This window comes from Hydra vulgaris, chromosome 14 (assembly GCF_038396675.1).
Source record: "Hydra vulgaris chromosome 14, alternate assembly HydraT2T_AEP".
Classification (NCBI taxonomy): domain Eukaryota; kingdom Metazoa; phylum Cnidaria; class Hydrozoa; order Anthoathecata; family Hydridae; genus Hydra; species Hydra vulgaris.
The window spans coordinates 16,542,417-16,645,000 of NC_088933.1; the positions used below are offsets into that span (position 1 = coordinate 16,542,417).

A 102,584-nucleotide genomic window follows, 5' to 3' on the forward strand; every position below is an offset into this window, starting at 1 on the left:
TCATCACAAAGTTTATTATTTGTACACGAAAATTAATAAATTAATCAAAAGTATTAAAAAAAAGTTGATTTCCTTCTGGACAAAACAAGTGCAACTCGACAAAATGTTGACCAAGCTGTATTTCGCTATCAATATTTCGTGGCGAATCCTTTGTTGTCGATCACAGCCTTGCATCTTTGAGGCATAGATTCGATCAGGTGATCAATGAAACTTTGTGGAATCGCTGCCCAGGCCTTTTGGATTTGTTCAAACAGTTGATCCTTATTACGAACACCTTCACGATTAATTCTGCGCTTGACGATCTCCCACTGGTTCTCGATAGGGTTGAGATCCGGAGATTGAGGCGGCCAATCCATCACCGATAGTTGGTTGTCTTGAAACCACTGCTTGACTACTTTTGCAGTGTGTTTCGGATCGTTGTGCTGAAAAACCCATTTTATTGGCATATTCCATTCAGCATGAGATCTTGAGAACACAACATCTTTCAGGATATTTTTATACATGAAACGGTCCATTATTCCATCGTTTCGATGTATTGGAAATTCTGGTTTTTTTAGTGAAATCAGCGGTTTCTTTGCAGGGCGTCAAGAAAACAATCCGGCTTCAACAGAAAGTCGTCTGATTGTTCGGTCCGATACAGGCAGCTCTAATTGCTTTTGTATCTCGACTGATGATATCCAGGGATCCTTCTTGACGGATCTGACGATCATAGAATCCTCTCTAGAAGTGGTGGAACGCGATCTTTGTTATCTGCTGCCAACTTACACGTAGAACGATATTTGGAACATAGTCTTGATACGGTCCATTTTTTCACGCGATATTTATCACAAATACTTTTTTGTGACATTCCACTTACGTAATGGCCAATAATTTACTTTCTTAGTTCCAATCCAAGACTGTCGGGAGCCATTTTTGCACTTGAAGTCATAAAAATAATAAAAATAAATAATCACGCTTCTCAAGGCTTACTATACTACTACAGCTATTTGCTGTGGTAGTTCGTTTCGTTTTTAAGACATGTAAAATTAGGAACACTTTTTAGCATTATTCGATGTTGGTTGCAAATGTTTTGTCTAATACTGTATGTATGTATGTATGTATGTATGTATGTATGTATGTATGTATGTATGTATGTATGTATGTATGTATGTATATATATATATATATATATATATATATATATAACAAAGCTAAATTCTATAGAAAATTTCTAAACTTTTAGTAAGATCGTTGATCGTATCTTTAATGAAGATAAAGTATAAAAAATAAAATGATTATAGAAGCATTTTTATAAACATTTTTTAGTTAAACTTTTCGTTGTATTTTCATATTCAACATTGTTTCTTAAGATTAAGTACTATGTTGTTGCCGACAAAATCAAAATCAAGATCAAAGAAGTAAATCGAAGAAGATTCAATCGAGTCAAGGAACCAAATTAAACAATGAGTAAACAAAATTAATAGAAGCTTCGACTAAAAATCTTTAGATTAAATATTTTGTTGCATCTTAATATTAAATATTTTATTTATGTTTTTAGACTATTCTATCTCTTGAGTAAAAAAAAAGAAAAAGAAAAAACTCATTGTATTTAATTTCTGAACTCTAAGAATTAATTTATTTAAAAAATGAATTTTGTTTTCTAGTTACAAGCAAGCGTTTTTTATTTATCATTTTTTGCATTCTTTCGCTGAAGTTGCTGTCAGTAGAAATCTTATAAAAATGTCAATAAAAAGAAAAAAAACGCTGTCCTTGATTCGTAGAAAACCTTTGAAAGTCGATTAAAAAAACCCACTAAAAAAATGTTTTAGTCCATAAAAAAAATCAACAAAACAAAAACAACAAGAACAACAAACACGTTATGAGTAAGTTTGTGTAACTCAATAAAATATAAATATCCTTTAATTTATTTTCTCAAAATGCAGCTAAAATAACAAGTTAAAAACGCCTCACTATTTTTTTAAGTATGTTCTTTAACTACCTTCGTTTTTACTAAAAGCAAACCAGTCATCGTCATCTTTGAGTTGTTTAGTCGTTGTGAATTCACCGAAGGGATCTTTTGAATCAAAAAACGGATCATTTTTTTTTGACGTGGAGGAAAAAGGATCTGAGCTTGAAAATATCGAAAAAGGATCATTTTTGTTACTTGAAAATGGATCCGTCGTTGTTGTTTCAACAGATTTAGCATTTGCAGTAGCTGTAGATGAAAAGGGATCTTCCGAGTTAGCAAACGGATCTCCAGAACCAAACGGGTCTGTAGAAAAAGAGTCTGATGTACTTGAAAACTTTATTTTACCAGTTTCTGTAGAAGTGAAACCTGGCGTAGAAGCAGAATTAGAAAATGGATCGTTTGAAATTAATGCATTATTGGAAGATTCGCTAAATTTATTTGATAAATGAATATCAGAATCGTCACCAAACGACGCAAAATTACTTCCTTTGCTTGAAAAATCACTGTCGACTTTGGTCTAAATCAAATGTAAATCTATTTGATTTCGATAACAAAATTTCTTTAAAAAAAAACGATTATTATTTTATACGAAAATTTTGAATCTTTTATTTCTAATGCAGTAAAATCTTTTATTTTTAATGCAGCAAAATTAAGATAATGGACTACTTTGATTACTGAGAAAATTATTCGGTTTTACATAAAATTATTTAAAAACCATGACTTGAAAATGGATTTTGATTCAGTATTAGATTGGACTATGAACTATTTAAAAACTAGACCTGAATATGAAGGTTATCAAACATTAAGCCTGGCATCAGTTTATATTTACTTTGTTGTGCAGATCTCTTAACGTCAATCGATGTAAGCATCGATGTAAACGTCAATCGATGTAAACATCGATTGATATGTATGGTTTGGCGTAATGAGGTTAAATTCAAATATCCATACATATCAGCAATTACTTTTTTTATTGCACCCTTATATCCCCTAGCGATCATATCGACATTTAGACATTACGAGAGGATAAATAGGTATGAGGCTTGATGAACCATGTAGACATTACGAGAGGTATGGGGCTTGATGAAATGTTTCAGTCTGAGTTATACAACAACAACGACAACAAAATAAAAAGATAAAACAAAAAAAAAGATCTTGTCTTTAAAAACTTACAATACTAAAGTAGAAATTTTACTGAAACTGAAATTTTAGAAATGTTATTTATTACTATTCTATTTACAAAAATCATTTAATATGAAAACAATACAAAACTTATTAAATATAACAAAAACACAAAATTTATACAATAATTTTGTTTTTATTGAAAGCTATTGTTGTATGCATTTTTTTAAACAACAACAACAACAACAAAATCGCTATAAACTACCTTAAGTTTGCTATTTGATGCAAATCCCCCACTTTCAAATGGATCTATTGATAAAAAAGGGTCACCTTTCATACTACCTAAAAAAATATTTTTATAGGTAAATAACAAACACATACAGTCTCTGATTAAATTATTATCCTATTTTAATAATTTTATGTCTTTATAATATTAAAACCTTTTTTTTTTAATACAGATAAATTTTATATTTATAAAAAATTAAACATTTTTTTAAATATTAAGTACACAAAGCAATAATAAAAATGTGTTTATTGATTTGTTTTAATATTTGTAAATTTATAATACTAGGTTTAATAATTTTTAGATTTAATAATTAAAAATCTAATTATATATATTTTTTGAAATTGTATAAAATGCAAAATAATATTTATTTTTAATAATATACTTTTTCAATCAATTATTTGTGACCTTTTCTATGGAGATTTCTTCTAACACTCCTATGGAGTTTAAAGTTGGGTAATTTTTTGGACAATACAAAAGTGGAACTTTTTAAGAAGTTAATAATTGGATTTTGCAGTGTGGCCAGTGTGCTAATGTGGCTAGAAAGTGACCGGGGCCCTGTCACTGTCCCGGCTAAAATAAGACTTTTTTCAAACATGGCCCCAGGCCCTGCAAAATATAAGATTTAGCAGGGATTTATAGCCAAGGCTAGAAAAAAAAATAACTTTATATATTATAATATTACGCTTACATTTACTATTTATTAAATACTGGCATATATTTATATATTTTCAAACTCTAATTTACTTCCAACAAAATTACAAGTAAACACTATTAAGTTATGAGTTACTTTAAAATAGAGAATAAGCAAAATACTAGGAAATGGTTAACTGAAAACATAAAAAGTTGTAGGTTGTATATAAAAGTTGTAGGTTGTATATAAAAGTTGTAGGTTGTATATAAAAGCTGTAGGTTGTATATAAAAGTTGTAGGTTGTATATAAAAGTTGTAGGTTGTAAATAAAGAAAAACATAAAGATGGCTAAGAGTTATAAAGTTTTTTTGATGTGCAAGGAAAAAAACTGGATTAATAAAAGTCTTTATAGCATGAAGGGACAGATACAGTAAAAGGATGTTGAATAAGAAGCAAAGAAGTTTTGGTGTATCGTAATAGAGATTCATTATTCATTAATTCATTTGAACATTGACCTTTATGATATTTGTAGAAAAAAGAAAGAAATGCAACCTTACGACAATGGGAGAATGATTCAAGCTTGGCAGATAAAGCAAGTCTAATTACATTTACAATGGGCTTTTAGACTTTGTCTGAGAGTAAGAGGGTTGTTATTCATCAATATAGGAATGCCAACACTATTGGAATTTTTTTTTGCAGTAAATAAATGAGCTTTGTTGTCTAACAAAAATTGTGTATTTTAAGTCCAGAATATACATCTATAAACCACTGCAAGCCTCAGGCTTTTACAGAAAAGAGATCAGATTAAAAATCAGCTGCTTGTTCTAAGCAATCAAAAAGTGAAGATTTTTTGTCAAGACAAGTTTATAAAGTTGAGTTGTCAGCAAAAAGAGTCACTTTAGATGGCAAATTTTTATAAAGGTCGCTATTGTAGATAAGAAATAATACAGAAGCAAAGATAGAACTTTGTAATACCCTTAAAGTTACTTGAAATAAAAAAAAGTGTAGGGCTTCAAGAAAAACTCTAATACTGCAGTTAGAAAGAAATAATTTAATCTCAAAACCTTTATATAAAGAATCTAATAACAGAGTGAAGACTAATCATAGGATAGTTGGGGAGGTCAAAGTATTTTCTTGAGTTTTGAAAAATTAGAACCGCTTAATTAGCACTTTTTAAAAGTTAGCAAAAATTGAAGGGAGTTCTGGAGAACATTTTTTTAAGACTGATGAAAATCTTGTCCGAAGCTCAAACAGTAGAAGTGTTTAATTGAGAATTAACATTAGCATTGGAAGCCAGAGTGATTAATCTGTTTAACTGTAAGGAAGAGTATGGCATTATATTCAAGAGTCAAATTAAAGTAAGATTTCTAGCAAATAACTCAAACCCATGAATTAAAAATAAAATGTTAGACTTACTTTAGTTAAAAACATTGTTGAAGACTAACCAAAAGTCTCTAGAACTTAATATCTGATATAAGATACAAGATTTAGTAAACTGAGAATATCACAGGTTAACATCAGACAGAACCTTTTTACATTGGCTTCTTGGAATAATAAAAGGACATTTGTTCTTAAGAGAGATGTTCTTGTAAAAAAGATGAAAAAAATAATTGTTTTTTAAAAAATGATTATGATTTAATAAAGCTCAAGATGGTGAAATATATGGAGTAGAATGACTTTAAATTGAAAAGTAGGAATAAAAGCTTCCAAACTTTTTTGTCCAGAAGGAATAAGCTTCCGAGATGCACTTTATGCATACATATTATGGATATAAACATATATGCTTGCTATTTATTTAGATGCTGGCATACAATATCCTTTCATTTTTATATAACGTATTTAGTATTTATATGGTGTAATACTTGCCAGAAGAGAAGATGATCAGATGATGATCAGGATCAAGATGATGATCATGATGATGATAATCATGATGATGATCAGGGACAAACCCTGACCTGTTTTAGTAAGCGCCCAAAAATTATTTTCTATTTTTTAATTTTTCTTTTGCTTTTTATTAAAAATAGAAAAAAAAAATTTAAGTTTTAAACGCAGTAGTATATAAATAATTTTCAGTTTATTATAGATATTTTATTTTTTCTTTTGGTCAATAAAATGAATTAAAAAGAAATAGCTTTTTTACGTTCATACTTGACATAACTGTTCTTCGGTTACTAACTGAACATTAGTTTTATAAAATTGAAAGTTGTTGAGAAACTTAATTTTAAAACTTGTTGCAAAATTTGCTTTTTTGAAAGATAAAATGATTTTAAATATCTATTCAAAGTAAAGTTAACTTTTGTTTTTTGGCAACTAAAAGTAAACTTTCTCTTTTCTACAATTACTATAATAGGCACTGCTCTAAAGAGCTAGCATCTCTTGTGCCATCTACTAAAATTCATTCTCGCTTTACTTGTCGTTCAATTAAGTCTCATCCTTTTTCTGCGATTGTTCATAAGTGCTCCAAAAACTCCTCTTTGTCTAGTTTTTTTCCTCTAACAACAGTTCTTTGGAATTCACTTCCTTCATCTTGCTTTTCTGATTCATATAATTTGCAATCCTTTAAGTTGTCTGTCAATTGTTATCTTGCTCTACAATCTTCATCTTTTCTCTTCCAGTAACTTCCAACTTTATTTAGTGGTTGCTTGCAGCCTTGTTGGAAGAGAAGATATTTATGAAAAAAACAAAAATAAATAACAAAAAAAACAAACTGCTTTTGATAATAAATGAACAAAAGTAAAGTCTTAACAACTATTGCACTTATCTTAGGATAAAACTAAATAAGATAAACACAAATGATTAAAATGATAATTGAAAAAATGATGATTAAAAATCATTTTCGTGGCACCGAATTTTAAATAGGGGAGGGGGAGAAGAGAGGTGGGGTGGGGGTGGGGGTGAAGACTTTAAAATATTGCCGGAAAAAAAGCAGTATCTCCAAATAAACTCTGGGTTCTTCACTGATTATGATGATGATGATGGTAATGATGGTAATGATGATTATGATAATGATGATGATGATAATGATGATGGTAATGATGATTATGATGATCATGTTGATTATAATGATGTCTATATATGCATATATATACAAAATATAAATGAATTTTGAATAAAAAAAGTATACTTTAGGATGTATAAATGTATAGGGATCCCGGCCACAAACCCGGCCCTGGCTATATTTTATCAAACCTGGCCCAGGTCAAATATCAACCCTGGTTGCTTACTAAATGTGGGTAGTGCGATCAGTGGCAGGCTCTATCTTGCATAAATATGCCCTTCTCCTTATTTGAGAACCACTCGTTCAATTAAGGTAAAAGACGAGTTTTGATGAACTTTTTGTTATGATTTTGTTTCATTGCTCTATCGTCAATGTACAGTCAAACAAGACCTTTCCATGAAACAAACATGACTTTAAAAGGATGCTTGATTGTCTGGATTACACAATTTTTGAGGTAGATTCATTGCCAAACATACCTTGAGAAAACAGAAAAAATATCACAAAACAAGAAGACTAAAATATAAGGAAAAAAGTGTTGTGATGTAATTGGTATAACAAACAAAATTTCTTTATGAATGTAAAACAATTTTTTTTTAATGATATTTTTTTAAATTATTTGTATGAAACAATTTGTTCTATAAAACAAGTAATGTTCTTATTCCTTAATCGTTAATTAATGTAATTATTCCTTAATACCTTAACAAAGAATAATATAAAAACTTCATTTTATTAAGAATATTTTACAAAACATCTTAGAAAAATCACAAGCTTTTTTTTATTATATGCATACATACTCTGACATTTTATTTCAAATTTATTACCAAACATCTAATGTAAACACCCAATCAAAGTTACATTTAATAAACAACTGGAGCTCATATTTGAGCAGCACCAGATCTATTGCCAGGGCAGCATAAATATCAATAGGTAAATTATACATATTTAACAATAATACAAAATTATTTTACATTTAATTTAAATTCACATAAGAATATATATATATATATATATATATATATATATATATATATATATATATATATATATATATATATATATATATATATATATATGTAAAGAAACTTGATGAAAAATTTTTTTCATCGTTCCTCAACCAGTATGGTAAGTTGCTCTTTGATATCCCGGTTTTAAAGTGACCTTTCACTTGGGGGTGCAACTTTTTTTAGTGAGCTTTAGTTAAACAACTATTAATTAAAAAAGAAAGTAAGGAAAGCTTTTTTAACTCAAAGTTTGTATCATGGAAACAAATGTCATGATGCAAACTTTAATGGGCTTAGTTACTGTTTAATGCACTTAGTTACAATTTTTATAACAAATGTAATTGGCTAAAATAGAATCTGCTAACGTATAATTGGCTATATATGAAGTCTAAAATAATGCCCTTAGTTATAGCGACTACAATTTGTTCTCTTGGACAGTTTATTGACATCAAGTTTAACTGTTTTAACCTGAACAAATCAGGTAATGCGCTTAGTTACTGTTTAATGTGCTTAGTTACAATTGTTAATTATTCTCCTGCTTCTTTAACTAAACAATGATCTTTAAATTTTTAAAATTTAATACATTTGGATTAGGATTTTTGTTATATTTGATGCAGGTAATCTGCGGTGTTTGAACTAGACTGAATAATCAAAGCCCACAGAGAAATATGAAACATTTCTATTGAAAAAACTTTTTATATAAAGGAGGATAAGTAATTAAAACAAAGAAAAACAAAGACATTTATTTTTAAATAATACAGATTTATTTTAAGAAGAAAAAGCTTATACACAACCATATAAATAAAAAAAAGATAAATATATAGAATAAAATAAAAATAAAAAAATTTAACAAAAATGACAAAAAACAAAAGACTAAAATGTAAACAATAATAAAAATTATTATATTCTAATAGAAAACCACAAAATACTCAATTATACTACCAATGTGATATTAGCTGTTAGATATTAATTATAAACTCTTTATATGAACTTAATTATAAACACAACAAGTTGCTAAAATTGGTACTTATTGGATATATAAACTCAAGCCGATAAGATATAAAATATTTATAAAACTATGAAAACAACAAAACCATACAAAGTTTAACGCAACCATAGATACCTAGATCAAATGTTGCTCACCAATAAAAAAAACAGGTATTTAATAACAATGACAAAAACAGTAAACAAAACTACTACAACATCAAATATCAAAAACTAAGTTGGATGGGGAAAAAAAATTATATATGTATAAAAAATGACAACCTAAAAACTAACATTTTTACATATATATGCACATATACATACATATACATACATACACACATATACACATACATATACATACATACACACATACATATATATACATATATACATACATATACATACATACACACACATACCAATGGTTGTTGAAGTAAGTATTGAATGTTTCAGTACAATAGAGTCAAGTACAAGAAATCAGCATAAAAAAATTCTATCCTCGAACCATATCTAGCTAACCCAGCCATACTTAAAATTACCTATGATGGATTTAACAACTTTCGATAGAATTTATATTATTTGAATATGTTTATGTTTGTATACATATATCTTTTAAAAAATATATGGCTTATCATTTTAGTTTATGAGGTTTATAAAATTAATAAACGTAATAATATTCCAGATTATAATTTTTAAGGAGAATTAAACCAGATCTTTCAGCATTTTTTGGTCAAAAAAGTTTTCCACTTTCACCATTTCTATAAGCTTTACAAGATTTATATACAGGGAGTTATATAGATCATGATTCCAAATTTTTTAAATATATTAAAATTACAATGTGTGTCTTTCTTTTGCTTAATTTACAGCTAATGTGGTTCAACCAAAAAATCATGCACCACCATGTTTTAGAATATGTGATCAAGTTTTTTATTGTTTAGGTAATCTTAGGCCAGATCAAGATATTCCCCCAACATATTATCAATTGTATACCTATGACCCACTTGCAGCAGTAAATTTTAGAATGCAACAATGCGGTAATTATCTTTGCCTACGTGATTTAATATTTCATTTGCAAACTATAGTTAATGAAGTGAACCCATTTGCTCTTGCATTCAAAAACATGGCTGAAGTAGAAGATGAAGAAATTTAACAAGCCGCTATAGAAAGTTGCTTAGTTTCAGTTGTAAATATGTCTTTACTTGAAGAGCAGTATAAACATTGTTAAAATCTACCTTCACATAATGAAGTTGCAGTTGTATTCATTGGTGAAGATGGTGCTCCACCTGTTTCCAAGAAAGCTGTTTACCCAAATGATCATCCTCTAAAAATTATATTGAGTATGTCAGCCAACTTAGATTTTATGGTTTATTCACTTTTTCTTCCAAGAGGTGATGCTGGTTGGCATAATCAACTGGTGCACAACCCTGAAGATACAACATTGGTTAGAAACAATGTTACGTTATCTCAGTTATGCAATTATAGACTTTCAGTAAGACAAAACCTCTGTTCAATATTTTATGGCAAAAAAACTATTTCAGCATCATGCTGTTGATGCATGTCAAAAGTGTGGTTTGCCACATGTTTATATTTTACTTCATTTTGCAAATGAAAATAAGCTGCATTATAAATGAAAATAAGCTGCATTATGCAATGGCACTCAAATGAAAGTCTCTTCAAAGTTTGAAATGGCACTCAAATGAAAGTCTCTTCAAAACAATTGTATTGATGCAGAGGTTTTGACAGATGTTTTTGGTAGTAAACGGGTCTTTGTTCCTAAGAGTGAAATAATATTTTTCCAAAAATTCCACATAAAATTCTAAAAGTTGAAAAAAAAAGCATAACCTTTGAACGATTTAAATGTTATACAAAAACGTTTTATTTGCAAATACACTTAATTTACAAACAATTATTGTTTTACTATTAAACACCAAATTAAAAAAAAAAAATTAAAAAAAAAAAAAAAATTATTTTACTTTGCCTGCTGTTATAGCTGATTTTAATTAGTTATTAGTGTCATAATCAATAGCCAATCCTGTAGAGCTAGGTCGTGAAACTAGCCAAGCAAGTGTTGTGACTTGCAGTGTGTGTAGAGCTGGACTATTTCTAGGTGGCTATTTTTTATAACTAAAATTCTATTTAAAAAAATTTTTTTTTTAAATGTTGAAGAGCAATTACCTCCCTTGCCAGCTAAGCGGTGTACTTAGCAGAGGTGCAACAGCAGGTGGATAGCAGGACAGAGATGTTACTGTTGTATATCTAGACTCTGTTGTCTAGCCTTTCATGATTATATAGAAAACACAAATATGTTAATATTTAGTGTAATGTAATGTGATTATACAGATATATTATTTAATGTATGCTATTTGCTTTTGCTCTGCGCAATTATCGTGATGTACTTTGGTGTAATGTTTTGTGTTAATAGACAGCTTGGCTTACCTTTCCATTAGTGTCTATTATTAAAAATGATTATAGATAGTTTCATTAATCTGCCTAAATGCTTTTAATCTAATTGTTAAAAGCCAAGATAACATTTGATATTACTATAATCCAATTGCTTAAATCTCAAATTCTTTTTTTTATTTTATAGTGTTATTAATAATTTTGCTCTTTGAATGAGATATTATAGTTGGTTTTTCATTAAAGAAACTGATATCAAAATCGATCCCATTAACCATGAGCGAGATATTGTCTCGTTCTCGTTTCTCGTGAGAAATGGGACTTCTCGTGAGAAACGAGAAATAGAAAATTCTCGCAAGAAGTAGAACGAGACTTAAATATTATATTATTTTCCAAACCAAAAATTATTATAATTTACAAGATGCTTAATAATTTGTTTTTTTAATTAATTAATATTTTGACTCCGTGATTTTAATAAATCTAATTAAAAATTTAAATTGTTTTTGACAAAAACAAATTGAATTTTTAATTAGATTTTTTAATTGGATTTAAAAAAAAATCTAATTAAAAAATTTTAATTAGATTTTAAATATTTTAAATTAGATTTTAAATACAAAAACTTTTTGTATAAAATGGTGCACTTTTGACTTAATTTCATTAGTTTACCAGTGGAATTCAACTTGACACATATAGTTCATATTGAAAAGAAATATTCTTGCCTCATTTCAACAATCAAAAATGTCACCAAGAAAAAACAAAATCTGGAGATATTTTCAAAAACAAGTGACGGTGCTGAATGCAAGGCGTGCAAAATGTCTTTGAAAACAAAAGATGGAAACACAAGCGAACTTCGTCACCTTGAAAAAAAACACAGCCAAGATTACGTTGAGTATTCTGAAAAAACTGACGACTCTTTTCTTCCTCCTCCTAAGAAGAAACAACGAACCATGGTCGAAATGCTTGAAACAAAGTTTAAATATGACAAAGACAATTCCATTCAAAAACAGTTTAACTCTGCAATGCTGGATTATTTTTGCATTGATCTGGCATCCTTTTCAGCAGTCGAAGGAAGAGGTTTCAAGAAACTGAGCCTTCATCACAGAACAACATATTCAAGAAAGCTTTCAATTCGGTCAAGAGAAGTTCAAGCTGGAATGAAGAGCATAATGACGGAGATTACGCCAAATCTAAAAAGTGCTGCATTTACTTCTGACCTTTGGACTTCTAGAGCTCAGGACAGCTACATCTCTTGGACTTTTCATGCTATTGACGAAAATTGGAGACTACATCACTGGAAACCCCATGTCCAATAGTTCCCAGGCAGACACACAGGTATCTTAATTGAAGGAAACCTGGATTCTTTCTTAGAAGAACAAAATTTGCCTGCTGATTTGCCAATGTACTGCGTGAACAACCAGGCAAGAAACATGAAACTTGCAGTCAAATTGTCAAAGCGCCTTGACCAATACTTGTGCAACAATCATATTTTGCAATGTGCAGTTCGAGACTCATTTGGAATGACTGCTGGAATGGATGATGCGTTGCAAACATGCAAAGATTTGGCTTCTTTAACTCACCAGCGCTCAACTTATTTCTCCACGCAGCGGCCTTGTTTGTCAAGGTTTGTGTTTCGGAGTTATAGAGTTGGGAGAGGGTTATAACCACAAGTAGCTTCCTCATCTGTAGTGGTCTTCTTGGCCTTGGGGAGGTGAATTAAAAAATAAAACAATAAAAAAATCTAAAGAGTGCAATTATCAGCTTATGTGCAAATGAAGATATTTTTTCTTCAAAGACCATCAGTGCATCACAGTGGAAATCAATCGAGGAAGCAGTAGAAATTTTGGCACCACTTAAAGAAGCTACAGAAACGTGGTCCGCTGAGTCTATTCCAACAATTAACACTGTCGCCGATTCTCTTTATTTAATCCATGACAAAACTGATCAATTTATTGAGACAGATGGAAAAAATGGCTACGGTGTCTTGTATGCAAAAAACTTGAAAAGCTGCATTGAGAAAAGATTTCCTCTTTGTCACACTGGAAACTTATTGAGTGCTGCAGCAAACTACTTAAATCCTGCTTTAAAGGGACTTCACTTGAAGCTCTTCAAAAAACTTCAAACAACAAAAGAATGATTAGCCTCACAGGTTAAGGATAATGTTGAGTGCCAACCTGTTGCCAGAGTCCTTTCAGCAGATTTGTCCCCTAATTCAAAACTGAAGCACAAGTTAAACGTCAGACTTGAAACACAAGAGCCAACATCTGAACTGAATCCTATTTTGAGCAAAATGTGCCAGTATGAATATCTCCCTGATGCAAAAAAAGACTTTCTGATTCTTGATTGGTGGAAATTGCATTCAAATATATTGCCAGAACTCTCTCCATTAGCTAGACAAATTTTAGCTATTCCAGCAAGTTCAACTAAACCAGAGAGAGTTTTTAGCTCAGGTGGAAATGTCGTCCGATTATCCAGACTTACACTCAGAAAAAGTAGAACAAATCATCTTAATCAGAGAAAACATTGTCTTGTTGGAAAAGTTGCGCAAAAAAATTCTGAATTAATATTTGAAATCGTTCTCGGTCTCACGAGAAGTACTAACTTCTCGTCTCTGTTTGAAAAAACCTAGTCTCGCTCATGGTTAGATCCCATTGCCAAAATATTTTCATAATAAAGTAACTTTTTTAAATCAGTAATGAATATTTTTAATTATTATATTATGATTTTCTTTAAAATAGGCTGTGTTAGGCTTTAGTTCTGTAGATGGCAGCTGTTATAACTGAATTTGAGAAGTATGTTCATTAGAAAAGTTTTTCTGTTTTTAACATTAATTGTTTTCCAAGAAAATTGACAAATGTGTTTTTTTTTTTGTTATACTAAATATTTGACTAAATGATTTATATATTTTAAATAAACTTATTTTAAAGATATTTAAGACTTTCTGTTTTGTTAAAAGTTTTTCTTAAACTAAAGTTTAAATATATATTTTTTGATATATATCTGTTTTCTAACCTTTTCAGCCCGTTACCTATACAAAAATTTTTATTACAAAAATTTAGGAAAATTCTAATTAAAACTAATAATTTTAATGCAAAATTAAACAAAGGCAAAATATATTCTGGGTACTTTTTGCATTAGTAAAATATTACTTGGATGAATGATGAATTAAAATATGGTTAGCATACATTTACAGCTCTAAGGTTTTTATATATATTGACTTTGTTATGCTATATGCATAAATTGCTCGAGCAACATAAAAGGAAACGTTAAATTAGATCTCTATTGAAGCAAAGATCATTACTTTCTACCATTTTCTGCAACCTATTCAAAACAAGTAGAAAATATGTGGGAGGTGTGAATCAGATCTATCATGACCCATTTTACGAGTCCGGACTTTCTAGTAAAATATGAATACTTCTACACACATTGATTTCACCAAGAACCACTTCATATGATATGTTATGTCGTTTCTTCCAACAGTCTAACCAACAAGAAGTTGATTTCAAAAATCTTCAGCATTTTTTTATCTTCATTTATTCTCTTGCCAAATTTCAGTTTTGTCTTGAGTTCAATAGAATATGTTTTGAGTTCAATAGTTTTTGCTTTGAGAATTAAAGCATCTCTGCTAAAAACATAGTGGAAATTGGAAATTTGTCAAGTGCTTTGAAGTTTGAAAAAGGTTTGAAATTATTATAACATTATATAAGAATAAAAACACAAAGTTATAGTACATTGAAACAATTTTTTGATTTAAGTAAAGAAGATCAAAGGATAAGCTAATAAATACTTCAAGTGCATTGTATTATATATATATATATATATATATATATATATATATATATATATATATATATATATATATATATATATATATATATATATATATATATATATATATATATATATATATATATATATATAGTGTATTATATTTGACTTTAGGAGTTTCAACTTTCACTTACTTGCAGTTGCCATGTTGCAAACTTTGAGTTAAAAAAGCTTTTTTAACTAATAGTTGTTTAACCTAATGTTTAACTAAAACTCACTAAAGAAAGTATTAAATTGCACAAGCAGCTAAAGAATACCTTGGAAATGCCATTACCCTGAAAACCATTCTTAAGTTCAAAACAGACAACAGAGGATTGTGTAAACTAGGTTCTTTCTACCTGAATATTAAACTATCAAACTTCTTTCTACTTCAAACCCTGGCTTGTCATGAGGCTAAATTTATGACAAAATGGATATTTTGATTGATCCTTCAACTAACTCACAAGAAACAGAATTTGACAACGATGAAGGAAAAAAAATGCTAACAAAATTCCTCCTTATGTAGCAATACCTACATTCCTTGGTTTCTGAAGTCATCTATCATAACACAGACAATATCTAATGACAATATAAACATTAATATATAAGACAATATCTAATAAATAATATCTTTATTATAGTATCATAGTATTATGTTATTATAAAAGATAAAAAATTAGGTAAAATTGCTAAAATTCTTTTCTTAGAAATAAATGGTATTTGGCTGAAAATGTTGTTGTTTTATCACTCTCAGATTGAAACATAACTAATAAAGAGAAATCCTTAATGATACAGTAATACACCCAGAGTATATATTTTACATTGAAATGAAGAAACCTGAGATCAGAGACAACATAATCATTGACAAGAACACTCATTTGCATACATTTTTTGGCAATCATATGGCTGGTATCTATTTTTATAATCTTTTCTTTCACTTGATATAAACTCTTCCTCAGCTTTCTTTGTTGTCCTTGGTGCACAAAAAACTAACCTTTTATATAGCAATTAGCTACTAAATTGCTTGCGGGTTTGTTTTTAAAAGTAATTTTTATTTATTAACACATCTTTTCACTTTTAAAATTGGCTAATATTGCTTGTGGGTTTGTAATTTATTTTTAATAATATAATTTGGTTCCTTTCATCTTTTCATTTTTAATATCTGTTAATATTGCTTGTGGGTTCATTTTTTTTTTAAATCTTTTTTTTAATAGTTTTTTTTTGAAAAAAAAAAAAATTTTTTTTTATAAAATTGAAAAAATAACTTATGACATAATTTTGTTTTATATAAATATAAAAATATATTACATATGTGGGAGGATGAGGGTGGCAATGTAAATGAAATATTTGTACTCTATGTTTTTTACTTTTATATAAAAAATATTTATCCTTTAAAAAAAAATTATTTTGGTCCTTTGATCAGGAAATACTCCATTTTTTTAATAAGGATAAAAAGCTCGAATTAATTAGTCTTGACAAATGCTTTGCTAAATATCGAAACTCTCTGAAAAGACTAAAAAGTAGAAAATAAAATATAGCAAAAATATTTGCTAAAAAATATAACCTTTTTTGTACTAAAAAGTAGAAAATAAACTTTTTAATTTAAATTTAATAGTTCAGTAAACTAAAGATTGACAGGTCTGCACAAGATTTATATAAAAACATATCTGTCAATCTTTAGTTTACTGAACTATTAAATTTAAATTTAAAAGTTTATTTTCTACTTTTCAGTACAAAAAAGATTATATTTTTCAGAAAATATTTTTGCTATACTTTATTCATAATTAATCTCAGTATCGTTTAAAAACTGTTTTAGATTCCTGATAGAAAACTTGTAGATCCTCATCTTGGTTTTAAGTTTTTCAAAGATTTTGTTTCAAATATCAAGTGCATAAATGACTGCTCTGAAAAAAATATTTCTAAAGCAACTGTAGCAAAAAACATTTCCAATGTAACTCTAGAAAAAAATATTTTGAAATTTGTTAAAATAACTATTTAACTTCAGATTTCATTTTATCTAAAAATTAGAATTTTCAAGAAAGTCTTTACCTAACACTTCCTAAAGATTTAGAGACCAAAAATTGGACATTTATCTTTTATTTAAAGTATATATAGTATTATTTTTCTGTAAAAGAGATGCATTTTTGGACACCCTAAGTATATGTATAATTTACGTCTTCATAAATAGCAAATTTATATGTTTATATAGACATATATGTTATAAGCCAATATATAAATAGCAAACATATACATAAATATATATTATATAATGTATTATAGATTGCATCCTAGCCCCAGCTAACCACCTCTCCTAATATTATTTAGTAAAGGTTGAGGTTGTAAAAAAAGGCCCCAGTCACCCAATAGTTACATATATTTTCATAGTTTTGAAAATTTACCTTGAGAGGTAACAAAAGGATCAGACTTGAATGGATCGTCATTCTAAATCAAATACACATAAATTAATGTGTTCTCATATAGATGGTCATGTAAATTAATGTGTTCTCATATAGATGGTCATGTAAATTAATGTTTTCTCATATACTTGGTCATGTAAATTAATGTGTAAGTTAATGTATTCTCATAAAGATGGTCATGTAAATTAATGTATTCTCATATAGATAGTCATGTAAATTAATGTGTTCCCATATAGATGATCATGTAAATTAATGCATTCTCATATAGATGGTCATGTAAATAAATGTGTTTTCTTATAGATAGTCATGTAAAATAATATGTTCCCATATAGATGGTCATGTAAATTAATGATTCTCATATAGATGATCATGTAAATTAATGTGTTCTCATATAGATGGTCATGTAAATAAATGTGTTCTCTTATAGATGGTCAAGTAAAATAATATGTTCCCATATAGATGGTCATGTAAATTAATGTATTCTCATATAGATGATCATGTAAATTAATGTGTTCTCATATAGATGGTCATGTAAATTAAGGTGTTCTCATATAGATGGTCATGTAAATTTTTGTTTATTCAATTATGTCATTGTCTTATTTACGAATTTTAAAAAATTTGAATTAATAAAAACTAGTTTGTAAAATTACCTGAAATGGGTCGCTGGAAAATGGATCATTAGAAAATGCTTTGAATGATTCAGATTTAAAAGGATCTTCAGAACTAAAGGGATCACTGTCTAAAAAAAACAAACTTAAAACAATTTATTCTCTGCAAAATACTAAGATATTTTTATTTTAAATATTTTTTTAAATTAAAAAAGTTTTCAATTTCTTAATCTTTGTATTTATGAAGATCAAACTTCCACGGTGTATTCTATATTCAAGTTTGCATGATGTATGCATCTTTTACCAATTACTGTTTTGTTATATGCATGCCTCAATGCAAATTACAAAATACACACACAAAAAAAGATGCTTAAAAATTAAATGAGCATCTTGGAAAAACTGCATTTTTAATTGTTATGCAATTAAGATGAGTGTTTGGTGTTACTATAACAAGCAAGAAAAAATTGACAGACCGGATTGAAAACTACAAGTGTAAAGTGAAAAGTTGATGTGCATGTAAATGTATTTGAGTGGGTGTACCAATAGAGTGGGTGTATTAAGATAGATGTTTTCAACATTAAACAATTTAAACATAAAAAGTAATGAATAAATTGATGATACAAGATTTGTCCATCTTTTATTCCTAAATTCTGTTTTTAAATTTTGACTTCTTTATCTTTGTAAGAGTTTCAAATCAACTTAAAAGTCTTGAATAAGAAAAGTTTAAATAAAGTTAACTACTTAAAAAAAATGAAAATAGAAAAACTGAAAAATAGAATGAAAAAAAAGAAAAACTGTCTAAAACTTCTGAACTAAAACTTAAAGGTTTTTTTTTTACTATCTGTTAACCTGTTCACTACAGCTTTTGAATCTTTTGAAGTAAATTATGATTGAAATTTGAAGTAACTTTGTTATAAGGTATTAAAAAGAAAAATATGATAGGACATTTGAGTTGAAAATTTGTTCAGTGAAAGGGAGAGAACCTGGTACACATACGTACTATTTGTATTATGTATGTGTAAATTGTTGTTACACATAAGGTATTATTGCATATGTGTACCAACAATGGTATCTGAAATAAAAATAAACTATTGTTTGCAAAGAAGCAACCTAATATTAACAACCTAAAAATTGTTAATATTAGGTTGCTTCTTTGCACTTTTTCTCAATAACAAAAAAAACAAAAACATTTAAATATGCTTTAGCACATTAAAGAACCATTTTCAGAACAACTTTTGATTTTACGTAAATTCTAAAAAATGTTGGAACATTTGTACCAATTGTAGCAAAAGGCTTAGGAAAGGCAAAGAGATTTTCATAAGACTTTTTATTTAAGGATTTTAAGAACTATATTCATGCTAAATAATCCAAAAAAATAGCATTGTGTGGAACATATGCTGTATTGAGACATGTTGTGTGGAGACATATGCTGTGTGGAGACATATGTTGTGTGAAGACATATGTTGTGTGGAGACATATGTTGTGTGGAGACAAATGTTATGTGGAGACATATGTTGTGTGGAGACATGTAAAGAAAATGAAAATTTTTGGAATGTGTGTAATGTGATAAATTGTGTTGTGTGAAAAATTGTGTTTTGTTTCAAAAATGTAATTTGTGACAAAAAATGTTGTAAGGAAAGCAGAGGTAAAACCACAAACAATAAAATTCAAATTTGACAAGAATTTATTTTATATTGAAATCAAAATAGTTAGTCCAAAATGTTTTGTAATATTTATTAATCTTACCAGAAATAGACATTGCAAATGGGTCATGTTTTATTTGAAATAAATCCTGAAAAATAAAAGCTTTTAATTTGACATTTATACAAAAAGTTATATAAGTTTTAATATCATATAAAATTTAAAGGTACATATACATTAAAATAAGTCTATACAATTCTTAGGTTTATTAAATTATTTAACTATTATTACTTTTAAACACAAAGAAAACTGTCCAAAAAAAAAATTTTAAAATTTTTAGCTTTATAATATACTGACAAATTTATAATGACAAAACCAAATCTACATGTTAAATGTAAACATAAGTTACACACAAGTTATAACAATTTTGAACTTGCTTAAAATAATTATTTTCATTAAAATATTATAAATTTGTATTCATTTTTAATTTGTTTTTATTCATATTTTTAGACAACTATGTTTGAACATTTTAAATACAGAAAATGTTTTTAAATTATTTTGCTGTTAATATATTAGAAAGAACATATGAAACTCAAAATATAAAAAAAAGTTGCGAATTAAAAAAGAAAACAGCATTAAAAATTTCTTCACAATTTCTTAAAAAGAATGTTAAGACACTTCTGATTAATGCAGATTAAAATTTGATTTATTTTAATTATGTATTTTTACTTTTAAAACAATGTAGTTTTTCAACATACTTTAACTTTACTTATCTTAAATAAATATTTATAACAAACATTTATAGAAACTTTAATTAAAATAAATATAATTAAATAACTAAATATAAATAAAATAAATAAATTAAAAATAATTAAATACAAATAAAATTAAAAATAATTATAATAAATATAAATAAAATTAAAAATAATTAAATATAAATAAAATAAATAAAAATAAATATAATTAAATAATTGAATATAAATAAAATAAATAAATTAAAAAGTTTAGAATTTTTTTTATTTTGATAAGTGGTGCACAAAGCGCACTGCTTATCAAACAACCATCTTGCAACCTTTATTATCATTTTTATTGAAAACAACAACAACAACAACAACAAAAACAAAAAATGAAAGAAATTGAACCATATCAAAACTATTTAAAAAACAAAAATGATTTTGGATGATTACCAAACCAATAAAAATCATGTTTGATTATCAAACCAATAATAATCATGTTTGATTATCAAACCAATAAAAAAAAATGGTTGATTATCAAACCAATAAAAATCATGGTTGTGTTAATTTAGAAAAAATTGTTGATTTATAAATAAAACACAATAAAACAAACAAAAAACTAATTTTGGTTTAAAAAAACAAACAAAACTTATAAAATAAAAAACTTTGAGTGTAAATAAAAAAAAAAAAGTAAACAAAAAATTAACACTCAAGAAAAAGTTCTAAAAGAAAAAATATAAACATAAAATAAAAATCTACACAAAAAAATTAATGTTATTAGAAAAAACATAAATTTAAAGCAAAATATTCATAAATGAAAAGAAAAATATACTTCATTTTCATTCATTTTAACGGATGTCATAGCAACATTTAAACCACTAACTGAAGAAGACTAAACACAAACATTAAAAGTTGTTTTGAAAAACATTCCAACAACATTTTAAAGACATAACTTTAAAAACATTATAACCTTTTTTTACCTGATCTGTTAGAGATTCTATTTTATCCTTTATTGACTTGTTTTCTAGGTTAAGTTTTTCAATATTTGATTCAATCTAAAAATGGTTTACTAACAAAAGTTTAAAAAAGAAAAAAAAAAATTAAGTGAAAATTAAAAAAAAAATACACACTTGCAACGCTTCATTTTTACTAGCTGCAACTTTACTTTTAATTTTCTCAAGTTTCTTCATGCTTTCTGCAACTTGCTGTTCCAACAAACTTTCTTCTTTTTTTAGTTCTTCTAATTCTTTCCTACCTTTATGGAGCTCCTGCTCTTGCTCTTTAACATCTGATTTCTGAGAAGCAAGTTTTGATTTTAACTGTTTTAAAGCTATTTTTTCTTGTTCACATTGTTCAAGAATTTCTTCAATAGATGTAGAAAGTTTAGATTGTTCACTATCTAAAGAATCTAGTTGCTTCTGTAATTCACTCTTTTTCTGTGTGAGAATTTCTAATCCTTTATTAGCTTTTTCTAAGTTAACTTGTAAATCCTAAAATATATTTATCCAATTAAAATACTCAGAAAATAGCTTAAAACATTACACAAAATATTAAAAATAAAGAAACCTCCATTTCACTTCTTCTTGCTTTGATAGCATTTTCAGTTTGGCTAATTTCCTTTTGGAGGTTAGCTTTTTCTCTATCAAAAAAATTAATATTTCAATTCAAGTTAAATGGCAAGAAATAAGATAAGAAAAAAGAAATAAGATATTTAAAAATAAAATGTTAAAAATAAGATGGTAAAAATAAAAATGTAATAAAAAAAACAAAAAAAAACTTTTAAAAATATTTAAAGACTTACTTTCCAAGGTTTTCTATTTCAGTACTAACTTTGTCTAATTCTTTGATGGCTGAAAAATCATTGAAAGTTGATTCCATTGAAATTGTTGTTAAATCCTAAAAAAAAAAAAAAAAAAAAAAAATGTTCAAAATGTTCAAAATTAAAAGAACTACAAAATTAATTTTTATAGAAATTACATTTCCAGTTGAAGTTTTCATTGAAGGAGGAATCATATTCGAAGATAATGTTTGAGGTAATTCTTTACCAGATCTCTAAAATATAAAGTTTACACATCAGCTTTGTTTTTAACCTTTAAATTAGTAAACTTTTTTTTTTTTGAAATTTGGAACAACCATGTTGTGTGATAACTATATTATGCATTATTTTTTTTTTTGTTTTCACTATTTATATGAAATTTCTTTGCAACTAAGTACATCATGCTCCAAACAAAAATAATTTGAAGAATACAGATATTACTGATATTACGTTTAAATAAAAACACAATAAAAACTCACTACAAAAATTAACCAGACTGTAAAAAAAACAACCACACTATAAAAATCAAGCAGAATGTAAAAAAAAAAAACACAATAAAAATTAACCAGACTGTAAAAAATAACCACACTATAAAAATTAACAAGGCTATAAAAAAAAAACCACACTATAAAAATTAACCAGGCTGTAAAAAATAGCCACACTATAAAAGTTAAACAGACTGAAAAAAAGTACCTTTTGAGCAATTAAATGCATTGCTAAAGCAAACTGTTCAGAATTCAACAAACCACTGTTGTTTGTATCACAAAGATTCCTAATAAAAATGAAAATAAATTAAGTTAAAAATTTGTTGTAAATGGAATTGAATTCGAAACTATAACCCCTACTAAGATATGGTTTGGTTCAAGGGACTTATTCAAGAATCCATAAGCCCTACTGAGTAAGTCTCTATAAGAGGTTATAAAAGTTTTTTTTTTTCCTTCTAATTCAAACTGTCACTAGAATTATCATAAAACTACTACATCCTTTTTTCTTAACTTCCCCAGCTTCATGTCTGGTAACATGTAATTCCGTACAATCTGTTGTATATGTCCTGCTGCCTTGTAAGATTTGCTTAGTAAGCAAAGGCTAGAAGTGTACTTTCTGTCATCAATACTATTTAATATCTGCCAAGCCTATAGAGATAAATATTTATTTGTCTTTTATATAGTTGGAGGTGTCTTAATAACTGTGTTAGCTTACCTGTAATTTACTATACATTTATGTTTGTGTTCTATTTAAACCTCTGGTGCTGTGTTCACCCATAAGTTGCTATATGTATATTAGTGTACTGTGTGAACCTCTAACACAGTGTTTGCTCACCTGTAAGTTTCTATTATGTTTGTGGTCTACTTAAATCTCAATACCGTGTGAGCTCAGTTCCCAACTAGTGACTCTGACTATAAAACTCAGGTTGACCTTTATCTTTAGTATTCTATTAAATGTAATGTTTTTCTAAATGCATTTCCAAAATGCCCCATTCAATGTTTTAAACTGTTAGGTAGCTTCTTTTAACTACTTCAGGTAAACAGGTTCTCGGGTTCAGTTTAGGGTTTTCAGGTACTCAGGTTCTAGGGTTCAGGTTAGGCTTCCTTATGCCCTGCTGCTTTGTAGGGTTTGCTTCGGTTTATATCTTTGGAAATGTTAACTATATCCAGCTACTGTCTTGTAGAAGACCTTCTAGGCAAATACTTTAAGGGTAAACAAAATAATTTAGCAGAAAAACCTGGCACCCCTTATTCATTTATTAGGCTGGCATAGATGTAAATTTGTGCGACAATGTTGAATGCATTGTTGAAATAAACATAATCATTGTTGAAATCAACATATTCGTTGTTGAAGCAACACACTTTTACATTTTCATTAGAAATCCCTCCAATATCTTATAAATAATATATTGTCATTTGTAATTCATAACCAATGATTGATCTGAAGACCACTGGCTACCTTTCACATTAAAAAAATCTTCCAAAATGAATCATTTTGAATTTTTCAAAACATTTTTGAAAACCTTACGGCTGGTATTTCCTTATAATAATTTTTTAAAAAAGAATTTGAAAATAAAAAACATTTTTTTATAAATGTTAAATGTTAAAAAGATGTTAAAAAACAATGTTCAAAAATTATTCAAAAGTATTTCAAATTTAAATAAGCTGGATGTTCATTGGCTAAACAAGACTACATTTTATAAAAATGTAGCCCTGCAAAAAACCAAAAAAAAAAAAAAATGTAGCCCTGCTCCTAAATAACAAAGTTTGTGTTAACAAACTTGAAGCAAAAACAAACTTGGTTATACATTTGCTGTTGCAGACACTAAGTTAAACGAAACAAACTATTCAAAAACATTTTTTATTAAGATTTTTAAGGAGTTCAAAATTTTAAATAATTAAATATAATATTTTTTGTAGATACACAAACTAAAATTAAATATACACATATTTAATAAAAATATTTGTTAAAAAAAAGTAGCTTTGAATAAAGTACCTAATGCTTCAAAATATTAGAAACCCTAAAATGTCATACTTTAAGAATTTTTATTTTTACAGCAAAATCATTTAAAGAAGATTTTAATAAATTTTGATAAATATCAGGATTATCTAAATTTGGCAAAATTATATTCGACATCTAGATCTACAGCGTGAAATTCATTTATAAGAAAGGTAACTATGCTAAACTAAGCAAAAGACTCATCCAAGTTGATTGGGTAAATCTATTTAAAGACCAATGCTGATCAATATGCTGATCAATGAATTCATTCCATGTAACTATTGCAAATTGACCAAATGCAGGCAGCCTTGGCTGACCAGCAAACTCTTGTGTTAACCAAACTCAAAAAAAAAAATTTTAATTTGGTTAACAAGATCTTAAGTTTGGTAAGACAACCCCTTTAAGGATTAGCCATCAGGAGAAAGATCTAGATGATTTGAATGATTTAAATGAACTTGAATGATTCGAATGAACTTGAACAAGTTGAATGAACTTGAATGAATTGAATTTTGAATGAACTTTAATGATTTGAGGTGCATTCGTGCATAAGAAACATTTTGTTAGATTAACAATTTGTTAATATTAGTTATTTGAGCCTGCCAGTTGTTGCTAAACTCGCAGGATAGCAAACTTGATGACTCTTTTTTAGCCTCCTATTTTCCAATAGTACACAAATAGGTATGAAAATTTTTTTAATACAACTTCTTTAAACAAACTACATATATCTAAATCATTGAATTTTAACAAATAAAAGCACATCTAAGCAAGAAGCAATTATTCAATTTACTACAATTTAGAGGTTGTTTGCATCTGCTTGATGCAAACAACCTCTTAATACCATTAAAACTAAATAACTGTTTTTCAAACACAATTGGTTATTTCTTTATTCCCTACAAACACAAACTGAAATGCTTGTTTAAGTCACCTGTGCTTTTATAATTGTGTGACTTTTTGACAGTTTGTCCCAGAAAATTTCAGAATGTCCTAGAAAATTTCCTAATGTCCTAGAAAATTTCCTAATGTCCTAGAAAATTTCAGAAGTTTTTTGAAAATACTAGAATATTTTAGAAAACATTTGGACCTTCTGGACAATTCTAGACATTCAAGAATATTCTAGAAGAAGGCTTAGTATTCAATAAAAACAAAAAGCCTTCTTGTAAACATAAAAATTTCAAAATATGGTTTTACTGTTCGCAGAATTAAGTGTTTGTGGAATAACAGCTTTTATTTTTAACCTATTTTTTTTTTTAGCAAAATGGGTTTGGAAAACACACTTTAAAAAGCAAGTTACACAGACATAATTACTTATTTAGTTAGAAAAAAAGCCTTTTTGTTTAACTGAGTTGATGACCCAGGTTTTCTATTCAAGTAATCCACAAACTTTGTCTCCTATCTTCTTAAGACTCCAAGGTTTAGGTATAAGAACTCCAAGGTTTAGGAACTTAAACAAAAGACTTAAAATAAATGAGGAACTTCTGTAAACAATTACTGTTAGCTAATAATCAAAGATATAATTTAAAATTTAAAAAGTTAAATTTAAAAATTATTATAATTAAAGTCATTCAAAACATTTTAAAAATAATTTACCATATATGAGCAAGCACAGGTTGTGGAAGCCCTGACGCTATGAGAATATCTTTAATTTCAGCACCTGAACAACATTTCAATGCATTCTCACGAAATAACATTAAAAAAAGATTAAATTTTAAGATATTTGTTTTCAATATAAAAATATTTTATTTATAAAAAAAAATAATTGTATATAACTTTTTTATTTGGACTATAAAAATTGTTGACAAACATAAATTTACAATAAAAACTATTAGTATGTTTTGAAAAATAAATAAAAATATAAAATAAAAAAATTTTAACCTGAAACTAGCCCATCTTTATTTGTATCAAGCAATATAAACTTTTGATCGTATGCTGTTTTCATAGGTGCAGAAACAACCCAGTCGCTAGATATCTGGCTCTAAATAAGAATAAATTAAAACAGCATGTTTATTTTAACAAAAAAAATTTCAAATATTGTAAACAAAAAAAGTTATTTTGAGCATTTAATTCTTCCATGATTATACAAGATTATAACAACAACAATAATATGCATGATTATACAAGATTATAACAACAACAATAATATACATGATTATACAAGATTATAACAACAACAATAATATACATGATTATACAAGATTATAACAACAACAATAATATACATAATTATACAAGATTATAACAACAACAATATCATACATGATTATACAAGATTATAACAACAACAATAATATACATGATTATACAAGATTATAACAACAACAATAATATACACGATTATACAAGATTATAACAACAACAATAATTACATGATTATACAAGATTATAACAACAACAATTTACTTGATTATACAAGATTATAACAACAACTGTAATATACATGATTATAAAAGATTATAACAACAATAATATACATGATCATACAAGATTAGAACAACAACAATAATCTAAATATGAATTTAATAGTAGTGTCATTTCAATTTCGTTTTTAATAAAGAACTTTCTAGGCTTTTCTAAAAGCATTTCTTTACTCCACGTGGTCTTTCAAGCAAGGTCAAACTCAGTTTTATGGTTCTAAGGCCGGCTGGTAGTCAAATTTCCTGAACTCTGTGATAGCTCTCAGAGAGGCTGATTCCATCAACAGCTGAAAAATATCAAAGTATTAACAGTGCCATGTTGCGGATGGATGGTGTACCTGTTTGTACTTTTGGTGTGCATTGCCGAGGCCACATTTGGAGCCCTTTGTTACGGCTTAGGGTTTATTAATAGTAATGAGACAATTGCTTGGGCTATTAAACAGTGTTCTGAGTACTATCTATGCTTTGAGTCAAGTTCTTCAATCTAATTTTAAAATAAATAAAGTACCAAAAACTATAAAATACAAAAAACCATCATCATCACTAAGTTCTCTAAACCTTTCATTCACTAATAATTGTGGTCTTCGAAGTAACTTTTCTTCTGTTGAGTCTTATCTCTTGCAAAGTTCACCAGACCTACTTGCTCTTTGTGATACTAATTTAAGTTCTCTTGTCTCATCTTGCGACCTTAGTGTTGATGGTATTTTTCTTTAATTTGTAAAGACTCCAATAGTCACATGCTTGGCCTGGGCATTTATATTCGTAAGAATTCACCCATTTGTTGTGAAACTAAATTTGAATCCACAGACTCTTCTTTTATGTGCTTTCGTTTAGCACCACTTCACTCTATTGCCTTTCGAAATAACATCAAAAAGATTGCACTCTTTTTGATGTTATTTCTGATCATATTGACCAAGCCCTCTCTCTTTATCCATCAGCTAATATAGTTGTTGTCGGTGACCTTAATGCTCACCACTCTGAATGGCCTTTTTCAATCCCTAACTCAAATAGTCAACTTTCCAACTAGCTTTCCAGACAACCCTAATCATTTACCTTCTCTACTCGACTTATGTCTTGTTTCTGATCCTAGTCAGTGCTCAGTTTCTCCACATTCACCCCTAGGTGCTTATGATCACAGTTTGATCTCTCTAAAACTAACATCTCATTCTTCTTCATCACCTGAATCCCCCTATTATCGTACCTCTTACAACTACAGTAAAGCTGACAAGGATTCTTTCCGTGATTTTCTCTGTGATGGCCCTTGGGTAGAAATCTTTTGTCTTCCTGTCGACAAATGTGCTTCTTACATAACTTCACAGATTCAGGCTGGCATGGAACCTTTTGTTCCCTCTCTACGATTCCAGGTCAAGCCTCACTCTCCTCCATGGTTTTCCTCACACTGTGCTGCTGCGTTTGCCAATCCAAACTGTTACTTTCATATTTACCAGCAAAACAACTCTCCAGAAAACAGACGTCTGTTTGTTACTGCTAGAAACCATTGTAAAAAGGTTTTGTCTAATGCCAAAGCCTGCTATTCTCAGGTCATGAAATCTCATATCTCATCTCAAAAAATTGGCTCTTGCGACTTCTGGAGAATCTTTAATAGTATTAATATTAAGGGCAAGTTTTTAATTCCTCCTCTCTTGTATGGTTCAGACTTGTCACCTCACCTAAAGACAAAGCTGAACTGTTTGCTAAAAACTTTTCATCAATATCATATCTTGATTCCACTAGTTGCATTCTACCTGATATTGCCAACAAACAGGTTGATCCATTGCTTGACATTTGTATCACTCCAGCTTCTGTATCTAAAGTGATTTCCTGCCTAGACTCTTCTACAGCTTGTGGTCCGAACAACATACCTGTTATTGTCTTGCAAAAGTGTTCTCCGGAGCTGCTGTCTATACTCTTAAAACTATTCAACAAGTGCTTATCAGAATCTTGTTTTCCAGCCTGCTGGAAAGCGGCATCTGTTATACCTATTATCAAAAATTCTGGAGAGCGATCTGATTTGTCTAATAACCGTCCCATAAGTCTTCTTCCTATCATAAGCAAGGTTTTTGAATCTTTAATTAACAAACATTTAATTTCTCATCTTGAATCTAATAACTTACTTTCTGATCATCAATATAGATTTCGATCTTCTCGTTCTACAGCTGATTTGCTAACAGTAATAACTAATAGGTTTTATTGTGCATTAGATAAAGGTGGGGAGGTTAAGGTCATTGATCTTGACCTCTCCACTCTCCAAGGCTTTTGATAAAGTTTGGCATGCTGGTCTTCTCCATAAGTTTTCTTCTTATGGTGTATCTGGCAACATCTTTAAGATTATTGAATCCTTCTTTTCCAATCATAGTATAAAAGTTGTCCTCGATGCACAGTACTCTTCTCCTTATTCTGTAACTTCAGGGGTTCCTCAAGGTTCTATACTTGGCCCTATACTCTTTTTAATTTTCATTAACAATGATTCAGATATTCTCACATCTAAGGTGGCATTGTTCGCTGATGATACTACCATTTATTCTTGTCGTGATAAGAAGCCAACACTCTCTGATTGCTTGGAGGGGGCATTTGAGCTTGAAAAGGATCTCACTTCTGCTACAGCATGGGGCTCACAGTGGCTGATGAACTTCAATACAGATAAAACTTAATTTTTTTCAGCCAATCGTTATCGCAATAATTTAGATCTTCCTTTATTTATGAATGGTGATGTACTCGATGAGTCATCTACTCTTCATCTTCTAGGATTAACTCTTACTTCCTATCTTTCTTGGAAACCATATATCAAATCATTTTCAAAATTATTTTCTGCTAAGGTTGCATTTCTTTATCGAGCGCGATACTTTCTTACTTCGGATTCTATTCTCTATCTCTATAAATCTCAAATCCGGCCTTGTATGGAATGCTGTTGCCGTATCTGGGGCGGATCTTCTAATGATGCTATATCTCTTTTAGACAAGGTGCAAAAACGCATTGTAAACATAGTTGGACCTGCTCTTGCAGCCAACCTCCAACCATTATCACATCGTCGTAATGTTGCTTCTTTTTCTCTTTTCTACAAATACTATAATGGGCACTGCTCTAAAGTGCTAGCGTCTCTTGTGCCATCTACTAAAATTTGTTTTCGTTTTACTTGTCATTCAATTAAGTCTTATCCTTTTTCTGTGACTGTTCCTAAGTGCTCCAAAAATGCCTATTCGTCTAGTTTTTTTCCTCGAACATCAGCTCTTTGGAATTTGCTTCCTTCATCTTGCTTTCCTGATTCATATAATTTGCAATCCTTTAAGTCGTCCATCAATCATTATCTTGCTCTACAATCTTCATCTTTTCTCTTCCAGTAACTTCCAACTTTAATTAGTTATTGCTTGCAGCCTTGTTGGAAGCGAAAATGTTTAGAAAAAAAAAAAAAAAAAAAAAAAGGTTTACAAGCCGATTAGAGCTGATAAATTTTTGGTTTCAAATGGAATTGATGTTTTCATTGTTTAAAAACTAAAATTTGTTTGTTGTTCGTTGTTTTATTTTTCTATTTTTTATAGCCTATTTTTTTTTTAAAAGAAGTTAGATCTAAAATGACTGGTAAAATAGTTTTTTTTTAGTACAATGTATCTTTTTTAGTAAAGTGTTTCAGTTTTTCCTTCAGTCTTTTTAGAAGATTTTAAGCAAGTATTGTTTCATTTTTTAGAGCAGTTAGAAGGAGCTGAAGGCCTTTTTATTAAGTATATAGTATAAAGTGGTTTATTTATAGTTTATATTAGTAACATAGTTATATTAGTTTATTTATAGTTTATATAGTAGTTTTGTCATTTAAGTTTTATTTGGGTACGAATATGAAGCATTAGCAATTTTATTGTATGTAATTTTATCTCAATTTTTATTTTTAGACAGACAGATAGAACTCAGTAAGGACTTGGATTTTGTAGATTTAAGAGCCTCTTTTGAATATTCTTTTAAATCATTGAATACGTTTTATATATTTTAATAAATTTTGTCATTTAGGTGTGGTATCATCAGCTGGTGCATCAGCAAATAGTATTGTCTTTTATTTTATTTTATTTTAAAAAGAATCAATAAATATTGTTTATTTAAACATAATCATCAGGATAAAATAGATAAGATAGATAAAATAGTTTTTTTATTTAATATTTTTTTATTTAGTTATAACTTCAGTTGCACCAGCCACAACAGGTAACTTAATACATTTATTTTGATACTTTAATTGCATTGTTACATTAATTTTCAAGCAATAAATATTGTTTATTTCAACATTAACGTCAGCATTATATAAATAAGCTTTTTATTTGATAATTTATTTTAGTTGCTTCTAGATCAACTTTAGGTAATGGTAACTCATTAATTCATATTTTGTTATAAATAAATGCAGATAGAAAAATGTAAGTTGGAAATTTTTGTAGATTTAAAAGCAGTAAGCTTTTTTCTAAAGGTTCTTTCTATTTTTGGATTAAATCCACTATCACTACGTTTGTTTTATTTCTATATAAAGTACTTTAATAATTTTTGTTATTTTGGGGTTTGTTACTTTTCTGTTTTTTATTTAATAAAAAAACAAGCAATAAATATCATTTTTATTTAGCTTCGTCAACTTCATTATCCGGTAACTGAATAATTTTCTTTTGATAGTTTTTCACTTGGGTAAAACACTTTCAAAACGTTATAATAGCGTCTTAATTTTTTTAGATAGCAATGAAGTAATAAGTAAGTTTGTTTGTTTATGCGACACAATGGTCGCAAAAAGTGACCAACGGAGCTGTCCAGTCACGTAGATCTGGGAGATGTGAAAATAGAAGTAGATTGTAGATGATGTCATTGGGTGAGAATCATAAATGAATGTAAAGACTATTTTGTAGGAGGAAGAAAATTTTAGGACTCAGGGATTAGGTGAACAATAACTCACGCTCTAGTCATACTAAACAAATGATAAAACAATGGTCTATGAGTAAACAAGTCAATATCGATCCGCTGGTTCATTAAAGGCAACCATAGCTAAAGTTATTGCACCATACAAAAACAATAAAATAAGTAGATAACAGAATATAAAGTAAAATGATAAAAAATATAAGTACGAGCAATATAAAAAGAAAAAATAGGCTAGCAAATGTGCTACTATATATGGTCTAAACTCTAGATAACAAACTGAAAACTGATAATCACCTGTGTGAGATAAAAGTATATAAATGTCGTTAATATAACAAATTCATAATATAAAGCTCACAAAGCGCTATAATACGTGGGTGTAAGAGGTAAAGAAATGTTGGTGCCATGGTAACCAATCAGAATTAAGTAGTGGATAATGGTGATCCCCCTCCTCAGGAATGCACTGCGATCACCAATGACGTTTCGGAGAGCCCGAGACCTGCACTAACGCCACTCATCAGGGGCGTGTCCTTGCACTTTTAGATAGCAATGAAGTAATAAGTAAGTTTGATTTTATTATCTAGATTTTCTTTTTCACTTTTTTTTTAAAAAATAAATTAAATTAAAAAAGCTTTTTTTGTTTTAGCTTTGCAAGCAACAATTGTAAAAACTATAGATATATATCGTTAATTGTTGGTTTTGTATAAATATATTTAATTGCTAATATATTCAATATATATATATATATATATATATATATATATATATATATATATATATATATATATATATATATATATATGTATGTATGTATGTATGTATGTATGTATGTATGTATGTATGTATGTATGTATGTATGTATGTATGTATGTATGTATGTATGTATGTATGTATGTATGTATGTATGTATGTATGTATGTATGTATGTATGTATGTATGTATGTATGTATGTATGTATGTATATATATATATATATATATATATATATTAGAGATTAGACTAGACTGTTATATTGAAAATTAGCCTAATAATATTTAGAATCTTTAATTGTTGGTTAAGTTTCTTTTTTAATTTAAAATTTTTTTTTTTAGTTCTCTTTTAAAGGCGAGTTAGTAAGTTAGGCGTACTGTTCTTAATTTAGTTTGTAATTTAGTTTAAACGATTAACATTTTGATTAAGTCTTTACAACTTTTCTTTTTTTACTATTTTTTTAAACTTTTCTTATGTAAATGTAATTATGTTTTGTACTTATATACATGTATTTATGTAAAAAAATTCAAATGTTCATGTATTTACAAATTTTTTCCATCTAGATGAGTTGTCAAATGGCAAAGGTAAAATTTCATTAAAAATGTCTTTTGTACGTGTTTTTATTTATCTTTTAGCAAGAAGAATATTTAAGTCTATGTTTTTTGTTTTTTTATAGATAAAACACCAAACGGTAATTATACGTTCTCAATTGCTATAATATTTGCTTGATTAGAAGTAATACATTTTTTTAATTATAATTTTGCTCCATCAGTTAAAATTAAAATTTTAAAATTCAGTTAAAAAAATATATCAATTTTTGTTTTTATTTTTAGAACTTATGTATGAAGAATATAAAGTCTTACGGCAAAAGAAGCCCAGACCTTTGACCCATTGGTCATTTCAGAGGTGGATTCAGTATGGGGGTTCTGACAACAAATCATTTAGATGGGGTGGTCAATACCTCTCATACAGAAGTTGATGGTCCGGCGGGATAATTAAAAACTTTCATATCTACAATTTAAAAAAATATTATTTGTAGACATGAAAGTTTTTGTGTATATATTTTTATTTTGTAAATAAATTTTGTTTTTTCTTTTGTGTACAGTGTGTATGTGTGTGTGTTTATATATATATATATATATATATATATATATATATATATATATATATATATATATATATATATATATATATACATATATATATATACATATGTAATTTTTTTTTTTTTTTGTAAATAATTTTTGCTCTCCTACAGTAAGTGTAGGGTAGATCAGGGTAATATGAGCATCTTAAGCAGAAATTGGAATATTTTTATATATAATTATGCTGGATCCAAAATTTTTGCGAATAATCAATTTTTCAGGGATGTCTATTTATGATTCACTTAGATATTTGGACACCCGAAATTTTTTATTAAAAACACAGAGGTTTTAAAAAAGTAGCCAAAGTGCTCGTTTTACCCACACCACACAGTGGGACAAAATCGAGTTTTTTGTGCCAAAATTATTTTCGCTATTCTAATAAAAAAAATTTTTTATTAGAATATATTTATATATAAAATGCATAAATAAAGTAATAAACATGTAATTATATAATATAAAAAAAAGTATTAAAAAAACTAAATTTTGGTGAAAAATATGAAATATTTTTAATGGACAAGATAACTTTTATCAGTATAAATATTAAAAATATTACTTTTTAATGCATGTATTTGTCATAAAATAACTTTTTTAGATTTATATTTACATATTACTTATATATTATAACAGTAATGAAAGATTTGTTGGTATTCTTTGTGTACAAAACATCTTTTTTACATGTTCAGTATTTCTCATCAACTGATCATTAACCAAAGACCAATCTTTTGACTTTTTTTATTGCAAAAAGTAGCAAAATATTTATGATGCATGGCTATTTACATAGATTTACCATAAGATTTACATAGTCAAATGTTTGTAGGATATTGGAGGATAGTTTATCTGATACCTAATAGTAAAGATTAGTAGCAAAAAAAAAATCGAAAACTGTTTGTTTTCGATGCATAAAAACTAATGATTACACTTACGTTAAATTGTTTTTAAAAGTCTGAGCGAAAAAAAACTTTGTTAACTAAAATAATATATTTCAAAATGAAAGTCAATAAAGTTAATTTAAAACAATAGTAGCGTAAGAAAGTTGATAAATAAAAAATTGCGTTTAGGAACATAAAATTACATTTAAATTAATATTTAGTGTTTTTTTAACTAGATATTTCCTCTAATGAACATGTCTTCACCATTATGACAAATTTTCACCGTGCAATGCCAACATTGATTTTTAGGTATTTTGGCACACTCTGTCCCACTGTGCACAACTTGGTAATATGAGCACTTTAAATTAGATCAAAAAAATAACAATAATTAAATTAAAAAATACCAACCTGACAATTAGAACAAAATTTTTTTTATCAAAAACATAATCTTATTTTTGCCATAAGCTTAAATTAAAAAAAAAGAAAGAGCTTAATATCTTCTACTTCTGTTTTTAAAATATATTTTGCTTTGCATAATTTATGGACAATCCCTTACTGTTATATATTTTATATCTGTTTTCTGGCTTTTTATAGTTATATGTATATAGAAAACATGTCTGTTAATATTTACTGTAATGTGATCCTACAAATATCTTAAGCTATTTGCTAATGCTTTGCGTAATTGTTGTGATATTATTGTTGTAATATTGGCTTACCTTCCCGTTGGTGTCTATCGTTAAAAATGATTACAGGTAGTTTCACTAACTGCTTTTAATCATTCATTAAAAGCCAAGATAATATTTTATGTATTTTAATGTAAATTGTTTTTTAAGAAAAATTTGTTTTATGAAGGGTTTTTTTATATATATATTTTTGTTACACATTTAATTACGTATCATATAAATAAATTTGTTTAAAAAAAAAAGTAAACTCAAGTTAAAATATACTTTTTATAACTGTTTTATATGGTTTTAACATCTGCTTTATAATGTTTTCAGCTCATTATGCTGGGTGAATAAAAAAATCAACTCCTTTTACTCAGCGCTTTTAGACTAATTGCTCACCTTCATGTGAAAACATTTATCCATTTTGCTCAATTTTGTATTCACGTAAAGTGTAACAATTAATTCAAAAATGTTAAGTAAAAGCAATTGCGTTCTTGAATAAAAGAATTTCTTTTCATACAAGTTGACAAGTTATATATTAATAAGTTATATTAACATACAAGTTAAGGTATAATTTTTGTGAATATTTATTTTTTAAGCTTCACTAATCACTCTTGGAAAAATAAAGAACAGTTTTAAAAAAATTCGAAACTACTCAGTTAAAAGTAAAATTAAGAGAAAGAAAAGGGAAAATATATTCCAGATATTTTACCTAAACAATTTTCTGCAATTTTAAAATAAGACTTGGATGATCTATGCACATAATTCAAGTCATATTTTAACATAACGATTTTGTTGTGATTTGCGCATATAATGCTCGAATGTTGCAAATTAAACTTAACTGTAATCTGTATCTTTAATGAAATTTAATGAAGGTTAACTGTATCTTTAATGAAGCTTACAATTTAGTAGAACTAAGAAGCCAAGAAAAATAAAAGTAAGCAGAACTAGAAAAACATTAATGAATTTATAATTCGTTAGAGAAAACAAATAAAAATTAAATAGTTATTAATAATTTATTTACTTTTTTTTACTTTTTTAATTAGTAAATAAGACTCGGATGATCTATGAATATAATTCAAGTCATATTTTAACAAAACGATTTTGTTGTGATTTGCACATTTAACGTTCAAACGTTGGGGAATAAATGGTTAACTGTATCTTTAATGAAGCTCACAGTTTTGTTTAACTAAGAAGACAAGAAAAATAAAAGTAAGCAGAACTAAAAAAAGTATTAAAAAATTTATATTTCATTAGAAAAAACAAATTAAATTATTATTAATAATTTATTTACTTCAAACCCGTATTATGGGTTGTCTATTGCTAGTTTGACATAAGTCTCTTTAATTAGACGTTTGTCAATAAATAAAGATACGCAAGTCAAATTTTTATTAAAAAAAAAAAGTTGCACCCTGGGATAGTTAAAAAATAGTTGGCTGATGCGATTACTTCAAGATTATTGTAATGTAATGTAAATAAAGTTTAGTAGTGTAAAAATAAATGTAAATAAAGTGTAAAAATAAATGTAAATAATGTCATACAAGGCATGCGACCACACACCTTTTATGCGAAGGCTTGATACATATGTATGTATGTATGTATGTATATCTATATCTATATATCTATATATCTATATATATATATATATATATATATATATATATATATATATATATATATATATATATATATATATATATATATATATATATCAATGTATAGAGTCCAGTGGTTAACCTAGGAAGTACATTAATTGTGCTTCCATCTTAAGTAGTAGACAAGAAAAATAAGAGTAAGCACAACTAAAAAAGTATTAATAAATATTTCATTATATTTCATTAGAGAAAAAAAAATAAAAATTAAATTGTTATTATTAATTTATTTACTAACCCGTATTACAGTTTGCCTACTGCTAGTATACATAATTATACAAGATTATAACAACAATAATATACATGATTATACAAGATTATAACAACAACAATAATATACATGATTATACAAGATTATAACAACAACAATAATATACATGATCATACAAGATTATAACAACAACAATAATATACATGATCATACAAGATTATAACAACAACAATAATATACATGATCATACAAGATTATAACAACAACAATAATATACATGATCATACAAGATTATAACAACAACAATAATATACATGATCATAAAAGATTATAACAACAACAATAATATACATGATCATACAAGATTATAACAACAACAATAATATACATGATCATACAAGATTATAACAACAACAATATACATGATCATACAAGATTATAACAACAACGATATACATGATCATACAAGATTATAACAACAACAATAATATACATGATTATACAAGATTATAACAACAGCAATAATAAAAGTATTATACAGACACAAACTATTAAAATAAAACTATTTATATTAAAATAATGTAAATTATTTATATTATATTTAATAAAAGAAGTATTTTGCAGTTTATATATTTTACAGGAAAAATAAAAAATGCAAAATCATTAAAAAAAATATAAAAAATCTTCAAATTAATACAGCTTCTTTTATTTTTATATCCAAACTTTTTCATAAAAACTTTCTGATTCTCATAAGCCCTCTCTGAATATATCCCCGATCATCATAAATACCTCACTGATTAAAATCAAAACCTTTACAAATACCTAATTGATTAGATCCTAGATCTTTATAAATACTTCACTAATTAAAGTTTAAAAATTCCTTAATGAATTATATTGAATTGTATATCAATAATAGAGTTAAAAATATATATAAAAAACTATAAAAATATAAAAAACTACAAATTTAAAAAATAATCAAAAGTTTCAATTACCAAGGTTTTATTAGTAGAAACAGCAGATAAAAGCTGAGTAGTCAATGTCCTTTTCGAAACAGGTATTATGCTGAGTGGAAGAACAAGAGGGATGTCACCACCCTCTATTGCACGATATACAAGATACATTGCCTAAAAAAGATTTTTAATAACACACCCTGAAAAGATACAATAAATTAAATATAATTTGAATAAACTTAGGTAACAATGATAAAAAAGCAAAGTTTTTTGTTGTTTTTTTTCCATAAAAAAAAAAAAAAAAAAATCCTTTTAAAAAGTTTTCTTTAACAAAACCTCTTTCTATTAAAGTTTTGAAACTTCTTTTACTTTTTGTTGAAAACTTTTTCTTTGTGAATATAAGAAGTAGGAAAAAATTTTTTAACTTTTTAAATCATAAAAAATCAAAACCAGAATTTTATTTTTTGAATTGAAATTCTAGCTACAAAACAAAACTAAAGTCAGTAATGCAAACATAGACCTATTAAAGATCCTGTAGAGCTATTAAATTTTAAAAATTAATTTGTAATTGATCCAACAAAACACAATCAAAAAAATAGATATTTTGAAACATTAAAAGATTTTATTTCATTTTTATATGTTGTTAATTATTCTTATAAACTTAGGTAACGATGTCTATAACTTTTTGTAAGTTTTTTAATTCTAGAAAAAAGCTGTTAATTGGCTGGTCATGAATGGTACAGGCAAATCAATAAAAAGCCATACAATTTTTGGAACAACCATATATAAGCTATTGTTCCCTAAGCATGTAAGATGTTAATTGCTGAAAATCAGATGGTGTCTAAGTTTATTGCTCAAAGCACTAAGTGCTTTTACATACAGAGAGATTGTTTACTTATTTAACAAAATCTCAAAATGGACATGACAGTAAAATGACTTATCAATCACGAGAAGATAACTGAAAATTAGTTATGCTAAGTAAAACACCAACCGATGATTGCCAATGTGAAACCTGTGAAAATGGTCAAGTCCTTTTACAGGCAACAAAAATATTTTATCAAAGAAGGATAAAAATTAAATGGTTGAGATCTGTGTGCATGGTAGGTAATTGTTTGTAATGTCCAGAATGAACAAAAATTAAAATGAAACAAATCATGATCAAAATGATGCATTTACAAACAAAAATTGGCTCAATAGAATAAGATTCAATAAACTCGATAGAAGATATTGCTCATAACAGTCTTAATAGAATAATAAGAGACTCAATAAAAGATATAGCTCAACCAATTTCCACCTTCCATTTCTGCTGTGATGGACTGGTGGTACTATCAAAAATGGCAAGTTTACAGGAATATTTTATCAGCTAAAATTGTGATTTGAAAATATTAAACAGTTTTTGAAAGCAGCTGATAGGCTGTATAACATTACAGTGATGTTCCAAGATGCAGAAGATATTAAATCCCTAGATTTAGCTGATAGCATTTACACTCATAAAACTTCAAAGGTTTACCACATTATTAGATTGAACCCAAATTTAATTGACTTATACTTAAAAAACACCTTTAATAAATTGTCAGATGCATTTAAATCATTGCTATGGGAAAATAACTATAGAGAAGCAAAATGAAAAAGAGATATCAATGACAATAATGAAAACATTTTTTTTTTATTTGTTTAAAAAAGTAAATATTATTTTCTTGTACTTTTTGTGTCCACTTTACACCACTATACCACTGATTAATTTGCAGTAGAGAAACCATTTTTTATTATTGGCAAAGAACACTTTTGTAAATTTAACTTAAAGGTCTCAAACTTGTTTGAATAAAAAATGCAGCTGTACCTTTATTAGATTTAGTAGAAACTAAGCCCTAATTATAAATTTATGTATACATTTACTATTTATCAAATACTGGCATATATACACACACACATATCATTGTGAGGTCTGTGCAAGCTTTCGTAGGGGTCGCACACAAAATCTGATTTTGTAGCATTTTAAAGAAAAACCAGGTTAAGGTTAGCAATTTTTATCTTAATTGTGTTTTATACCATTTAATTGGAGTAATTTTTGTTTATAATTATATAATATAATTTAGCATTTTGTAGCTATACAACACAAATTCTCTATCAAAATATTGTTTTAAAAAAGGAATATACTTTTAAAAACTACTTTTGTTTACATCTTTATTTCCATTATGCTTTCCATATAAACTTAGGAATTTTCCCCCTGGATTTCGATAAGTTTATTACAAATTAATGACGTTTTTCATAGTCATATCTAACATCTGATGCCTTATTGAGTATTTTGATTGAGTATGCCAAAGTCATAGTCAAAATATGGAACAAATTGTTCCATATTTTGACTATGACTTTGGAATACTCAATAGACTGTCATTGGCTTTCAAAATATCTTTATTTGAAAAGACATTTAGCAAAAGTGATGAATTATCTCAATTTCCAAATTTATCAATTTACTGTAATCTTTGGCTTCGAGAATTAGTGTTACAGTTAGTTTAAAATGTCTATAGTGCTTGTTAGTAATTCTGGACTTGAGTATTCTCTGTATGGCTGGAGTTCTAACTACTTTCTTCATTTACCATTCCTAATAACATATTCAAAGTGTTGGCAAAATATGTTTTGTTTTAAAACTTCATTCATTACCTCCATGTATTTTTCATCAATAACTACATTTCTTATTAATAGAGCCAGATATCGGAAATTTTGAGTGCCATCTATTGCCAATCAATGTGGCTTAATATGGAACCATCATGATCCATAGCATGGTATAACTGTAATCAAGTCAACAAGTTCCTTTGTCAGCATTACTGTAGAAATATATAAACGTAGAACACAAAGAGCCACCGAGCATGATGAATGTTTCCAGAACTTTTTTTTTATTTGAAACCTAATTGAATAAATAATCAGATACTGTAAAGATATTTTTGATCTTTATTTTTTTGAAAAGAACTACTGCTAAATTAATAAAGTCTACTATTATTTTTTTACCAAAATCTTCTTTAAATGATATGGGGCCAGAAGTTTTTCTCTTAATCAACTCAAACACATGCTTGAACGGAAGTTCATTAAAATGGAGTTGACAAATGAGTCACTGGGTTGGTCTATAAACTGGAGTTATTACTGCATTATCTTTTCTTCTATCAAAACCAATACATTGTAATTTCAAATTTTCACATTTTCTCCCACTTACATTTTTTAAAATTATAAAAATAAAAAATATACAACTAAAAACTTAGAAGTTAATATTACATGAACTAAATAAAATTGTTAAGTGATTTAAATTAAAAAATATTAAAAAGTTTTTTGTTTTTTTTGCAAAAATTGTGGTGTATGGTGTATGTAAATTTTTTTAATATACTTTATATAATTTATTATACCAATTTATAACCACCACATAGTGCTTGTCAAAATTAAAAAAAGGTTATGACAACATAAAAGTGAAAGTAAAAGGTTGATAATGATGATCATAATGATCATGATAATGTTTTTATACAAATAAACATGCATATATATAAATATATATATATATATATATATATATATATATATATATATATATATATATATATATATATATATATATATATACATATACATATATATATATATATATATATATATATATATATATATATATATAATATAACATGAATTTTAAATACAACAAGTTTTATATGCAGCCCTGTTGCAAATTGCACCCTGGCTATTTTTTTACCAAACCTGGCCCCAGCCCCACCCTATTCAAAGTTGTTCTTACAAGAGTTAAAGTAAATATATAGTATATAAACTTAAAAATAACAACAAATACAAACAAGAAATGATATTCAAGAAAACTAAGTAACTGTCATATCTTACAAGAGAGAACTCATCTTGATCAAGAGATCCATCATGATCAATATCTGATAAATCCCAAATCTTTTTTAAAAAAAAATCAAATTATAGTTGCATTAGAAAAAAAAAATCAAATTATAGTTGCATTAGAAAAAATTTTAAAAAGGTAAAATAAAAATTAAAAAAAAAATACAACTATTTAATACTTTTATAAAACAAAAAAAAATAACATACAACTATTTAATACTTTTATAAAACAAAAATGTACCTTTCCAAGCGTGTCAAAAGGTAATTTCGAATTCATCAATACCTGTACACAAAATAGATAACTTAAATAAAAGGAGATCAAAAAAAAAAAAAAGCATTACAAATACATTCATGTTATGATTTTGTAACATAAAAATGAAACAAGACACATACAGGTTTAACTACTTCTCCAGTCAGAAATCCATTCACAGGTTTTAAGCTCTGTAGCAAAAAAAAAACAATTTATTTTTAAATTTCATAAACTTTAAAACTAATTCTTTATCAGGAAATTATTATGAAAAATTTTTGACTAAAAATTAAGTCAATTTATAAATTATTTATGTCATACTTCAAAAATTTAATTTCATTAATTTTGTAAAGCTTGTAAAGTTGAATTTTAAACTTTACAAAAAACCAATGATTAATTTCAATCATAGATCAGTGTCAATGATTGAAGGTGAGAGTAAAAAGGGAGGATTCAATGAAGAGCATAAAGAATTTATAACTGTGTAATAATAACTATTTACAATTGATAACGATAAGTAAACTATTTACAATTGATAACAAATTTATTTTATAATTTGATTAATTTCACATTGAAATAAATAAAAACAATAATTTTTCCTTTAAAATAAAAATCTCAGGAAGTTTTCTACAATAAAAATCTCACGAAGTTTTCTAAAATAGCTTCGGGTAAAACTTGAATAAAATTTGAATAAAGCTAAGCCTATCCAAAAGGTAGATATTAACTTTTTATTGACAAAATAAAAATTAAGAGAAAAAAATTTACCTCAAATAAAGCATCATATTTTGCTTTTTCTTTTGGTTTAATACTCCAGGATGCAAAGTCAGATGTTTGAACATTTCCTACTGATGGCAACATTCCCTAAACAAGTTTCAAATGATTTTAAAAGTCTTAATATGCTTAACTTGAAATAACTTTAAAAAAATCCAGGGAATATTATCATTGTTGATATTTTTAAATATATGTTTGTACTTATCTAATTATAACTATATTTTAATCATAGGCAGTTTTATTTCAAATATAACCCAATTATCAATCCTGAATCATGTAATTTTTATAAAAACATAAAATGCATTCTTCGCATCACCTTAACTTCGATATTATATATTCTCTCAAAAAAAAAACTACGAAATTTACATCTCTCAATAAATAAACTTTAAAAAACCTTACTGCTAGAAAATTTTCTTCATGGTCAGCTAAAAGATTTAAGTGACAAATTTAATATTCAATAATCTAAACAATTTTATTGTGTTATTATCTATTTAAGTGTCGATTTAATTAACTTTAAGTGTCAAAAGTTATTCTCTGAATAAAAAGCTGCACAATTTGTATCTTCTCTATGATCAGCTAAAAAGTTTTAATGAGTTGCCACAACCATGTCATTTTCTTTGTTCTTACTGCCAGTATATTATAAATTTATGTCCTTTTCTTTGTTCTTATTGCCAGTATATTATAAATTTATGTCATTTTCTTTGTTCTTATTGCCAGTATATTATAAATTTATGTCATTTTCTTTGTTCTTATTGCCAATATATTATAAATTTATTCAAACTCTTACTATTTAATTTTGAAAACCGATTTTTTGTTAATTAAAAATCTTTTTTCCTAGTTCTAGTTAATTAACTATTTTCTCATTTTTCCTAGTTCTTGTTAATTAACTATATTCTTTTCTTTCCTAACTATGTTCTCTTCTATCCCAACATGAATAGTGTTTGAATTTATACATACAAAAAAAAAAAACTTTAAACGGGTCAAAGTATAGCTATAAACCATATTTTCCTGAGCCTTTGTTTCTAGTTTTTTATTCTATAGACTAAATTTCTATTCACCATTACTGGTGAATAAAAGTTTTTTATTGAGATAAAAGGTAAAATAAAAAATAAATTTTAATTAGAAAATAAATGAGAGTTTAAATAAATGTTTTTACTGAAATAATTTATATAATTTATTCTGTTTATGTTGACATCAAATCTTATACTGACATCAAATCTTATACTGACATCAAATCTAAGTTATTAATAATTTTATGCAATAGAGCTGATGTTTGTAATTAAAAAACATAAGTGAAGGTTTTTGGTAATAATTTGATGTTTTCATTGTTAATCTTGTTGCTAAGAAAATGTCTTAAATGTTTGCTTACCATTTTTTTTTGGTTACTTTGAACTTTAAATTTATTTTAAATCAACTAAAAAGTTAAACTTAATTATAGTATTATTAATTTCAAATGATTCTATAATTTTCATTTTAATTATACAAATGTCTTCTAAACTTTAAAAGGTTTAAAAATTTTTTTTTTTTATTAAACCTTTCAAAGTATTCAAGTTGAATTAGAGTTGTTAGCCAAAAGATTTTGTACAATTCCGGAAAAATAAAATTCTTTCGGAAGGATATTGAGAATCAGGAACTTTTTTTTTTTACCAAATTTTACAGAACAAAAAAAACTGTCGATGTTCATTTTGCAAACGCTACTTACGAAATGTAGCCTTTCGCAAGTTAAATTATGAAATAAAACTATTTTGCTACATACGAAAGTAGCGCTTACGGAAGTCGCACTTGCAAAACAAGCTCTTTTGCTAAACAACATTTTGAAGTCTATAAAAAAATTTTGTTGGTCAAACGGATATAATTGTAAAAAATAAAATTTTTATATAACAAAATGTTTATAATAAAATTTTATTTTCAGTTTTGCAACATATGAACATTTTAAGGTTTTATTTTTTAAAATAATGATAAAAAATCAAATTTCTTTCAAAACGAAACTCTTTCGCACCGCAACTTGCGAAACAGTTCTTATCGGAAAAAAACTTACGAAACGTGCCATAGTAAATATATTCAATTACGTTTGATGAATCAAATGCGTATAATTAACTAAGTAATTAAAATACTAATTTTTTATATGATATCGATAAGTTTCAGTTTTAAACTTTTATAAAAAAATCAAGACTTTCATAAAATACACTTTTTAAAATGTCATTTAATGAATAAGAATTAAATAATGAAGATAACTTGAACAATGTTAACATACAAATGCAATTGCAAAATCAGGAAACAATTTCTTTGTTGAAATCAAAAAAAGACCTAATTTATGTGATGAATGCTAAAACTTAATTATATAATAAAATGCCTAAAAATAGCTCTTACTTGTTTTCAAATAGAATAATGTTATGTTTAGTCAGTTTCAATTTTTTTATTTTTTAGGTGCTCTGTTACATACGCTTTCACTTTTATTACCTTAATAACAAGTAAATTTTAAAAAATTTTAAAGACATCCTTTTCGATAATTTTTTCTAAAATGTTTTCCTTAATAAAAAAAAAGTCAGGGTGGGAAGTGCATTTGTTGCCCCTTGTAGGGCTGCCCCTTGAAAATGCTTTGATTTTCAACATCCCAACGTTATTGGGACTATACAACTGGTGAAAGTTTTAAAGCTCTAGATGCTTTAGAGAGCACTGGCATAGAGACAAGTTGCGTAGGGAGCGTTGCCTTTTCCCTCAAAACTAAGTCAAAGTTTCAGTTTTTTCTATTTAAATTTTAGCTGCGTTAGGCCCCCTTAATTTCTGTTTCAGCCCCCCTTCCTCCTTCGCATCCTAATTTTTTTAACCTTTCTAGGTCACTGTGTATATGTATATGTATATATATATATATATATATATATATATATATATATATATATATATATATATATATATATATATATATATATATATATATATATATATATATATATATATATATATATATATATATATATATATGTATACCAGATATATATGTATAAACTATTGAAGAATCATTTAACAACATTATTTTATCTAAATAATGAGTTTTTTGTATAACACTTTTTTGTATAACAAATAATAAGTTTTTTGTATAACACTTTTTTGTATAACAGTTTAATGAATGCTTTCAAGTCTATTCCGTAAGGGTACATTCCGAAACACTCCTTTCGTAAGGAACTGTTTTGCAAGTATTCTTTTGAAATGATTTGTTTCGCAAGTTTCTTTTCGTAAATGGTTATTAAAAAATTATTATTTATTTTTTTCGTATAATACCTAACGGAAGGTGAACTTGCGCAAGTACAACTTCCGCAATGGCAACTTGAAATACAGAAGATAAAAATGCAAAATTTTCGTAAGTTTTTGTCTACGGTGAACAATCCTAAGTTAAATTGCTTTTTTTTATTTACCAGACTCCAAACATTATTTACAACAATATTGTTGTAAGATAAATGTAATATACCTTTTAACTCTATCTAACATCACTGACTTCTTAAATATTTTTAATAATTGACTAAAATACCTAATTCAATGTGTGAAGAAAACACTTAAAGGAAAGACTCAAGGTTGACTTTCATTGTATTTGAGGAAAAGCAAATCTCAAATTTGTTCATTTCTCTAAAGACTGATATAATAATAAAACTTTTAATAGGCAGGAGGAGGACACCGGATATTTTGTCTATTTTTAAACTGATTTTCCTTTTTTTCAGCAAATGTATGCAAATCTCAAATTTTTAATTTTTTAATATGTATAGATTTTTTTATGCTAAAAAAAATTGAGCATTTGTTGCAAAATCCCTTTTCTTTTTTATAAGTTACATAAGATCTTTTTGGGGTAGTGTGACCTTGGCAAAAGCATTTATGTTATGAACTATTTCAGGAACAATTTTTCTTTTAGTACCAGCCTTCTTATGGGATCTGCCAGTTAAAATGTTAACATTTGGCAGTTGGAATCTAGGAATCCTTAAGTTAACATTTAACAATTGGCATTTGGAAAGTTAAGAAAATATAACAATAACACAAAGAGACTTTATATGAATTCTTAATCAGAACTAGGTCCTCATAGTTCAGCAGTGAATTGTATCATTATAAATTTTCCAGTCCTGTCCAGCTTCAACCTGTTAGTAGAACATAGTCCTACAGAAAAACTTGCATAACAAATGTTATAACTATTTTTGATATATTTATTAATGAAAGTCGCCTTTAGTGAAAGTAACTTTTTGGTTATTTTTTCTTTTTTTTTTCTTTCTTTTTTTTTTTTCTATAAGGGCCAGTTTAGTTATTTTAACTTTTTGTTAAAAAAAAATTATAAAAAGTTATATCTAAAAAAAATCTGAAAATTGAGCAAAACAATATTTTTTTATCATTAAAATCAAATTTCCTGAAGATCAGTTCAAAAATTAATGTACTGATTCAGTTTAAAAATTAATATGATTCAGTTAAGTTAAATTTAGAACTTTAATTTTTTTTTTTTAATTATTATGGTTTACTACAGTATGTTAATAATTTTAGACAATAGATAAATTATTTCTTAAACACTATAAAAAATATATTAATAAATGTAAATATTAAAAACTCAATGTTATTGCACAATATAAGCAACAAAAAAAAAAAATTTACACGAGTTATTTCTATATGTTATTTAATTTAATTTGTAAAAAAAAATTAACAAAAAATTTCCAAAATCAAGAAAAATCAAGAAAAACAGCACTACAATCAACAAAATCAACACCACATATTTTAAATTGATCAAAAGAAATTCTAGAAGAATAAAGATACCCAAAGAATAATCTCAAAAACACATTAAAAAGCTAACCCAATTTTTAGATTCATGAGATTCGATACCCACATCAACTGACATCTGAAGGGCCTTGAATACAGTATTATTTCAAATGTTGTATTTGACAAGTTAAAATACATTTTTTATTAATTTTTTTTTATTATTAATGTAACTGTGAATATAGAAAATAAAAAAAATATAATAAACAGATATTTTGAAAAATATTAAAATACAAAAAAAAAAAAAAGATTAGCAAGAACAAAGAGCTGCAAACCATGTTTGGAGGAGGAGTAGGTGTATTAATGAGCTTTAATGAGACTTCTTTACCATTTTGAGCAAGAGCTACCAATTTCAAAGCAACATTAAATTTCTAAAAAAATAATATACAGTAATATTATTATATAGCACAGGTTATATTTAAAAATAAATATAATAAACTGTAAAAGTAAAAAAGAGTGTCTAGTGGTTATTTTTAGTTTAGCCTGGGTTTATTTTTAATTATATTAAAAGTTTTTGGTTTTTTTTTTTTTCTTTCTATTATTGAAATAAATAGCTTGTAAATTTTAAAATACTTTTAAAAAAAAAGTATTTAAGTTACTTAAAAAAAATTTATTTTTATTATATTCACCAGTCTAAAAGCATTATTTACAACAATACTGTTGTAAGGTACAATGTAATTTAGAATAATTCAATGCGCTTAGTTACTATTGTTTTTTACTTTGTTACAATTTTTTTGTCAGGCGATGACCATCATGATCACCCTGCCATTGGTAACATGTAATCCAGGGCAACCTATTCCATTTTCTGCTGCTTTATAGGATTCCCTTTCTAAGCAAAGGCTAGAAGAAGTGTACTTCCTGTCATCAGTACTATTTAATACCTGTCATGTTAGTTTTTTTTCATGTTAGTTAGATTTTTGTCTTTTATATAGTTTGAGGTGCCTTAATTACTGTCTTAGGCTAACACAGTATCTAAGACACTTCTAACGCATCTACCTAAGGCTAACACAGTGCCTAAGACACCTCTAACTATGTAAAACTACAGGTGAGCTAATAGCTAACCTGTGATTTACTATAGATGTATGATTATGTTCTGTCTAAACCTCTGGTGCAGTGTTCACTCACCAATAAGTTGCTACTTGTATGTTTGTGTTTTGTTTGAAACTCTGGCACGGTGTTTGTTTTTTTTTAAACGGTTATTATTACTAATTAGTGTTATATTGCATTATAAAAAGACCTGGTTTTTATCAGCATTTCAACAAAGGTTGAATGTTTAGAAAAATATAGAACAATTAATAGAAAAATAGATAATCCAGGTATTATAAATACTTAATTTGTATTATAATTATTATATACCAAGTTTTATTAGAAAAATTAGCCTTATAACTTGTAAAACTAAAAATTCTATAAGTGTTAAACCTTTGTGCTGAAAAACACACATGTTATTATTTTAATTAAAAAAAGAAGGTTATACCAGATAGTTTAAATTAAAATATTTTTGTTCATACAAAACAATAATACAAACCAAATTCTTTTTTAAAGAATATAGTAAAATAATTTTTTTTTACGAAAAAGCCCTTTAAAGATAAAACGCTTGAGACCCATGCAGAATTCTTGCATAGCCCCTGGGGCCAGCACACCACTGGTTTTAACTAAAAAATTTATCCCAAGCAATTTTTTTAAATATTTTTTTAAATATGAACACAACTTGTCTTGCAGTTAGGGATCTCTTTAAAGTTAAGTATATTTAGAAAGGAGTTTCATATAAAAATTTTTATAAAGCTTTTAATAAAAACAATATACTTTTAAGATGATGATTTTATATTTAAAAAAATTATTTTTACAAAATTGTAAAGCAACACTTTACAAATTTCTTTATAGGTTTCTGTGGTTAGTAATTTCTTTAAAAAAAACATTTTTCACTAATTCATTATGATAAAAATTAGTTAATTTATTAAAACTAAGAGTAGTGGTTTATAAAACTTATTGTTTTTATTATAAGAAAAGACTTTTTGGCAATTTTTACTTTTTTTAAATAAAAACTGGCTAAATTGAAAAAGATTTTTATAACCAATTTAATAACCCATCTTTAATTAGTTTATTAATAAAATAAATTAAAGATGGGTTGTCATTTTTGTTGTAGTCAATATCGTTTTGTTTCTTTTTGTCAATCTTAACAAAGGTTTCATTACGTGAAGCAAAAATGTTGAAAGCCATAACTGCAAAGAAATGTTTTATATATAGAAAAATATTCTATTATTCTCTCTCAACCTTCAATCGAATTTAATTTAGTTGAATGTTTAAAACATGAAGTTTTTAATGTTATAAACATTTTTCATTATAAAAAGACTTTTTATTTTAGGAAAAAAGAATTTCCACATACATCCTAAATTGCGTTCTAATAAGAATTTTTCATGTGCATCTTAATGTCTTTTATTTTGTTCATTTTAATTTAAAAATTTTTAATAAAAATTTATTTTACTAATGAAAAACATGAGATTCAGTGTTGTTAATAACTGCCCATTCAGGTGATTCAAAATGGACTATAAGTAAATATGGTTTTATTAATTAAAACACTTTTGTAAGTAACAAACTGTCTGGTCGTCTTGCTGGGCTACTGACAGCCATTTTTTTTAAATTTCAGTCACCCTTGGAGAAAATTGAGTTGTCCAGTGCCACCGGACGACCATGAGGGTACACCACTGATTAGATGCGCACGGATAAGATTATACAAAAACAGGAAGTTGAGGGGGCTTCAGTACATACATCAACAACCTTATTGCCTGCTGCTGTAAAGGAGTGCTGCTACATCGACTGAGGGTTTGGCATTGGGCAACAATCTTTTTTAAATATTCTTCATATTTTTCTTCTTTTTTTGAAAAATTAAAGTGCACATTTGTGTGTACTACTGCAAGTACTGCTATACAAACTGGTACAACTGCTGAACCAAATTACAAATTAAACTCAGTATAAAAATATCTTAATTTAAAATATTCATACTAATAAAATTTATATGCAATACAAATTAATTTACCTGTTTATCTAAACAACCTTTGTTATCACTATCTGAAATTTCCCATATCTAAAACAAAGTTACCATCATTATTATATAATGTAACATAATTATTATAAATTTACTTCTAATTTTAGTTATTTTATTCATTCCCAATAAGGCTGACAATAAAAATTATATAGATAAAAACAGAAAAGACAGCCAAAACAGGATAAAAGTTAACAGAAGACTTGAAAAAACAGCAAGTCTTAAAGAAACTTGGAGAAGCAAAACTATAATAAAAATTCTAAACTCTAAAAACACTTAATGACATTAAAACTTAGTGAGTGGAACAATCAATAATAGCTCTTAAGAACTACTATTAACTGGAACTGAATTTTTATCTATTTATTTGAAATCTAATAATTGAAAGTATTTATTTAGTGAGTGGAATAAACTCTTTAAAACAACAACTATAATTACATCTGTAAAAAAGAGAAAGAAAACCAACATTATGTTGTTTTACAATTAACTTACACGAAGGTTGACATCTAGAACAGGCCTAACAACATTATTGTAATAAAATTAATATTATTTTATTACATAATATTGTATTACATAAAAAAAAAACCTCACTAACAAAGTATTATTTAACTAGCAAAAAAGAATCCATAAAAGGTTATGATCAAAGGATAAAATAGGTCATGATCAAAGGATACACCAGGTCATGATCAAAGGATAAAACAGGTCATGATCATTGGATAAAACAGGTCATGATTATTGGATAAAACAGGTCATGATCAAAAGATAAAACAGGTCATGATGAAATGATAAAACAGGTCATGATCAAAGGATAAAACAGGTCATGATCAAAGGATAAAACAGATCATGGGAGGTATGTTAAATAATTTTTTCTTGTTTTTCATCTTGCCAAGGCCAAAAGGGCCACTACAATTGAGGAGGCTACTTTACTGTAGTTACAACCCTTTCTTAATTCTTTAATTAAAAAAAAACAAACCTTGACAAACAAAGTTACTGCACAGAGAAACAAGTTAAGCGCTACCAGGGACATGGTGGAGATCAAACTCGGAACTCATGGTTTATGAAGCATTCTACGACTACATTACTACCAAATGTTACCTCTATTAGGATTTTCATGTAACAACTTTCTGTATTAACAAAGTGAATGAGCAATAAACCCATAAAACAAACAAAGTACAATAAATTATTAACAATAAAAAATCATATATGGGAAATTTGATATGTGAGAATGATAAGAATGGGTTAAGATAAGTCTAAATCCATTATTATCATTCTTTTAATTTTTAAATAACTCAATGTATATATTCATGTAAATTAAAACAACATATAAACTATTAAAAGTAATAATAAAAATACTTAAAAGTAATAATAACAATTTGAATTACAACACATCAATTTATAAATAGCTTTAGTAATTGGTATGAAGATTAAAAATATTTCATTTTGGGTTTGAGAAAATGATTACCGTAAAATAGGGTAACATTAACCTTTTGATGGTAACTTTGGTGTGATGTTAGAAATTGTTGTAATGTACTGTAAATTAAAGATATAAAAATGCAATTTAAAAAAAATTGAAAATTAGATACAAAAAAAAACATTTTAGGGATTCATTTCTCTGATACCGTGAGTCTCTTAGATTATTTCTTTTTTTTTTTTAAAAAACTCCAGGTTTTTTGTAGTTAATATTTGACATCAATACAAAAATGTTCAAGTTTTGGATTTTTCTTTATGCAGTTAATCTTTGACGACGTTATTCAATAAAAAGCAATTCAAGTTTAAATTAGTTATTTTTATTTAATCTAAAAATTACTTCTACTTGATTCAATTAAAAGTTCTGCACGGAAGACTTGTGATCTTTTTTTTGGTTTGTTCATTATTGAAAGTTTCGTGTTGTGTAATTTATGGACACTCCTACAGTTTTTATTTTTATTTTAATTTCAAAGTTTTAAAATAAGGTTTTAGCCAATCATTGTTTTTAATTTTCTCATTTAGTTTAAACTTTCAAATGTGATAAAAAAATTTGAATGAAAATTCTACTAAGTTTTTATTTATTTTATATACAAAAAAAAAATGTTAATGTAAATCATTAATTTAATCATAAATTTAAAACATAGTTATCAAAAGTGGGTCGATAATTAAAAAAAATTAATTATTGTCTATTCGATTGTCATCGGTTGTACGAGAGGAAGGAGGGGGTGAGGGAGCAAAAATTTGAAGTAACGTCACTGTAAACAGCGTCATTTTCAACACGGTTTCCTGAAGAAGAAGCTCAAGATTATTATAAAAAAGTGAAAGCTGAAAAATGATGATGATCATCATCAGCATGATGATCATAACCATGGGGGCCCACAGAATTTTTTGATGTTCCAGATAGGACAGTTTTACACATTGTGCAAATTTTAAACTTATGTATGTTTATACCTATGCTAAATGAGGAGACCTTGCAAATAATTGGGATGGCTGAGGCCTGGAAACAAAAAAAGCCCTAAAAAGTTACCCCCTGTCCAATTGTGGGGGCACTGATGTAGTAGAATTTTCAACTTTACTATCTAAAACTAAATTTAAATTTATCAACAGATTTTAAATTTCATAAAAAATATTGTAAATAACAAAAGTTATGAGCATGCAAATTTTCCGAACCCCCCAAAATGAGGGAGGTGAAAACTCTGATATAACTAGATAGATTCTGATATTACTCTGTGGAAAATATTTTAATGGCTGAACTAAAACAATATAAACGGCTTATGGCAACTCAATAGAAAAACCTCTTTATAGAAACTCTACCTTTCGATGTAGTGTTTCTATGCACGTCGGTTTACTATACAATTATGTAGTCTTTCCATACCATGTTGAGTTTCTAAACAATTTTGTCATGTTTCTATACATTTTTAAAGAAACTGTACAGATTTCTCTTGTCATCATCGCCATCATCATCTTATTATTATTATGATGATGATGATGATGATGATGATGATGATGATAATGATCATCATCATCATCATCATCATCATCATCATCATCATCATCATCATCATCATCATCATCATCATCATCATCATCATCATCATCATCATCATCATCATCATCATCATCATCATCATCATCATCATCATCATCATCATCATCATCATCATCATCATCAACAACAACATCAACAACAACATCATCATCAATATCATCATCATTTAGCCTTTCTTATTTATGCTGTTTCTCTAATATAAACAATCTAGAGCATTTTCTTTCCTTAACTAAACCTCATTCATACATGTAAGGCACTCTCTTTAAGTTTTCTTACTTCTACCTTTACCATTTAATTTCGAAGCTGCTACCTCTCTACATGCTGATACCTAAATCAATTTAATCTTCACTAACAAACATGTTCGATACAACCTTTTTTTCTAATTTGTCCTTATAACTCTTACCTATCTTCATGTTTTCCTTTTATACACAACCTAGAACTTCAGTATCATCATATTCAATATGCTCATCACACTAAATGGCATGGCTCTAGAGTTAGTGACTCTGTAGGCATTAAACCCCACAACTTTTGCCTTTCTCAATCTCTAACTCAAAAGTCAACTTTCCAACTCGCTTTCCAGACAGTCCGAATCATTTACGCTCTCTACTCGACTTATGTCTTGTTTCTGATCCTAGTCAGTGCTCAGTAGAAATTATTTGTCTACCTGCTGACAAATGTGCTTCTTACATAACTTCATGGATTCAGGCTGGTATGGAATCTTTTATTCCATCTCAACAATTCCTCAAGTCAAGCCTCACTCTTCTCCATGGTTTTCCTCTCATCGCACTGCTGCAATTTCCAATCGAAACCAATACTTCCATATCTATTGGCAAAACAATTCTCCAGAAAACAGACATCTGTTTATTATTGCTAGAAACCATTGTGAAAAGGTTTTGTCTAAGGCCGAAGCCCGCTATTCTCAGGTCATGAAATCTCGTATTTCATCTCAAAAATTAAGCTCTCGTGACTTCTGGAGAATCTTTAACTGTATCAATAATAAGGGCAAATATGTTATTCCACCTCTCTTGTATGGATTAGACTTTGTCACCTCACCTAAAGACAAAGCTGAACTATTTGCTAAAAACTTTTCATAAATATCATCTCTGGATTCCATATTACATTCTACCTGATAACAGGTCGATCCATTGCTTGACATTTGTATCACTCCAACTTCTGTATCTAAAGTGATTTCCTGCTTAGACTCTTCTACAGCTTGTGGTTCGGACAACATACCTGTTATAGTCTAGCAGAAGTGTTCTCCGGAGCTGTTGTCTATACTTTCAAAATTACTTAACAAGTGCTTATCAGAGTCTTGTTTTCCAGCCTGCTGGAAAGCAGCATCTGTTATCCCTATTTTCAAAAATTCTGGAGAGCGATCTGACTCATCTAACTACCATCCCATTAGTCTTCTTCTTATCATAAGCAAGGTTTTTGAATCTTCTCACAACACTCAATCTCTCTTGAATGTAATAACTTACTTTCTGATCATCGATATGGATTTTGATCTTCTGGTTCTACAGCTGATTCGTTAACACTCATAACTGATAGGTTTTATTGAGCATTAGATAAAGTTGGAGAGGTGACAGCTATAGCTCTTGACATTTCTAAAGCTTTTGATAAAGTTTGGCATGTTGTCACCGCAAGAAAAAGAACTTCTCCATAAGCTCTTTTTCTTACAGTGTATCAGGTAACATCTTTAAGGTTATTGAATCGTTCCTTTCTAATCGTAGTATAAAAATTGTCCTCAATAGAGAGCACTCCTTTTCATATCCTGTAACTTCAGGGGTTCCTCAAGATTCTATACTTGGCCCTATACTCTTTTTAATTTACATTAACAATGTTTCAGATATTCTCACATCTAAAGTGGCATTGTTCGCTGATGATACTACCATTTATTCTTGTCTTGATAAGAAGCCAAAACTCTGAGTGGTTAGAGGGGGCATTTGAGCTTGAAAAAAATATCACTTCTGCTACAGCATGGGGCTTACAGTGGCTGGTGAACTTTAAGATAAAACCCAATTTTTTTCAGCCAATCCTTATCGCAATAACTTAGATCTTCCTATATTTATTATTATTATTTTTAGAGTTAATCCTAGAAGATAAGGGGTAGATGACTTGATGAGTCATCTACCCCTTATCTTCTAGGATTAACTCTAACTACTGATCTTTCTTGGAAACCTTATATCAAATCCATTGCAAAATTAGCATCTGCTATGGTTGCATCTCTTTATTGTGCTCGCCCCTTTCTTACTCAGGATTCTATTCTTTATCTTTACAAATCTCAAATCCATCCTTGTATGGAATACTGTTGCCATATCTGGGGTCGATCTTCCAATGATGCCCTTTCTTTTTTAGACAAGGTGCAAAAACGCATTGTAAACATAGTTGGACCTGCTCTTGCAGCCAACCTCCAACCATTATCGCATCATTGTAATGATGCTTCTATTTTTCTTTTCGACAAATACTATAATGGGCACTGCTCTAAAGAGCTAGGGTCTCTTGTGCCATTTACTAAAATTCATTTTCATGTTACTTGTCATTCAATTAAGCCTTATCCTTTTTCTGTGACTGTTTTTAAGTGCTCAAAAAAACTCTTATTCGTCTAGTTTTTTGACATCAGTTCTTTGGAATATATTTCCTTCATTTTGCTTTTCTGATTTATATAATTGGCAATCTTTTAAAATGTCTGTCAATCGTTATCTTGCTCTATAAATTTCATCTTTTCTCTTCCAGTAATTTCTAACTCTAATAGTGGTTGCTTGCAGCCTTGTTAAAAGCAAAGATGTTGATATATATATATATATATATATATATATATATATATATATATATATATATATATATATATATATATATATATATATATATATATATATATATATATATATATATATATATATATACAACCCGTAGATGTTGTCCTAAAGTTTTTTCCATATTTTGTTGACAAAAAGTAAAAATTAAAATGCAAGACCGGAATTATTTTTTTTATTAATTGATAGACTGCCTGCCCCAACCAAACCCTCAGTCGATGTAGCAACACTCCCTTGCGGGTCAGGCTAAAAGATAGTAGATGTAGCAGCACTCCCTTGCGGGTCAGGCTATTTGTCAATCGATGTAGCAGCACTCCCTTACGAGTCAGGCTATTTGTCAGTCGATGTAGCAGCACTCCCTTGCAAGTCAGGCTATAAGATAGTCGATGTAGCAACACTCCACGCATGATTTACAGTAAAAAAAACATTTATTTAAAAAATTTAAAAATAAAAACATTTTATTAAAAAAAATAAAAATAAAAACATTGTTTATATTGTTAAAAACATTCAGAATGTTTTTAAAACATTCTGGTCAATTAAATTTGCGTTTTTGTGGTTTTTTTAAAAAACGATTTATTTGTAATTAAATTAATGGTTTTTACTTTCGTCCAACACGCAAATGTTGGACGAAAGTCAAAAGTAATTAAAAGTGACGTATGTTTTGGCGTAAGAATCACTTTTTTCCTTCCGCTCTTCCCAAAGACAACAAACTATAGATCTATATATATATATATATATATATATATATATATATATATATATATATGTATATATATATATATATATATATATATATATATATATATATATATATATATATATATATATATATATATATATATATATATATATATATATATACTTTTATATATATATATATATATATATATATATATATATATATATATATATATATATATATATATATTTTATATATATATATATATTTTATATATATATATATATATATATATATATATATATATATATATATATATATATATATATATATATATATATATATACTAATTTAAATAAATACTTAGGTTTACCCACAGCTATTGTGTTTTGCCAGAGTAATGGATAAGTTGGCAAAACACATGTTCAGCTGTGCAACAAACTATATTAGTAAAAATTTTAATACTCAAGAGTTTTCTGGTGGAATAGTTTACCATTCACCATTAAATAAGATTTTAGTTTTTTCTTATAAATAGTTGTGCTTTTTTTCATCAGAGATGATATTTAGAAGTATATTCCAAAGTTTAGAACCATAGTAGGATAATGCTTAATTACCAAAAAGATTACTGCATTTTATTTTGTCTAATTTTAGTGTTCTTTTTGACATTGAGTGAATTAAATTGCAAAATGGCATTGGTGCTACCAGAATAATAGATTAGTGCATTATTAAAAGAACCTTGAAATAGATTTTTTATCTAATTTTCAGCTAAAGGAAACTGTTAAAATCCTGGTCGTTTACTTGATTTTTTATTCTGGTTTGATATACTAGTTTTGCTGCACAATATTAAACTGACTGCAGTTTTATTAATAGTGTCTTTTGAATTCCAAAGTAGGGATTTGCAATAATCTAGCTGTACAAATATAAGTGAACATACTATGGTGCACAAATATTTGCGTGATAAGAATTGTTTTATTTCGGATATTTTGCTCAATATATTGTAACAGTTTTTAACAATCTTATTTGTGTTTTTAAAGATAATTCATTATCAAGTATCACACCTAAACTTTTTTTGGAGTCAACAAATGCATTTCATTTTAATAAGAGTACCTTTAAGTATTCAAGACATTTTGGTATATCCAAAACTTGTGCATTATATTGCAATGAAGAAAAAAATGCTTTTTGAGTTTGATGATCATTTGAGTATCCAAAGGTTTTAACATAGGCTATGTTCAGATATTTGATGGTGGTCTGATATAGATATTAAAGAGTTTTGAACCCAGGACTGTACCTTTTTCGTGCTCCATATTTGACATTTTGGTTCGTGGAATATGAATTATCAAATTTAAAATTTTAGGTACGGTTAACTGAAAATGATTCGAACCACTTGTGAGCTGAGTCAACTATACCTATTTCACTAGTTAATAGCCCAAGTAGTTTTTGCTGATCAATAGTGTCAAAAGCAGCACTTAGATTAAGTAACATTAGTACTGAAGGTGTACATTTATCAAAGAGTTTAAATATATCATTGGTTTAAATATATCATTGGTGTTTCAGTTGAGTGATGTTTTTTGTATCCATATTGATATTCTATATGAAGTTTGTCTGTTGTCATGTGGGAATCAAATTTTATTTTTAATACAAGATTATAATTATTATATTAAACATATATTTACTTTTTAAATGCAATGAAAACTTTTATTATATACTTTATACAGGATCATTTTTATTTTCTATCAAACCTACCTTTTTATTTTAAGGTAGGTTTGATAGAATTGAAAAATAAATGGCATTTATTCCAAAAATAAGATTTTTTACTTGTGGTTTTATCAACTTTTAAAAATTTTTTTCAAATGTATTTTTTTTTTTTAACCCGCAATGCAATAAAGTTGGGATTTTTACAATGCTTGGCTAATATGTGTGAACTAAAGTATTTAACAGTTTCTGTGTTACATTATGTGCGCATTAATCTGTTTTATCGTTTTCTAAAAGCTAAAATGAAATAATGTTAATCTTCATACTATAGCTATTTAAATATTGTTACAATGTTGTAAGACAAATTGTTATAATATTTTTATTATTACTTTTAAAAACTTTTAAGTTATTTTAATTCATATAATTATAGAGAAATATAATTATAGAAAATCGTCTCTGTAAAGAGACAATTTTCTTACTTAAAGTTGAAAGATGTTAAATTCAGACTTTGTCTTTTGAAATAATTAAACATGGTGAGGCTAAATAATTTTGAAATAATAAAACAGGATGAGACTAAATAACTTTGAAATAATTAAACAGGATGAGGGTTTTAATAAGCCTAAAGTATACAGCAAAAGTGCGCGAAATGAATTTTTTTTTACTCTAAGAGCAATTTTTAAATAAATTATCTTTCTATCATTTCCTAAAAAATATATCCTTACAAACCTTCCTTACAAACCAACTTAACAAATCTTCCTTTCAAACTTTCTTGAGCAAAATGTTTTTCACAAAAATAAAATTTTTTTTAATCAACAAAATAATTTTTTGACTATTAGAAAAAAATCAAACTATTATTAGATTTGGCACTCTTAAAAACTTCTTTAAAAAAACAATATATATATATAAATATACAAATATATTTTGTGTTTCATAAGGCAAAATTAAAAACATAGTAAAATACAACTGTGTAAATAATCTACCTTATGTAAAACCACTTCAGGTAGACCAGACTTTTTAAGGAAAGCAGCTGCATCAATTGCACTAATAATGCCACTTCCTGATGGATTAGCCTATAGTAATAAACAAAAAGTACATCATGAGTATTATAATTTTTTATAAAAACTTCTTAAAAATATAAAATTGCAATACTTGTCTGAAATAAGTTTCATAAACACTTGTGTTTTGAGACATCTAAAAAAGAAATTTACAAATCTATTTATCATGCATATAATTTAATAAATTCATGAATACAAAGAACAAACATATATATAAATAATAATAAGTATTTATTTATTTTATAATTATGTATTTGTTGTTTTTTTGTCAAACTTTATTACTATTTCCACCGAATGTATATACATTTTCCAAACATCCAAGAGCATAATAAACAATAGAATGGTCAGATAAAATATAATAGCTATATATAAAACACACCTGCAACATTTATTCTGAGGCCATAAAATATACAATTAATATACAATATAAACAATAACACTAATTACAATAGCCTTCAGTCTCTAGATCAAAAAGTACGAATACTTTTCAGGAAACTCCACACTATTGTTAATTACCTAAGGTTACCCACGGTGGGTTCTTCTGATTCACTTATACTCAAGTCAGGTGACTTGGGAGCAGGTAAATCCCTGACATGTGTCTCGGAAATCTATAGATTTCCACTAAAACTCCTTGTCCCACATCCGAAACAAACCCTTTGCTCCATTCACTCATATACTTTGAGTTGGGAGACTTCACAAATACTTCTTGTCTTTGTCATAGAGAATTTTTTTAGTAATTTTGGCAGTAATTAAGTGGTCATATGAGAACTATAGGAAAGTGATTTTTCTTTGCTATTTATTCTTGGCGCCATGTTATACCAGTACTTGATCTTCACCAGATCTTTGCCACTCCTGGCTGCCATACGCTCAAATATTTATTGATGACGTTCAACAATTCCATTTCCAGATGACTTGTAGACATAATGAAAGAGGACACTCTCCATTCAGTGCGTAGTTCACACACAAGTTTTGAGCAGAATGTCTGGCTGTTGTCAAACACCACTTGCCTTGAAGATCCTCTTTCTCCAAACATTTCTTTTAAACGAAAGCATACTTTTGTATCTTTTTTGTATTGAAGTTTTCACTAAATTACAAATTCGCTCTTTTTACCACAAGCCAACTATTGATAAATAAGCCTCCAATTTGAAATGGGTTACGCCAATTGCTAGACAATACCAACTGTTTCTAACTTCAAGACTTCCTTCCTACCACTGAATTTGCAAGGATCTACAGATAGACATCTTTTCCGATTTTTTATGACTGATTCCATGTCTTTTCTGGATACATTCTTTTGAGGGTATGTCTGCTTTATCTGGTAAAGTGTTCAATTGACTTCAAAGTGATAAAGAATCCAACGTAATGAAGATTATGAAGCAAATTTACATAAGCTGATGTGACATTAACTGCTATTGCAGAATGGGTTAAACTAGGGGTTAAAGTACAATTAAGTGAAACGGTGATGAAAGGTTCAGCTCCTCTGCCACCTAAAAAGGTTATTCAAATTTTTGCTATATTAGGTGCATTTTTGCTGTATTTTAAGGCCTTTTTTAAGGTGATGATCAAAATTACTATTTTGGCCCACAGTTATTTGCATATATCAAATGCTTAAATTAAATGCTTGTATTAAGGAAAAAATTTTGAAACAAACTAATTTATAGTGCAAAAACAGAAATGTAGTAGCAAACAAGAAATAATTATATTCAATATTACATAAGTATTGAATACAAGAATACTTATTATCAAAGTTTTATGAGTATTTTAAAATACTACAGCAACTTGAAAAATGATTTTGCTCCAGTTAATTTATTTTCCTTTCTGTAAGGTTCTTCCTTGCAATGAGCTGTTCTACCTACCACACTCATTCTTTTGCATACTTGTTTAGATGTAGATGGAATTCTTTTAGTGGAGGACTATGCTGTTGCACATCAATGACAATGTATGTTTTACTGACAATTTGCTTCGTACATCTGTACAGATAATATTAATAATTGAAAGACTTCTTTTACATTTTGCATTGCTTACAGGTATAATCATTGTTGAATAATACAGACATTTTAACCATGGCATTAATCAGAGTTGCTCCATGGTTTCCAGTGATGAACCCAGAGTTTTATTGGGGATACCTTTTTCATTTGACAACAGGAGGGGGAGTGAATGTTCTTGCAGTAACCCCCTCCCCAAGACAGAACCAAAAACCAGTAAAAAAGCTAGGACTATAATTTTAAAATATCACTTTGTTTATTATCCAATTTTTTTATTATTGTGTACACCATATTTATTCCTTTATGGTCTGAAGATAAGTAGTTGATTTAAATTATTAAAATAGTATCTTAATGCAAAAAATATTTCTTCCAATACATCGGTGGACATACTTTTACTACGCTAAGAAAAACTATTTTATTCAATACTTTATTAAACTTCTAAGTTACAAATAATAGACTATTTGTAAATATTTATTCATAACTGTTTAAAGTATTTTAAACATTAAGTAACAATATTTTAGTAACTTTAATTTTAAGAGTTATTAAATCTTTAAAATACTTTAAGGTGGTACCCCGAGATATAAAAGTCAATTTAAAAAAAAAATTTGGCTTATTATTCCTTTGTTCACAGAATAAACAAGATTTTAATTTAACATTTTAACATTAGGATGTAATAATTTGGCATTGTGTCTACCAAATTAATATTTTTTTCCCATTACAACGCCATAGCAACAGATATATGAACAAAACATTTGTATAAAGTTTGTACTAATTTGTATAAACAATGTTATAATGTTTTATAAATTGACGCAACATCTTTATTTATTTTGTATGGTACTTAAAACATACATGTTATTATTTTATTTTGTAATGCCGACATCTAATTTGTTGGAGTTTGTTAGTTTTTTATGCATCATTTCTAAAATATTCTTTTTTTCTCATTTATTTTTTCTCAAATTATGCTTCTTTTTTTTTTTCCAACATCTTCACTACCAACAAGGCTGCAAGGAACCACTATTAGAGTTGGAAGTTACTGGAAGAGAAAAGATGAAGTTTATAGAGCATTATAACGATTAACAGACAACATAAAAGATAGCAAATTATATGAATCAGGAAAGCAAGATGAAGGAAATGAATTCCAAAGAACTGATGTCTGAGGAAAAAAACTAGACAAATAAGAGTTTTCGGAGCACTTAGGAATAGCACAGTAAAAGGATGAGGCATAATTGAGTAATGAGTAAAACAAGAATGAACTTTAGTAAATGGCACAAGAGACGCTAGCTCTTTAGAGTAGTGCCCATTATAGTATTTAAAACGCAATGGTGAAATAAAAAACAAATAAAAAAAACTGGAATAATTTTGTGATTTGTTGACTTAAGAAGAATGGCATTTCCCTATATTACCCCCAACTTTAACCTCTAGGTTGAATGTAGCTAGTTCTAGGGTACCCTAGTAAAACCATTGGCTTTATTTCCTGCTGTTTTAAATTAATCTTCATCAGTAAATTACATTCATTCACAAGATTTTCAATTAAAAATAACCAGTGTAAAAGACGTGGTTTTCTAAGACCATGAACTCAAACAAAATTGTCCCCAATGATTAAGAAATTTTAACCAGTTGATAACTGTTGCAGAATCTGTTATTAAGGTAATATGATCAAAACCCCATTTTATTGTTTTATTGAGTCCATTGATTATGACTTCCAACTCTTAAGGAATAATGTAAGCCGTATCTTGTTACTTTTTGTATTGTATTGTTTCCTTAGCCATTAAGATTCTTTAACTATTTCTCCAGCCACTTTGGCGGTGGCTGAAAAAATAGTTGAAAACAAACCAAATAAAAATAATCCCAAGTGGTTGGAGAAACAGACTGTTTCTCCAACCACAGACTTTAAAGCTGTTAATGGAATCAGCCTCTCTGAAAGTTATGACAGAGTTTAAGAAAACTTAATACCAGTTAGCCTCAGAACTATTAAACTGAGTTTAGAGTTATACTCTATTAGAAGATAATATAACAGATTGCATTGCCACCTTTAAAAAGGCCAAGCAAAACCCTATGAGCTGAGTCAAGATCTAGAGTTTGTCATCCTAGATAGAAAACAATGTAGCACAGGTCAAGATCTATTCCAAACTATTAGATAAATAAGGTTTAAAAGACTAGTCAATAGAATTTTTCTGATTAACCTTTATTGATGTAAGCTGAGATTTTTGAATGTACACAGAGTGTAAGTCTATTTTTTAATTTTTTAAAATCATTGATGTTTTTCAGAAGATTCAGTATGCAAAAGTATATATTTCTCAAAAAAAAATTAAGAAACTTATATTGACAACCTTAGTTAACAAGGTAAAAAGAGTCTAATTAAAGAACTGGGTGATTATTAGAAGAGTGGGAGCAAGTAAATTTTAGTAATGAAAATATTATAATATAGCCATATAAAATTTATGTTTAAATAGTACACTAATCAATTTACTATACCAAGGTAGCAAGTTAGTAATAATAATAATAAGCTATTTATTTTACATGGCAGGTTTGTATGTACTTATATATAAGTAACCAGCAACAAAAATTATTTTAAACATAAAAAAATCTGTAAGCATAAGTTAACATATAACAATCTCAATGCTGCCTAATTTGCTGGTTTGATTTAAATAACAACTTTTTTTAAAATTTGAAATTATTAACTTTTGAACCAAAAAACAGAAAAACTAATTTCTTAATTTTCCTAAGAACCTTAGTCGGCATAGACATTTGGAGCAGATTGAGAAACCAAATGCATTAAAACACAATTAGATACCTAAATATGTATTCAATTTAGATTTTTCAAATTTAGAATTAGAGAAAGGTTTATTGGTAAAACAAAAGCATAAAATAAATAAAAATCTCCATACTACTCACAGTCAAGTTTTAACACATCTTATTTCTTTTACTCATTTTATACTATAAAATATAATTAAAATGCCCTATATGGGGCAACTTAACTACATAAACTCTGATTTTAAACATAATTTATTATTAAATATAATAATATTTGTAATTAACATAGTAATGTATCCATTACAAATTTATTTAAATAATCAATTGCAAATTTATTTAAATAATCAATTTTTGTTTAAACTGTTATCTATTGTGTACATTGACAAAAGTTATACGATTAAAAGTTAATACGAAAAGTTTTACAATTAGTACATAATCAAAGGTTATACGATTGTTATCGTTATTCAACATGATATCTTACCTGAATTTTATATTTATTTTTCCGTCTTATTCAGCAAATAAAAAAAACCATGTAATGTGTGTATAATATAATATATATACACACTTTTCTTCAAAAATCAACATTTAGGAAAGTACATAATTTCTAATATCTTTTCCGACGCTAAACAATAATATAATTTGTTTGACGGAGTTTTGGTGCAAATTGATTAGAAGGAAACCGTTCTTTAGTCGAAAGTTTTTTGCCCGGTTTAAATCATTGGTCAACATTTTTGTTTTCTTTTGTTCGGGTTTTTGTTGTTGCTGTTGTTTTTGCTTTTTTTTATTAGTTTCAGTACATAATAAAACTTTAATTTTAATCAAAGCGCATTAAAATTTCAAATTACAAAGATTAAATCATTTCTTTAGTTGTGAAAATTGTGTTTGTTTATCTGAAGGGAAAAGTTTAAGGTTTTTTTTTACACTTTAAAACTTTTGTATTTATGTTTCTATACTAAAGATTCGTTTCCAGTAGTTTAAGAAGTAAATTTGTACAACTTAACGTCTGTTGTAAAGCAAAGATAATTTGTAAAACAGTTATTATAATAGAAAGAATACTATTTTTACAACAATCGATATACGACTTAATGTTGCAAATATATAAAAAAGTTACATATAAAAGTACTGCACAAGTTTTAGTAATCACCATTGTCAGGGGCGCCGCCAGCATTTTTTGGTCTTTGAGATAGCTAACTTCCAGACATGGAGCAAACTGTAAACATTTATATGTTTATACTTATGTCAAATAAGGATGCTTTGCAAAAAATTGCGATGATTGGAGCTTGCGAACAAAAAAGCCTTAAAATTTTTGTCCCCTCCCCCCTGTCCCAAACGTGAGAGCAACAAGTTGTTAAAGTATTTTTTGTACTATTTTCAACTAGACTTATATTCATCGATAAATTTTAAATTTCATAGTAAAATATTTTAACGTCCAAAATTTATGACGATATAAAGTTTAAACCCGCTCAATTTAAGGGGGTTGCAAATTTTATATTGCAATAGATAATACTATAAAACTTAAAATTTATTGATGAATATAAGTCTAGTTGAAAATAGTACAAAAAATATTTCATCAACTTTTGAATTACTCTCACGTTTGGGACAGGGGAGGACAAGATTTTAGGACTTTTTTGTTCTCAAGCTCCAATCACTGCAATTTTTTGCAAAGCATCCTTATTAGACATAAGTATTAGTATATAAATGTTTGGAGTTTGCTCCATGTCTGGAAGTTAGCTATCTCAAAGACTAAAAAATGCTGGCGGCGCCCCTGCCGTTATGATTTTAATTCAAAAATATTTTGTAGGGAGAAATGACACTACAACTGACGAAAATTTAAATTCAATATATTAAATATTTTGATGACCTTATTTTTTTCTGTGTTGTTGTATACTATGTATATAATAATAGTAATTTCAGGGGCGTGTTTAAGGAGGGAGGACGTAGATGGGTGGGTCTAACTCCCAACGAAAATTTTACTCAAAAGTTAGTCGTTAGTTGGATTTTTAGTTGGCAGCCGAGAAATGTTAACCGACAAGGACCCTTTTTTGATCAGTTTGTATGTAGATAAATATGTTACAGATGATTCTTGAAACTTATCTTTTATGAATTTATGTATATTTTCAAATTCAGCAAACAAAGATATATTAATGATATTGTTGAATGATTTTTTCTACATATTTCATAAGTTTTGCATTTTCAATGTTCATTCATCAACCAATCAAAAATTCAAAGGTTGTGTTAGATTCTTTATAAACATTCATTATTTTTTTAAATTTGAAAAAACTTTGTTCGTAACATTAGTAAAACATTTTAAATATTTCTGACTCATAACACATTCTTCATTTTTAAGTCAAGAAATCTTTTCTTAGATGCTTTTGGTGTGAATAAAAACAAGAAGCATTTTAGCTTCAGTTTTAGATTTTTTAAAGTTTGAGTATAATTTGAGAGTGAAGTAAAAAACATGTTTTAAATGTTATATTTTGAATCTTACAAAGTTTTTGAAACTAATTCCTTCTAAAACTGTGTTCCAAAAAACTGTTTAAATATCGCAGGTAATTCTTTAATTTTGGATAAAATATTTTGTGCCTTAGCACTGGCAGTTGCTTCAAAATTTTTATCTTCAATAATATCCGTGAGTGATCTTAAAATATTTTTTAACACAGTTTTATAACATTTACTGAATCTAAACTTGCTTTAGATAAAAGTTTAGATTCAAATTGGAGTGCAATTGCACAATTGCACAAATTGGAGCGCAATTGCACTTCAATTTGTTATTGAAAGTGATTTGGCCATATATGTTAACTTTTTTTAGAACTTTTTATCATTTTTGACAATGAAAAATAATTGTAATTTTGCTGAACAATACCAAGATAAACTATAACTTTTAGATATACATAAGTTCCTGAAGATCCAACCAAGTTTACGGAATGTCCAGCACAATGAAAACATTTTTCAAGAACCACAGAAAGTTGATTATAATGAGACATCTCTCTTGAAAAAAATTTCTGTTATTATTTCTGTTCACGAGATTACCAAATGATTCGGAAACTTTTGAATGTATAGAAACTTGAATTGAATGTAAAGAAACAGTTTTAACATTCTCAGAAACGTTTTTCAAGATTCTATACATCCTGAAATATTTAAATAACAAAGAACAATTAGTTTTTTACTAAATACACTAAGTTTAGTGTATTCAGTAAAAAACCAATTGCTCTGGTTTAACAAGTTTTCTATAGATTCTGCATTTCCCACTTTTGACAAAAAAATCCATCGAATTTTTAGTTTTTTTTAGCTTCTTGTTCTTTCTTTCACTCTTTTGAGATCCACTTTCATAAAATTGTATTGTCAAATATGTGTCAAATCTAATCTTTGAAACCATTTATATTTAAAAAAAAATTGCATTATTTTAAATAAAAAGAAAATATTAAGTCTTTAATAAAGATTTAGCAATAAAAAAAAACATTTTTGCTTTTCGAGAAGCAAAAACTTCAAAATTAAGTTAATGTGCAAGTTCAAACTTCAGAACTCAGTTGTAGCACATCTTGATCCGCATCTCTGCACCTCCGAATTACTTTTGTTTTCATTTTAATCTCATTTAATAATTCTTTACTGACATCAATTGAATACACTTTTACAAATGTTTCAACTTTTGTTGTAAATATTTATTAAGTTCTAAAATGCCAAGTTAAGTTACCTGTGAATCTAACTTTATTCAGATTTAGTTTCACTTTATCATTCATTCATTCATTTATTCATTCATTTATTTATTTAATCAAAATAAAAATAAAAAGAGTTACAAATTTATTTTTAATTTTACAAAATCAGGTTCAGCGTCACCCGTCCGTAAATAGAGGAACAAAAATGTTTAAAAATCAGGTTCAGCGTCACCCGTCCGTAAGTAGAGGAACAAAAATGTTTAAAAAAGCAGGACTAACAACAGAACAAAAGAAAAGATCAGAAAATATGATTAGAAATAATATAAGATATAAAATAAAAAATAAATATTTAGATTAAAATTTTTATTTTTTAAAAAAAAAAAAGAGAGAAATACACGACAGTATAACAGTAGAGACAAATATATAATAAAAACAAAATAAACAAAACAATATAATATATATATGTATATATATATATATATGTATATATATATATATATATATATATATATATATATATATATATATATATATATATATATATATATATATATATATATATATATATATTTATACATATATATATATATATATATATATATATATATATATTTATACATATATATATATATATATATATATATATATATATATATATATATATATATATATATATATATATAGAGAGAGAGAGAGAGAGAGAGAGAGAGAGAGAGAGTGAGAGAAACAAAACACAAAAAACCTTATTTTTATCATATATTTATCATCTTGTTTAAATTCAAAAGTTTGTGTGTTGTTTTTTGGTCATTAATTGCTTTATCAGAAGATTTTTCATGAAACCGTTTGCGCTGCTTTAACTATTTTAACAAAAATCTAGATGATAATTTCACTGCATTTTTATTTACTATTGACGCAATCGGTCTGTCAAAATGTGATAAGTTTTGCAAAGAACAGCCGATTACGGATTCCTGCTGAAGAATTTATGTAAGCTATAGTTTCTGCACGAAATCAAAAAGTTTACAGCTTCTGTAATACACTCAGCCGCACCTGCACATCATCTTAGCCGCATGGACACTTGTTAAATTTAAACTATAGTAACTAAGTGATGAAAGTATAAAAAGTTGATTTTCCTTAAGAATACAAGCTTAAAGGACTATTCTTATTTGGACTCATTAGATAAAATATCGGATCACTATCCGCGGCAATAACTAAAATGGTCCAAGTTTCTTTTCAGGGTGTTTAGAATTAGTAAAGTAATTATAACATCAGCGTTCTGGTTTAAAACAACGAATTCCAAAAATCTATCGTAATTTTTAAAAGTGGAAAATGCCTCAACTATGGGAAACGTAACGCAAAATCGTGTGTGGCATCAATTACCAACGAAAATCGTGTGTGGCATCAATTACCAACGAAAATTGTGTGTAGCATCAATTACCACCGAAAAATATTTAGCTTATTATATTATATTTAGTTTTTTCTTCCAAAATGCTACTTATATAAAACTAAGAGTAACTCTAAAAACACAAACTGAAATAAATTCGTTTATTGATTCTGCGAGAAGTAATGAACTTAAAGTCTTTTTCCTGATTCTTTGTTATCGCTTCTTTGTCAAGTTGCTCTCCAGCAGTTCAAGAAATTCTATAAACAGGCTATTGTTGATTTCTTACTTTGTACTTTGTACTATTATCTGATTTACTTTTCCTCAAAATGATAATCATTTAACTTTTTTATATTTATTTTCCGGTTTATTGTTTCAGAAAAAGTTCAACTTGATGCCATAATTTATTAACCGAATTGAGATCAGATGATTGAGCTTCATTATGTCAAATTAATTCGTTTCAAACCATTGTTTAACGTGTTTAGACGTGCGTTTCGGGTTGTTGGTTGTTGAAATAGCTAGAGAAAAGTCTTATTATTATTTGAATGAAAAATCATTTTTTTATCTTTTTATATCGGATGGGCATGGAAATATCCGGTCAACTTTAAATTGAGATTCATCTAAAACCATAAATGCTTTTTATTTCGTTTTTTTTATTATTATTCTATGTGTTTACATCAATTAGAGTTTCAACTTTATTTTAAGGAGCTTGATGGGCTGTTTGGCAAGAGTTCAAATTTAATAGTAGTAGTTTCATTTATTTCGCCGTTAAGAGTATATATAACGTACAAATATAACAAAAGGAAATGGCTGGAGCAAGATGAAGGCATCAATTAGCCTTATCACCGAGCCCCATTACAATCGTATTTTACAAGTCCATAAAATATTGAAAAAATTTTTACAAAACGTCAAGTATAAGAAGTTAAGAAACAAGAAAGTACTAAAAAACTAAAAGTAAACTTAGTTAAGAATGATATAATACGTATGTATAAATATGTATGTGTATATACACGCATACGCACATGACACATACACACATACATATATATACATATTGTCTCATATTGTCGTTTTTATAATAAAATGAATAAAATTCCATCCACAGCAACATGAAATATATAAAAGTGTCAAAAATAAAATAAATATAAGATAATTTACAAAAAGGTAATTTACAAAAATTTACTGCATGTTTAGATCAAATTAAACAAAAAAATAAACCTTTTTAAACTTCAAGACTAAATATTCAAAAGTAAACATTTTTAAAGGAGCGTGATAAAGAGATTGATATTTCTAATAATAATAGTTGATCTTATTATTTTTTAGTTTTTTGGTAGTTAACATGTTAAGGTTGTTTAAGTTAATGTATAAATTTATTTCGATAACTTCTAAAAAGACTGGCAATATTTAGAATATTAAAGTCCATATTTACTAAATGATATTTTAAATTAGCTTTGAACTGCGAAAGTGTTTGTTTTTTATTATGAACAATCTGTTTAAAACTTTTCCATAAAAAAGGTTCTCGATACTAAATAGAATAAGAACATAACTTTAGATTAAATTTTAGAGTTACAAAATTGTTTCCGGAAAATCTGGAGGGGTATTTCTGGTTTATTTTACTAAAATATTGATTAAATCTTGTTGAATATTGTGTTTTATTTTATACATGAATTGTAAGACTAAATATATATTAATTTTGTACACGTTTAATGATCCAAGCTTACTTAGAAGTGGCTCGCAAGGCACATTTTTTGTTGCTCCAAATACAATTCTGCAAGCATGTTTTTGTTTTGAATAAATTTTTTTCAACTTTGTGTAATTTGTGCTTGCTCATACTATATTTCCGTAAGTTAAATAACTATGTATAATAGAAAAATATAAATTTTTTAAAGACCTAATGTTTTTGCTTTTTACATTATTGCAATATTTCTTGAAAGTTTTCTTTCCAGAGAGCTTATATGAGTCTTCCGAGATAAATTTTCATCCAAAATAACACCTAAGAAGTTTACAGATGTTTGTCTAGTAACATTTATTTTACTTATTTTCAGATCAGGTAATTTTAGGGGAAGATTATCTGTTTTATTTTGTTTATAAAATAGTATATACTTAGTTTTTGTCACGTTAAGCGATAGTTTATTACATGTAAACCATTCGTTTGCTTTGTTTAACTTTTCATTAACCACTTTAAAAAGCGTTTTAATATCCCAATGTGAATAAAACAGGTTGGAGTCATACGCAAATAAAATAAAATTTGATGTGAAAGATAAATCGTTTATATAAAGTGAAAATAATAGCGGTCCTAAAATCGAGCTTTGAAGAACTCCGCATGTCAATATATTTTTGGACGTTTTACCTGTTTCATATTGCATGAACTGTTTTCTGGTTGATAAATGTCCTTTAAACCAGAGTAAATTTTTGTTTTATTCCATAATGTTCATGTTTTATACAAAGAATGACATGGCGGGTATAAAATAGTTGCAGATTATTTCTATTTTTACCTTATTGGCAGCATTAATCCACTTTTATTGAAACTCCTTTTTATTGTTTGTTACTCCACCTGCCTTACGAAGAACTCCTTTAACTATTACCCAAAAATCTTCAATCTTGCGCTATTCAGGACGATTTGGAGGATTCGCATCTTTAGGAACAATTTTCCCATTATTATCTTTGCACCACTGTAGAACCTTTTTAGAATAGTGAGAAGCAGCAAGATCTAGCCAAAAGAGACATCGGTATTTGTATTTTTTCATAAATGGAAAAAGTCTTTTTGCAGGCATCCTTTGATGTAGAGACGGTAGCCTTTGATGTAGAGACGGTCTTTGTAGAGGCAAAACAAGAGGACTGCATACCACATCTATAAATTACTTGCCGCAAAAGGAACTTAAATGCAAATTTTTCTCGTTGAATATATTTAAATTGATTATTGACAGACTTATCTTTGTTTTCATAGTAAAATTGTTTACCAGGAAGTTGTGAAAAGTCCGCCTTGCATTATGCTTCGTCGTCTACAATTATGCATATACTTTTATCCGCTATTTTTTTAACCAACTTCTTTGCGCGTCAAGTTCCTTTAATTTCACCATTTAAGCTTCTCTTAGGTGTATTTTTCTTATGAAATACTTTAATTGCAACATTTTAAGTACTTTTTTGATATAAAAAGTCTTGAATTTTCTTGCTAGACATCACTGTAACTGGTTCGGATTTATTGCTATTGAACTAAGCATCAACTTTACTTTTTTAGATTTATGAAAAGGTTTCTTTCTTCCACTTCCAGGTTTTCTTTCGAAGCTTTGAGTAGTTATAAACTTATTTATAATATCTATGACTGAAGATTTTGGGACATTTGTACGTTTTGCAATCAAGCGATATGAAGTAGATGGATTTTTGCAAAAAAAATAACGCAATTTTTTTACGCACCTCAATTGGTTTCCGAAACATTTTGCAAATCATTGATTTGTAAACAAAAGTTTATCAACACAATTAAAGGTAATGAAGTAACTTTTAACTAAAAAATAAAAGAAATAAAAAGCATTTGTAGTTTTAGAGAAATCTCAATTTAAAGTTGACCGGATTTTTCCGTGTCCACCCGATAAATTCTTCTGAGAGTTTTTGCAATTTTTGTGGGAAACTTGTAGTGAAAAAACAACAAACTAATATTACTGATTTTGCTGAAAAAGTGTATTTTGCGTATTTTGTGTGAAGATTGGGGACCAGGACAAACTTTGGGCCCCGCATGGAGTTTGCTTAGAGTGTGTTGAAGGACTTAAAATATGGTCAAAAAGTAAATCTTTTTGCTTTGGTGTTTCCATAATCTGGAGAGATCCCCGAACATTTTGAAAATGTAATAAACAATGTTGAGAGGTAAGCATAGAATTCTTTAAAAGATGTAGTTACGCAGTTTTTTAAATCTGGGATGGTCAATAAGTTTTAAACTCTATTTTTTTAACTCTCACTTGGATTACTTTCCGGAAACTCTTCATGCAGTTAGTGAAGAATTCTTTTTTTAGAAGAGTACTCTTCGCTATCTTCTATTAGGGAACTAAAAGGCCTTACCAAATCAAAATTGGCATATTAAAAACTGATATTAGCGATCATTTTCCAAATTTTCTCATAAATTACTCTTTAATTCCTGAATCTAAAAATTCCTTTGCAACATGTGTAAGACAAATAAACAACCATAGATTGGCTGTTTATAAAATTTAACCATAGATTGTTTGTTTATAAAAGTTCGAGAATTATTAACAGAAACTGATTGGAACCTTTTAACTGAGTGCAATGATGCTAATGATGCATACAACTTATTTTTACGGTTGTTTTCTAGACAATACGAAAGATTCTTTTCAAAAATTAAAAAACTACTAATTCCAAAAACTTTAATTACCCGTAGATGACAAGTGGTCTTAGAAGATCATCAAAAAAAAAAAAAGATTGCATAAAAAATTAAAAATAAAAGATAAAACTTATAACAATGACATTAAATACAAAAAGTATAAAAACTGTTTTGAAAGATTAAAAAAGCAAATATAAAAAAATAACGCAATTTTTTACGCCCCTCAATTCGTTTTCGAAACATTTTGCAAATCATTGATTTGTAAACAAAAGTTTATCAACACAATTAAAGATAATGAAGTAACTTTTAACTAAAAAATAAAAGAAATAAAAAACATTTGTGGTTTTAGAGAAATCTCAATTTAAAGTTGACCGGATTTTTACGTGTCCAGCCGATATAACAATAAGCAAAGTGATCCGTAATGTCATTTATCTAATAATAGGTACACAATAAAACCGGAAAAACAAGCCAAAATAAATGTACCTTTTCCACCACTAGTCTTGATCATTCTTCTTGAGTAGAAAGTTTAGGATCCAAACGTCTACCTTTAGGTTTACATACCTTTAAATTGTCTTCAACACCTTTCAAATTGTACTTTGATATATCACCCCATAATATTCCAGTGTCTATTAGAATTTGCAAATTTAGTTCTAGTTTATCAATTTTTTGGAGAAATGGTAGTCTTTTTTACTTCTCTGAATATAAGAAGTCATGAAAGTTGTAACAGTCAGCAAACCGTATTTTTGGAAAATAAAATCTTTAGTTTTTGATGTGACGAAAAATTTTTCTCGTGAAACGATGTTTTGCGTGATCTTCCACCCTTATTTTTTGCTTCTAAACTGACTTTAATAAATCGTTTGAGTATTCAACATACAACTGACTTTTTAATGGAGTACTTAGGGGAAGGGGGTGATTTCTTTTTGTTTGACTCCTTTTTTTTATAATATTTGATGACAAGTTCTCGAAAAGCTAAAATATACTTGTTTACGGTCATTATAAAGGACCAATACCAAAGGAAAATTGATTGTAAGACGAAATATTATCTATCTTCTTATAAAGCTTCCTTAATATTATAAAGCTCTCTTACCAAAACAGCGCAAAACTGTGATATCAAGTCAATATTGTTCCCTTTAACATGGCACCGACCGAAGAAACAAACGCTTTTTTTTACTTATAAAAAAGTTGCTAATTTAATTTGGAAGACCACATTTTTAAATTAAAGTACTAGTACATGCAAAACAACAGGGTAACTTTATGAAAATATATCAGTCAATATTATTAAAACCATTGCTCACAATCTTTCTAGATATTTTAGACTTAAATCTTTCTCATAAGTTTAGAAGCATAAGAGTTATTGTTCATCATTTGTGCTTGATGATTTAATGTTCTTAAAATAGTGTGACTCGTCAATCTGAAAGACTTTCCAACATTAAACTAAATAAGCTCTTCAACATTTAACTTTTTGAGCCTTCGAGGTGTTCTCGTTTGTTTTCTTAGCTTTTTAGCTCCAGATTTGTGCTGGTTGCCGGTCCTTGCTTTCTGTGCATTTTCCATATGCTTTTTTTAAATGGCACATAAATTCGTATATCACTCAGTATCAAGACATATACAAACATTTTCTTTCTTGATATTTACCACAAGCATTTTATTACGCTGAGCCCGGTTAATAATATAGTTTTTGTCCCACGCTCTTGTCAGCCCTATATATACAGAAAGACACAGATTCATTTTTAGCAGTCGCGTCGCAGTGGTAACAACCAAGCCAAAAACAAAAACAAAACAAAAATAGTGGTTATAACCACGTTGCATTTGTTATAAAAAAAATCTATTTATAATAAATTAAATAAACAATTTTTTTTTAAAAACCAAAAAAAGTCATAGCAAACACATCAATTTCCAATCAAAGTTGATAAATATAAAAAAAGTTGTTTAGTGTATTGAAGTTAAAAAACATAGAAAATTGTTCAACAGAAAATAACTTTTTGATTACATAAAGCAATATATAAATGGAAATCTCATTACTTTGTTTAAAAAGGTTAATGGTATATTTAGAAAATGATACAACTAAAATGATATTTGAAGAATGATACATCTAGAGAATGTATGATTTCTCAAGAACTTTAGAAAAAGATAATTAGGTTTTTCCCGATGGGCACAAGTACGTTTTTCAAACTTACAATAAACGTTTAATGGTCACTTGAACGACGATTGTATAAGTAAAACATTCAAAAAACGTTTAAAAAACGTTTTAATAGGAATTTTTTTAGCATATGTTTAAATATTTTGCGGGGCTTTAAACAACGTTTTTTAAACGTTTTTTTAAGCTGAAAACAGCGCACTGCGCATTTCATTAGAAATCAGTGAAAACCTGTTTTTTTGTTGAATTTGCATTATTTTTTAATTTCAAGTAACTTTTTAAACAGAAAAAGTAGCTTTGTCGTAAAAAACTTAGGTTCCTTTGCTCACCTCAAGTTTATTTTAAAATTTTTTATAATAAACCCACAGATTCTACAAAAATACAACAAAAGATTCCAAAAGAAATCATTGAAAACCTGTTTTTTTGTTGCATTTGCATTATTGTTTAATTTCAAGTAAGTTTTTGTACAGAAAAAAGGGTTTCGTCAAAAAATCTTAGGTTCCTTTGCTTCCCTCAAGTTTATTTTAACATTTTTTCAAATAAACCCACAGATTCTACAAAAATATAAGAAAAGATTCCAAAAGAAATCAATACCAAGGGGTCTGGGTAATATAAGCATTTTTGCTACTTTTTTAAAACCTCTGTGTTTTTCAGAAAAAATTTCGGGTGTCCAAATATCTAAGTGGATCATGAGTAGGGATCCCTAAATATTGTTTATTCGCAAAAATATATATATATATATTTTATTTATAATTAATTTTTTTATGTTTGTAAATTTTTTTCTTTAATATACTGAAAAAGTTAAACTACCATTCTCAATTTTGAGTAACAAAGATGCATGTATAGTTACAATGAAATGATCATAACCTGAAACAAAGTAAGTTTAGGTTAGAAACATTTCATGTCTAAATATTTTTATAAACGTATAAAGCTATTTCAAAATTATTTCTACTCAAACTTACTATTGCTCTTGCATATTTATATAAGAAGAGTAGAAATAACTTTGTATACATAATATTGAGCAATGATTTTTTTTAACTTAAGCAGAAGACTTTTTTCATTAGTAACAATCATCAATTATAAAAAAATTAAGAAAGCAACTGTGCTTTAGGTAAAAAAAATGCAAAAATATTTATGTTACCTTATAAAGAATGACAATTATAAATATTTACAAACCTAAATCGTGACTAAAGAACTAAAGAGATGTAATGTAAAAGATGCACGCATAAAGTGATTCAGAGACTTCAAGAATCAGGTTAATTAATAAGCCAGAAAATTATTTTTCAAAAAGTTAAAAAATGTGTCTTTAATTTTATCAAGTGAATAAACAATAGATGAAACATTTCTTCAACCAATTTTTTCTTTTAGGTGCCTCAAGAAGTCTTTACGGTCTTATCACAGAGCACCGCGGATGAGCATTTAATTGAAAGTTCACGCAATCATTTAATTGAAAGTTGCCCGTGGTTGGCCACGGATCCTTTATCTTTGAGGCAAGTGCGCTACCACTGCACCATGGATGCTAAAAAGTCTTCCAGAGAAGCATTGCTGCACTTTATTGTTACGATGAACTGCCATCAAGTTTTAAGCCTATAGGTGGAACAAGTATGTTAATAAATGTTGACATTTAATTTTTCAAAAAATGCTATGGTATTTAATTCAATTTTCAGTTTTTTACAGCAGTTTTTCATTAATATTTTACTCTGTTCTAATTTTGCTTTTTCTTTTATAATAGGTTTTCAATATGCAGTATTTATGGATTCCATGATACCAGATATACCATACCTAATGTCTGAAACCAAAAAGTCTTTATCTGCAGTGAATATCCTGGAGGAAAAGACCGAGTTTGAAGATTCATTATTTTTTTATGATAAAATAAATGGTATAACAAGGTTTGATAAAAGTGAAATAATTTTAAATATAAACTAAAGTTTTATTTGTTGTTATATTCTTGTTTACATTTATGTATAAATTCTTCTTAAAGTAAAATGTGATCAAACTAAATATTTTCTATGATTTTTTACGGTCTTTTTCAGCTAATGCTAATAATGATTTGGATGAAATTATGTCAATATGTGTTATAGTATTGTTTAAGAATACTGGAACTTATAAAATAAGGTCATTTAAAAAAAAAATTTTTGTTTAGAGTAATTTTTTAATAAATGTCGTTTATATTGTTCCTTTTATACACTGTGTGAAATTTTACATTACTTATTTCTTCTTACTTTTATTTACATTACTTATTTCTTCTTATTTTTATTTACATTACTTATTTCTTCTTATTATTATTTACACTTTGATTTTTTTTTTTTCATGCTAGTGAAATGCATGAAAGATTTCTTCATGATTTTTTTCTTTTTAGGAACATTAGTGTCACATACTGCGAAATTCTATTTGGTCGATAAGCTGATAGGCGATCGTTAGAAGAGAGCTTTTAATAAATTAGCATAAAAATTATTTTATTATGCTTTTGTATGCTTAAATTGTAATTAAACACAAAATGTTTAAAACTTTAGTTATTTATCCGGATCTAGGCTGTTAGACCTTGGTTTTCATTTGTGAAAAGTTATTTACTTTTACTTAAAAAAAAAAGGATTTTAGGAAAACGTTAAAAACGATAAAACCTTTCATTCAGACTTTATAAAAACCAATAAACAACGTTTTCAGTTAAAATGTCCGTTCACCGCTTCATATGACGCTTCGTGTATGTTCAAAAAACCAATAAAAAACGTTATTGTAGGACCCTAAAAACTTCCACAAAACGTTTTTAAAAAAGCGTCCGGTCACTGTTTTATACGGACGTTTAAAAAACCATCAAAAAAAGTTTTTACGGGACCATTAAAAAATGTTCGCAAAACGTTCTTGTACCCAACCAGGTGGCTACAATCAACTTGTATTATATGTCAAACAAAAAAGATCAAAGGACTGTAAAATAAATGAAAATATAATCACAATCTGTTTTATTGGATTATTTTTAATAGCATATAAATTATCTATACTCTATAAATATTTTTTCCGTTAAAATTGTAAGTAGTATTATTACTCCTTGCAATTTTAAACCTCAAAAATTGCTTTGAGGCTTAAGCCTCAAATTAAACGAACATCATGTTTGTTTATGATACTTTTCTTTTTTTATTCAACAGCATAACAACATTATTTCAAAATTTGAAAAATGAACTAACGAAGGTTTGTAATTGGTTTAAAATGAATAAGTTGTCACTTAATGTTGATTAAAAAAATGGACACTTTTTATTCAATTGGGCGGGCGTGTCATAAGGCAGTAATTTAAATTACTGCCTTATGATACGTCCTTACTTTTTATAGTCTGAGATGTTTTTTTAATTAATAAACGTCCCCTCCCGTGTATTAAGCACCTAAGACTAGAAATGCTTTTAATACACACAGTTTTACACAATTCAAATTTTTATATATGTTAAGGAAATATTTTGGGTAAAACCAGGGGAAGGGGGGTTAAGGGTACTTGGGGCAAAAGGCACAAGTAATTTGGGGGCCATTTTGAATAAAGAAAAAGTGATAGGCATGTAGACTTTAATATTTCAGTCATGCATTTAAAAACTAAAGTGAAATTTTCTGGATTTTTGTCTGACAAATTGTTCAACAATGTCATCAAATGAGATTTTTCTAGTTACCTCACTTTCAATACACATCAAAGAAAGCATGTAGAGCCGCTCTTGATTAACTCTTGAATTGCATTCATTTTTTATACGCTTTAATTGCTTTAATTAAAATGCGGTAACAACTTCTTGCCTGTATCAAAAGAATTTTTGTGTGTGATTGCGTAAAACCAAAATTTCCTTTTATTTCCATTTCCTCTCCAAAGCTAACTTCCGTGTCATTGGAGTAATGTGCTGCTAAAGTATCACAATGTTTTATCACTTCTATAAATGTCAATGTTTTGCAAATTGTTTATAAACCCAAATCTGCTAGCCACATCTAAATATGAGACAGATATGTGAGACAATGCTGTTTTTAATTGATCGATAATAGCAATTAGCACATTAACTCAAAATTCATCTTTTGCAATCCTGAAAACTTCTTTAGAAGTACCTTCATTAAACTGTTGCTTTCTTTTTCTGACTCTTTTGACTTCTTTTTTATATACTTCACAATTGGACAACTCTTGCCCATATTTCTCAAATTTATCCAACTCTTTTGAACATCTCAACGATTGAACATATTCAGGCAATGAATGCAATAAACCAACAGCTTTATTCAAATCTATAGTGGCACCTTGTAAAACTAGACTTGTTTTATTGAATCTTTGCAGTATCGTGTCCCAAAAGACAGTCAAAGTACCATTTTTTAATTCGCCAAGACGTTTTGCTAGTCAAAGCGCCTTTTGTCGAGTTTCACCTTTTGTACAATTTTTATCAACTGCATTTTTATCAACGGTTCTAGAGGAAATTAAATATTCTTCTAACCCTTCCGCAAAACACTTGTTGTATCAGCTGACAAACGTGTGTCATATAGTTTTTTAAAAACTGGTTTCTTTCTTTTGGTCAGCGCCTTTGTCAGGATTGTTCATCAATGAGTGGAGGCACTAGGAATGTGTAAATCCGTTGCACAATATCAAAAAAACCAACTGCTGCACTACAACAACCAACAGCACTTTTATTAACTAAATTTAAAGAATTATTAATAAAATTAACTAAATTTAATGAATGAGCAAAACAAGGTATGTAAATAGCATATTTACAAACAGATAAAATATGAGCTTTAACACCATTATAACATCCAGACATATTCAATGCATTATCATACGTCTGACTATGACAGTTGCTAATGTCAATATTATTTTTATCTTTGAACCTCATTAATGCATTTTATAATCCAATTCCAGTGTGACTTTCAAACTTAAAGAATGTCAAAAAACCCTTTTTTTGTTTTTTTTTGTAATTGGTTCATCTGTGTTTACATAATGAACTGTCAAAGACAACTGATCAATATGCGATGTTAAGTGTTGAATCAATTGACACATTACTGCACTTTGCTTTTTGGATATCATCAACAATTAAGAAAAGTACTTTTTAACCCATTAAACTAATGAGTTCATCACAAACAATAGAAGATAAGTATAATGTTTTGCCGCAACCTGAGCTGCCATGCTTATCAAAATGTACAGCCAAAAAAGAATCATAAAAAGCTAATAACTCGAGGATTCCCAAGTTACCATTGTGTACTAAACTAAATTTCCCTTTATGATGACGAAGCGGCAAACCACACTCAGCTAAAAATCTTACCACATCCACCGTCCGCCAAAGAACGGATAATCAATACATAGATTCATTTAAAACTGTTTTCTCCGGTTCCTTATCAACGCAACCAATCACATCGCTTCACTGTACAAATGCTAAACTAGCCGATATATGACTTTTACAGTTTTCATTTTTCGAATGGTTAAACACAGGTTTAAAAGGATAATTATTTTTCATATCCGATAATAAAAGGTTACACCCGAAACAATAAACATGCCCACTTAATCGTGAGTAGCAAAGCCAGATACGTTCAGAATTCTCACCAGTTAATTTATGATGTCGAGTGATTGATGAAGGAGTACAATACCGGTTTCGATTTATACAACTGTCCGAGAGTTTTGATTGCAAAAACTCTAATCTTATCTATGTCTATCTTTATGTATGTCTCCATCTTTATGTTGACATTCAATACCACCGGTGCTGATAAAATGAGATTGCATGTTTGATGAGACTGTTTTTCATAAACCCAGATCAGTTTTATAAACAATTGGCCGATCTTTCACTGCTTGCTCTTGCACATGTTCAGTGTCAATATCTTACTCAGCTGTAGCCGGTTCAAGATTCTAGACTTTTAATTTTCTGCTTTTGAACTGTGGAAAAAAAAATCTATTTTAGATAAACACGCTAAATTTTCAACAATTTTGATTTTCAACTGAGTCAACTTATGGCTGTTACTGAGTTTTGTAACTGTTGTTGTGTTTTAAAATGAACATATGTTATTACAGAAATTGTTCTTGCTTTCTTATTCTTTCTTTTTAATGTCACATAACTTTAAATACTTCAAGTGAAAAGAATTCCTTTTTAAAAAGTGTGTTAACAAAATTTGGATATCAGACGATTCGGACACGGCCGGCTTTTTTTTTTTTTTTGGAGGAGGGGGGTTAGGTCGTGCGTTGCACGACGGGGCATGTAAATAGAGGTGGAAAATTTTATTAGTCACAATCTTTAATTTTCTTATAGTAAATTAAAAATAAAAGATTTAACGCCTGGTCTTTACAAAAAAAAAAAAACACGATTTTAAATTTGAAAGACAAAAAATTACAAAATTAACTTAAAATTTAATTAACGCACGATTTTCTATTGTAATCTGTAGAATATGTTAAGTTAAGTTGACTTGATTTAAACTGTTTTTAAAAATCAGTAAGTTTTGTTTTATCTTCTTTAAGAATTTTATCAATGTTTCTTGTGAACTTTGTTCAATTTTTTTTTTTTTTTTTAAATTATTTTTCATGTCACATAGTATTTCAAATTCGAGAAAAAAGTTGTCTAGGTATGAGTACAGAAAAAGAAAGTCCGAGAAAGATTAAAAGTTTGAAAAAATTAAAAAATTCATAAGCATTGAAAAAAATGTTGCTTTAAAAAACCTGACGAAGGTCGTGAGATTTCAACCCTGATGTTTAAACTATCTCTACGATTATGTCCAATAAAGTTAGAAAACCTTCAACAATACTCAAAAATAATTGCATAACTTCATTGTAAATTGAAGTAGATAATGAACCAGTTATATTAAAAGAATCAAATGATTTATCGGAATATTTTTCACAGGAAACACCTAATTTATTGAATTGTGGAAATTGGCCAATTGTTCGATCTAGCAATATTGTGGACCATTTAATTAAACTTGGTCTTTTTCAAATTACAAATGAAAAATGCCTAGAAGATAGAAATGGTCGACATTTTTCTAGAATTTATTACAATAGAAAACTTGCAAATGGAGAAACCTTTTGCCGTAGATGGTTGGTTTATTCAGATTCTAAAAACTACATATTTTGTTTTTGCAGTCTACTTTTTGATAATAATTTAAAGTCAAACTCAGTCTTTGATGGGTTCAATAATTAGAGACATTTAACTGAAACATTTGGAATTTATGAAAATAGCGTCTCCAATATGAAATGTTATCAACAGTGGGTGGACACTGAAGTAAGATTAAAAACTGGAAAAACTATAGATAATGAAGAATCTAAAATTATAGAAAAAGTTTGCGTTGGCAAAATCTTCTTCTTCAGTTGATGAATATCACTCTTTACCGAGCTGAAAACAAAATTGCTTTTCGAAGGAGTTCAGATAAACCGTTTACACCTCAAAACGGCAATTTCTAAGGACTAATACAGATGCTTGCAAAATTTGATCCTGTGACGTAAAAACATTTAACACTTGCAATAAAAGGTGGCGCTTCAGATCATTACTGCGGGAAAAATATTCAAAATGAGTTAATAGATTTAACGTCTCAAAAGGTTAATGATAAAATAACAAACCTAGTCTTGAAAGCTGTTTACTATTCAATAATATGATATCACACCTGATAGTTCTAAAAAAGAACAACTTTCTCTTATAATTTAAATTGTTGACTTGTCATTAGACATTAGAGTGGAAATAAAGAGTACTTTTTAGGATTCTTTTCTGTTTCTGATTCTGCAGGTTTAGGACTTACTGAAGTTTTAATCAAGTGGACATAAAATCTCAACTGCAAAGGTCAAGGGCATGATAATGGATCAAATATGAAAGGAAAGATTAATGGGGTACAAAAAAAGGATTTTAAATCTTAATCCTTTAGCATTATATGTTTTCTGCGGCAGCCATAGTTAAAATTTGGTAATAAGTAACTCTGCACGGTCTTCAGTAAAATCTATAACCTTATTCGTTATTCTCCAGAGATTGTTCACTCTATTCTCAGCTTCAGTGAGCCAATTGAAAATTTTAATTGATCACGTTAAAATTTTGCATTTAAAGAAACTCTGTGACACGCTGTGGGAAGCAAAAATAAGTTGTTTCAAAGCCTTTTGTTATGAAGTTGATGATATGCATGATGCTTTAATAGCATTGTCAGAAATTGAAGGATGTAATCCTGAAACTGCACATGAAGTGATAACTCTAGCAGAGTAGTTTAAAGATTTTAGATTTCTTATCACTTTGATGGTCTGGTATGACGTTCTTTTTCAAGTCAATATTGTTAGTAAACCTCTTCAAGAGAAAGACATGGACATCACTCAATGTGCAAAATTAATGTAAAGCTGTTGTTCATTTTTAGAAAATACAGAAAATGTGGTTTTAAAGATGCAATTATAAAAGCAAAGGATTTGTCCGTAGAAATACAAGTGGAACCGGTTTTTAAACCACTTAAAAGAATAATACGAGTGAAACGTCATTTTGAAGAACCAGCCCAGATGGGATTTATTCATTTTTTCCTGAAAAAAAATTAGAAATTGATTTCTTCAATCCTCTTTTAGACACATCTCTAATTTCAATGAGAGAAAAATTTATACAGTAGGAGAATTATTCAGAAGTTTGAGGTTTTTTGTATAATGTCAATAGTTTGGAGAAGAAATTCTAAAATCGTGTTGAGCTCTTCAAAGTAAATTTACCGTAAATCTAAAATCGAACATTATTGGTATTCTCCTTTGCGATGAACTGATGAGCAATAAACCTTTTCTTTCTGAAATGGTCAAGGATAAAACTACTATTATTGTTTTAAGCTTTATAAAACAGCATAAAATGCAAGATTTGTATCCAAACACATGGATTGCAATGCGAATTTCGCTAACAATAACTGTCACTGTAGCGACTGGAGAAAAAAGCTTTTCCGAAATGAAACTAATATAAACCTATCTGCGGTCAACAATGTCGCAGGATAGACTTTCAAGTTTAGGAACCCTATCAATTGAAAACGATATTGCTGAAAGTCTTGATTTTTTTACGCTAATTGAATATTTTGGTGATAAAAAGGCCCGAAAGATTAATTTAGAAAATTAAATGTATTTTGTTTAAAACATAAACAAAAAACGTTTCTTAGTATGTAGCATTTAATTGCAAAGTATTATTTTTGAATTCGATTTGTTATAATTTTCCGTGTAATTTATATATATATATATATTATATATATATATATATATATATATATATATATATATATATATATATATATATATATATATATATATATATATATATATATATATACATATATATATATATATATATATATATATATATATATATATATATATATATATATATATATATATATATATATATATATATATATATATATATATATATATCTGAAAACCAGCGACTTATTTGACTAAAAACTTTTTCGTTCATGTTTAGAAATCTTTTAGTAACAACTTCTAAAATAAAGATTAAATTGTGTATTTAAGGGTTTAATTAGAGATTACATACATTAAATAATATTTTATTCATGTTTGTAAAAATTGAAAATAAGATAATTACCTAGCAAATATTTGTAAGTTTTTGCGCCAAAGAAATCCATTTTATTACTCCATTCGACTCTCGCCCAAAGAAAAAATTCGCCCTACTCAATGCAACTAAGGCATAGTACACGTTTTTCCGAACAAAAATATAAGTTTTTTCAATTTCAATATATGTAAATTTTTTCATCAAAAAGTATGACATATTTGGTATGTATGGAAAGGTTATTTTAACCACTATTATAATCTGGTAAAAGTAATGCAACTTTAACAAATCGTCAAACGTAGTTTTATTTAGAAACTACCAACATAAAGTACCTTGAGGCTTGGCTATAGAAAGGTTTATGGATTTGATTTTTTCATAAAAGCATGCATTGGTGTTTGTTTTTAATGAATGTAACTTAACATTTCAAATCAGACATTATTTAGCAAAATTATTCATGAAAAACCATTGTTTTATGAAAATTAAAGTTATTATTTTCAATAAGGGAACCTGTTGTACGTTTGACCACGTTGTACCTTTGGTCATTATCTTCTGTCTGCTTACTATTAATTTTTAAAAAAAACGTGAAGTGCCATTTGAAATAATAGTCCATGACGACTCTTCTTACCGTAAAATATCATACTTGGGATAGATGGTATCGATCCACAAGTAATTATAATATTTGGCTCTTAAATAGTTAATATTTGTATTAATCTTATTCTGATTTTAAAAATGTGATAAATTGTTGTTTGATTCATCTACGACATTATAAATATTACCCAACATCATTTTTTTATGGAAAAGTTTGGATGATTATGTCTGACCGTAAATGGGGATTAAGGCGATAATTGTTAAAGAAACCCATCTCGTGTACCTTTGATCAAACTAGGATGTTGTACCTTTGACCAACAAAAACTAAAGAAAATATGTGACATTATCTAAATAGTTATATTAGCTGATTTTATTTAAAAAAATTAGTAATACTATTAGTAATACTTAGTATTACTAATAGTACTAATTTTTTTTAATCGTAACTTCAATACTCAGTCTTTGCACACAAGTCTTTGCAAGATTGTAAGGATTGATTTTAATTGACTTATATATGTAATTATAAGTTCAATACTAAAATAGCATTGAACTCATAATAATAAAAATTCAGAGTTCAATACTATTTTTTCCCATACTTATATTTATTTTTTTCCCATATGTATTTTGGTTTTAGCAAAAGATGCGTGGGGTAAATTCCAGTTTAAAAGCAGTGAAACCACAAAATTGCATTTATTGAGACACGTTTTAATGACCTCTTTAACTTCTAACTTTAGAACGACTATATTTAAAACCATCTTGACAAATAAATAAAGCAAAATTAAAAAACGAACTTTTAAAACCCAACGCTTTTATATGTTATTAAAGCACAGATTTTGCAATTTTTTTCATATTACTATTTTATTTTATTAACATTCGGCTGTATGCGTGTGTAAGAAAACAAAAAAATATTCAGGAAGAGGAGAGTCTCGAACCACAGACATTTGTGAAGTCAACGCTTTATCCAGATAAGCAAAACGTCTTAAAGACTCAAATTCGTTATTTCTAAATTATTTTCAAGAAGGTAATATTAGGCAAGGCCTTTGCTTGATTTAGTTACTAAACCAATGTTAATTTAGAATAAAACTTGATTATCCTACTACGAGAAAATAGATAACTTTGCGGAGCCCATACTTGAAAAAAATTTCACTTGGATAAAACATTCAAATAATTAGATTCCATGTCAAAAAGTAAAAGAGGAAATAAACAAGTAAAAATTAATACAACAATATTTCTGCAATTCGCAGTAAAAAAAATCTAACAACATATCAAAAAAATCTAATAATGTTCGAAAAACAGTACAAATATTGGAACAAATCAAATATCAAAAAATTGAATAATAAGAATTCAATATTATGCATAAAAAAGTGCAAACATTTAGTTTCTAAATAAATCTTTTTTAACTGCTATCGGCCAGAAATTCGAATTTTTTAATTGCTATCGTCTAAAGATTCAAATTTTCTTGCCGCTATCATCCAGAGGTTCATATTTTCGAATTGTTATGGTTTAGAAATTTAAATTATCCGTCGGAAATGAAGAAAATTAGCACTTCGAATTTGCCTAAAAAGTAAATAATGATTCAGACATATTTATCAAAAAACATTTAAAACTTGAAAAAAAAGAAAGAGAATATTTGGCAGGTGGGTTTTATCAAAAATAAATTTAAAGTTATTCTCTAAAATAAATATGCAAAAAAAAAAAAAAAAATCTTATTTTCAAAAAAAACTTTGGTTTTTATTGCATAATTTTTAAAAATTCCAATTTTTTCACCTAAAAAAATTTCGTGGCAAGCAATAAAATTGGCGACAAGAATATCATTTTAAGTTTTTTTTTACCTGAAATATACTATTCTAGATTCTTGCAATAATTAAGTAATACTAGAGTAATACTAGAGGGTAGAATTTTTATTATTACTATGCATAGTAATAAAAAAACATAGTGGGTTAGAATGGCCAATATCTAACCAAAACCTCATAATAAATCAAATCAAAAAAAAACTACGGTTAAAAATTGAAATTTATTTAAAATAAATTTAAAATTTTTTTATATGTATTGACAAAAAAAAAAAATGTAATAGATAATTAAACATTTATTGCTATTCACATACATTATTTGCAAAAAACATTTATTACAAAAATGTCACTAAAAAGTCACAAAAATCACAAGATGCTGGGCTCTTTCAGCAATCACATCTGCAGACAGAATAGCTTTTTTTGAACTGTTTGTTTTACGGTATTAAGCAATCAAAGAATCTGATTGGTACGAAAGGCAATGAAACACGTCCAAACTAGTTTTTTTTCAGTCACATTTTTTAGTAAAGCACTCCCTGTATTTTTAAAAGTATTTATTTGAGGCTTCTTGGGCTTCCTCGGACATCATGCTAGAAGGCAAGCTGAAAAATTCTACCACTAGATGTCCATGAATCAGAACTTTATGTAAAGCATGTGACATAGAATACTATATATATAACTGTGTATACAACTCTGCAGTCTCGAAACAATATTTTTTAAGTTTTTGAGATTCAATATCAAATCCAGATGACATCGCTGACAATATTGCATGCAGTCTTCTAATAAGAGGACTAACACCCATTATTTCAGCAGGTATTTCAGCTCGCTGAAATACAAGACGCGCAGTGTTTCCATCATTTGAGGTACCAGCACCCTTAAAGAATGGCTGGTCTAAAACAAGTCTTATCTCATTTCGGAATGCAACTTGTATTTCCTTCATTCTGGTGGCAGCTATAGCTTTATTATCTACATCTCTTACTTGCCATTTCTGAATTGGAATCTTGTATGCAATAGGTAGTAAACACTCAAACAGCCTAATCCAGGCATAAAGTGTTGAGAAGTTATTCTGCAAAATCCCCTTTTTTTATTTCTTTTTTTAAAAGTTGTAGCGGAGGAAATGATGATCTGCACATTCCCATCAATCATAGTAATATCTTTAATATTAAATACATCTAATTTATGTTCAGCAGTTGTCACTTTAAAAACTGGGAATGAGTTGACGTTTTTTTAATTGACTCAAACTCTGCTATGACCACTTCCTTTGTTTCTTTCATGTATTTAAACCGAACAGGTCTGCAATAAATAGACGATGAAGGTTTGTAATTCCTCTAAACAAACAGCCGCTTGGCATCTTTTAAAAAGTATAAGTTTAATGGCACAAAGCATGTAATAAATAATAAAAGATACTTCATTTGTTAAATTTCTGCCAGTCTCATCTGTATCTGCCTGCTTATACACTGACTTCATCAGCCTCAGCATCATTATCAGCCTCATCTGTACCTGGCTCCTTATACATTTTTTTTGTTCAATAGTTAAAAATTAGACAAAAAAGTAAGAAAAATTTAAATTAAATTTTTTCTGGTAAAACTGATCATATTAAAATTACGTACCTAATGTACCAATGTGAAATAAATTATTGGATTTTCTCATGTGTTAGATCCAGGTTCTTCCTATATATTAAAAGTTATTTTTATATATTCTATATATTATAAAGATATTTTACGAAAATGACTCTTATCAATGATATTTATTAATCATTCACTTTTAAGATGACAGCAAGTAAAAAGTTATACAATGAAGATATAAAATGCGTTAAATAATATAAAAGAAAAAAATATTTCAATCAGAAAAGCTGCATTTAAATATGGCATTCCATTCTCAACTCTAATAGGTTGCAAGAACAACAACAATGCTAGCTTCAAGGGATCAGGATACTTGGCTATATAACATTTGCTCAATCTTAACCCTGCCCTCTACATTCAGACAAATCAATTCCATATTTTTTTAATAATGTTTAGAGTTTCAGTTTTAATTTATTCTGCACAACAACTGGATAGCCAATACTTGGCTCTGCAACAAAACATGTTTGCCGAAAAAATTTGTAATATTTTCAGATTTTTGTTGTTGTAAAAAATGTAAAACTTAAATCTTTTATTATTTCTGAATGCTATATAAAAATACATACATTTAGATATATAAAATGTTAAACTTATTAAATGTATTCTATATTGATCGACTTTAACAGAATTTCTGCCAAAAGCAATCATTTTTTTTCTTTTGGTTTTCATATTTTCAAATACAATTTAAAAAAAATAATTAATTAATTATTAAATAATAAATTAAAATTAAATAATTAATCTTATGATTTTTAGTATTATCTACATTATTTTAAAAGAATAGTTTAAAAATTTTAAAAAAGAAAAAAGTTATTTGATTTTTATTGTTCAGTAATTGGTTTGACTCACTTTTACACTATATATATATCAAGATTTCAAAATCAATATTGTCATAAATCACTTGACACCTACTCGCGCCGGCCTTTTAAATAACAATTATGAATAACAATAATGAAAACCAGATTATATCGAAAACAATTATCAATTAATCAGTAATACAAATAATATTAATAGCCATTAATACTAATAGTTAGATTCTTGCTCATTACTTTTTTAGAAATAGTTTTGTTGCTATTGTCAACAGAACTTTTGATTTTTTTTAGTTGGTGTTCTCAAAAACCATCATTTTAATAATCGAAACCAAAATTCCAATAATGAACCAATAGATTTTTAATTAGGCATGATTTAATATAACTTGATATATAAAATAAAAATAATTACTCCTATCTTAGTCTTAGAGGAAATATCTAATGCACCACAAATCAATATGGTATCTGATGATGGTACATTACAATATCTATTATATATCCAATGGATATATTATATATCCAATGGATATATTATATATCCAATGGATATATTATATATCCAATGGATATATTATATATCCAATGGATATATTATATATCCAATGGATATATTATATATCCAATGGATATATTATATATCCAATGGATATATTATATATCCAATGGATATATTATATATCCAATGGATATATTATATATCCAATGGATATATTATATATCCAATGGATATATTATATATCCAATGGATATATTATATATCCAATGGATATATTATATATCCAATGGATATATTATATATCCAATGGATATATTATATATCCAATGGATATATTATATATCCAATGGATATATTATATATCCAATGGATATATTATATATCCAATGGATATATTATATATCCAATGGATATATTATATATCCAATGGATATATTATATATCCAATGGATATATTATATATCCAATGGATATGTTATATATCCAATGGATATATTATATATCCAATGGATATGTTATATATCCAATGGATATATTATATATCCAATGGATATATTATATATCCAATGGATATGTTATATATCCAATGGATATATTATATATCCAATGGATATGTTATATATCCAATGGATATATTATATATCCAATGGATATGTTATATATCCAATGGATATATTATATATCCAATGAATATATTATATATCCAATGGATATATTATATATCCAATGGATATATAAAAGATACCCCCAAATCATCAATATTGATGTTTTAAAAATAACATTACTTAAGTTTTACATGTTCTCAATTTTTGCTTTGTAGATTCTATATAACCAGAGGCTATTTTATGGGTAAGTGTGTGTGGTGATGAGAGGGGGGGGGGGGGGAGGAGAGAAGGGTGTGACACCTCTCAAATAAGGTGATTTTCAAGTTATAGCCAATTTATGTTAAGTTTATATTATATTTCCTATGTATTTTAAATACATATTAATAATATTATACTATACAAAATACAATAATATTAAAAGAATAAAATTGTTTTATTAGATACTTTTTGATAAAATAGATGGAAAAACATTGAGGAGTCGAAATTTCAACTTAATTAGCAAAAACTAGTCTGTAAAGTACTAGTAAAAAGGCCAGGATTATGTAAGGTATTAAGGATATGTATGGATAAACAGAGCACATAAGTGAACCCTAGAAAAATGACTTTTAATCATTTAAATGATCTTGCAATAGGGATGATAGTGTAGGAAAGGGTGACTTTGACACCACAATTGAATTATTTAAAATGATGTGTCTCATAATCATTGAATCTTCAATGGTGATGAGTCACTGCAAGTTATGAACTATGGTGTTGATTAGACTTCAACAGGTCCAAAATATGCAAAGTAATGTGAACAGTACTTAATAATGCAGAGAGAAAACTGGGAATGGGTTGCTATCTACCCATTTGTCTTATTTTCAGGTGATATTTGTGCAGGTCAAGTCATTTTCTCCTCGGTTTGAATAACAAGTCAGATTGTGCCACAATAGCTGCAGAAAAAATTAGTCATTTTGTTAAACAATTAAAACTTTTTTGGTAAAGTTTTTCACTTTAATGCAAATAAATGAGCTTTTGGCTAATAAAAAACTATTGAAAACACTTTTTTATCAAAATTATAGAAAAAAATTTATATATAGAGAAAAAAATGCTGTCAAATAAAAGTAAGAAACTTTCTTTTTGCATGCAAAGAAATTTCTAATAATTTTGTTCTGTGCTTTTGTCACCAAGTCCTTTGTACATATTCATACCGTCACTTTCTTGCACTTATGTTATGTATAACTTCAGAGCCAGATAGTTCTTCACTATAAAAATGTTGATTAGTTCACCTGTAAATGTTGCTCAATCAGCTTAAAACTTTGCAGGTCAAATGCCTCTACTTAATGGACAAAAATAAGATATGCGGAGCAATGACTCTGCAATATATATATATATATATATATATATATATATATATATATATATATATATATATATATATATATATATAAAAACAAAAACAAAAAGTAATAAAACCAAACAAAAAATAATAAAATAATGTTTTAACATTTGAGTTGACAGATGTTTACATTTGAGTTGACAGATTTATTTTTAACATTCAAATCAAAATCTTTTTTACAATAATCAAATAAACAACAACAACAACAAAAAATTTCACAAACCGTTAAATGTACAGCATCTGGATTAGAATCCTCTAAAGCATCTTCACTTTTTTTAATTTTCTTTGAACTGATAAGACTCTAAACAAGAATACCATGGATCATAAAAATCCATCGTTAAAAAACTAGTACTATATGTGTGTGTATATTTATATATATGTTTAGACACACACACACACACACACACACACACACATATAAGAAGAAATATATAAATATACTGAAAATGACTTATACCAACTTATTTAAATAACTAACAAATAACCAAAATAACTTAAAGTAACCCAAATACAACCATGAAATTATTATTTCACAGTTATTTTGGATTACTTTAAATTAACCATAAATATTGTTAATTACTGTAGACAAAATTACACTAAGCCAGATTATTACAGGAAGTGCAGACAGCCAAAAAATCTGACGTGTCTGAATCTTACATGCCTAAACATGAAATAGATAAGGAAGTCACCCAGTCTTGGAGCAACCCAACTGATTTATTTCTGCCAGAAAATATTTCATATCATTGAGCGCTCTGTATATCTCACACATTCAGAAACAAGAACCTTGGCAAACAAGACAGCTGCACAGAAAAACAAGTTAAGCGAAATACTACTATCCACATTTAATTATAAACTATAAAAACTATAAAAATAAAAATGGTAATAAATTGTAGGAAGATCATTAGTCATTATCATTTAAAAACAAAACAGGATATATAGTCTTTAAATAAAGTTTTCTAATAAAATGGATACTTTCTTTTAAATAACATGACATGGGATAAAAGACATGAAAAAAGACTTTGATTTCTGATGATTATTTTATATATGTATGCATATATGTATATATATATATATATATATATATATATATATATATATATATATATATATATATATATATATATACATACATACATTTCTTTTTTCTGATAACTAAATTCAGGAATTGATACATTCAAAGCAATTGAATGCTTTAAAACATTTACTCACGTTTAGAACCCTTTAAATGAGTACAAACGAATATACTTCAAACCAATACAGAATCTCTTTCACAGGTTCTACCATCTATTCTTAACTTGGGACTCCATCTGCAAGAAAATTCTACAAATAAGTCTTAAACAGCAAATTAACTGAATTATTGAATGTCTTTTAAATCATTGAATTATAAATACTTGTTTCTTTTTACATTTTGTTTAATATTGAAAAATCGTTTTGATAATGTTGCCTTGAAACAGGGACAACTCTACAGTGTGTGTGTGTGTGTATGTTTGTGCGTGTGTTTGTGTGTGTGTTTGATTTGAGTAAGGTAATGTTAAAACCAACTAGTTAAAGTTTTTGAAAAATTTGTGTCAAACTTTTCTCATCAATTGTTTTTAAATTGCATGCTTAAAGCTTGGTAGTTTGAATACACTTTATGCAATAATTACTACAGATCCAAAACAAACAATGTTTACCAATAACTTTAAGGCCGCCCATGATAAACTTTCACAGCATATGCATATGAAACCAGTAGGAGCATAGTTTACATTCAATTAAGTTATCTTTTGTATTTATAAAAATTTCGCAGGTTTTATTTTTATGTTCAGGACAAATTTTAAAACTAACCTCTATTGAAAGATTCCAGGTGTTTAGCAAATAAAATTAACTGCAATGTACATTGATTTTACAGAGACTTAACTTTAACTTTTTTTCTGTTTATATTATTTATTAATATATGGTATTAAAATTTTCTAAAAATATACATAACATTAAATATATATAACATTAAATAACTTTTTGGTTATCTTCAATAGTACAAAAATTGAACTGTAAATATTTTTATACTTAGTTATACAGTCTTGTATATGTGGCGCTTTAACTTAAAAATAAACAAACAGATAAAAAAATAAATCAAGTGTGATGCAACTATCAGTAAAATAAAAACTACAAGAGAATAAATTGAATATATTAAAACCCTCTATTAATATATATGGAAATTAGGTGTGAGTGTATTCTTCGACTAGTTATGAGTAAAAATTATATTATAAAACAATATTATAATATGTAGATATAGGAATGTATTTTGCAGTTGAAAAAAACAAAAACAAATCACAATTTACTCTAAGCGCACCGAAACAGATATAACAAAAGAAATGAAGATAATAAAAGAAATGAAAATGATGTAATAATGAGAGGACTAGAGAAAGAAGCTATATATTAAGAGTGCAAAGAAAGACAAGAAATGGTCAAGGAATAATAACAAATAATAAAGATCAAGACAAAAATCAAGACAAAGATTAAGAACAAATAATAAAGATCAAGAAATAATAACAAATATAATAAGAAATAATAACAATTTTCAATGCAAAAAAAAAGCGAAAACTTACGCCTAAAGAAAACACGTCTTATATATTCAAAAGCTTGATTAGGAAAAAAAAACTTTAGCCCCCTGATGGCAGATGAAGGCATTAAAACTTTATGGGAATTATTTTCACTTTATTTGAACAAACATTAAAAGGCAACTTTTTGTTGCTAATAATATCAATTATTTATTTTTTATTTTTTCACCAATACTTTCACTGCACCCTAATATATATCTAAGAAAGGATTTCTTATATAATTTGACTACTTAAATTCTTAAAATGTGCAGTTAAAATTTTCAGAAAAAGAAGAAACAATGACAAATAATTTTAAAATTATTGCTACCCCAAACCAAAATCTTCGTCAATTTAGTGACACTCTCTTGCATATTTTACCTAGATAGTCAGTTGATGCATGTACTTAAGTCCCCACAGCTACCTATTCAGTATGACATCATCATTTTTTTTGAAATTGAAAATTTAAATATCATTCTGATGTCCAGAGATTTTAAGATATACTGTCAATATATTTTCCTCATTACTTTAAAATAAATTACCAAAATGAAGTTTAAAATATTTTACAATAATAAAATGAAATAGAATGACTATTTTTAGTCAGAAACAGATTGAACTTAAATATTGAATAAAAAACAATATATAGACCTGAAGAATGCATAGAAAGCGTAAATTAAATTAGTATTATTTTTAATTCCTAAAAACATCTTTTTTTTGGAAGTAAACTTGTATTTTATCTGTATATTTTTATGTATTTTACCATTTAATATTTATAGATTTAAATATTAATTATAATTAAAACAAAAAAAAATCTTTTAGGCTGATTTTTGTCTGCAAAGTTTACTTTTAAAATTATATTGAGCATTTTTTTTTTTTTTGATTTTTATGTGGAAAAGTTAACTTTCTTAGTTCATCCATATGTTTTAAGGAATCCAAGACATTAATTTTTTTTTTAAAGTTTATTTCTTCTAGTTTATTAAAAATTATGAAAAAAGGTCATGAAGTAATACTTGTCCAGGCAGCAAAAAAGTTAAAGAGTTCATTGGTTTCAGTACTGAATTGTTACCCTCTGAATTGCCAACCCTCATAAACATTTTGCAATTATTTTTGTTAGAAATGGAGACATTAGACACCAATCTTTAGTATGTGTCAGAAGAGAAAATTCATAAAGCAAAAGATCATTTTGCAAGGTTAGCTAAATCAAATATTGTAATTTTTTATTATATTTATCATTTTCTTATTATTATATTTATTTCAATTTGTATTATTATTATATTATACTATTTTTAATATTATTAATGACTTTGATTTAGGTTGATGCGCAGTAGGGTATGTCATAGTCTTGAAAAATTTTAAATTAAAAAAAAAATAATTTGGGGAGTGATTTTATTATGTGGTAGGTATTTCTATAAAAAAGTTAAAAATAAATGATATTTAAGTGAATAACATTAAAATAAAAACAATGGATAAAATTAAAAAAAATTTAAAAAATAAAAAATAAATTTTTATTACACATGGTTGTTAAAACATTTTACCAGAAAAAAAGTTTTTTTTTAGTATATATAGGGTTACTGATGATTTAAAAAAATACTTTTTACAGTACTAAAAACCCAAGAAAATTAGGTAAAAATAAGAGCTCTGAATTAGATTTGTCTATAGGCACCCACAAATGACATGACATCTTCAGCCATTTGCAACTCCAAACTTAAGTATGTTCATGCTTATGTCAAATGAGAATGTTTGAAATGAGAAAAACGTCAAATGAGAAAAAATGGCACCAATTAAAGTCTGGAAACTAAAACACCTAAAAATTTACTCATATGCCCTCAAGCATGAGGGTGACAACCTAACAAAATATAGAGTTTTACTATCTTATACTCGATATATATTTATCAACAGGTTTTTAATTATATCTAATAATCTATGGGTGTTTGAAAATTATGACTATGTAAACTTCCACCCTTTCTAAAATAAGTTCTGAATCTTCTCTAACTTTCATAATCATCTTGGCTACAAAAGCTTACAAAAAACAAAATACAAAACAAAACAAAAAAGAATTATAAAGATAATATTTAGAAAAAAGTCTGGTAACCTCTGGCAAATCATCATCCTTAGGAATCAAAAGTTGTTTTTTCATAGATATACCAACCGGAAAGGTTATTATTACTTTATATTGTTGAAAATCCATGCTACCTTGAAGTTCGGGAAAAAAAAGTTTAAAATTTTGATATTTAACATTTTGTCCAAATATATTATAATTACATAAAATGTTATAAAAAAAACATGTTTTGATGGAAAATAAAATTTTCACTAAAAGTTTGAACATTAACTAAAAGTTTGATTAAATCTTTTTGGATTTTAGATTCGAACAACATTTTTGTGATCTATTCTTGCTCTGATAAAACCATCATGTCTCTGAAAACCATAAACAACTGCTTTAGTTACTTGCTTAACAACTCTCTCACAGGACTGGGTGTGGAGAGAATTGTAAGGTACTTCCATCAGAAAGTCTATTACTTTTTTTTATTTTTTTTTTGGTCATATTACATGTAAAATTTGGCTTTAAGATTTGTTCATTACCTCAGCCAATGAGTTAAAGGAAAGTCACAGCTTCAAAATTTAATGTATATTTTTTTCTGTTTCTTACACTTGCATCACCTTGTTCTGAATCTTCTCTAACTTTCGTAATCATTTTGGCTTTTCGTAATCATCAAAAGCTCTTTCATTTGATGAGCTTGCGAGAAGAGAAATAAGAAGAGACTCAGAGTGAGCATGAAATGCCCCTCCCAATAGATAAAGAAGTTTGATTAGATGATGGGGCCCATCCACAATAGAGTGCTTTACTTTGATTCTAAACCACATATAAAAATATACTTGATCCAGGAACTGAGAGAGTACTTTTACATTTTTTTAAATACCACTTTTTAAAATATCAATTCCAAACCATGAACACCAAAAGCCAAAATATTGCCTGACCAGTTGTTAGCCACCTGCTATGGCAAAGATTGCCACATTTTCTGTAGACAAGTGAAGGATTCAAGATACCTGATTCAACACAAGATACTAACTTGTAGCTTAGTGAAGCAACGTTTCCGGCATTCGGAATTTGCCTAATCGCTTTAAACTTTTCTTTGATTGATTTACTTTTAATAATAGTTTGCCAAAAGTTTAAATCCTTGGAGTCTGTAGGTCCATCAAGATTTGCAATCAACTATCTTAAAGGTCATTTGTATGTAATATGCAAATTGACCAAAAACATTTTCTTCCATTAAGCTTTTCCAGATGAGTTAATAATCTGCCATTGTTCACAGATCCAGTGAATTTGTTGAATCTGATACAATCACCATTATAGATCTTTCCTCTATGAACTATCCAGTTATAAAGACCGATTGCAGATTCTTTAGCTGGTTTGATTGGACCTTTTGAAGGTGTGTAATGGGTCAAATAGCTTCCATCTGGTTCAGAAGTAACACTTATGTTTTCTTGCTTTTCTCTTCTTCACAAAACTTTTTATTAATCGAATCTTCAATCAAAATTACAATCTACAAATCTTTTCTTCTATCTACAAATATGCCTTTGATAAGTACTTCAATAATTAGTTTTTCTAAAAAAACCTTGTTTTAACCATAACCTCTTGTCTGGCTCTCCAAATTTTGTTAGGATCACATGTTAAACTAGCCATTTTTGGAGTCAAACAATTAGATTTGATCAAACCTTGAAGGAAAGTAGATATAATTGTAGATGTAGCAGCAGAAGATATGTCAAATTGAAGATATGCTAGTGCTTCATTGTGGATCTTGGTGTAGTTCTGTTTAATGGTAATAATAGGGAAAGTTTTTTTTTTGATATTATTGGAATGGTCTACTGAGGATTCTTTATTTACATCCTTAATATTTTCAGGTAAAGTTTCTTGATTTAAGTCATGTTCCACTGATTTAAATAAATAAAATAAGATAAATTTCATTTTCAATATTTTTTATTTGAATCTGTGTATTAATATGAGGTTTTTTAATCAAATTTTCTAAAGATGCAATATCTGTTATAATTGTTTCTACCTTGTCTATTTGATACTTTTGGTAGCCTGACTTTTCACCAATCTTATCTCTTTAAGATCAGGGCCATAATAAATCAAGTTTTGGCGAAGAATTGGATTGAGATCATTGTTTCAATACAAAGTCTGCCAATACCACCTAGATTTTTTTTACAAGTAGATGACATCTCTTACAAAAAACATTAAATTTAAACTGTTATAAAATTGTTGTTCGAAATACCTAATATTTTAATATTTCCTAGTCAGTGGGTACTGAACAAAGACACTCAGCAGACATCCAGATTCTTAATGGATATCCTATGGATGTCGTCGGATGTGAAGTAAAATATTAACATATGGCAAACCACACTTTTGAAATTCAACCTGAACATGTGTCACAACTTTTCCCATAATAAAAATACCTTAAAAATGTTGTTGAGAAGGTTATTTAATTTGAGTTTAAATACCTGAGTAACCAAGTCAGGTCTATCATTTGCTGTCAGACCTGTAAATAAATGTACTGTATGTAACCCAGTACAATCTGCTTCATGTCCTGCTTCATTGTAGGATAAGAATTCACCCATTTGTCGTGAAACTAGGTTTGAATCCACAGACTATTATTTCATGTGCTTTCGTTTAGCACCACTTCACTCTATTGCCTTTCTCTTTGTTCTATATCACTCTCCTTCATCTCAAGACTGCACTCTTTTTGACGTTATTTCTGATCATATTGACCAAGCTCTCTCTAATATAGTTGTTGACGGTGACTTTAATGCTCACCACTCTGAATGGCTTGGCTCCTGTGTCAGTGACTCTACAGGCATTAAAGCCCACAACTTTTGACTTTCTCAATCCCTTACTCAAATAGTCAACTTTCCCACTCGCTTTCCAGACAACCCGAATCATCTACCTTCTCTACTTGACTTATGTCTTGTTTCTGATCCTAGTCAGTGCTCAGTTTATCCACATTCACCCTTAGGTTCTTCTGATCACAATTTGATCTCTCTAAAACTAATATCTCATTCTTCTTACAACTACAGTAAAGCTGACTGGGATTCTTTCCGTGATTTTCTTCAAGATGGCCCTTTGGTAAAAATCTTTTGTCTTCCTGTCAACAAATGTGCTTCTTACATAACTTCGTGGATTCAGGCTGGCATGGAATCTTTTATTCCCTCTCAAAGATTCCAGGTCAAGCCTCACTCTCCTCCATGGTTTTTCTCACACTGTGCTGCTGCAATTACCAATCGAAACTGTTACTTCCATATTTATCAGCAAAACAATTCTCCAGAAAACAGACGTCTGTTTATTACTGCTAGAAACAATTGTAAAAACGTTTTGTCTAACGCCAAAACCCGCTATTCTCAGGTCATGAAATCTTGTATCTCATCTCAAAAATTAGGCTCTCATGACTACTGGAGAATCTTTAATAATATCAATAATAAGGGCAAATCTATAATTCCACCTCTCTTGTATGGTTCAGACTTTGTCACCTCACCTAAAGACAAAGCTGAATTGTTTGCTAAAAACTTTTCATCAATATCATCTCTTGATTCCACTAGTTGCGTTCTACCTGATATTGCCAACAAACAGGTTGATCCATTGCTTGACATTCCTATCACTCCAGCATCTGTATCTAAAGTGATTTCCTGCCTAGACTCTTCTACAGCTTGTGGCCCGGACAACATACCTGTTATTGCCTTGCAGAAGTGTTCTCCAGAGCTGTCGTCTATACTCTCAAAACTATTCAACAAGTGCTTATCAGAGTCTTGTTATCCAGCCTGCTGGAAAGCGGCATCTGTTATCCCTATCTTCAAAAATTCTGGAGAGCGATCTGATTCGTCTAACTACCGTCCTATAAGTCTTCTTACTATCATAAGCAAAGTTTTTGAATCTTTAATTAACAAACATTAATTTCTCATCTTGAATCTAATAACTTACTTTCTGACCATCAATATGGATTTCGATCTTCTCGTTCTTCAGCTGATTTGCTAACAGTAATAACTGACAGGTTTTATCGTGCATTAGATGAAGGTAGAGAGGTTAAGGCCATCGCTCTTGACATTTCAAAAGCTTTTGATAAAGTTTGGCATGCTGGTCTTCACCATAAACTTTCTTCTCATGGTGTATCTGGCAACATCTTTAAAATTATTGAATCTTTCCTTTCCAATCGTAGCATAAAAGTTGTCCTCGATGGACAACACTCTTCTTCTTATTCTGTAACTTCAGGAGTTCCTCAAGGTTCTATCCTTGGCCCTATACTCTTTTTAATTTACATTATCGATCTTCCAGATATTCTCACATCTAAGGTGGCATTGTTTGCTGATGATGCTACCATTTATTCTTGTCGTGATAAGAAACCAACACCCTCTGATTGCTTGGAGGGGGCATTTGAGCTTGAAAAGAATCTCAATTCTGCTACAGCATGGGGCTCACAGTGGCTGGTGAACTTTAATTCAGATAAAACTCAATTTATTTCAGCCAATCGTTATTGCAATAATTCAGATCTTCCTATATTTATGAACGGTGATGTACTTGATGAGTCACCTACTCTTCATCTTCTAGGATTAACACTTACTTCCAATCTTTCTTGGAAACCATATATATAATCAGTTGCAAAATTAGCATCTGCTATGGTTGCATCTCTTTATCG

The 102,584-nt window shown here is 27.6% G+C and overlaps 2 protein-coding genes across 7 annotated transcripts in view; both read right to left on the bottom strand.

Moving 5' to 3' along the window:
• Positions 1 to 1,587: 1,587 nt before the first annotated feature.
• On the bottom strand, positions 1,588 to 65,803 carry LOC100213009 (epidermal growth factor receptor substrate 15-like 1). Of its 3 annotated transcripts, XM_065817488.1 has the most exons (25): positions 65,578 to 65,803; positions 60,455 to 60,496; positions 60,286 to 60,375; positions 51,103 to 51,150; positions 48,344 to 48,439; positions 48,106 to 48,159; positions 43,281 to 43,376; positions 42,665 to 42,712; positions 42,513 to 42,554; positions 42,269 to 42,328; positions 38,438 to 38,569; positions 26,743 to 26,842; positions 26,458 to 26,521; positions 23,080 to 23,158; positions 22,548 to 22,622; positions 22,372 to 22,466; positions 22,137 to 22,209; positions 21,701 to 22,060; positions 21,551 to 21,625; positions 21,403 to 21,462; positions 19,942 to 19,987; positions 18,238 to 18,326; positions 17,570 to 17,612; positions 3,333 to 3,409; positions 1,588 to 2,465 (listed from the first exon to the last, which is right to left on the bottom strand). In XM_065817488.1, exons 2-25 carry the CDS (start codon positions 60,494 to 60,496, stop codon positions 1,971 to 1,973), a joined length of 2,439 nt encoding a protein of 812 aa, XP_065673560.1. In that variant the 5' UTR covers positions 65,578 to 65,803; the 3' UTR covers positions 1,588 to 1,970. The 3 variants fall into 3 exon arrangements, with proteins under 3 accessions (XP_065673560.1, XP_065673561.1, XP_065673562.1); XM_065817489.1 differs by lacking the exon at positions 48,106 to 48,159 and having other exon boundaries at positions 65,578 to 65,784; XM_065817490.1 differs by lacking the exons at positions 21,403 to 21,462; positions 21,551 to 21,625 and having other exon boundaries at positions 1,857 to 2,465; positions 65,578 to 65,741.
• Positions 65,804 to 87,795: 21,992 nt separating this feature from the next.
• Positions 87,796 to 102,584, bottom strand: part of LOC100203949 (adhesion G protein-coupled receptor L2) — a 105,499-nt gene continuing 90,710 nt past the window's right edge. For 2 of the 4 annotated variants that reach the window (XM_065817324.1, XM_065817326.1), the window contains exons 28-30: positions 93,555 to 93,632; positions 90,041 to 90,100; positions 87,796 to 88,200 (exon numbers count right to left, since the gene is read on the bottom strand). In XM_065817324.1, coding sequence (XP_065673396.1) covers positions 90,077 to 90,100; positions 93,555 to 93,632 — 102 coding nt within the window. In that variant the 3' untranslated portion in view covers positions 87,796 to 88,200; positions 90,041 to 90,076. The remainder of the gene's footprint in view (positions 88,201 to 90,040; positions 90,101 to 93,554; positions 93,633 to 102,584) is intronic. The other 2 variants (XM_065817325.1, XM_065817327.1) reach the window with 1 other exon arrangement.

Coding starts and splice junctions, on each gene's coding strand:
- LOC100213009 (XM_065817488.1), bottom strand. CDS start 60,496: ATGTCTCAAAACACAAGTGTTTATGAAACTTATTTCAGACAA. Junction 3,410..17,569: donor TCCTTTTGTTACCTCTCAAG/GTAAATTTTCAA, acceptor ATATTTTTTTAG/GTAGTATGAAAGGTGACCCT. Junction 2,466..3,332: donor CATCAAATAGCAAACTTAAG/GTAGTTTATAGC, acceptor CATTTGATTTAG/ACCAAAGTCGACAGTGATTT.